The sequence below is a fragment of the Arachis hypogaea genome, chromosome 9 (assembly GCF_003086295.3).
Source record: "Arachis hypogaea cultivar Tifrunner chromosome 9, arahy.Tifrunner.gnm2.J5K5, whole genome shotgun sequence".
NCBI lineage: Eukaryota > Viridiplantae > Streptophyta > Magnoliopsida > Fabales > Fabaceae > Arachis > Arachis hypogaea.
In genome coordinates, this window is record NC_092044.1 from 115,328,692 (window position 1) to 115,467,992 (window position 139,301).

At 32.5% G+C, this 139,301-nt stretch overlaps 20 protein-coding genes, 2 long non-coding RNA genes and 3 other non-coding genes across 41 annotated transcripts; 10 read left to right on the forward strand and 15 right to left on the reverse strand.

Moving 5' to 3' along the window:
- Positions 1-518: 518 nt before the first annotated feature.
- LOC112713104 (uncharacterized) lies at positions 519-2,256 on the reverse strand. The gene is made up of 2 exons (XR_011865180.1): positions 2,117-2,256; positions 519-1,535 (listed from the first exon to the last, which is right to left on the reverse strand). It is a non-coding gene; the product is annotated as an uncharacterized lncRNA (long non-coding RNA).
- A 524-nt stretch (positions 2,257-2,780) lies between these two features.
- Positions 2,781-5,462, reverse strand: LOC112712283 (thioredoxin-like fold domain-containing protein MRL7L, chloroplastic). 2 transcript variants are annotated; one of them, XM_025765124.3, is made up of 6 exons: positions 5,392-5,462; positions 5,015-5,139; positions 4,315-4,862; positions 3,854-3,935; positions 3,639-3,750; positions 2,781-3,520 (listed from the first exon to the last, which is right to left on the reverse strand). In XM_025765124.3, exons 1-6 carry the CDS (start codon positions 5,459-5,461, stop codon positions 3,384-3,386), a joined length of 1,074 nt encoding a protein of 357 aa, XP_025620909.1. In that variant the 5' UTR covers position 5,462; the 3' UTR covers positions 2,781-3,383. The 2 variants fall into 2 exon arrangements, with proteins under 2 accessions (XP_025620909.1, XP_072059694.1); XM_072203593.1 differs by having other exon boundaries at positions 5,015-5,170.
- A 373-nt stretch (positions 5,463-5,835) lies between these two features.
- On the forward strand, positions 5,836-7,826 carry LOC112712286 (uncharacterized). Of its 4 annotated transcripts, none has more exons than XM_025765127.3 (5): positions 5,836-5,973; positions 6,197-6,290; positions 6,412-6,465; positions 6,984-7,109; positions 7,459-7,826. In XM_025765127.3, the coding sequence occupies exons 2-5, from the start codon at positions 6,225-6,227 to the stop codon at positions 7,582-7,584; spliced, it is 372 nt and encodes a 123-aa protein (XP_025620912.1). In that variant the 5' UTR covers positions 5,836-5,973; positions 6,197-6,224; the 3' UTR covers positions 7,585-7,826. The 4 variants fall into 4 exon arrangements, with proteins under 4 accessions (XP_025620912.1, XP_025620913.1, XP_025620914.1 ...); XM_025765128.3 differs by having other exon boundaries at positions 5,837-5,973; positions 6,200-6,290; XM_025765129.3 differs by having other exon boundaries at positions 5,849-5,969; positions 6,200-6,290.
- Positions 7,827-8,412: 586 nt separating this feature from the next.
- On the reverse strand, positions 8,413-13,185 carry LOC112712284 (uncharacterized). The gene is made up of 10 exons (XM_025765126.3): positions 12,811-13,185; positions 12,497-12,725; positions 12,323-12,412; positions 12,070-12,239; positions 11,831-11,970; positions 11,232-11,409; positions 10,546-11,140; positions 9,865-9,977; positions 9,170-9,413; positions 8,413-9,080 (listed from the first exon to the last, which is right to left on the reverse strand). The coding sequence occupies exons 1-10, from the start codon at positions 13,050-13,052 to the stop codon at positions 8,853-8,855; spliced, it is 2,229 nt and encodes a 742-aa protein (XP_025620911.1). The 5' UTR covers positions 13,053-13,185; the 3' UTR covers positions 8,413-8,852.
- Positions 13,186-15,580: 2,395 nt separating this feature from the next.
- On the forward strand, positions 15,581-16,898 carry LOC112709571 (uncharacterized). The gene is made up of 2 exons (XM_025761457.1): positions 15,581-16,123; positions 16,353-16,898. Exons 1-2 carry the CDS (start codon positions 15,581-15,583, stop codon positions 16,896-16,898), a joined length of 1,089 nt encoding a protein of 362 aa, XP_025617242.1.
- Positions 16,899-26,003: 9,105 nt separating this feature from the next.
- Positions 26,004-27,678, forward strand: LOC112712287 (CASP-like protein 4C1). The gene is made up of 3 exons (XM_025765131.3): positions 26,004-26,732; positions 26,837-26,972; positions 27,069-27,678. Exons 1-3 carry the CDS (start codon positions 26,506-26,508, stop codon positions 27,291-27,293), a joined length of 588 nt encoding a protein of 195 aa, XP_025620916.1. The 5' UTR covers positions 26,004-26,505; the 3' UTR covers positions 27,294-27,678.
- Positions 27,679-28,461: 783 nt separating this feature from the next.
- Positions 28,462-30,147, reverse strand: LOC112712288 (uncharacterized). The gene is made up of 2 exons (XR_003157749.3): positions 29,997-30,147; positions 28,462-29,130 (listed from the first exon to the last, which is right to left on the reverse strand). It is a non-coding gene; the product is annotated as an uncharacterized lncRNA (long non-coding RNA).
- Positions 29,605-29,677, reverse strand: TRNAR-CCG (transfer RNA arginine (anticodon CCG)). The gene has a single exon. It is a non-coding gene; the product is annotated as a tRNA-Arg (tRNA).
- A 767-nt stretch (positions 30,148-30,914) lies between the features above and the next one.
- Positions 30,915-35,377, reverse strand: LOC112712289 (methionine--tRNA ligase, chloroplastic/mitochondrial). The gene is made up of 12 exons (XM_025765132.3): positions 35,083-35,377; positions 34,832-34,975; positions 34,562-34,711; positions 34,299-34,466; positions 33,406-33,530; positions 33,144-33,237; positions 32,835-32,933; positions 32,234-32,414; positions 32,000-32,115; positions 31,660-31,815; positions 31,391-31,519; positions 30,915-31,291 (listed from the first exon to the last, which is right to left on the reverse strand). The coding sequence occupies exons 1-12, from the start codon at positions 35,338-35,340 to the stop codon at positions 31,118-31,120; spliced, it is 1,794 nt and encodes a 597-aa protein (XP_025620917.1). The 5' UTR covers positions 35,341-35,377; the 3' UTR covers positions 30,915-31,117.
- A 105-nt stretch (positions 35,378-35,482) lies between these two features.
- Positions 35,483-40,494, forward strand: LOC112712290 (elongator complex protein 1-like). Its single transcript, XM_025765133.3, is given in 6 exon segments — positions 35,483-35,816; positions 35,936-36,275; positions 36,584-37,207; positions 37,210-39,631; positions 39,762-39,860; positions 39,982-40,494. Coding segments are annotated over 6 exon segments (3,966 nt in total). The 5' UTR covers positions 35,483-35,654; the 3' UTR covers positions 40,301-40,494.
- A 334-nt stretch (positions 40,495-40,828) lies between these two features.
- On the reverse strand, positions 40,829-40,900 carry TRNAC-GCA (transfer RNA cysteine (anticodon GCA)). The gene has a single exon. It is a non-coding gene; the product is annotated as a tRNA-Cys (tRNA).
- Positions 40,901-42,706: 1,806 nt separating this feature from the next.
- Positions 42,707-45,226, forward strand: LOC112712292 (WUSCHEL-related homeobox 13). 6 transcript variants are annotated; one of them, XM_025765137.3, is made up of 4 exons: positions 42,707-42,929; positions 43,041-43,230; positions 43,983-44,549; positions 44,892-45,226. In XM_025765137.3, the coding sequence occupies exons 2-4, from the start codon at positions 43,041-43,043 to the stop codon at positions 44,975-44,977; spliced, it is 843 nt and encodes a 280-aa protein (XP_025620922.1). In that variant the 5' UTR covers positions 42,707-42,929; the 3' UTR covers positions 44,978-45,226. The 6 variants fall into 6 exon arrangements, with proteins under 6 accessions (XP_025620922.1, XP_025620919.1, XP_072059699.1 ...); XM_025765134.2 differs by having other exon boundaries at positions 42,727-42,942; XM_072203598.1 differs by having other exon boundaries at positions 42,740-42,916.
- Positions 45,227-49,513: 4,287 nt separating this feature from the next.
- On the forward strand, positions 49,514-52,773 carry LOC112712293 (ras-related protein RABE1a). Its single transcript, XM_025765138.3, has 8 exons — positions 49,514-49,999; positions 50,477-50,549; positions 50,846-50,946; positions 51,401-51,466; positions 51,739-51,836; positions 52,063-52,125; positions 52,209-52,301; positions 52,401-52,773. The coding sequence occupies exons 1-8, from the start codon at positions 49,927-49,929 to the stop codon at positions 52,482-52,484; spliced, it is 651 nt and encodes a 216-aa protein (XP_025620923.1). The 5' UTR covers positions 49,514-49,926; the 3' UTR covers positions 52,485-52,773.
- Positions 52,774-54,240: 1,467 nt separating this feature from the next.
- Positions 54,241-54,391, forward strand: LOC112713783 (U4 spliceosomal RNA). The gene has a single exon (XR_003158744.1). It is a non-coding gene; the product is annotated as a U4 spliceosomal RNA (small nuclear RNA).
- Positions 54,392-55,186: 795 nt separating this feature from the next.
- Positions 55,187-59,791, forward strand: LOC112712294 (uncharacterized). The gene is made up of 9 exons (XM_025765139.3): positions 55,187-55,468; positions 55,614-57,231; positions 57,313-57,539; positions 57,624-57,956; positions 58,043-58,289; positions 58,407-58,535; positions 58,615-58,830; positions 59,070-59,193; positions 59,324-59,791. Exons 2-9 carry the CDS (start codon positions 55,672-55,674, stop codon positions 59,560-59,562), a joined length of 3,075 nt encoding a protein of 1,024 aa, XP_025620924.1. The 5' UTR covers positions 55,187-55,468; positions 55,614-55,671; the 3' UTR covers positions 59,563-59,791.
- Positions 59,792-60,096: 305 nt separating this feature from the next.
- Positions 60,097-63,734, reverse strand: LOC112712295 (uncharacterized). 4 transcript variants are annotated; one of them, XM_025765140.3, is made up of 7 exons: positions 63,529-63,734; positions 63,236-63,425; positions 61,053-62,447; positions 60,886-60,954; positions 60,607-60,805; positions 60,460-60,512; positions 60,239-60,305 (listed from the first exon to the last, which is right to left on the reverse strand). In XM_025765140.3, the coding sequence occupies exons 2-7, from the start codon at positions 63,236-63,238 to the stop codon at positions 60,270-60,272; spliced, it is 1,755 nt and encodes a 584-aa protein (XP_025620925.1). In that variant the 5' UTR covers positions 63,239-63,425; positions 63,529-63,734; the 3' UTR covers positions 60,239-60,269. The 4 variants fall into 4 exon arrangements, 2 of the variants coding, with proteins under 2 accessions (XP_025620926.1, XP_025620925.1); XM_025765141.3 differs by lacking the exon at positions 60,460-60,512 and having other exon boundaries at positions 60,097-60,305; XR_011866123.1 differs by lacking the exon at positions 60,460-60,512 and having other exon boundaries at positions 60,886-60,978.
- A 14,668-nt stretch (positions 63,735-78,402) lies between these two features.
- On the forward strand, positions 78,403-79,372 carry LOC112712297 (uncharacterized). Its single transcript, XM_025765143.3, has one exon. It carries the CDS (start codon positions 78,565-78,567, stop codon positions 79,087-79,089), a length of 525 nt encoding a protein of 174 aa, XP_025620928.1. The 5' UTR covers positions 78,403-78,564; the 3' UTR covers positions 79,090-79,372.
- A 3,620-nt stretch (positions 79,373-82,992) lies between these two features.
- On the reverse strand, positions 82,993-84,325 carry LOC112712298 (uncharacterized). Its single transcript, XM_025765144.3, has 2 exons — positions 84,143-84,325; positions 82,993-83,383 (listed from the first exon to the last, which is right to left on the reverse strand). Exon 1 carries the CDS (start codon positions 84,323-84,325, stop codon positions 84,155-84,157), a length of 171 nt encoding a protein of 56 aa, XP_025620929.1. The 3' UTR covers positions 82,993-83,383; positions 84,143-84,154.
- On the reverse strand, positions 83,835-89,933 carry LOC112709573 (protein ALP1-like). 5 transcript variants are annotated; one of them, XM_072203933.1, is made up of 5 exons: positions 89,551-89,933; positions 89,384-89,453; positions 87,879-89,314; positions 87,467-87,628; positions 83,835-86,712 (listed from the first exon to the last, which is right to left on the reverse strand). In XM_072203933.1, the coding sequence occupies exon 5, from the start codon at positions 86,612-86,614 to the stop codon at positions 85,667-85,669; it is 948 nt and encodes a 315-aa protein (XP_072060034.1). In that variant the 5' UTR covers positions 86,615-86,712; positions 87,467-87,628; positions 87,879-89,314; positions 89,384-89,453; positions 89,551-89,933; the 3' UTR covers positions 83,835-85,666. The 5 variants fall into 5 exon arrangements, with proteins under 5 accessions (XP_072060034.1, XP_072060032.1, XP_072060035.1 ...); XM_072203931.1 differs by lacking the exon at positions 87,467-87,628 and having other exon boundaries at positions 87,879-88,085; positions 88,766-89,314; positions 89,551-89,932; XM_072203934.1 differs by lacking the exon at positions 87,467-87,628 and having other exon boundaries at positions 89,044-89,314.
- Positions 89,934-91,846: 1,913 nt separating this feature from the next.
- LOC112712301 (phragmoplastin interacting protein 1) lies at positions 91,847-94,644 on the reverse strand. Its single transcript, XM_025765151.3, has 4 exons — positions 93,401-94,644; positions 93,059-93,230; positions 92,730-92,776; positions 91,847-92,636 (listed from the first exon to the last, which is right to left on the reverse strand). Exons 1-4 carry the CDS (start codon positions 93,913-93,915, stop codon positions 92,108-92,110), a joined length of 1,263 nt encoding a protein of 420 aa, XP_025620936.1. The 5' UTR covers positions 93,916-94,644; the 3' UTR covers positions 91,847-92,107.
- Positions 94,645-94,883: 239 nt separating this feature from the next.
- On the reverse strand, positions 94,884-97,009 carry LOC112712302 (F-box protein At2g39490). The gene is made up of 3 exons (XM_025765152.3): positions 95,812-97,009; positions 95,424-95,582; positions 94,884-95,332 (listed from the first exon to the last, which is right to left on the reverse strand). The coding sequence occupies exons 1-3, from the start codon at positions 96,664-96,666 to the stop codon at positions 95,111-95,113; spliced, it is 1,236 nt and encodes a 411-aa protein (XP_025620937.1). The 5' UTR covers positions 96,667-97,009; the 3' UTR covers positions 94,884-95,110.
- An 8,037-nt stretch (positions 97,010-105,046) lies between these two features.
- LOC112712303 (aquaporin TIP1-3-like) lies at positions 105,047-106,729 on the reverse strand. Its single transcript, XM_025765153.3, has 3 exons — positions 106,597-106,729; positions 106,091-106,341; positions 105,047-105,709 (listed from the first exon to the last, which is right to left on the reverse strand). Exons 1-3 carry the CDS (start codon positions 106,727-106,729, stop codon positions 105,335-105,337), a joined length of 759 nt encoding a protein of 252 aa, XP_025620938.1. The 3' UTR covers positions 105,047-105,334.
- A 1,306-nt stretch (positions 106,730-108,035) lies between these two features.
- On the forward strand, positions 108,036-109,613 carry LOC112712305 (photosynthetic NDH subunit of lumenal location 1, chloroplastic). Its single transcript, XM_025765155.2, has 7 exons — positions 108,036-108,274; positions 108,356-108,527; positions 108,608-108,684; positions 108,786-108,908; positions 108,997-109,068; positions 109,159-109,255; positions 109,358-109,613. The coding sequence occupies exons 1-7, from the start codon at positions 108,221-108,223 to the stop codon at positions 109,459-109,461; spliced, it is 699 nt and encodes a 232-aa protein (XP_025620940.1). The 5' UTR covers positions 108,036-108,220; the 3' UTR covers positions 109,462-109,613.
- A 205-nt stretch (positions 109,614-109,818) lies between these two features.
- LOC112712304 (ABC transporter B family member 6) lies at positions 109,819-119,808 on the reverse strand. Its single transcript, XM_025765154.3, has 11 exons — positions 118,598-119,808; positions 117,627-117,681; positions 117,369-117,544; positions 117,044-117,244; positions 116,523-116,782; positions 116,133-116,443; positions 115,813-116,033; positions 115,360-115,700; positions 114,332-115,098; positions 113,805-114,046; positions 109,819-111,593 (listed from the first exon to the last, which is right to left on the reverse strand). Exons 1-11 carry the CDS (start codon positions 118,958-118,960, stop codon positions 110,364-110,366), a joined length of 4,167 nt encoding a protein of 1,388 aa, XP_025620939.1. The 5' UTR covers positions 118,961-119,808; the 3' UTR covers positions 109,819-110,363.
- Positions 119,809-120,661: 853 nt separating this feature from the next.
- Positions 120,662-121,537, reverse strand: LOC112709574 (uncharacterized). The gene is made up of 2 exons (XM_025761459.2): positions 120,860-121,537; positions 120,662-120,787 (listed from the first exon to the last, which is right to left on the reverse strand). The coding sequence occupies exons 1-2, from the start codon at positions 121,526-121,528 to the stop codon at positions 120,722-120,724; spliced, it is 735 nt and encodes a 244-aa protein (XP_025617244.1). The 5' UTR covers positions 121,529-121,537; the 3' UTR covers positions 120,662-120,721.
- Between the last annotated feature and the right edge of the window lie 17,764 nt (positions 121,538-139,301).

Below are 139,301 nucleotides of genomic sequence, written 5' to 3' on the forward strand. Positions count from 1 at the left end.
ATAATAAAAAATGGTATTTTTTACTTGATAAAAATAATAGTTTATAACAGTTATTTAAACAATTAAAATACTATTTAAAATCAATAAAATGATGATTTTAAACAGCAAATTGTTGTTTTTAAACAAAACGAAACTGAAAAATATTATTTTAATCCGATAAAAATAGTGATTTACAAATGTCATTTAAAATAATACAAGATGTTGTTTTAATTTGGTAAAAATAACAATTTTCAAGGTTATTTTTACTAACCGAAAAATGTTATTTTATTTCAAATATAAGATAGTTAAAATCGTCATTTTAACTTATAAAAAACTACCGTTTTAATTTATAAAAATTACAGTTTTAACTAAGAAAATTGTGATAGTTTTCTAAAAACTATCTTAATAATCAAAATGGTACTCAGGTCATTTTTTAAAATTGTCATTCTTGATAATAATGTAAATACAAAAAAATTATATAATTACCAAGTTTTTTTCATAGTGATCGATAACGGACGATAATAGGAATGTTGGAATGAAAAACAACATAAATATGCTTTACACACAATTTTTTTTTAATAAAAATGTAATATTTAAATGTCCAAAAATTGGTGCAAATATTGTTAAATTGCATCCTTTCCAACTTACGAAAAAAAGTTAAGAAAAAACAAAAAATACATAGGCATAACGAAACAACGTTGAATAGGTTAACAAGAAGGTAATCAACCATGAACCGTTCTAATTGCCGGGTGCATCTTCACTTCGAAAGTACACCGGCTTCGAGGAGATGGTGATGATGTCAAACAATTGAAGCTCATGCACTTTAGTCTACCATTATTGCTGCCACATCCTACAACACCATTTTCATTATTTTGGCCATGTAGTAATTCTTCATTACCCTTATCTTCAGCTGCAAATTTGTTAGGAGCAAATGCAGTATGATTATTATGAGAGCCTCCTTCAGTGATCTCTTGATAATCTTTGTTGTTGATGTTGTCAAGGTGAACAAGCTTCAAGGTGAGTCTACCATTGGCCCTATGTACTCGAAAGTACTCATGATGCCTCACCTTTTCCTCTTTGAGAATCAATCTTCCTTCGCTTGTGTAGTACCTTCTCAATACCCATGGCATGTGCGAAGCCAGGTTCTGTGTCCGTGCTAGAGATGGTATAGGAGGAGGGAACACTTTCTTTTCCTTTTTACTGCTATTACTTCGCTTCATGGACGTGGCTGTGTTATTAACCGCTACGTTTTCTATTGATAGTTGAGAACTGTTAGATTTCACTGTGTCATTCTGGTGATGATCGATGATATTGGGTTCCTTTTGAATTGCAATCCAACTCTTGTTGGTGCCATCATCTGTGTTGATGGAGATATTGATTGGTGATGGGGTTGAAGGAGAACTTAAGAATGCCTCATTCGAAGGTAATGTAGTGAGGATTTTGATACCCACGTTACGACGTTGAGCTAAGTTTTGCATATTAAGAATAAACTTGGCTATGGTTTTGGGATTAGAATTTCGTAAAATGAATTGTCTTTTCTGAATAACTCGAAAAATCTGTTCAAATTTTAACTTTTTCAAATCAGAAACAATGCAAATAATAATAATAATGACAAAACCAAATAATACAATAAAAAACTAGCACACCTCATAAAATTTTCGTGTATTTTCAAGTACTTTTTGTGTTTTTTATTTCATTGAATTGCAGGGCATAATAATGGCTAGTAATTCACATTGTTTATAGTTGCAAAGAAAAAATTTACATACAAGAATATAATAGCCAGAAGAAAGAAGCAAAATGTTCATATAGACATACAACTGAGGAAGAGCCTGAACTAATTTGAGACATTCCCATTTTAACATACTTGAACAAAATGATAGGACAACAAATTTTTCTGCTTTATCCTGAGACATATATATGCTTGTTATTCAAATTTGTCCTTGTTTCTTTATTCTAATTTGCCATGCATGTCTCTTTTTTACAAGGCATAAACACAAATATACATTTCAATTTAAGAGAGATTTCAATTCCCAACGACATAACCGTATCTGAAAAGAACTACAAAAAAATGGAAAAACATAAATGAGCAATCAACTAAACAAATTGAATTAGGTCTCAGACAAATTAAATGGTGTACCTCTATGAAATAGTACCGTGAAGATCGAATAAACTAGAGCAGAATCTGCATGTAAGAGGGAACAAAAACAATCAGTTGTTGCAACAAAAAATGTCAGAGGACACGGTCAAGAAGAAAACAACTAAAGAAACGATCACGACAGGAAAGCACACACCAATCTGTATCTTTCTTTTATAACAACAATAATGACATATAATTAGGTTTTTTTGACAATTTTTTCTGTCAAAATTTTAGGAATAGTATAAACGAACACGTAAATGTCTCGTTTTTTATAATATTATGGTAACGAGCATTCTATTTTTTTCCTATTTCTTATTTCAGGTTTGATTTTTCTAATCATTATTATCTATTTTTCATGCTATTCTTAACAATATAATAATTATAAAATTAGGGGAAAATACATTATCTTCTGACGACTTTGATGTCATTGATCTAGCTATCATTAATATTGCTTCAATCTTACTCTACTAATATTTCTATAACTGTATAATTTTATTTTGATGTCATCATCTATTTTCACAATTATACTTGTCTCACGCTCAAAGATATCAATACAAAGACTCTATATCAAGTCATTAAGAGCGAAATATTCTGTATAGGTTATATATTTTTTTTTTTTTTGCATTAAATAGAACAGATAGAAACGATTAGAGGCAATGAGAAGTTCAAAAGTCATCTGAGAGCAAAGCTTTTTCTTTTAATCAAGATGAATGCAGAGGTAAGACGCTATTGCGCTTATGAGGGGAGGCGACAACTAGTTACTACAGTAAATAAGTTAAGACAGGGATACTCCTCTGCCACAAAGAATAGATACATGCAAACCAACTAAAAATTTACACAAACCATAATGAAATGGAATTTTCTTACAACCACATGAATTTTTGGCAAAACAATTATAACTAGCTAATATTTTTCTTTCGGAAAAACCTGTGCTAAATGTATACAACATTGCTTTTGCTTCCATTAGCAAACTCATCAGTCAGGTCACTAAAAAACATACTCAAACTTCAACTTTTCTTTTGCCACAAGTCACAGCTAACTAAGTCCTTATGCTCGTTCCCTGTTGTGGCTACCTTTCGACCAGAATGCATCGAGCAGTCCACCCGAGGAATTTTCTTGCCCATGATGTACGGTATTCTATCAGATTATATGTTATCAGAGGGGCTACACATTCACTTGACATATTTTACCGACGGTTGAATGGCAAAGACATTTTTAAAGGAAGACATTGTAGCATTTGACTCTAACAACTTTGTCCTTTAATCTTTCAGGATACCGGATTATCAATGCTAACAGAAGGAATTTCTTCTTGAGAATCTGATATGCTATTCAGGCATGGAGGTTTAGCTGCGCCGTAGTAAAAGAATGCCATGATTTTTGACAATTCATCTGCATTTCGAAGTGCTGACAGACCAAATTGAAGTTAAGCTTAGTCCGAAGGAAAACTAACAAGATATGAAAAAGGACATTTCTCCTTCTTTTAAATCTTTTAAATGCTAAAATAAAATAGACAGTCAAATACCTTTTTCACGGTATAAGATCTTCCCTGCTTTGGTAAAGATAATTTCTGGGAAGACTGACACTTGAAGTGCATCAACTAGTTCAGTCTCCACAACAGCATCAAGTGCAATACACTTCACATGAAATGAGATAAGATTTGAGATCCGAAAAATGAAAAATAAGAATTCAAATGGAGTAACAGGAATCAAAGTCAATCAATGTTATGACTCTACTTACTCTTGGGGATGGTAATCTGCAGTTCCATATGATATGCACAGCCTTCTCCAGTTCATTTCGAATTTTTTCATTCTCTTTCGGCCTAACAATAAAATAAAAATGTTATTAGTAGTAAGAATGATCAGTTGACGTAATTTTATTGCATATTACATCTAGTAGACCGAAAGTACTTTTGCAGATTCTAAGGTTTATTACACACGCAAGATAAAAACCCAAGACAATAAGCATCCTCATATTCACATGAATGCACACATAGTGATTTACAGGGAAACTCAATCTAGATTCTAGTAGAGGAATTCTTATTGTAAGGAGAAGAAAGTGTCAAAGTGAACTATCAAATTGCACTCCATCTAGGTTGCTAATTACACTGAACAAACAGCAGAGTGCTCTGATTAATGGCAAACTATATACAAAATAATTTTGCATTACATCCAACTGAATTTTTAAGATATAAATCAAACCTTCTATATCGATTGTGTACGAGAATAATCAACGGACTTATGTCTTTGAATACAGTCTCCTCCCATTCTGCAGTCTTTATGTCTTTAATAGGTCGAATGTAATTATCATCTCGCCATTCTATTTCTTCCTTGTCATCGTCGTCGTCGTCATCATCATTGGCCTTTTTGGTGTTCTTAATGGTAATCTTGTCGAAAAACTGCCCTAAGTTGAATCCCCGCCCATCTGCATCTTCAGGCCAGTCAGGATCCTCCTCTTCCACAACAAGCTGGTAATCATTCAAAAGCTTTTCGAATTTTCTCTTCTTCTCTTCAGGGTCTAACTCCTCTTGAACTTCCGGCTTTCTATCCATTACTTCTCTAATTTTCCTCCTCCATTCTAGTCTCTCTTCAAGGCTCATACTATAAGGGTCATTTTGATCAAATGAACGAGGTGTGTCCTCTTCATCATCAGAGTCACTAGAAGCTTCACGCCGTCTCTTCCAATCAGCATCATCAGACTTGAGAGCTTGAACTCTTGTTGGTACTCTTATCACTTTAGAATCACCAACCTGCTTCAAGGAAATAGACCAAAAGAAACAAACAAAACTTCATTGAACTCTTTCAGACTATAACAATCAGAATATTTTGCTAAGATAAACTTCATATATATACATATACGCATCATGAAAGAAAGCCTCAAGAGTTTTGAGAAAAAGCTCACATTCAAAAGCTTCTTTCCGAGCTTTAACTGTTTCTGCTTGGGAATGATCAAGTTCCTCTTTTTTACAAAAGTAGGTGATACGAAGGATGACAAGGGCAAGGTCATCGAATTTGGTAGTGCCATTTCTTCGTGCAAAATATTTCAAAGAGAAAGACTCTGATATCAGAATATAATACAGTTAAAAGAAAGAATAGAGTAATAATAACGAAACCCGAAGCTGTTGAGAGTTGGAATCGATTATGGATAAGGAAGGTGAATTGAAAGTGTCTTAGTAAATTATCATCTTCTTCTTAAACTAAGAAAGAGTGTAGTTTCCTCACTGAAGCATTTTGTCAAACACAAAGAGAGTGTGAATGAGAAATTCTGTTACCACTTACCAACTAAAATCAGCTGCTTCAGCTTACGACGACGAAGAAACGCTCGCGATGAGTTGAAGGCTCGAACCATGGAAGCTAAACGACATCAGCTTATTTTGCTCTTGAGGTTGGGCTTGTTGGATTCAGCCCAAATGCCGTTATATTATGGGCCTACCGGCCCGTTCAGCGTCTTTTTAGTAGAAACATAAATACTAAATGTTTACCAATGACCAAAAAAAAAATACTAAATGTTTGTTTGGGTAACATTATCTTAATAATTTTTTTTTATTTGACAAATTTTTAATATTAAAATTAAAAAAATAAAAAATTTTTAAAATATTTTTAAAAAAATATTTTTTATATAATAAATAAATAAATAAATATTTTTATATTATTATATTTAAATATAATTAATAAATAAAAAATTTATATAAAATATTTAAATATAAATTTATTTTATTTTTCTATAAATTTTTTTATAAAACTCAATCTAAACAAATTTTAAGAGAGGAAGAGGGAGATTGAGAGGGAGAAGACCGACGACGGAGGCGGCAGTTTTTTCCGTCCTGAAATCTGACTCTATCGCTTAAGGGATTGAGGCAGGTACCGATGGTTTCAAACGCTTGTTTTCTTTCTTTTTTGTGTGGATTATTAGGGGTTTAATCTCAGGGTGCACTTTTCTTAATCTTTCTAGGGTTTGTAACAGAACAGGCAAAGGGTTTTAGGAATCTAAATGCTGAATTTTTCAAGTAATTAAAGAGATTTGGAATTGTTTGATTATATTATGTTGCTGCAGTGTATTGATGACGGTTACTTGTGTGTATAGCAGAATAAGGGGGGTATATTATAAAGCCATGGAAGATACTTTGGCTTCAACTAGTTCTTCAACAGCAATCAACTCTTCCAATATAGGGTTTCAGGTACTTTGTTTCTTTCACTTCTTTCATCGTTTACCGTGATGTGATGATTTTTCAGTTTTTCCTTCTGTTTTGGTTCTTGTAATGTAATATGCGTGGGGTATCTTTTTTCTTATTTTGGCAGCTATTGAAGAAGCATGGTTGGAAAGAAGGCACCGGTCTTGGGGTCTCTGAGCAGGTATTTCCTTTTCCCTTTTTTTTATCTTCTTACTCTCTGAAGATGGAATCAGCAATCATAACACTGATATAATTTTGAACAGTTATGTTACACTGTTAATTCATGCCAAACTATTTTCTTGATAATTTCGTTGGAAGATTTGTATACTTTTGGGGGAAAATGAGTTGAATTTGGTTTGGTCTTTCTAAATATTAAGACGTAGATGGACTGCAGGACTGTCCTTTTTCTTTTTTTCTTTCACATCACGTTGCATATTGAGATTATAAATTGTAAAGCCTATCTGTGTTGCACTATATTAGAAGCATAATAAATAGTGGATTGCCTATACATCACTAATGAGTTTATGAGGTTATGTTTGTTTGTCACCCCAATTCCAACAGTGGTTGCAAGTCTACTCTTGCAATGCTTCCATTTTCTCAGCAATTGTAGTCTATTTTTAAACTTTGATAGTTGGTTTGTGTAAGGTATTTTCAATTCGCTTGCAGAAAATATAATAAATACGTTTATTGTCCAAACAGGGTAGATTAGAGCCTGTAGAAACATATGTGAAGAATAATAAGCGAGGTTTGGGAGCAGATAAAGCGAAGAAAAAGGCTGTCAAACCTGTTCATACTGATGATGGTTCTAGGGAAAACAATAAGCAGGTATGTTCTATTTTTTTTCTTTTCTAAATTTTGTCATCTAAGATTATCTACTGTTCTATGTTCTATTTGATTTAGACTATGTTAAAAATTATAGCTTGGCAACTTACTTGGGAGAAGGACTTTGGCTTGGCAATATATTCTGGTAGTTTAGCATAATTGTGCAATGGTCACCATTAGTTGGCCGAGCTGTCTCGTTGAAGATATTGAGTCATACATCCCTTTTGATATGATTTGCTGCTATTTTGACATCGAGACAGCTTGCTGTCTTTATTTTCTACATTATCTGCTGGTTCTTTGATATTGTACATGACATGATTTCCTGATTTTCATCGACTTCAATTGCTTTTAGGAAACTAAGAAGAAAACCAAAGCACTTTCTAAACGGATTAGAAAGATGGAGGAGTTTGAGAAGAAGATGCAAGAGAAGGAATTTGAGCGTGCTTTCTTCAGGGAGTTCTGGCCAGAAAATGTATAATTGATAATAAGGTGTATCACACCATTATATGTCATCATTACCTCCTGCATTTACCATCGAATACTGTAGATTAGTTCAGAGTTTGTGCAAATTGGATCTTCAAGCATTTTCACAACATACAGGAGTTCAGAAGCCTTTGCAAGACAAAAGGAGTTACAGCATATTTTAACTGTAAATAATAAACTTTTCTTTAATTATTTTTTGTAAAATTGATAATATATGTAAAGGCATTTTTTTTGGTACTTCACGTTTTTTTTTTTTTTGGTCAAAGGGTACTTAACGTTAACCCACCTCTAAAGAGTAAAGAATGCTCCCAATTGTATTTTTTTCGAATTAGTGTTTCACTTTCACCCCAACACCCCTATGGCCCTATTCCTATGTCCCTGATAGGTATAATCTTGAAAGCATTGGGTTCGTGCTACAGAATGTTGCCATCAAACACTTTTTTGTGGATCCGGTTCTTCTAAAGTTGTATTGTCACTTTAAAGAAAAAAGTACATTATTAATCATCATTGAATTAAAATAGTGGGGTTCACAAATAATAAATGTTACAAATTCAAAAGTGACTAAAATATCATTTTACCACTTTACTAACATTGTCATTTTAGAAGATCTTTTTCTTTTGTTAAATATGAAACTTTATCGTTTTCCATTTGGTCTTGTTTCTCATCAAATTGGTGCAAAATAGATAGAAACCGGCAAGTTTTTCAGATTTTTTGTTCTTAAGAAAATTATTTAATGAAACCATCCCTGACTTTTGTGGTTATATTGGTGCAAGTGATTTACATAAAAGAAATACATGCTATATCCTACTAAGCACGCGTTAAATCAACAAGAAGATTTTCTAAGTTTGAAACGCTAGTGAAGGCACATACGGATCCAGAAAATAATAAGCTTTTCTCTGAATCCTGTATACAATCCTGTCAATGTTTTCCGGAGATAATTTTGTAACATGTCTGATATGTATGATAATGAGCTTTCAAAACCTAACCACAGCAACAGCTATGATATTCAAAATTGGTATGTTGAAGTGAAAGCACATTATGCCATACAAAACTTCGAAATGAACTGGGGTTTAGTACAAGGGGAAAGCACGAATGAGGTAAGAGAATATACAACTTAGCTGCCAAAAACAAAAATGATTTCGCGCTTATGAGATAGACAAAAATTTAATATTGGGTTAATGATTGATGATTACCCATGGAATAGTGTCAACCTATGCTGGTATCAAGCCATATGATTGAAGTACAATGCAAGTAAACGCAACATCATCTTCTTTTCTTGCTTTCTTCAGGCTTAATGAGCTGGACAGGTGCAGCTGGTATTCTGACCCACCATTCTTTAAGGCGCCTTATCCATCTGGCACTACTTTCCCTCCTCCATGGCATCGCCCTTGTGTAACCCTCAACGAACGCCACCAAAAATATGTATTTTGGAGGAACAAAAGCAAACACGGCAGCTATGAAAACCATGAACATTGCAACCTTCTCTGTAGCCTGCAGGAGGAAAATAAAGTTCCTTATGAATCAATTTGTTTAACCATCATACAGCTTACAATGAAATAGACAACAACTAGGATACCCACTGGTGGTAATAGAGCAAGTAGAAGCGCTCTCATTTTCAGGAGAACAATATTTCCAGCTTGAATAAGTGATTCAAATTGCGTAATGGCCTCTTGTAATGTCAGCAGTTGTTCTACTGCATTTTTATTTGGTGGCGCAGTTATTATGAATGCTTCTAATGGTCTTCCCTTTCTAAAATGCCTATGCCAGAGCATGACAATTGCAGTGAACATGAAAATGGATGGCACTAAATATTGAATCCATCCCCTGTACATCAATGTTAACAAACTTGTTTATCATCCAATCTTCAACACAAGAATTTCAATTATTAAACAGCGATCACTGTCAGATCCGGTTGGCAATCAATTTTTGAGTATCTTTTGCTATGTGATTTTAGTTACTTTGCAGCTAAATCTCAATATCCAGTACAGATTAAATTTATACACCGATTAGTAATGAAGTTGAGTCCTGTCCATAAGTCCAAGGGGAAAACAATAAGAAACTAACGATACCCTATTCTTGGGCCTAACTCAATAGATTAAGGATTCAGACCAATGGTTATATATATGAGATTGACGAGACGAAGTTAAGGACCATGAATGAAGGTTTAATAATTTTCAACTCTAAGGAAAACAAAATTGAAACAATTTATGCATAGAGTAACCTGCTTTAACATGGTCACCTAATAATATGCCAAATATTACAGTCGAAATATTACCTTATAATTACATAGCAGGAGAGAATCAAAAACAATGTTGATTTGCAAAAGTCTTTCCACAAGGTCAAATGCCATAGTCGGATAGCAAGTTCTATCAATGGGAATAGTAGTTCCTACAAGGAGATAAACAAATCATCCATACCATATCATACAGCAAAAACCATAGGCTCCATCTATAATTTCCTTATCTGCTTGAGGAAATCTTCTAATGAGCATATATTCTGGGCTTATAGATAGCCTAACCCATTGAGCATATCTTTTGAGTTGAAAATTGAAATACAATTTCAGTATGAAGCAAATTATTTATATTGAGCTTAGATGTACCGAGGAGAACAAATGATATCACCAAAAGCAAAAAAATATATTTTACTTATTTTGCATTCAACTAGAATCCAGCAAATTAGTATTTTTATGGTGCTTAGGAAGCATTTACAGTTCTAATTATTTTCAGCACATGTAAGTTGAAGTGTTTGTAAGATTTTAATAAATTATTTTCTAGCGAGAGCATGAGGTATCACATTTTCAGCTCATTTGAACCACCAATAAGACTAAGCTATTCATTAATGCAGAAGCAGTAAATTGAGTTACCATGATTTCCACGAAGAAGGTGAGTTGTGATTTAAGTTTTCTTAAAAAAAAAAAAGCAAACAAAATGATAATGGGACAAAAGTCATAATGAACCTTCATTACTGCAGCATTTGTATCAATGCCTTCAACCTTCACTTGGTCCACAGTTGCCTGTGCAGCTGCAACTTTTCCAGTGTCATTAAGGGACTGTTTCACTGCCACTTCCAAGGGACTTATCTCACCAACACGGATATCACCAACAGCAATTGTTTCTTCATAAACATTAGCCACACATTTTGATTTAAATCCATGAGAGGAAAGTGCCACAACTGACGGTGGAGATAAAACCGGTTGTCTTTTTGTATCTAAAGTCCCAGGAATATCACGTTTAATGGAAACAGCAGTTAGATATGTCAAGCTATTTGTCAGGGTTTCCAAGATCATATCTCCCCGTGGAAGAGTTTCAGCCAGGCTAAAAGTAAGCAAGGTTTTATAGTTAGATGAGAAAAACTTGAAAGCCTCTTTAACTGCACGATACCGGAAAACACCCAGCATAGCCCTGGCAAGTACTTCTGATTTCTGTGCCTCTTTAAGGTAGTATTTTCTGATAAACTGGTGAGAACGGAGAACCTCCAGACTAATGTCCAACCAATAGTCACGACGGAAGTTTGCTTTAAATTCAGGGAATTCAAAATAAACAGGCTCTGCTCTGTCAATACATTTTGAAAAACCATAAAATTTGAATTGGAAAGCGAGTGAAATATATAGACCAGTCTCATAAAGTATTTGTTACAACTTACACAGAAGTTGATTTATACATCACGGCTTTATCAAAAAGGCGAGCACCAAGGGGTCCAGTCAAGTCAGGCTTTATGACTTGCTTCATGTCTGTGCCGAGATCATATCGAATAGCTTTCTCATACAAACCAACTCCAAGTGGCTCAAAGTATAGAGCATAATTGGTCAAGGTCAACCGCCCTATGAAGGTAAGAAATTTGGGGTTCCTAAGTCCGTTATTCAATGCATTGTTCATACATAATGCATAAAGAAATGGCTAAAACTGCATGATCAGCAATAGCTTACTTCATTCCACAATTACTCCAACTTGCTGGATTCATCCACCTAAATTCTAAAAGACTATTTAGGGCCACAAAAAATAAGAAGAAAAAGAAAAGAATTCTAAGAAGAAGGATTCACTTAGCAGAATGAATAATTTTTGTGGCTCCATCAATCCTGAAGATAACAAAAAAGAGCTAGATACTATCAATGCAAACTATAGGAACCCTCTATGGCTCTATCATCCTAGAAGTATCTCAGTCACTCGGTGTCCAAGATCGAATGAGACCCTATAATCAACAGGGGCAACTAGACTATATGAATGCCTGATAAAATGACTCACCCGGCCATGCAGACATTCCAATATGTTGAAGAACAGGTTGAGTTGGTATTGTTCCATCAACATCGAGGACAATCTCTTCTTCGGCAAGCTGAAGATTCCCAGAACAAGCAGCCAGCGCATTTTTAGAATTCTTCAGAACTCTGCATGCACCGCATTGTTAAGAACAAACAAACAATGCAGATCACTGAAAGGTCATCCAACAGAAACTGAAGTTGATGGAAGCAAAACAATAGCCATACTTATCAAGGAATCTTAGGTATTTGTCATAAACAAGAAAGTGGAGGCGATTCTCGGAAGAAACAGTGAGCGCGCTAAAGAGATTGTGGACGGTTATTATATCAGCAACAGTAACACAAGCAGGGGCTATCCTGGAGAAAGCTTCCAGACCAACCGTTTTTTCATCATCAACCTAACTCCAACCAACTAAACAATCAAACAAATCGCAATGCCGCATCGTTCATTATTCATTAGAAAACAGAAAGTAGAAAGAACCTGAAGTGCCATGTTAGTGGAACTGGAATAGAAGAAGGAACCTTCATCTTCATCACCATTAGCCTCGTATCTTCTGCATTTAGGAGTTTCCTGCAATTTTGATCACATCATCATTCATCACATCACACACTTTGTTAACAATTTGAACTATGTATTATGAGAACAGAGAGAGACATTGTCGTCGCTCTCGACGCTGGGGGATTCCCAGGCGAGCATCATGTCATAGGTCAAACGACGGAAGTGCTTGTCGTTTAGGTAATTGGGAGTGGCGGTGAATTTGTGAAGAGCCTTGAAGGAGCAGAACTCCAGAAGGTTCCTAGCGTAAGTTAGAAGCTCCTTGACGCTCAACGGAAGCTCCGAATCGAAGGCGTGTTGTAGTTCGTGAGTCGAAACTCCAAGGATCCTGAGAAAGAGAATGAAATCAATTAGATTAGACGGTTTTTGATGAATTGGAATGAATGGAAGAAGAGAAGAGAAGAGAGGAGAACTGAGAAGAGCGAGCGACGACAGAGTTGGCGAGAGGAGAGAGCTGAGGGATGGGTTTGAAGGATAAGTTGTTTTGTGGAGAAGGAGGAAGGGCGGAGGAGGGGCGGTTGCGGCGGTTGAAGAGCGATCTGATGGAATCTTGTTGGTTTCGGAGGAAGGACTCCCACGGTGACATTCTTTTGTTTGAAATTCCGTTGAAATGCTCAGTCTCCGATTCAACGTCGGTTTCGGGTTCCGATTCCATGTTCGGAGAGGGGTGAAATGGCGATGCAATCCGCGCCAAATGGGTTGTTTGTGTTGTTGCTTGATCACTGGGTAAACTTTTATCTTTTCCGCTTCTTTCTTCTTTCTCACTTAATTTTTGAATCAAATTTCTCCAGTCGATAATCGCTTCTAGTTCCAATAATAATTCGGGTGATAGGGACAGCAAGTAATTATTAATTAATTATTATTAATATTTTTTATGGTATAAAATTTTATTTAATAACATAATATTATTTATTTTTTTATTAATTAAATACTGGAGTGATTTTAATAAAAATATTAACGCTGTAGACTTCCTCATAATCCTGTTCCAGTGTTTCCTTTTACATGTATTTATATAAAAATATAAAAAATTATTATTTTAACATAAAAAATTAATAGTTGAATACGTACATTATTTAACTAATTAGATATCATGAATATTTTTATATAAATAGACGTTAATTTTATTTTTTAAAATTTTTATTATGTATATTTATAAAAAAATATTTATAATATATAAATTCAATTTTTTTATTAGAATATAATATAGTTATCATCTTAATTCACCATATATTTTTATTATTATTATTATTTATTATAAAAGCAAATAAATAGATATATTTTAATTAGAAATATTAGCTGTTAAAATTATTTTTATTTATTAAATTTGTATAAAAATAACAAATGTCCTATTAACAATATGGTTAAAAAAATATAAATAAAAAATGAAAAATATTTTTAAAAAATAAAGATGAACACTTCTAATGTACTACATACATCATTTTTCATTTTCTCTTAATATTTTTTCAATTTTTTCTTTTCACTCCAAACTTTATTAAATGAAGAAGAAAATAATATTTTTTTACATTTTATTCTTGAATTTTACTATACATTTAAATATTTTTGTTAATTAAGTTAGTCCAAATTCAATAATACTAACTCACACAATATATGCGTGAATCATACATTTCTTTTTCTTCGCATTTTTTTTGTTGTTGTTCTTTTATTACTATAGATTTTTTTCTTCTCATCCTCCTCTTTTTCTTTTTTTTTTGTTTGTATTCTTATTAAAAATATGAAAGAAAAAAATTATGAGTAGGTAAAAATAAGAAGAAGAGAGAATGTTGGAGAATTTTAAATTATGTAAAACTTATTTAAAAAAATAATATAAAAACTTTTTAACTGTGATACAATATATTTTTTAATTTTAACATTGAAATTTTTTAATCGTAGTACAGGTTTTTGTTAAGAGAATGAAATATGAAAATTTATGAGAATGTGAAATATGATAACGATGATGATGATAATGTAATGGTGATGAAGAAAGGAATAATAGGAGGAGGAAGGGGTGTTTTAAATTGTGCATATTTTATTAAAAATAGAACTGAAATTTCTTAACCGTGACACATTTTTGTTAGGAGGATGAAACAAGAAAAATCATGAGAATGTAAAACACGAAGAAAAAGAAGACGATGAAAAAAAAGAGGAAAAAAAGTTTTAAATTGTGTAAAATTTATTATAAAAATAGCACATAAAAATTTTAATTGTGACACATAAAATTTTTTTATTTTGACTTTAAATTTTTTAACATTGACACAATTTTTTAACTAATTTTTCTTATCATTGAATTGATTGAGTGATATTGAACTCGTGTATAAGATGTCTAACCATTATTTGTCACTTGTAACAAATTATTATATTTTTTGTTTCAAAATATATTTGAGTGTATTTTGTTGGTTGAGTAAGTTAAGATTTTGAATATGCGATTCTTTAAAATTTTAGTGTGTCATTTATAAAGTTGAAGAAAAAATATAGATTGAATATGCTATGTTTGACTGAAACCAAGAGGGAGGCTGTGTCTAGGTTTGATGTAGCACACTTATGGGGTTGTGATATAGTTGATTGGGATTTTGTGGAATCTGTCGGTGCATCGGGTGGTTTATTGTTAATTTGGGATAACTTTTTATTTCAAAGATTGAACTGCTATAAAGGGGATGGCTGACTGTGCGTTGAAGATTTTCTGACAAAAAAAATTTCAAATGTGCTTTCTGCTTGGTGTATGGTGCATATGTTCGGAGTGAGAAACTGGTCATGTGGGAGGAGTTAAGCTACATGGTGGGTCTATGTCAGGTTCCGTTTTGCTTCATGGAAGACTTTAACGAAATACTACATTTGGAAGAAAGGAAAGGCGCTACTAGCCTACCGGCATCTGCAGAGGATTTTAAGAAATGGGTACAAGATTTATAGCTAGTCGATTTACCATTAACCGACCGGAAGTTCACATGGTTTCGAGGTAGTTCGTGTAGCCACATTGATAGGATTCTTGTCAGTTTGAAGTGGCTTGAGGAGTTTCCAGATACTCGTTTGAAAGGAGGATCGCGAGGCTTATCAGATCATTGCCCATTGATTTTAGAAGATTCTAGAATCTGTGCGGGTCCAAGACCTTTTTGTAGTTTGGACTCCTGGTTTACACATGAAGGATTTCTAAAATTGGTAAAAGATGAGGGGAGAAAATTAGGAGGTGACATGTTTACAAACAAGTTGAAGGCGTTGATCGTACTGCTCAAGAGATGGCATAGGGATAATTTTGAGGACATGGACAACAGGATAAAGAAGTTTAAAGAAGAGATTAAGAAGATTGATGATAAGGTTAGTGCTGGTAGTTATGACGGAACAATGGAGGCTAGACGTAAGGCTCTGGTGACTTGCTATGCGAAGTGGTATGTCAGAAAAAAGATGCATTGGAAGCAGATGTCCCGATCCCAGCATGCTAGAGATATAGATAAGAACACTAGGTACTTCCATAATCTAGCATCGGCAAGAAGGAGGAACAATAGAATCGATTCTCTGGTGTTGGATGGAAGATTGGTACGGAATCATGCCAGAATAAAGACTGCGATTATGGGATTTTATAATGAACTGTATAGGCAGGAGCATGCCCCTTTGATTGGGATTCGTGATGGGCTGGTCAAGCAGATTACTGAAGAAAAGGCAGCAGTGCTAGAGGAAATGCCATTGACGAGGAAGTACGAGAGGCAGTGTGGGATTGTGAGTCCAGTAAAGCTCCAGGTAGTGATGGCTATAATATGAACTTTATAAAAAAATGCTGGGATGAGATTGGTCAGGAGTTTACTGCAGCTGTGTTGGGCTTTCTCCAGAATGCAAAGCTACCAGCAGATGCAAATGTTACTTGGGTGGCGCTAGCTCCAAAATTTGTGGGGGCCAAAGAAATCAAAGACTTAAGACCGATTAGTATGGTTGGCTGCTTATATAAGGTGATATCCAAACTGCTGGTAAGAAAAATGCGATCAGTGATGCCACATCTAGTGGGGAGACTCAGTCTGCTTTTGTAAAGGGTCGCAAAATACATGATGGTGCACTCATTGCTTGTGAGACGGTCCACTGGCTCAAGCTGCGAAAGAAGGAAGCGGCAATTGTTAAATTGGACTTTCAGAAAGCCTATGAAAGAGTGAGATGGAGCTTTGTGGATATAGTGCTACAGAAGATGGGCATCCGTCTTAGATGGAGGACCTGGGTGAAGGAATGTGTGACTACAGCATCTATGTCAGTGTTGATCAATGGGTCACCAACCAAGCCGTTCAAGATGGAGAGGGGCCTCAGACAAGGCGATCCCCTCTCTCCTTTCCTGTTTGTTCTTGTTGTTGACATTCTGCATAGGATGGTGGGGGAGGCGGTTAGAAATGGCAGAATTTCTCCACTGCTGGTGGGAAGGGACAACATAGAATTATCGCATCTCCAATTTGCAGACGACACCATATTATTTTGTCCACATGAAACGGAGACGTTACTGAATAACAAGAGGCTCCTGCGTGTTTTGAGTTAATGTCTGGCCTGAGTATCAACTTTAAAAAGTCGAGCCTAATTTCAGTCAATTGTGAGAAGGAATGGGTGACGAATATGTGTGGTCTATTGGGATGTGCCGAAGCGGCTTTACCTGTCAGGTACTTAGAAATTTCTCTTGGTGCTAATCCTCGATTGGTGAAGACCTGAAAACTAATCATAGACAAGGTGGAAGACAAGCTGCGCTTATGGAAAGCGAGATCGCTCAACAAAGCGGGTAAGTTGGTCCTCATAAAATCTGTTCTCAATAGCCTGCCGGTTTACTACTTAAGCTTGTATAAGATGCCAAAGGGGGTTGCAGAGAAGATCATTGGACTTCAAAGAAGGTTCTTGTGGAGTAAAAAAGATGGGAATGACGGGATATCACTGGTGAAATGGGAGATAATTCAAGCTCCGAAAAAGCTAGGTAGATTGGGGGTGAGAGATGCTCTAATTAGGAATGCGTCGCTTCTGTTCAAGTGGTGGTAGTGCTTTTCTAAGGAGGACTGCCCACTTTAGAAGAAGGTTGTTTGCTCTTGTAATCAGTTGGACCCAACGGTAATGTTGTCAAACCAACCGTTGCCATCTAGAGGGGGCCATGGAAAGATATTTGCCAGCTTAATATTAAGGAGCAACAGGTTCGAGATATGATGATCAGGGGTCTGTCCATGGAGGTGGAAAATGGCAGAAACATCCAATTTTTGGAGGATGTTTGGTTACAAGATGACTCTTTGAAATATTGTTTTCCGAGACTCTTCTCTGTTTCAAATCAGCAAGGATCCGTAATAGGGGACTGTGGGTTTTGGGATGGGTTAGAGTGGGTTTGGGACTTCCAATGGGAGCTAGAGTTGCTCAATCAACTTCACGATCGGTTACGGGTTGTAAGGTTATCAGTTAATAGAGAGGATTCAGTTGTATGAAAATTTGATAAAAATTGAGTTTTTTCTACTAATTCTTTTGTGCAGGTGCTATAAAAAGAGACTCTCTCAGCCAATATTACGAGCTACAACTTCACAAGCTCCATTTAGAGAGGCTTGGTTCCTCCAAGAGTTGAACTTTTTACTTGGTTTGAGCTAGTAGGCAGGGTAAACACGAAGGAGAGGTTGAGTAGACTTGGCATTATTAATCATCATGACAATATCCGTGTATTGTGTAAAAAAGACATAGAATTTGCATCATTTATTTTTTGCTTATGAGTTCACGTGGCAGGTGCGGTGTGTATGGTTGACGTTTACTGATAAAGCTTGGGCCATTCCGGGAACAGCCAAGGAGTTCTTTGAGAGTTGGACTGGAGTAGCAGGTAAAAAGTCTGAGCAAAGGAAATGGCTCATAGGCTTATGTGCGGTTATTTGGAACATCTGGTTGGAGCGGAATAGCAGAATTTTTCAGAGGGTAGAGACAAGTGTTGAAGGAGTGAAGGTTCTGTTCTTCTTGAGTTACAAGGAATGGTGTGGAGTTGATCCGTTTGGTTGTTGATGGCAATGTCGGAGATGACAACGGATTACAACTTTCATTTATATTTATGTTTTTTTCTTAGCCTGTGTTCTTTATACTCCACTTTATTGTGTTGAGCTACCTATGTTAAAAAAAAAAATTTCAATGTTATTTTCAATAAATTTTTTGTGTCATTAATATGAAAATATGTGTCATTCTTATTATCATTAAATTAATTGTGTGATATTTAACTAATTAAGAAGAAGAAGATGAAGATAATGATAATGAAGGAAAAAATGAAAAAAAGATGAAAGAGAAAAAATTAAATAAGAAAGGAAAAGGATAGTGAAAAGAAAAAATAAGGAAGAAGAGATGTATTATAAATGAAAAGAGAAATAAAAAAAAAGGACTTAGTGATTTATGTGACTCACCCCTCCCCAACTCCAGTTATTATTTCTTTCTCCGAAAATCCTTCCTGTCTTCACAATTTCATTTCTTCTCTTTTCCTTTTTTCTTTTTCCTCTTCATCCTTTCCATCTTCTCATCTCTTCTTCTTGAAATTATACGCTATTATTAATTAAATCCACTTCTTTTATTTTACTTCATTCTCCTTCTCTATCCTATTTTATTCATTCAAATTTCATTTATCACAATCCTAAATCATGGAGTTTCAATTTAATTAGTAAAAAAAGTATTTAATTTTTGAGTTCTAGTTATTATTGAGACTTTTAAGGTAATTCTTTGACTCAATAATTAACTATATTTCTAATTTTTATCATCCTTATACTTGTGGATATAGTAAAATCCGAAATTAGGGTTATTATGTTAAAAAATTTGGGACTTTTGTCAAAGTGAATAAGATTATATTAATTGACAATATTTTAGTAGTTCACAAATATTATTATTGTTATATTGTTAGAGTTGTAGAGTTATTGAACATCATTTGGTAGCTCGTTGACGTACTCAGAGTTGCTTCCAGTTTTTTGGAATTGTTTTTAAGTGTATTATTATAAATATTTAAAGTGAATCATTATTTTGAAATTTTGAAAATATTTGATTATTCTTATTTTTGAATTTTTGAAATAAATATTGATTTGTGAAACTTATAATTTTATAAAAATACACACGAAACGATATTTATATATTTTGTAAAACATACATACTTTTTTATTTGACTCTATTGAATTTTAATTAAATTTTAGTATGCATTCTTATATATATTTGATTTACTATAGAATTTAGTAATATATTATAAGCATTAGAGATTTTTATAACTGATTTGGTTTGGATTGGTTTGGGAGACTGACTAGAAAATCGTAGTTAACGGTGGTTATGACGTTAACCTAGATGCATCTGACTCAGACCTTAGCTAGTAGAGGTATTGCTAGCCTAACGTGTAGGCCACGCATTGGATCTGTTATACCGTACGGGTACACTAAAGGAAAAGACTACCCTTAGAGGTGGAGCCGCTCTAAGTGTGTAATATTCGATTTGATTGACTTCTGGAATGAAAACTCTAATTTCAATTCATTTCGCTTAATTATTTATCTATTTATTTGCATAATTAATTAATATGAATTCCTTATCTTTGGAAAGAAATATAATTTTCATAGTAAAACTTGCATTGTCTCGTGTGAGTTATAGATATAATGTTTACTCATTGAGTTGCTAAACTCACCCTATTATATTCCCATATTTTTTAGATACAAGAGTCATTTCAGGTTCTATTCCACGAGTTTCTCAATAGATCTTAGTCATTTCGGTGTGCCCTTCTTCTTTTCAAGGGCTAAGTAATTATGTAATGAAACTTTTACTCAAAACCTAGATTATGTCAATGCTCCATATGCCACGGGCAGGATCCTCGTGTGGGTTATGTTATTTTGAATCTCGAACTGTTTAGATAGTAACTATGATTTGGTTATGTAAGACTTATAGATTTAACTATATACTTTAGTTATCAACTTAATATATGATGCATATTTTGACATGTTTAGTTGTGAATATGATTGAAATATGTTGTTGTTGTCTTTGAAAATGGATGTTTATTGTTGATACAGGAAAATAATATTTATGTTGGCAAGGTCCTATGAATAGAAAAGATTCTGTCTGTTTTTCTGAAAACTTGGTCATTTAGCTTGCTGAGTGACTTGTCTCTTGAGCGCCAGTCATAGCTTAATTCGGGCCATGACAAGATGATGATAATGATGAGAACGACGACGAGGAAGAGGAGGAAGAGGAGAAGGAGGAAAAAGAAAAAAGAAAAATAAGAATATAAACGCCGTATATAATTTTGACCTAGTTAAAAAATTTGATTATCTAATATTTCTATTTATTCTTGTGATTTATATTTTTGAAATAATTATTATTATTGTAATTATTTTTTATTCTATCTCTATATAATTGACTTGATTACATCTTCTAGAGTTAAATATTTTTTTTACTTCCATAAAATACTCCTTTTATTTGTTTTTATAAATTTTACAATACCAAATCTAAGAAAAAAAATTCAAGACAAAAATTCTTATAAAAACTAAAAAAAAAATAACTTAAGTAAATTTATTAATTAAAAATATATAAAGTTATAAAAAAAATTATATTATAGATTGTGATTAAGTATAACATGTTCTATTCTAAAGTTAGTTCTTCAGAATTAATAATCTAATATTTTATTTGATAAATATTGGGTTATGAAGATCGAAATTTTTATTTTGAAATTTTATTAAAAATTAAACAAAAAATTTTATATTTATATAATAAATTAATTAATATTTAATTAATATTTATTTATATATAAATACATGTGTTATTTAATTTAATTTTGTAATAGATTTTGTTTGGACTCAACCCACAAATAAAAATCAGGTTTAAACTGAAATGATCAATCCATATTATGATAATCGCCTCACTAACTTCAAACACCTAAGATTTAAGATTAAAGGTTATCCAATTTATTTGACAAAATAAACAACTATCATATTATTTTTAATCTCTAAAAATTTCTCTAAAATTTGAGATCTAGTCAAACAACTCCATAACTTCTTTAAATCTTTGACTTCTTTAAATTTTTTATTTGAGCATCAGAATGCCACTCTAATACCAAAAGTCTTATTGTGAAAGCTCATAATATATACTGAGTATTTCAATATATTTTTATACGAATAACTATTTTAATATTTTTTTTACAAGTAATATAGTTAAAACTAAATTATTTAGGACAAAATTAAATAAACCAAGTCTTTTTTAGAAAAAGACGACACTACAATAATGTATGTCAACCCATGTGAGTTATTATTGTTAATTCAATCATATGTTGACATCAACAATTTGACGAAACTCATCAATTTCTACAAAATATTGTTCTTTATATTATTTTTTGTAAAGATACATTCCAAAACTACTACTGTCAAACAAAATTAAACCAACCTCAAATTAAATTGCTATGTATATATGACTATGATCATCTAAAAGATGATGTATGTTGAAACTAGCTAGCTATAAACTGGTTTCTGATCCACTAACACAAACTAAGTTACAAATTAAAAAGTTAAGATCTAGTATTCATTGAATTCTTTGGTATGAAGATTATGAGAAAATAAAAATGACCTACAAAGTGGGCATGAGAATTGATTTCGCTCTATCCATTGTTGAATGCAACTAAGATGAAATATGTGGTTACACCTTCTAAGCTTACTCACAGCATCTTCATCTTCAAACTCCACCAAGCAAATGGAGCAAGTCTCATCATCATCTTCTCTTAGACACTGCAAATCCTGGAACCTGGCCACAGGCAGAGAAGAAATTTCCGGAAATTGAATCTCCTTGGACATGCCTTTGATGGTGTCACAAGAGAAAAAAGCCATATAACAACCAAACAATGCCTTCTTGAGTTGCATCAATGGGATCAAAATGCATGTGTACAACAAAATGGTAACTATCCACAATCGAGACTGACAAACTAGAAGACAATTCATCTTAATTAGATCACAAAAAAACTAACTCAATTTTAATTTGTTGTATAATGTTGGAGTTGCTAAAGCTAGCTGGCTTCTGTGTATATATAGGCATGTTCATTATTGACCAGGAACACCGGCCACCTGAATAAAATAATTCACATTTCCTAGATTCTATTTCGTGATTTATAAGAGTAATTATCATTTGTAATTGGTTCTGACTTTCTGTTGGAGGCTGCCGTGATTTATTAATTTATTATATTTGGTCAGCTGCATATACTGAATAAATAATATTATATATACACTAAAATTAATCATTAAAGTCAGTCAGTCAGTGTAAAATATATGTTAGAATATAAATATTAAAAATAAATTAAATTATATATATATATATATATATATTTATACACAAATACATTAGTAGCTGATTTTAGTGTACAAATAGTATTTTTTATACTAAATTTTATAATATGATTTCTGTTGATTATTTTATTAAAAATGTAGCAAGTGCTTTTAAAACGCAGATTAAAATTAATATTAACAAAAATTTTGAACTTTTAATTTTAATAAATCTAAAATAAATATATTAAAATATTGTATCCTAAAACTTTGTATTAAATGATTGCATATATAATCTTTTCAGATATATGAGTTGCAAAGGCCGGCGCCTATCCCACATTCTCTTCGTTTATTCAGGTTTTTAAATTTTAAATGGCATACCCTTAATTAATAAGCAAGCATAAGTTGCTTTGAAGCCTATTCTATATATAATTTAATTTGTATATTATTTAACCACTGGCCCCCATAAGTCTATGATGATCGTTTTGTATATTGGATAGTTTTAACTTACTTGAAAGCACTAATATGCGTAGCAGTGTTGACTTTTATGTTGATATTTTTTGGGCGACTATTTTTATGTTGCATATTTTATATTTTGACTTCATAATAAAAAAAAAGAAGGGATTAGGAGCAAGGTCATTTAAAATTTTCCTTCAATTCAGGAAGAATCAACAATAAAGAAAAAGAAAATTTATATTTGTGTTATAAATGAATAGAAGGTATCATTATTTTTTCTAATTCTCTTTTCATCATTTAGTCGTTTTTCTCTAATATTAGCTTTAATTTTATTTTATTTTGTGCCTTATAAAAATATTTATAAAATTATATATTATAAATAATAATTTAAAATTAAAACTAAAATTTGTTTTTTTTAATGTTTAATATTAATTTACTTAAAATTTTATATTATTTTAAATTATTTTATTAATATAATTATATAAATAACAAAATTTTATTAATTTTATTTTATAAATTAATTTTAATTTTAAATTAATTTATTTCTTAAAAATATTAAAAGTAATACTCTAAAAAAATACTCTATTAAAGATATTTTCACTATTGAAACAATGATGTTCAGATGTTATCAGATTGTACTTTTACCAATTTGTGATTCACATCAACACATTTTACCACATACATCACCATTTGACTAACGTCATTGAAAGAAAATCTTTCACGAATTGCAGCGGTGTGTAATAATAAAGATTTGAAGAAAAGTTAAAGAAAATGGATATGTGATATACCAATACTACATATCGAATATATATTATCATTTTAAGTTAACATTTGATCCATAATAGTTCCTAGTTATATTTATAAAAATTTATATATAAAATATATATAATTTATTAATTATATTTATTAAAATTTACACACGTCAATATAATTTGTATCTGTATTTATTAAAATTTATAGATATAAATTAATAAAATTTATTTGTTAAATATAATTTAGTATTTGTACTAGTTATATATTGATCAAATTTGTTAAAAATTATTAGTTCCAAAATTTTTTTTATTTTAAATCTTTTTTAAATTTTTAAATAATAAATGTAACTTTTTAGTTTTTGATATTTAAAAATAATATATTTACAATTTTATTAATTTAAAAATTAAAAAGATAATAAAGAAAATGAATTATGACTTTCCTTTATCCCTGAATAAAAATAAGATTATTGCCGACCAAAATGAGAGTGGCTTTATAGGAACCGTGGTAATGGGGGCATTAATTGGAGAAATATCATATAGTATCCTCTTTATCCCTTCCGTAATGTGGGGATTACCATTACTAAACAATAACTAATCATGCATAAATTATTCGGAGGGGGTGGTGGTGTCAGGGGACACGTGTTGTATGCACAACAAGTGCGCAGTTGTCGGAACGGGCAAGCAGACCCTCATTGCTTGATGGTAATGGATCCATGGAAAGCCCAACTATGCTTCAAGTTTTGGTCCATTCTCCTGAGGCCTTGAGAAATTTTCAGCCCATAATGTTGATTCATTGACCCAAATCCATACGGTTTCTGAGAGACTAGCTAGTTAGTAGATACTTGCTGCATTTTCAATATCTATCCTCAATCTGGATGAATCTCTTCAGAAACATGCATTTCTATTGTGAGAATGCAAGAATATATTCCTTCTCTAAAAGTACTTTATAATTATAAATAAATAATTTAAAAGAGTGTGTATAGTAATACACACACTTTACAGAGATGCTCACGTTAAGAGAGTTTTCATCCTTTGAATTTAGTGGATAGGCTTATATATGTTATTATATCAAAAGCAACGCATACCCATTTATAGTTAGTTTGATTATCACGTTTAATCTTTTCATCTTGTTATCTGCATAAAGAGTAGAGAGAGGGCCGAGTTTAGAAGGAAAGTTAGTTGCTATGTGAGACCTGAGAAGTCTCAAGTGAACAAATGTTGTAAATCCCTAATACAATTATTTAATTGTATATTGTGTGGTACTGCAAAACTGTCTAGTAGTAGTAAAAGTTCTTAGACAACAAAAGAGGTCCAAATCCTAAAATATGAAAGGAACCTTTGAATGCAAAATACAAAAATGCATGTATTCTATTGCCCATGTTGACATGCTAACAAAAGTCAAAGCAGTTTGTTTTGTTCATGTAGAAAGGGATGTTAGTGTCAAAGTGAACACACGAGGTCAACATAATCAACGATATAAAGAATTATAAAATTGTAAAAATATATAAGAAGTAGGACATCCTGTCTTCTCTTCAATGATAGAAGAAAACTCAAAATCAGTTTATCGCAAAGGCTTAGTGTGAAAGCATAGAGAAAAATGATATTGACAGCAATGCTTTTGTCCAATTATTTGAGGAAGAACCCACCCATATTCCTACACTATCACGTGTTGAGTTATTTATTATTGATATTAGTTATTAGTTACTTCCAAAGGGTAGACACAATCATGAATGATTACCAAAGGGATAAGAATGCCAACTGGTAGTGCTTATGAGTTACGAGATTTCTCAATTTGGGTTATACAACTTTAGATAAGTAAAAAGTTAGATGGTTCATGTTTTCATAATAACTATTAAAAGATTACCATAATACATTAATACTTGCTGTTAGTTTTACATGTATAGTTTCCTAATTGAATGTACTTTTTTTTTAACAAAAAATAGGAAGATTCGAACCCAAATTCTTGAATAAGTATAAAGAAACTATGTCATTTGAGTTATAACTCATTAGTCCTAATCGAATGTACTTAATTAAATAAGAGTTTAACTAATATATATTCTACAAATATCTATATTAAGACTACTGTTAGAAAACAAAATAAAGTTTTTTTTTTTATTTTGATAGAAACACGTTTGATAAACTGTTTGGTAAATTTTTTTTTTTACTTAAACTGTTAAACAGCAGTGTAAAACCTCAAGAGTATCAAGATGAGCAATTTCCCAAGATTAGAAGTGTGCGCCCCGAAAAGGTTGAACTAAGCATGAAAATGTAACCAACGGAGATTAGGAAAAGAGAGGAAAAAGAAAATGTGAAAAGAAGGAGAGAAGAGATGAGTAGCGACTAGCGACCACAACTGCCTCTGCCTGCACGCGTTCTGCTTCGAACGACTTTTGTCAAACACATACCATGCAGTTTCTCAATCCTCTCTCTCACCAATAATCAAATTTTAAACCCTCTCTCTCCACTCTGCTTTTTAGCCTCCTTCTTCTTTATTCTGTGGCTAGTCATGGAACTCTTGTTCTCTCCCGTGATTGTGACTCCTTCCCCCTAAAATTAAAATCCTTTTCACCAGAATAAGCAAAAAAGGAAAGAGAAAAAAGAATACTGTTATTCCACATGATTTCACCTCCTCCTCCTCCTCAGGAAGATTACGACAGCGTTAGTTTCAACGGCAACGGACATGCGCTCTCCTCAGCAGCTCCACAACGGTAACCGCTCACCGCAGGAGCATCATCATCCACCGCGGTTCCACTCCACGGTGGCGGAGCACAAACTGCGTCGTTTCAACTCCCTCATCCTCCTCTTCCGCCTCGTCTCCTTCTCCTTCTCCCTCGCCTCCTCCGTCTTCATGCTCACCAACACTCACGACTCCGCATCTCCTAAGTGGTACCACTATGACACCTTCAGGTTAATACTACCTCCTTTTTCCCTCCTTCTTTCGAGCTAAGTCAACTCAAAACAGGCAAATTAAGAAAAAAATGGTAAATTGGCGTCATGGATTTATTTTTCAGATTCGTTCTAGCTGCAAATGCGATAGTGGCGGTTTACTCACTGTTCGAATTGGGCGCGTCGGTGTGGGAGATCTCAAGAGGCGCCACGCTCTTCCCCGAGGTTCTTCAGGTCTGGTTCGACTTCGGCCATGACCAGGTCAGTTACGAATTTCGATTTTCTTTCTCTTTCTCTCATTACTGTGTGTAAGGGTAAGGGTGAGGGTGAGAGTGATGCTGTGTGGTGCTGGTGCAGGTGTTCGCGTACCTGCTATTGTCGGCGAGCGCAGCGGGCACGTCGACGGTTAGGACACTGAGGGATGCGGGGGACGCGTGTACGGCCAGCAATTCGTTCTGCGTGCAATCGGACATCGCGATCGCGTTGGGCTACGGTGCGTTTGTGTTCTTAGGGTTCACTTCTCTGCTATCGGGCTTCCGAGTCGTCTGTTTCATAATCAACGGTTCGCGTTTTCATCTGTGAGTTGTCCTATGCCATGCCATGCCGCGTGCAGTGAAGGGGGTTACCGGTTAGAGAAAAAGAGGAAGGGAATATTTGGGTGGGGTCAGGTTTGGTCTTGTCTGGTCTGAGTCTGATGAGGGAGCTTCTTCCTCTTCTTTTTTCACTGTAGGCCAAACACGCTACTGTGGATATGGACTGACAGGGTTCAAGTGTGATCTTGAAATTTGAGCCATCTCCTCTTATGCTCTGCGTTCCCTTACATTCGAATTTAAGTCTCTCGATTTCCCAACTATAAATTCATTTTTTAATTTTTATTAGTGTTAAGAAGTAAAATATTCTTCAATATGTAATTGCTTTTCTGATAAAGAAGTGCTCCTTCTGCCAATTTGGCACGCCATTTCATCCACTTTTTATTGTTAATCCGTACACCTCACATTCACTTCCAATGTTTTATTGGCCTTTCTACTTTTAAAAATTCATAAGACTTACAAAATAAACACAACTAGCAAGTACCATGTATCGCCATATATGTCGGAATTAGAATTTTATATACCAGAAATGTATCATACTCTAGTGTTTATATCAAACTATTGAAGAATAAATTTGTTGTAAAAAATTTTCGTTTTGATGTTGTTCGTATAATAGGAACTATTTTCGCGAACTATCTAGAATAGAACAATTTATCGATGGCTCTAGCCGTCCTTTCTCCCTGCCGTGTAGAAATTATGAACAGCCGAATAGATTTTGTACTAGAACAAATGGTAGGAAAATACTTAAACTCAAGGGCAAATACGCCTCGACCAAGAAAAGTTCCAAATTCTCCCGTCACTTCTTATCCCCTATTATTAAAAAAGAAAAATGGTTGAAGCTTGGAGACATATCGTATCTCAGTCACTATTCATTGGCAACACATTGTACAGTAGCAAAGAGGAAGAGACATCACCACAAGGGGGAGAGAGAGAGAGAGAGAATAACAAAAAGAGAGAAAGAGACATTACTGATTTGATTGCATCACATTCTCCTACTCACTAATTTGGTGCTAGTATATGATGCTGCTAATGGAAGAAACAGATCGCTCGCATAATCACAAGCCGCTCAAACTCTACGCTTTTTACCTTTTCTTCTACCATGTCCATATTGGTGGGATCGGAAAAACTACCCAAAACTGATAAGTAAATTATTAGAGTAATTTAAAGAATTGACTCCTATATTTTACCAAAGCTAATACAAAAGTTAAAATTAAAGTATAAGATATGGCAAGATTCCTATTAAAACAGTATAATTCAGATTAGAAGATGGACAACTTAGCTTGAATCTAACATCACTGCAAATTATATGGCGGATTGCCATCTATTGCAGTCTCGCAAACAGACATGTTCCGAGGTATACACAAAAGATGAAGAGCCCTAATTGGGAGAATCTATCCACTACAAAGGGATATAACCACCAGCCTGACCATAGCTTTGGAGAAGCAATCAGAAAGGTGATCAAGGATTTCTATGATTTCATTAAAGCATGGATTATCAAGACAGAACAACATTTAGGATTGTGTACTGTACTCTTCAACCATTCAAGCTTTAATCTCTAAACCACCATTTCAGCGATGATTCTCTACTCAGCTTCCAACGCTAGAAAAATCTACGCCATAATCCTTGGGCTCTTCCTGCATTTCCTTGAACCTCATCCGTCAAAATGGGACGGTATGGGCAACTGCTATAGCAGTGGAATCCACTGTCCCTGCACCAGATTATTTCCTAGAGAGGTTTTTCATTGCAACATCTGTATCACCAAAAATTCCTCAGCATTTCTATGTCCTCACTCCAAAAACCTTGTTTTAACTTAGTCACAGACTCATGTCCTGCATTTGCGGCATAATGTTGTGGATTCTCAACTTAGAATAATCACTGGTCAATCCATGAATACAAAAGCAAGAAACTATGGGGGAAATACATAGAGACAACACCAGCAAAACACAGGCAGAGACAGTGGACAGAAAAGAGCATCCCACCCTCATATCTTTAGTTACTAATAATTTATCCTGCTCCCCCCTCTATAAAGTAATTCCTGTGACTCTCAATTCCACTGAAGGATTGAGTATGTAAAAGAAGATTTTAAAATCCTAAAGGAACAAAAACTACCATTTAAATTTGATTTCACTTCTACTGATAAGTGATAACACAATCTGAGGAATCATTCAAACGCATAATATTCATCTTATTAAGTGAAGCACACACAAAAAACACACAAGATGGAGTTCCAAACACTTCAGGAATGCATTGCATGCAGGAAACAAAACTACACTGACAGAGAGGAAGAACGCAAAAAGGAAATGCGATCGCAGTGGGATTCGAACCCACGACCTTTAGATCCGGAGTCTAACGCGATATCCACTCCGCTATGCGATCGTTATACGAGAACTACTCGAATGCAAATAGCATGAAGGAGGTTTCAAGGGAACCAACATTTTGACTTCAGGATTTGACGTAGATCTATAGATCTAACTAAGAAGTAAAAGCGAGAAGAAGAGATCATCGCATAATCTGGATTTCGATTATTGCAAAGATGAAAAAACAAACAAAAAATATCTAACCGGAAATTGAAGCACGGTACATGTACATTGGCGAAGATCAAAGAAAATGAATAACAACGTCTATAAGTGTATAAATAAATATTAAAAAGAAAAAAATAATCCTATGATCGCTAGAGACTAGAGAGAGATGGAACCTGATTTGCTTGTCAGTTTTCTCCGACGGAAGGAGTGAAGTTGGGGGTGGAATCGCTTGGTGGTTCAAGATTTGTGGTTGGGGCTTGTGGGCCTAACACTGTAAAATTCAAACCTACTAGTGGACAGTGGGACTGGGCCTTCCTACCTGCACATGAACGAACACGTGCTATATTATTCATCACGTTAAAAACCATAGGGCGTCGGAATTTTCCGAATAAATACTCAAAACAACTACTAAAATTTCTATGATGCCTCATTGATTCCTGAAATTTTAATTGATCCAATACAGATTTCCAAATTTGAATTTGTGACTCCCTCAGTCCGTTCATCTTTATCAATAGCCAAGTGAGTTAATCCGTTATGTTGTCACGATGTACGTATGGAAATGACATGGTTTTGTAGCTTTGCAAATTAGAAAAAAAGAAAAAGAAAAATACATCGTATAACATTTATAAGAAGTTAAATTACATACGAATCGACGTCATTTTCATTTGTATACTGTAACAACTTAACATTCTAACTCAAATTGTCATTAACAAAAATAAATCTAGAAGCTAACGCCAATTATGAATCAAAATTTGGAGATCCGTACTGGGTCCAATTTTTCCTATTATTTTTGTTATCTTAGGTCTTAGCACAGAAATAGACATTTGTTGCATACATTTTTGCTTCTTTTAATTTTGGAGGGATAAAGAGTTTTTGGCTTCAACTTATGTGGTTTTATTTGCATAGTATAAGTGGAGGATACACAAAAAAAAAAAAGCTCTAACAATGTGTTCTGTGTTTGAAATTTCCAATAAAGTTAATTTTAAACAAACTTTTACGCAGTTAAAAAAATCCATTACTGACCACTCTGCTTGCGTGCAAAGAAATTAGCGCAGAGGGGTGAAGCACAACTAGAAATTAAAGCACTAAAATTTATTGTTGGCGTAAGGAACCCAAAAACTTACCATTCAAAATTTATATACATACATATACATCACAAACTTATGCTGTTTTTGCATACGCATGTGTCCAAATATTTGAATACATATATTAGCAAAAAATTAGTTTTTACAAGAGGCTCAAAATTAGAAAGAGAGAGAGAGAGAGGGGGGAAAATGCATCCAAGTTGTGATATCTAAGCCCCGGCGACTTGCTGGGCTTGTTTCATCTTCTTGCCTTTACTTTTCATTGTCTTTCCAACTGCAACACCTTTGTCCACATCTTCAGTTTGGTTTTCAATCCTTGCAAAGACTGGTTTTGGTTGAGCCATGACTTGGCCACCTTTAAGCCCGCCCCACTTCGTGTCTCCCTATAATACAACAAAAAATAGAAATTAAAATTAGCCAACAGAAACCATCAAGTGCTGATGATGGGTAGTAGAAGCATCTGTGTGAAAGAAGAAAGAAACCCAAGTTGCTGCATCGAATTGGTCCCGGGAATAGCCAAGCTGTTCGTATATTCTCCAACTCAAGCTCGGTGTAACAGGAAGTAATGCAATTGCAATAATTCTCGCCGTCTCCAATATAATTACAAGATCCTGCACCAACATCATCAGAAAAAAAAATGAATTGGTTAAGCTTATTATACTTCGTTAAGATGGAAAACAAAGTTCAATGCGAGCAAATGGAATTTTACAACAGTATATAAATACATCAACAAATGGTTGTAGTAAATTACCTTCGCAGCTGCTTCAGAAGCAGTCCCACCTTGCTTAAACAGAGACCATGGTGCTCGCTCATCCATATAGAAATTACCAACATTACCAATCTCAAGAACAGCTTCACAAGCTGATGACAGGGAAAGATTCTCATAGTGCATACGAGCTTTATCAACCTACAAATGTAAACATCGGTAAACCTTTGCCTCAGAGGAAACTCCCTGAACTCATGAACAAGGGTGAAAAATTGGCATAATCTCTAACTGGTGAAAAATTGGCATAATCTCTAACTGCTGAAAAATGGCTCACTTTAAATTCAATACAGAAGTAATGAAAAGCCTAGAGTTCCTAAGACTTTACCAGCTTCTCTACGTTGTCTTTGAATTCATTTCCTTCCGCAGCAGTAGTAGAATCAACCACCAGAGTTGATTGGCAGTTCTTTTTTAGAAGTCCCAGTGTACGATTAAGAAGATTTCCTGCAAAAATAATGAAGGAAATGCATACCAGACTTGGCATTGAAGTCTTAAATAAAAATTTAAAAAATAAATAGAAGTGACTGAATGTTACAAGCAAAGAAAGCAAAGCTAAAAATACCGATTGTGTTGGCAAGATGTGCATTCACAATATTGATGAAGCGTTCCTCTGAATAGTCTCCATCACTACCGAATTCCACCTCTCTGAGGAAGAAGTATCTAACTGCATCTGTCCCAAATCTATGAACTAATTCATTTGGTTCAAGAGTATTCCCTAGTGACTTTCCCATCTTCATGCCATCCTAACATTTTCAAAATAAAAAGCATTGCTGCATGAAATAAAATTTAATATAAGAACCAGATTCATAAAACTTTGGTCTCTAAGCTTTTAGTAACCCATATTTTGTTAAACAATTGATTCAATCAAACTATCCCAAGTCAAATAATAGTGATAATAATAACTACGATCATTGTTGATGTTGTTGACCTTTTTCAATAGCCATGGGTTGTTTTCAAGAGGTGCCTCAGAGAGAAGCAAAGCACCTTAAATTTTATTACTATTATTACTACTACTATCATTATTAATAATACTTGACTTTTCTCAGCTATTACAACTATCATCTCTTGGGAAGAAGGTAATGGAATACAAGGAAGTTCTACTTGCTATAACAATTACTTCAAGAAGAAACATAAGAAATAGTAAGCATGTTCAACGATATTACCTTTGTCAAGAATCCATGCCCAAAAACCATTTTAGGAAGACTTAGTCCAGCAGACATCAGCATAGCTGGCCAGTAAACAGCATGGAAGCGTAGAATATCCTACAGATATTAAAAAAAATAAAAAAAAATAAAAAAATGTTAGATAAAAAATCACCAGCAAAAAGGAAAACTACAAATAAATTGTGGGATCATTTGACCTTTACAAGTTATTACCACTGAAAATGGTTACAAATATCTTGCTTAAATGATAGTAACATATATGTAGTAGAATATTAAACGAAATGAAGGAAAATAAAATAGGGGGCATACCTTACCAATCAAGTGCAATGCAGCTGGCCAACCTGAAGAAACAGCATTTAGTAGATCAGGCTGCTCCTGCTCATCAGATAGCGCTGATATATAGCTGCAAATACCAATAGAAAATAAAAAGTACGTAGGAGAAATTTAGTAAGGCAGGTTGCAATTTAAATATTCAATCAAATAAATATTATAAGTGATATAGTAGCACTCTGAATTATTGTTAAACATTTTTTATGAATTCAGCAATAAATTTTGGGGGAGGGGGTCTTACCCAAGTAAAGCATCAAACCATACATATATAGTTTGACTTCTGTCATTGGGAATAGGGATTCCCCAATCAACTGATGCTCGTGAAATAGAGAAGTCCCTAAGGCCACCTTTAACCCAGCTTTGAACCTTGATGTATAAGAAAGAAATTAGTTTTTAAAGAAGATAATATTCAAGAAACTCCATTTAAAGCTATACCTAAAGAGACAATCAGTTCATCAGATACCCATTATTACCTATAGTTTGTAGTTTAAACAGCTATAATTTCTAATATGCTTGGGCTCGAATGAGGGAGTTAGTAGAAGTGCAAGTACTAAAACCAATCAGAGTCTAACACCTTGTAATTTATATTTGACTTAAAAAATGAAACTCAAATTCAAGCTTTAGTTTGACTTCTAACAAAATGAAGTCAAATTCAGATTTGTGACCACAAAATTACTGAAGTGGCAGTAGAAAAACTCTATTGTCTTTAGTCACACAACCTTATAAACATATAAGATATAATATAAAGTCATGTCTGGTTGGCTGAGTATTGAAGATTGTTATAAAAATTTATCAAATGTAACTATAATAGGATGCTTCTTTTGGTTTTAGGTTTCTTGCTATCTTGGAGCATTATCGGACAGGCCTCATCATTAACTCAAGCACCAACCAAGGCTTAAGAAACGTAAAATGGCTTAGGTACATTGGGATTGTTCACCTGTATCTATGCCAATCCCAGAAACTATATAAGTTCCATTTCTAAATCTACTCTGAAAGTACTGGCACTGAATGCAGCTAAATGAGCTCTGAAGATAAAATTTTATACAAACATGACACGCAGTAGACTAAAAGTGCAATTGACAAAGGCAACTAATATATAGTTACAAAGACAAAAAGGATTCTTCATTGCCTTACCTCGTTTAAACGGAAAGAAGGTTGCACAAAATTCGGGTTTTTATTCAAAGCTTCCTCTAATGACTTCTGGTATTTTGAAAGTGCAAAGAAATAGTTTTCCTCTTTCCTAGAATCACATGGCTTTAGGTGAACAGGACAGCAATTATTCTCAAGCAATTCCTTCTCATCCTGCATCAAATAGCAAGACACTCTTCAAGACTGCTTGTACATAAAGTCACCAGACCCTTCAAAACAAAGAGCCCATACAAAGACCAAACTATCACCTTGTATTCCTCACAGTTCACACAATAAAGTCCCTCGTAATCCGCTTGATAAATGTCACCTTTGGCGAGCACTCTTGAATAAAATTCCTTCACAATTGCTTCATGCTTACTATCAGTTGTTCTAATGAATTTGTCGTAGGAAATATCTAACTGCAATCAAAAGGAATAACAAAAGAATATCAACAAAAATAGGAAGCACCAATCTGAATGTTCAACGATTAAAGCAAAATAAAGCGTAGATATTCCAGCAAATATTAAGGAGTAAGTTACATCTTTCCACAGTGTCTTGTAAGCTTGTGAGATGAGATTGCAGTGATCAAGTGGGATGGAACCCTGGGCCATTGCAGCAGCTGCAATTTTCTCTCCATGTTCATCGGTGCCAGTAATGAATATAACTTTCTTTCCCAATAGCCGCTGTCAAATGATGAAGTCACAGACACTTAACACAAAATAATCACTTCAAAGCAGTTAATTTCAATTCCCAAATTTTAGAGTGAAATGGAGCAGAAAGGGAGTTGGACCTGAAAGCGAGCAATGGCATCGGCGGCGATGGTGGTGTAGGCGCTGCCCATATGGGGAGGGGCATTGACGTAGTAGAGAGGGGTTGTGAGGACAAAGGATTCGCCATTTGTGGTGGAGCATGTGCAGAACAAAGCTCCGCGGTTAGGGTTCGGAGAAGTGTAGAATCTGAGGGGCCTGTGAGAGAATCGATAATCTCTGGGGCGCAGAGAGACGTGAGAAGGGTTCAGAAGGGAGAGAGTGTTCATTCTAGCTGCCATGCTTTCTCACTTCTTATCTTAGGACTCCTAAACGGATAAAATAAAAATATAAATTTACTTATTTATTTAATTATTTATTGCTTTAAAATGATTAAAAAATAAATAATATTAATATTAATATTAAAAGAACCAACGTAGATTTAATTCAAAATTAAATTCGAATAAATTGCAAAATAAGCTAAGCAGAGCACTGGATCTTGTAACGCACGCGCTCATCTTAAGTCCTAAGTGCTTAAACCCTACTGCCTCCGCCTCCGCCACCGCCACTCTCCGCCTACACTTCCCCGGAGGCGCCGCCACTCTTTCTGAAAAACATGAAGAACCTCAAGCTCTACTTAGAGGTTCCTCTCTATCTCCAACTAAACTCCGACGCCGATGAAACCCTGCGCTTCTCCGCCTTCGACATCGAGCGCAACCGCCTCTTCTTCTTCTCTTCCCACAACATCATCTACACCTCTCACCTCTCCTGCTTCCATGTCAGTTCCCTAATTCATCTTCTCAATATCATCCATTCACGTTCCATCCAAAAGCATCCGTAATTTACAGTTCCTATCGTGATCTGATTTATTCATTTTGCAACTTTTTTTTTTTGCAGGAAAAAGGAACTTGGAGCAAGAGTTCTTTACCTGCGGATGGTGTTGGCACTGTTGACCTGGAACCTGATGATTCGGTTACTTCATTTGATTATCTTATGGAGAAAGAAGCGCTTATTCTGGGAACTGCAAATGGCCTTTTGATTCTCTACAGCGTCGAAGATAATGCGATTGAAGTTGTTGGGAACGTGGAGGGTGGTGTCAGGTGCATTTCGCCAAGTCCTGATGGGGAACTCATTGCTATACTCACTGGTTTTGGGCAGATTTTGGTGATGACTTGTGATTGGGATTTGTTGTATGAAACCCCGCTTGGTGATGATCTTCCTGAAGCCATTGACGTAAGTAAGGACTAAGCACCCTTCTCTCTGTTTTTCATGCCCACAAAAGATAGTGTTCTTGTTTTATTTAAAGAAGAAACATATGTATATTATCATTTTGTGCGATAATGGTTCTGTATAGTGCTATTTATATTGCTAGCAGATATTAAGTATTAACCCATTTTCTTAGATGGTTTTTAGGGAGATCCTGAAAATAAGCGGATTTGAGGTGAAGGATTATGCCACTACTTGTTCTTTAACATAACTGGTGATAAGTGTTCTATTTTTATGCAGAGACGTTTCAAAATAGTGACCAAACTTGCTGTTTTTCAGGTGAAGAAAAGTTTCTGTCGAATCTGTTTGAACAGCATCCTATCTCTTGGCGAGGAGATGGAAAATACTTCGCTACGATGTGTGATGTGCTAAGTTCTGTTCCATTGCTTAAGAAGCTTAAGGTTTGGGAACGAGATTCTGGGGCTTTGCTTGCTTCCTCTGAGGCAAAACCTTTTGCTGGGACCGTTTTGGAGTGGATGCCCAGTGGCGCTAAAATTGCTGCAGTTTATGATAGAAAAGATGAAAATAAATGTCCCTCAATTGTTTTCTTTGAGAGAAATGGATTAGAAAGAAGCAAATTTAGCATCAATGAGGGAGTTAACGCAAACATAAAAGCTCTGAAGTGGAATTGCAGCTCTGATCTTCTTGCGGGTGTTGTTGAATGTGAAAATTATGATGCTATAAAAGTATGGTATTTTAGTAATAACCACTGGTACCTGAAGCATGAAGTTAGATACCTGAAGCAAGATGAAGTGAGTTTCATCTGGGATCCAGCAAAGCCATTGCAGTTAATTTGTTGGACACGTGGTGCTCAGGTCACAGTTTACAACTTTGTCTGGGTCACAGCTGTTACAGAGAATTCTATTGCACTAGTTGTTGATGGCTCTAACATTCATGTAACCCCCTTTCCTTATCCTTAATGCCACCTCCTATGTATTTATTTAGCCTGAAATTTTCTTCTCATGTCCGGGGTATGGCTTTATATTGCAAAAACTCCAAGAACCAGTTAGCTGCATTTCTTTCAGATGGTTGCTTATGTATTGTTGAGCTTCCATCAATTGAAACCTGGGAAGAACTGGAGGGGAAAGAATTCAATGTTGAAGCTTCTCATGCCGAAGTAGTTTTTGGATCCAATTTACATCTTGTGTGGCTGGATTCACGTACACTACTAGCTGTTTCTCATTATGGTTTCTGTTACAGTAATGACTTATCTCAAACCTCATTGAGTGAGGGAAGTGTCCGAGGCTTCTATTTGCAGGAAATGGAACTAGAGTGTTCTGAGGATCATGTTCCGGGATTATTGACATGCTCAGGCTGGCATGCAAGAATCTCAAAGCAAAGTTCCCTTGAAGATCAAGTGATCAGCATTGCTCCAAATCCTGCTGGTAAATGTTCTGCATATATGCAGTTTTCTGGTGGAAAGATCAGAGAGTATGTCTCAAAAATTGGCTTTAATAGAGGATATCCTGAGCAAGAATATCAAGGTTTTTCATCGGCTTGCCCATGGATGAGTGTAGTGCTAGTTGACAGTGGTGGGCAATCAAAAGCCGTGCTTTTTGGGATGGATGAGATTGGCAGACTGCAAGCAAATGGCGGGATAATCTGTAGCAACTGTAGCAGTTTCTCATTTTACTCAAATTTGGATGATCTAGTTACCACACATTTAGTTCTTGCAACTAAACAAGATTTGCTTTTTATTGTTGACATTTCTGATATATTTAATGGTGAGTTAGATACAAAGTATGCGAACTTTGTTCACATCAACAGCAGGAGAAGACAAGAAAGTGAAAACTACATAAATATATGGGAGAGAGGTGCTAAAATTGTTGGAGTCCTACATGGGGATGAAGCTGCCATTATACTGCAAACTACTCGGGGAAACCTAGAGTGCACGTACCCTAGAAAATTGGTTTTGGCCTCTATCATTAATGCCTTGGTTCAAAAGCGCTTTAAAGATGCATTATTTATGGTTAGGCGACATAGAATAGATTTCAATGTTATTGTAGATTACTGTGGTTGGCAGGCATTTTCACTATTGGCCTCTGAATTTGTTAGACAGGTTAACAATCTGGGTTACATAACCGAGTTTGTTTGTTCCATAAAGAATGAAAATATTATAGAGAAACTCTACAAAAATCATATTTCAGTCCCCTGTCCAGAGATTGCTAATGTTATGCTAGTTGGAGATATCGCTGGTGACAAGATTTCTTCTGTTCTGATGGCTGTAAGGAAAGCACTTGAGGATCACTTAACAGAAAGTCCAAGTAGGGAGCTTTGCATTTTGACCACTCTAGCCCGGAGTGATCCTCCGTTACTTGAAGATGCTCTTAAGAGAATAAAAGTTATCCGTGAAATGGAATTGTCTCATGCTGATGACCAGAGGAGAATGTCTTACCCTTCTGCTGAAGAAGCATTGAAGCATCTTCTGTGGTTGGCTGATCCAGATGCTGTCTATGAATCTGCATTGGGTCTGTATGATTTAAATCTTGCAGCAATTGTGGCATTGAATGCTCAGAAAGATCCTAAAGAATTTTTGCCTTTCTTACAAGAATTGCAGCGTATGCCTACTCTGTTAATGCAATATAATATTGACCTGAGGCTGAAAAGGTTTGAAAAGGCTCTCAGACATCTTGCATCCGCTGGAGATTCTTATTATGATGATTGTATGGCACTTGTGAAGAAAAACCCTCAACTTTTTCCATTGTCTCTTAAACTTTTTACTGACCCTGCAAAGAAGATGCCCTTCCTTGAGGCATGGGGAGATTATCTTAGTGACGAAAAGTGCTTTGAAGATGCTGCAACAATTTATTTGTCATGTTCTTGCCTGGATAAGGCTCTGAAGTCTTATCGTGCTATTAATAACTGGAGTGGGGTGCTTACAATTGCTGGGTTCCTTAATCTTGGAAAAGATGAGGTCCTGCATCTTGCTAGTGAGCTTTGTGAAGAACTTCAAGCCCTTGGCAAACCTGGGGAAGCTGCCAAAATTGCCCTGGAGTACTGTGGAGATATTAGCAATGGGGTGAATTTGCTGATTTCTGCAAGGGAGTGGGAGGAGGCACTGAGGGTTGCTTTTATGCATAGAAGAGATGACTTAATTAAAGCAGTGAACAATGCATCTGCGGAATGTGCAAGCACACTTATTGGGGAATATGAAGAAGGCATAGAGAAAGCAGGGAAATACTTGGCCCGTTACTTGGCTGTTCGACAGAGAAGATTACTTCTGGCGGCAAAGCTCCAGTCAGAGGAACGTGCAGCGAGTGATATTGATGATGATGCTGCTTCAGAAACTAGCAGTAATTTGAGTGGAATGAGTGCATACACCACAGGGTATGCATTGATACTATATTATCTGATTATATTCTGCAAGATGTATCATTCTGATTTATAATACACCCCGAAATAATTTCACTTTAGTGATATTGTTCACTATCATTTATTTTTCTCTTTTCATCAACAGGACCCAGAGAAGTTCTGCTGCTTCCCTTAGCTCAACTGCAACTAGCAAGGCAAGAAACAGCAGACGTCAGAAGAAAAGAGGGAAAATCCGTCCTGGGAGGTATTTGGACATGATAAATTTCTGTGAACCCCGACCCAGCAACTTCTCCTCATGCACAATTGTTGTTTTTATTAGTAACTGAAACACGTGAATGCTAACATTGGTTTACTCACTATTGCAGTCCTGATGAGGAGATGGCCTTGGTGGAGCATCTTAAAGGCATGTCCTTGACACCGGAAGCCAGACGCGAGCTGAAATCTTTGTTGGTTTCCCTTATGATGTTGGGTGAGGGCGAAACAGCTAGGAAGCTACAACATGTGGCGGAGAACTTTCAACTTTCTCAAATGGCAGCTGTTAGATTAGCTGAAGAAACAATGTCTAATGATATCATAAATGAGCAGGCACATACTTTGGAGCAATACAGTCGAAAAGTTCGGAGCCATATGCACGATTCGGAGGCATTCTCCTGGCGACTTAAAGTTTTTATATCCTTCGAGTGAGGGTAGTAAAGTTACATAAGATGGTATCTTATGTTGGATGTATCTTCATACAGTTTTTGTGATGTTAGCATTCAGAATATGAATTTCTAAATTCTAAGATTTGATTTTTCTATTTAGGCATCTATGCCAACGCAAGACTTATTATGCCTAAGTAGAGGTCGACTATACGAACCATTAACGAGTAGCTTGTTTCATCTTTGTGTCCCTTCCATGCTTCCACCCACCTAAGAGCAATGCAATGCAAATTATGTTGAAAATTCATTATCAATGCAGAAACAAACTTAAAACGAAATATATTTAATTATGAATTTATGATATGATTCATGTTGAGGATTAGAAATTTTGCTTCAATGTTTATGCCTCCATAGTCCATCCACAAAATAGGAAATTTGTCTGGGGGTTAATAGTCAAACTTGTTTTTTAAAAATGGTAGTTCTCTAAAATTTTTTCAAAATGTTAAAGGAACTAAGAGAGTATTTAACTCTATATGAACTATATGATATAAACTGTATAAAAAACCATTTTAAAAGGGCCCAACCGGGTTCGAACCGATGACCTCTTGATCTGCAGTCAAATGCTCTACCACTGAGCTATGGACCCATTTGATGCTAAGTTTATTATTTTTTTATTATAACCCAAATTACTATAGATACAGACCTCCTAATTACTATTATTTAAGCAGGTTGACGTGCCCGGATTTTACGCCGTGATCAACTCTCCTATGACTAATTTTCTTTTCTTCATACTTTCATAGTTTAAATGGTATATTTTATCCCCTTTTTGTTTCGAAATATATTCGTATACATTTTTCACCTATATTAATATATTGTGTGGTGACTTATTATATCGGGTTTACAGACCACCCGAAAGTAGCTAAACAAGGTTTGCTTCCTTGCTTGCCAATTTTCTACTCATGCACTTTCTTATGTTCAAGGGAATTGTTTTGTTTCTAGTACCATTTATAATTGTAAGTGTCCAATTTTAGTAGAGACATGCCATTTTATATATTTTGGGCACACAAGACATGCCTTTAAAAACAAGATTGAGAACAACCTTCTTTCTCTCTCTCTCTCTCAAAAAAAAAAAAAAAAGGGGCCATCTTTTCATCTTAAACTTCTGTTAACAGGGGACAAAATACCCAAAAATATAGTTTATAAATTAATAATAAGAATTCATTTTAACAAATATATATGCACTAAATTTATCACAACATGATCCATGAAAAAAGAAATATATGCACTAAATTTATACATAAGTATTCACTTGTTTTAAGAAACTAACTTTTTCTATTAAAAAAAAAAGTTCAGATACAGTTTTTTTTTTTTAAGAAAAAGTGAAAAAAAGACAAATTAGTTAAATGTTAACTAAAGGACATATATTTATTAGAATTTATGGTAATAATTTAAAAATAAATATCAAATGTTGTTGTTATATATTGTTCAAAGAGAAATGCAAGATGAGATTAAGGAGACAAGTAATAGCCTTGGTCCTCCAAATTTTGAAAAACTATACATATGAGATATGTGTTTGATAAAATAAAAAAATTTAATGACTTTATATGTAATTATTTCTTATAATATAATGAGTTTAAGTTTTACTTATTTTCTTTACCAATACATTTACTTATCAATTCAATATTTTATACTCAAGTTTTTATATTTTTAAATAATTTTTATATACTTATTTCTATAGAAATAATAACTTCCATTGTTATGTTTTAATAATATATTATTTATTTTAGATATTATTTTCTTATGAAAAATATTAATTTTTCTTCTAAACTTATAAAACTTTTATTTTATTTTTTTATGATAATTTATTTCCACTATAGCTTTATTTTGAGAGTTATATCTTGTATTTTATAACATTGCTAGTACCTTTGAGATAATTAATAATTTATAATTTATTTTCAAATTTTTTAAACTTTTAAAAAATTAATTTTAATTAAAAAGATATGTAAGAACTTCTTAACTAAACATATGATAAAATTACTAGTATCTTGTAATTTTATAGAGTATTATTAATATTGTTATGTTTTTTATATAATTTTTATGTCAAAAATAAAATTATTGAAAAAATTATATATTTTTCTATATATATTGATAAAACCTTAAAAAAGAATAATTCAGTAGTTACATATCATGTAATAAAAAAACAACACAAAAAAATATAATTAAAAAATTTGTATATAATTTGGTCCGTATATTAAAATTTTTAGATTCGTTTCTGAAAAAATGTCTATTTATAGATCAATAATATAATTTAATCATAATAATAAAATTAAATAAACATAAAATCAATAAAAAAATTATACTTAAACACTATACTAATATATAATATCCTAAATATATTCTAATAATAATAAGTATATGTTATATATGTACATAACACTTGTACAAAACTCTTGGCTTATATACCTTCAAGTTGAACCTAATGAGTAATGACATAAAATTATGAATTTGAGGCGGTTACGGCATAAACAGAAAATGATTGCAATAGAAGAAGAATTTTGGGCACATCACATGGGTGTCCATTTCATTTTTTGAATATTTTGAATGAGATGATCCAAGTGAGTCACATGCCGCACAGCGTAAAAAGGAATAGAGGATCGTGTTTGTAAACGTTTCATGTTTGCGCCTTTTGTCTCTTTCTTTCTTTCTTTCTCGTACTTTTTTGTTGGTTTTTGGTGCCACTAACACTTTTTCTGACGAACCTTTTCTCTCTCTGGATGGTGGTGAAGATGATAGAATGGCAGAAGCAGTTACAGAATAATGAGAAGGCAGATCGTACTAACAACAATATGGTGTTTGTGAAGGTTATGACTGATGAACAGTTAGAGACTCTGAGGAAGCAGATTGCGGTTTATGCCACTCTCTGCGACCAGCTCGTTGAGATGCATAGAACACTCTCCACTCACCACGATCTTGCAGGTTTCATATTTTTATTTCTTAATTCTCTCATCAATCATCTTAGTTTTGTGATAGATTATGCACAAACATAAACCAGCTTCAATTTTCAGTTTCAATCTTCAGCAATCAACTCTTTAACAAGCTTGAAAATTTAATCGAATGATAATTTCTTCACCCAAAGTCTAAGGTTTAGGTTTGTCATCCAATTTTCTCTCTTTAGTGAACACCAATTTGATCCCTTTCCATTCACCAATTTGGTCTTTGTCGATTTACACGAAAGCCAATGCGAGCTTTAACAAAATAATAATCATTAACCAATAATAATCATTTCCAAGCACAAGTTTCCCTTCTATTATTGATTTTCTATTAGATGTAATTTACCAGAATGGTAAAAAATCATCAGAATTTATTATTTTTGACCATTAGTTAATCATCAATATTTAAAATATGAAATAAAATATGTTATTGGATTATGAAACTAAAAGAATTAGATTAAAAAAATTGAGTTAATAATTAAATGATAGTAAAAAATAATAAATTTTGATGATTTTTTAATATTTTTTATTGTATATTGATTAATAATTAATATCTTTATTGTATTGAATTTGTTAATATGATGAAAACTGACATAATTATTTAGAGTGTGTACATTATACTCTTTTAGTGTGATCTTTCTCTGAATCATGTGTTAACTGAGATGTTTGTGCAGAGGATTAATTTTTTATTTGTTTGTTAATATAAGAAAGTGATTGTGGTTTAATTTTCTTGATTAGGAGTTCGGGTGGGGAATATATACTGCGATTCATTGATGACATCAGCAGGGCAGAAAATAACGTCTAGGCAAAGGTGGACACCAACACCATTGCAGCTTCAAATTCTTGAGCGTATATTTGATCAAGGGAATGGAACTCCAAGCAAGGAGAAGATTAAAGAGATTACTTCTGAACTTAGCCACCATGGCCAGATTTCTGAAACAAATGTATACAATTGGTTCCAAAACAGGCGTGCAAGATCAAAGAGGAAGCTTCAAAATAATGTGCCACATACTACTATTGAACCAGAAGTAGATGCTGAGGTTGATTCTAAGGATAAGAAGACAAGGCCAGAGGAGTTAATTGATTCCCAACAACAACAACATAGTACCATCATGATGACCAATGCTTCTGCTGCTAATCGGTCAGAAAAGTTGTGCTTTCAAAACCCTGAGTTGCAGTATTTGAATAATCAACATCCAAACAAGAACAACAAATCAGATCCCATTTTCACATCAGATGGCACTCTAAGACCCTTAAGGAATTTTAGTCGTATGCCTGTTTTTGATGATGTTCTATCAAACTCAAGTACGTGGCTTCACATTCTTTGAAACTCATTGGATATTTAGAAAAGCACATCTATACTACAATAAAAATAAGTTTAATTTGATTCGATTTTTTCTCTAATATTTGAAATATGTTTTATTTCTATTTTTATAGTTAGTTATTTGTTTTACCATCAACTATTAGTTAATTTTTTTTCCAAATTTATTCTCAATTACCTATTTCAATCCTAATTCTAAACTTTAATCAAACCAAATTCCACCCCCCAAACCATCAAAGTATCATAGATGATCCTCTCTTTAATCTATCATTCTGTTATAGCAATTCAGCTAAGTCCAACTATATTTATTAATTTTATTTTTGCAGGGGGAGATTATCTAGATGGAAAAATGGAAGTAGGTGGAATGTATAATTTATATCAGCAAGGAGGAGACTACAACTTGGGGGGTTGACACTTGACATGCATGATGAGTTGTTTTCATTTTGGTACAAGTTGTGTGTCTGATCAATTAATGTGACTATCTGTAAAGAATTGGAAGTTGGGAGTGTGGTTGTTGGGCTTTTGTTTATGACAATATCAGGTATATGTCTTTTGTAATTTGTACTAGGGTTCTATAAATTATTCAGGAGGTTGGCATGTACATGTTACTTATTCCATGTTGAGAGGTTGGTTTTTGTTGGCTTTGGATGCTACATTTTAATTTCTCTCTTCTTCAAAGTGATCAGGCGAGTGTGATAAAATAAGGTATCTTAACGGATTGCATGTTAGGCCAACCACCGCGTTATACCTAAACTAGTAAATAATTTTAATTTTGGGAAAAAAGATTAAAAAAATGGTTAAAAGAGGTTTGCTAAATTTATAAACATGAGTTAACAGTGAAAATAGTTCTGAAAGATCTCGATTTTATTTTCATCCCCCAAAAATAAAATTAATCAAATTCGTTTTCGAAAGATAACCAACCTAGTCGCATTAGTTCTTCCGTCATCTCCTGTGCTAAGGTGGCTAACGCTCGTTGACATGACTTATTAACTGCCAACGTTGCACTCGCTTAATATACCTACTTGTTGCTGATAAGATAAATTTATTACATCACTTCAAATCAGTCCCTAAATCTATAGACCTTAATCCCAAATCCAAAAGAATCCAACCTCACCTCCATAGCAGATTCCATGTTCGCAAGTTGTTCATGCTGCCGCTCGTGTCACTGCCTACGCTTTCAACGCCGCTATTGCATGTGCATCGACGTCGTCTGCATCATAGCCGTTGTCCAAAATAGAATTCATGAATTTCGTGATGTTATTGGTTCTGATTAGAATGCCAGCTCTATCTGCTGAAGACGAAGACGTGATACATTAGTTAAATTATGGAATGGATGAATTTTTGTCACAACCAAAAGATGATGGAAGGACTAACATGACTAAATTGATTATTTTTTGAAAACGAATTTGATTAATTTTATTTTTCGGGGATAAAAATAGAAATTAAAATATCTTTCAAAAGCGATTTTAACTATTAACTCTTATAAACATTACATTTAAATAGTTAATAATAGAGTGGCATTTTTTTGTTTAAATTTTAACCCAAAAATACTCATCTGCGTGACTAAAGCATCTCTCAAATTGATTTATTTTGAATAAAATAATATTGTTTATACATATTAAATATGAAATATTTTATTAATATATATATATATATTATTTTGTTCTATAGTCCTTGTATATAATGTTATCAGGTAATTACATGGAGTTCATTTGAAATGAAATTGTATTTGATCGGGTGCTAAATAAGAACTAAGTTGAAAGATGATATCATATCTCGCATTTGTACGCATTAAAGATTAATTTGTTATGAATTGAAGTTTTATTTAAAAATTTATGATTAATAATAAATTATTGTACGTATAAAATAAAATTTAAATTTTTTACACTTATTTAAACAAATAACTAAATTAATCAATCAACTTTTATATATATATATATATATATATATATATATATATATATATATATATAAAATTAAAAAAAAATAATTTTAAGATGTCATGTATATTATTTAAATGAGTAAATCATTATTTTTGAGTTTTGACCATCAAAATTTAAACGCCTCACAAAACTAATTATAAAAAATTTAAGCTAATCTTATATCTATAAATGATGAGTTCTTTAGACAAAAATACTTAATTGTTAAATTTTTGTTGATTCTGTAAAAAAAAGTAATTAGATTCTAAAATTATCCTTCTATCACCATCTTCAACCTATTAAAACCTAACTAATGCCCAAACCTCTAAACGACAATGTTTAGAAATCAATACGACACCAACATTACGACGTGGAGCCCGTGCGTTGAGAGGCTCTTTCAGGTTGAATACACAATGAAGACAATAAAGCAGAATTCTGTCGCAATTGGCTTCTAATCCAAAACGCACGTCGTTTTGACATGCGTCAACAAGGCCAACCCCGAACTCTCTTCTCACTAGAAGAAGATTTTCAAAGTCGATTACTACATCGGCATTGTCATTGCAGAATTTTCTATTGACGACTGTGTTCTGTCTCGGTATATGTGCAACGAGTGCATCAACTATTCATATATCTACGAATCTTCTCTTTCCATTGGACGACTGGTTGTTCAACTCACTGACAAAATTTAAGTATCAAGGCTTAGAGTTTTCATTTTTCTCATTAGTGATTTAGTTATTGGATTATGTATTGTTGTGCTAGGATTTATTTTGTGTTTTAAAATGTATGAATATATATGTAATTTTGGTATTTTTTGTTTTTTAAATAATTTGAATCGTCAAATTTGACAGTATTGATTGATTTTTAGATTTGTGGTGTTATTTGTATCGATGAGTAATGATGAAGTGAAAAATAAGAGAACAAGAATAGTTTTCTATTGATGAGTGTGAGGTTAGAGATAAATTTTGTGTTTTTGTTAATGTTATAAAAAAAAGAATAAATTGAAGATGATGATAGAAGAATAATTTTAAAATTTAATATTTTTTATAGAATCAACCAAAATTTAACGATTGAATATTTTTATTTAAAAAAAATTATTTTTTATAAATATAAAATTAATTTAAGATTTTCTATAGATAATTTTATGACCATCTAAATCTTCAATAGTTATTTACTCTATTCTTATTTAAATTTTCCGTTAATAGAGTATTTTAATAAAATTCAAGTAACTTTCAAGTATAAAAAAAATCTAAAAGTTAAAAGAAATGAGTAGGAATTAGTTGAAAAGAAAATATAAAAATTATTAAAAAATATATTATTTTTTCATTTTTTTTATATTTTTGTTCTCTTTTTATTGTCTTGTTGGCTAAAAAAAGTTAGAGGTAGATACTAAATTGGCATCTAAAAGATTCTGACACTAATAAAATAGTACCTAACTTTTGTTATTAACAAAATAATTCTTAAAATATTTTAAAAATTGACAAGCGTACTCCCGAGTTCGCCGGAGCACATCTCCGACAAGCACAATACTGACGTGGCCACCGTGGTTTGGTGACCTGGCAAACCCCCTCCAACCATAATCCTTCCCTCCTAATGCAGTTCCCACCCTTCCCTCTCTAACGCACTCCCCTCCTCTTCCTCTCGAACGGTTCTCCCCTTAATCTCTCACACGCCGAGAACGGTTCTCCCTTCTCTCTACCGATTTGTTGCTCCAATTCTTGTTTTATTGGTGATTTGCTGTAGCGGTATAACAATCCCCCACCTCCGTCTCCGATCTCCTTCCACCTATGAAACCAACACTAATGTCTTCTTCAGGATACGATATGCCATTTTCGTCCAACAGCAAAAGACCAAGGTACACTGAAACACAATCCCAAACACAGACTCAGCGACTTATCCAATTGCGTCCTCCTCCATGTGCTCTCATTCGTGAACGCCAAACATGTGGTTCAAACCTGCGTCCTTTCGCGCCGCTGGAGGAATCTCTAGAAACTTCTCCCAACTCTCACTCTTCACTCTTTCCACTTCTAGACCTTCAAAATCTTCACGAAATCTATCTCCACCCTTCTCACCTGCCGCGACACCTCCTCCGCCGTCTTCAACCTCGATTTTGAGCGCCATTGTTACATCGAGCCTCACGTCCTTAAAAGAATTGCAATTATGCGATCTTGCATAAAGTTCGCAACTTAGGTATCTCGATGACATGTGATATTGTTCACATTCTTCAAGTGATTTTTCGTGCAAGACCTTGACGTCTTTGAAGCTCTCCATTTTTCCTAGAAGTTATATCTACGAAAATACATTGTTTTCGAAATTGCTGAACTTAACGGCGTTGACGAGTCTGCATCTTTAGCATTTTACGTTCTGCGTTAGCAACGATGGCAACAGCGGGGAGGGAGAGGGGGGAGTGCGTTGGGGAAGGAGAGGGAAGGGGGAGTGTCCGTTGGGTAGAGGGAGGGAAAGGGGGTTGCAATGGGAAGAAAGAGGGAGGAGGAGTGTGCGTTCGGTAGGGAGGAGGGATTAGGGTTTGGGGTGCTTTGCCAAGTCACCAAACACACGATGGCCATGTCAGCATTGTGTTTGTCGGAGATTTGTTCCGGTAAATTCGGGGACACACTTCTCAAATTTTAAAATTATTTAGAGACTATTTTTTTAATAACAAAAGTTAGGTACTATTTTATCATCGTTATAATCTTTCAGGTACTGATTTGATATTTACCTTAAAAAATTATTATTCATATAAAAATATTTTAATTTAATTATTTATATAATATATATTTATATTTTGACTAAAACAATTATGTAAAAAGTTTGTATTGTTTGTTAACCTAAAAAATTTTATTTTGATATATTAATAATATAAAATATTTTATATAATCGCATAATTATAACTATTTTTTAGATAATCATTTTCACATTTAATATAAAAAATATTATTTTTATTAATATAATATTATATAATTAGATGTACATATAAAATAATTTTATATTGACATACATCAAAATAAAATTCTTAAAAAAATGGACACCAATTTTATTTTTATTTTAAATTGATGATGTGAAGAAGAAACACGAGTGGGAGAGTGAGGGGGGCAGAATCCAGTGTGGGAAGGAGTACGAAACGGAAACTGTTATTGCCCATTCTCCTAGCATAACGGTCTCTCTAATCAATAATCATAGACTCCGAGAGAGAGAGATAGAGAGAGAGAAAGAAACATCAAAGAAGAGAGAGAAAGAGAAGAGAGAGAGAAGACGAAGACCCGTTTGAATCGGTGGTTTCCTCTCCGATCTCTTCCCATGTCACCGCCGATTCTCTTCTAACCATTTCCGACGCCACCTCTTCCCTCTCTTCCCATCCGATCTCTCTCTCTCTCACTCTCTCTCTCTCGGATATACCATAACCCTTCTCTCACTTTCTGCCTTCAAAGTTTAGTGGTAAGCATCGATGGCGGCACCACCAGCTAGGGCTCGTGCAGATTACGATTACCTAATCAAGCTCCTTCTTATTGGCGACAGCGGTTCGTTTTTGCTTATCCTATTCCCTCCTTTTCAACCCTCAAAATCTCTTCTTTTTTTCTCCATCCCTTGTTTCCACTATCATGGAAACTAAATACCTTGCTCTTATTTTCCAGATCTTCACTCTTATGCTGCTCTTTTGTTTTACTTACGTTTATTAACTTTTGATTATTTAGAATCGGACATTAAAACGGTAGTTGGTCAACTTTCAACCTTTTGAGTTCAATTAATCTCGTGAAATGCTTAATCTTCTAGGGTAAGGGAGACCGTACACTTGAGTTTTTAGGGGTTTTTCAGAAAATTTCTTCAGCAGGTTATTAAGTAACCTTGGTTTGACTGGGATAAGTGTGTTAATTCTTAAGGTCTAAGGGGATTGTATAATTGCTAAATATCAGAGTCTTGTCCTCTAGTGTTTATGTTAGTTTGGCTTTCTTTGGTCGTAGTCTTTTTGTTTTTTAACTGACTGAAAGCTATTTCAGGTGTGGGGAAAAGTTGTCTGCTTTTGCGATTTTCTGATGGTTCTTTCACAACCAGTTTTATCACCACTATTGGGTTAGTCTCTGCACATCTTTTTATCTAAAATGTTTCAGCAGCTATTACCTTGTAATTATATTGTCTACTGAGTATATGGCTACCTGGAATAATTTTCTGGTTCTCGTCCAATAAGCTTCTGAAGTGCTTGATGTCTAAAGCTCATTTGGTATTTTTATTGTATAGCTTACTCATTGTTGTTGTACTGGGTTGCCTGTATGTTTAATCTCTGTTAATGTAAATAATTGAACACAAGCATATGTGTATTTTTCTGTTGATGGGGAAAAAAGGACTTACTATAATAATCTATATGACAGGATTGATTTTAAGATAAGAACCATTGAACTGGACGGCAAACGCATTAAGTTACAAATATGGGATACTGCTGGTCAGGAGCGATTTCGAACTATTACCACAGGTATTTGTTAACTGTGTACTTTGTTTCTTCTTCATATACTAGGAAAGGGATAATTTATGGGTTTATCTTGTATGTTGACATGCATTCCTGTGGAAGTTAGTCGAAGATGAAAATAGTGTGGTTGTTATGATTAATTGAAAGTGTATATTTGAAGGAAATTAAATATTGAAGCATGATCAGTACATTATCTTAAGTTTTAACTTGTGAAAGTTTTTATAGAAAATAATTTCTTTACTTACAAGTTACAATTTTGAAGAAATAGTGACTTGAATCATTCTTCCTTGCAACTTAATTTAAAAAAAGAAAAAGAAAAAAGAAAAAGAAGAGTAAGCATATGCCTATTTAGTATTTATAGAAGGTTACAATTCTCTATATGTTTATTCTATACTCCATTTCTTTGACCAAAGAAAACTTTATATATATTTTCAACTTACAATGCCACACTTTGTTGCAGCTTATTACCGTGGAGCCATGGGTATCTTGCTGGTTTATGATGTTACCGATGAGGCATCTTTTAATAGTACGCTACTGTCCTTGGTCTTCTTGAAAGTTTATAGATATTTCAATCAATTGCATTCCTGTGATATTTTGATGTATTTTTTTGCACTAACATTTCAATATTGTTCATTTCTTTAACTGACCCATTAAAATGATTTATCTTCTTTTCTTTTTTCTTTTTTCCCCCAGGACTCTATTCCTCTAATTAATTTCTCATGTCTTTTATGGTTGAACTTCCTTTGTCCACTCTGCCCAGCTTTCAATTTTTAATGTAGCTAGTTTCCTTCTATTCAGATATTAGGAATTGGATTCGCAATATTGAACAACATGCTTCTGACAATGTAAACAAGATACTCGTGGGAAACAAGGCTGATATGGATGAAAGTAAGAGGGTATGTACATCTGGGGTTGTTTTCCTGTTTACATTTTATATCTTACACCATGGTTGACTGTATTTTAAAAGTAACCAACCAAGCAGCTATTGCTCAATTGACTACCTATACAAGCCAAAGTTGTCTGCTAATTTGATATTGATAGATCTCTGTCTTCTTAATCTGTCTTTATGTTATTATTCTTCTCCATTGATGAAAGCTAAAGGTGTTCCTTTTTCTCCTGTAGGCTGTGCCTACTGCCAGAGGACAAGCTCTTGCTGATGAGTATGGTATCAAGTTCTTTGAAACTGTGAGTAGCAACATACTTCACAATCACATTTTTGTCGAAAGCATATGCGATTTCATGATATTTACATTGGATAACACATGCAGAGTGCAAAGACAAACATGAATGTAGAGGAGGTTTTCTTTTCAATAGCAAGAGACATCAAGCAAAGGCTTGCAGACACAGATTCTAAAACGGAGGTATTTTGTAGATAATTTTCTTTACGGTCCTGAATGTTATTTCTTTTTCCTTTGTTATTGTTTCCCTGAATAAGTAATATCTCTTCTCTGATGGTGCAGCCGCAGACTATCAAGATTAACCAACCAGATGCCGGCGCTGGTGGTAGTCAACCTGCAGCAAAGTCAGCTTGCTGTGGTTCATGAGAAGAACCAGCATCTTCACTGCAGCAAGAGAGTGAAGGCTCTATAGTTTCACTAATGAGGTGCTAAAGTTATATTGATGACATTATAAGTGGGAGCGTGTATCTGTCCCCTGTATTTCCCAACTGCAAATGTCATGTTCTAAAAGTTAGTGTTTTAAATTTCTTTTTCCTTTTTTTTTTTTTACAAATTTAGTTGGTGGAATTTGTTGTGACTAGTTAATTTGCTTCGGATAGATTATCAGAAATACTCTCTTTAACACTTTCAAAGTATATCACTCCAAGTGCTCTAATTTTGTTGGTTTGGTTTGCTTAGGAATGTAGACAATCATAAGTATAGCAAGGAATGTTCTTAAATGGAAACAAACGGAATCCTTTCTTTGCTTCCTCACCGCCAATGTTGTGCTTAAAAGTTAACCAATTATTCTGCATCATAGGCTCATAGCGTTGCAGTCGTTTCACTTGATCACTTCATTCAATCACAATGGCTTATACGCTGGAACTGGCAACTGAATTTCTTAAAGTAAATTAAAATTAAAATTATATCGTATGTTAAGTGATTGAGAACGATACTGCCACTTACCCATAAACTTTTAAGCGTTTTCTTTGACAATTTTTGTTTACTATTTCTTTCTTTTCCACTCTCTTCATCTGCTCGTTCTCTTTTTGTTAATTTCTTTTGGTATGCATTCCTTGCCCCCGTATCTTGCTTCGGTTATTTTGAAGTCTTGCCATCAGCTTCTAACGAATACGATGCTCCCATGAATCTTTAGTTTACACTAGTCGGTATATGGTGAGTTTTAAAGCAATGAAAAACTAGTTAGGATCATATTGAGTTTTTACAAGTTTTTTTTTTTTTTTTTTGTCAATGAATTGGACAACGCTTATTCTAGGTGTTACCCACTCATGCACACCACACTCACACAACACAATACAAATTCTATCAAGCTGGGAATCAAACCTGAGATGTGGCTGCTATATGAGGTCAACAAATAGGCCATTGGTATAAAGTCTCTGTCGACTTTTTTCAAGTATTTAATAATACATTAGAAGCACGGTAATGCTACACAGTCACCAAATATTATTACTTTGGACTAACAATATTTTGTAGTCATATTTTCAGGAATTTGTACACATAAAACATAGTTTATATTTTTATTTATCAGAATTTGTATACATAAATTAATATAATTTATACCTATATTTATCAGAGTTTGTACACATAAATTAGTAAAATTTATTTATTAAAGATAATTTGATATTTGTGCTAGTTAATTACGGGCCAAAATTACTAAAATCTACTAGCCCTAAAACTTTTGGGTAGACACATGAAAAATTATCTGGTAGTATCTTTTAAATGTTTAAAAACCATCACCATACACTTGAAGCAACTCTGGTTATCATGGATCCTGTAATTTTAAAAGGAGTACTATGACTTGTGTGGTTCATCGTCCTTTGTTATTTTAATTTTAAAAAATTGGCTTCAATACTCTGAACAAAGATGTTATACGCTTGCTGAGTTAGTTATCAGAGATGAGCTATGCCTTCCATAGCACTGGGGTTATAGAAACCATTATGGATATCCGTGGTTAAAAGCCACATGGATATCAATCGCTATATCTCTTATACTCGTAGTAGGCTAGTAGCACTTGTTATTTTTTCTCTGTATTGTTAGGCTGCAGAGTCCCACATCGGGTGAAACCAATAAGAGGAGTTGGTTCAGCTTCCTATAAAAGTAAGACTCTGAGAACTGGCTAAGCATCTTTGCGCTTGGGGCAATGACGCAGCTAGTGAGGTTCTAACCGAGGCGCGTCAATTGCTGGTTGAAAACTATTTCCAAACCCCCTCTTAGGCCTGGGTTTGGCCCAGGCCTTTGAGAATTTCTGGAAGGGCTCCCTCACGGGTAAAGCCCTACAATCTAGTTAAAATATTTAATTTTTGTAGTATGTTAGTTATGATCGTTTCTTGCCAAACTAATGAAAGACCGGGTTTTTAAAGGTTGAAAATTGTACTGTAAAGTGTAAATCTAAACTCATTTAAGGAGTTGACAAAAATAAAATGCGCTAATTAAATGAAAGTCTTGTAAATAAATAACTGGTTATAGGGTAACATAACAAATTAACAATGGATAGTAGTTAGATTTTTAAAATCAATTTTTTAGTCTCTGCACTTAATTCAAATTCTCGCGCGAGCAAAACAAAGTCTATATTGAATAATAATAATAAGTAAATTGACAATTTGGAGGGATTTAGATAGAAATTCCCTTCTGGGGTATTCCGAAGCTGTAACCTAGGCAACGAAAGAAAAAGGCCCGATACTTCAACTAAGCTAATTCAAGCGCACTAAGCAAAATGATCACCAAATTGATAAATGTTATAGTTATACGAAAATTAATAATGAATGTTTTATTGTTCAATACTGTATTGGTTTTATGTCGTCGGTAAGGAAACATATACTATTATAAATGCAAATATGGAAATATATAAATGTAAATAATGAAATATATGAGTAATTTTGTTTCGTAAAGAATTAAAAATATATATAGCCATTTTTTTTTATCGTAAAGAATTTAATTAGTATTCTTTTTAATGACTAATTAATCTTTAAATCGAAATATTTAAAGTTCTAATTATCACTTTATAATAATAATAATAATAATAATAATAATAATAATAATAATAATAATAATAATAATAATAAGGATGAGAACTTTCTCGACGAGTCTACATTTCCAAAGGGAGTTCTAGAGAGTAGACTTGTCTTTTGTGTATTGTGAATTTGGGACCCACAAAAAAATACAGAAAAAAAAGCAAGAAAGATGTCTGGTATTGTTGGCATGGGCAAATTAAAGAGCAAACACATTCTGGAAGGAGACGTACTCTGTATGGTTCTGCATTAAAGTAGCATCTTTCATTCACTGCCATTACATTCATTATCTTCTTCTTCACTGCGAATCAGAGTTCCTGCACTCTTCTCTATCATTTTCAGGTTATCCTCTTACCACCTTCTTGTTCTTTCTTAATTTTTTGGGTGAAGCAGCATTGAGTAATTTATATATCTGTTACAAAATCTAAATTACTAGAAACATGTGAACTTACATAAATTCTTCGTTCGTTGGCTCCATCATTGATAGGAATTAGGGAACACTGATGGTATTGAGAAATTGTTGATATTCTTGATTGTGAGAAACCATGGCATGGTTTAGAGCTGCTTCCAGCATTGCTAAGCATGCAGTTAGAAGAAATATCTATAGGGGTAGATCGTATTATCATGTAGCAAGGACTACGGCAGTTCCAATTCCACCAGCTTCTAGAAACTTCCACACCACAACTTTCAAATCCAAAGCAGAATCAGCGCCTGTGCCGCGTGCTGTTCCCCTTTCCAAGTTGACTGACAACTTCTTAGATGGAACAAGCAGTGTGTATCTTGAGGAGCTTCAAAGAGCTTGGGAAGCTGATCCTAACAGTGTGGACGAATCTTGGGACAATTTCTTTAGGAACTTTGTTGGTCAAGCTTCCACAACACCAGGGATTTCGGGCCAAACAATCCAGGAGAGTATGAAATTGCTGTTATTGGTGAGAGGATATCAGGTTAATGGCCACATGAAAGCAAAATTAGATCCTTTGGGTTTGGAAGAACGAAAAGTCCCTGATGAATTAGACCCTGCCTTTTATGGGTTCACTGAGGCTGATCTTGACAGAGAATTCTTCTTGGGGGTTTGGAGGATGTCTGGATTTTTATCCGAGAATAGGCCGGTGCAGACCCTTAGATCCATTTTGACACGGCTTGAGCAAGCTTACTGCGGAAGCATTGGGTATGAGTACATGCATATACCGGACCGGGACAAGTGTAATTGGCTTAGAGACAAGATTGAAACTCCCACACCTACCCAGTATGATCGGGAGCGTCGCGAGGTTATCATTGATAGGCTTTCCTGGAGTACTCTCTTTGAGAATTTCTTGGCAACAAAATGGAAATCAGCAAAGAGATTTGGGCTTGAAGGAGGAGAGACACTTATTCCTGGCATGAAAGAAATGTTTGATCGAGCAGCTGATCTTGGGGTTGAGAGCATTGTCATGGGAATGGCACATAGGGGAAGACTTAATGTTTTAGGCAATGTGGTCCGGAAGCCACTTCGCCAGATCTTTTGCGAATTTAGTGGTGGCCAACCTCAGGATGAAGTTGGGCTATACACAGGAACTGGTGATGTTAAATATCACTTGGGAACATCGTATGATCGCCCAACTCGGAGTGGAAGAAGGTTACATTTGTCTCTGTTGGCGAATCCTAGTCACTTGGAAGCTGTCAATCCAGTTGTGGTTGGGAAAACTCGAGCAAAGCAGTATTTCTCAAATGATGTGGACAGGAAGAAGAATATGGGTGTGTTGATCCATGGAGATGGTAGTTTTGCTGGACAAGGTGTGGTCTATGAAACTCTTCACCTTAGTGCACTACCGAATTACACTACTGGTGGGACTATTCACATTGTGTTAAATAACCAAGTTGCATTTACAACTGATCCAAAGGCTGGAAGGTCTTCTCAATATAGCACTGATGTTGCTAAGGCCTTAAATGCTCCCATCTTTCATGTGAATGGTGATGATGTGGAAGCAGTTGTTCATGCCTGTGAACTTGCAGCTGAGTGGCGCCAGACTTTCCATTCGGATGTGGTCGTTGACTTGGTCTGCTACCGTCGATTTGGTCACAATGAAATTGATGAACCATCTTTTACACAGCCTGAAATGTATAAGGTTAGCCGTCTTGTTAATTATTCTAGTCCTTTTATATGCATGAGTCAATTAGATTTTTAATTGCATGAGCTATATACCTAGGTGATTCGAAACCATCCATCAGCTCTAGAGATTTATCAGAAGAAACTTTTGGAATCAGGGGAGGTGACACAGCAGGACATTGATAAGATACACAAGAAGGTCATGTCAATTCTAAATGAAGAATTCTTGGCTAGCAAAGATTATGTTCCAAAAAGAAGGGACTGGCTTTCTGCATATTGGTCCGGTTTCAAGTCACCAGAACAGCTTTCACGAATTCGGAACACTGGGTATGATAATTCCATGTTAAAGTTACTTTGGAATATTTTCTATTGTTTCTAAAACACTGCTGAAATATGATCTATCCTGTGCAGAGTGAAACCCGAGATTTTAAAAAATGTTGGGAAAGCAATAACAATCTTACCTGAAAATTTCACTCCTCATAAAGCAGTAAAGAGAATTTATGAACAGCGTGCGAAAATGATCGAATCAGGAGAAGATATTGACTGGGGCTTTGCCGAGGCACTCGCTTTCGCTACATTGTTAGTCGAAGGTAACCATGTTCGGCTAAGTGGTCAGGATGTTGAAAGAGGAACATTTAGTCACCGCCATGCTGTAGTTCATGATCAGGCAACTGGGGAGCAATACTGCCCCCTAGACCATGTCATAAGTAACCAAAATGAAGAAATGTTTACTGTTAGCAACAGGTAATCTTTTTTCTTGGCATCTTGTGCATTTTAATTTTTGATGTTGAATGTCTTCATCTAAGAAATCTTTTTAATGGAATATGCAGCTCACTTTCTGAGTTTGGTGTTCTTGGATTTGAATTGGGTTACTCAATGGAGAATCCGAATTCATTGGTGATCTGGGAGGCTCAATTTGGTGATTTTGCTAATGGTGCTCAAGTGATATTTGACAATTTCTTGAGTTCTGGTGAGTCTAAGTGGCTCCGTCAGACCGGACTGGTAGTGTTACTTCCGCATGGTTATGATGGCCAGGGACCTGAGCATTCAAGTGGAAGATTGGAACGTTATCTTCAGGTAATCTGTTATGAATCTATGTCATGATTTCTTTCGCTGCTCTTAATATTGAGTTCACCTTTCAATGTTTTATTCTTGGTAGTATTTAAATTAGCATGTTCTCTAATTTTCTTGCAGATGGCTGATGATAATCCTTATGTGATTCCTGTAATGGAGCCAACTCTTAGGAAACAAATTCAGGAGTGTAATTGGCAGGTTGTAAATGTTACAACTCCTGCAAATTTCTTCCATGTTCTAAGGCGGCAGGTCGGTATTGGCATAATGTTTTAGCTCATTCTGCTTAAAAGTTTATGCTGATTAATTTCTCCACCCTTCCCTTTTTCAGATACATAGAGAATTCCGTAAACCTCTAATTGTAATGTCCCCTAAGAACCTGCTTCGGCATAAGGATTGTAGATCACATTTATCTGAGTTTGATGATGTCCAAGGACACCCGGGTTTCGACAAACAGGGTACCAGATTTAAGCGCCTCATCAAAGATCAAAATAACCACTCTGATCTTGAGGAGGGTATCAGGCGTCTGGTACTCTGCTCTGGAAAGGTATGTTATTTATATGGGTTTTGTGAATTTTGTATAGACTTTTTTCTCATTTTATTGTCTTATGTTGAAATTTTTTCTTTTGAAAGTTAATGAGTATTAAATTTTAGACCTTTTGATTATAGAAGTTCTGATACTATCTGTCAAGAAATTAATTTTTCCAAAAACTTAAAGCTAATAGAAAGAGACGCATAAATAGTTATAATCTAACAGTAACTGCCAATATCCGGTATCCCTTGCAGGTTTATTATGAACTTGACGAACAACGACGAAAGCAAGATGCAAAAGATGTTGCAATCTGTAGGGTTGAGCAGCTATGTCCTTTCCCTTATGACCTCGTCCAACGAGAGCTCAAGCGATATCCAAGTAAGTATTTTCCAGCGATAGTAGTAATGAATCTACTTCCTTCTTGAAGGCAACAACCAGTGGTTCAATTCAAAGCCAAATGATTGAATCTACTGACTATTTCACTCACTTGTGTGTTGTGTTATGGTAGATGCGGAAATTGTTTGGTGTCAAGAAGAGCCAATGAACATGGGGGCATACACTTATGTTCTACCGCGGCTTATAACATCGTTGAAGGCTCTTGGCAGAGGAGGCTATGAAGACATCAATTATGTCGGTCGTGCCCCGTCTGCAGCTGTAGCCACTGGTTTTCTGAGTGTTCACCTTAAGGAGCAAGCTGAACTTGTTCAGAAAGCTATTCAGCCAGAACCAATCAACTACCCTTACTGAGGCTTTGCAGATATTTATACGTACATATATACATACATAGATGAATTCAAGAGTGATGATGCACTTAATTTTACCTCCATATGTCTGGAGCAATAATTGAAGGGTACTTTACATAATGATTCTTATACAAACTTTTCACCCTTTACATTGTATGTTCTGCCTCTGACGAAATGCCAGGTGAGCTGAAATTCATGGCTAGTTAATATAATTGATAACTTCCAGTGTTTTATATTTTATTTTAATTAAATTCCCAAGCGCCTCATCCATAATTGTGGGATGTGAATTATTAAGGTCCCTCATGTCTGTATTATTTCTAAAGCTTCTTGGGTCTTCGGTAGGATGTCAAAGAAGATCATCAGAAAGGATGTTAAATTGACTCCAATGATGAGTATTGATTCATGATGACTAATCAGAGACAAAGTTTAAGTGTTCGGTCTATGAACAGTAACTCACTTATTGAATGGAACTTTTACCACCAAAACGAGAGGGAAAATGCTTGATATAAGCTATGAATTTAAGTTCCATTACAATACCTGACTAAAAAATATTTTTTATTAAAAAAAACATTATAATAGAACACAACAAATCTACAATAAAGACAATTTCTTAAAACAAAAAACGACGTCGAATGATGGTCTGGCATCAGCATTCAGCAAAATTGAGCTAAACCGGAATATTGACCTAGGAAACTAAGAGCTCCTCATATATTAAAATAGTTTGTTCCCTGAAATGTGACAAGATATCTGCAAATTGCGAGGGAATGACAAAATCACCATATATATAAAAATCATTTCCAAAGAAAAAAAATTGAGCTGCTATGCATTATGCACATATCACATATCAATCATCATTCTGAAAATCCAAGAAAAAAAAATGAGCTCAAGATGGTACAATCACTTCGTCCTTTCCATAGATCCGCTGAAGCTCCCGAGTTGCAGCTTGATATGATGCTGATAAAGGGGAATGTTTAAGCATGCAAATTAATATGGTTACACCATAGATTTTCAGTTGTTAACCACAATGATGCAACTAAACTACCATTACCTTTCCAAATGCGGAAGTTCTTCTGGTTGATGGTAGAGCCAGATGCACTTTGAATTGCATCAAAAAGCATCTCCTGAGGAGAGTTTTTCAGCTCTTGAACAACAGCATAGATAGTTTTTCCATTGTCAAAATATATGTGATTGTTAGGGTGTTTGGTCTTGGCACCAGCATGACGCTCGAATTCATATGCATTAAGAGCCTTCATTACAGAGTTTAATGTATGAGCACAACCTTGAGAATCATAAAATACCAAAGAAAGCAACAATTTGCAGTGCTAACCTTGGACTGTTTGCAGTCATCACATGAACACAGATATCCAGTTCCCTTTATGATTCCTCTGAGAGTTCTCTACCAAGAAAAATACCAAATACACTGAAAGAAATTATTCATTATAAAAGAACAATGACACCCCTGAGAAGAAAGCAATATACTAGTAATTAGTTTACCTCTCTTGACCAGGAAACATATTTCACAGGAACACCATCAAAAATACCAGTTGATAACAAACTTTTAACATTTGAAGGGAAGTTGTTAGCAGAAACCTTCTTGGTTGTCTTTGGATCTTTATTCTTAAGTGTAGAATCAGTACTAGGATTGGATTTTGGATTGCTATCTGTAGGTAGTTCAGAGTTTGACTCGGTCACAGTCTTCTGCCCATCCAAATCATGAGCTGAAGTCTGGTTGCCCATCAACAGATCATAACCACTAATGATCCCTCCGTTAAGATTTCGTTCACAGCTCTCATGAACACTTCCAAAAGATATCGTATTTGCCTCACCCTTACTATGGTTTTGGGTCACTGGTAAGGAGTTGGAGTCGCCTTGCTCATGTGAACGAACTGTCGATGCAATATTTGAATCTACCTTATCATATGTTGTACCTATCAACATTATATGATCAGTGCCCTTGTCATATGAAGCGCCAATATTTATGAAATTTTCTCCAGATTTACTGTAGGTTGGACCCATTGACATAAAGTTCTCATGCCCCTTGTTATAAGAGGTAGCCAGAGATATCACATTGCCGTCTTCCTTATCATATGTTTGACCCATTGATATGAAATTTCCATCTTCCCTGTCAAAGGGCTGATTCATTGATAAAATATTTTCATCCCCTTTGCAATAATTGTGCCCCATCAACATAAAACTACCATCCCCCTTACTGAAGGCATGATCCATTGGAACAAGATTGCCATTGGTCTTACTTATTGAGGTCTGCATAGAGATGGAATTATCATTTATATTGTTAAAGGTTGGGCCCAATGATATGTTTCCATCATCCTTGCTATACCCAGAACCTATTGACATTAAACAATTATCAGCATTGCCATAGGAGTTCCCCATGGATGAAGGCATACAACTGTCAGAATCTCTTACTTGATTAACTTTGACTTTTCTGATTCCACCGAAATTGAGACATGGTGAAGGGTCCTCAATGTTATGGGATATTGATAAACCCACTGATGGATTATTATCATATTGATTCTCAAAATCCTTGCTTCCTGTGTTCAAGTTACCACTTCTAATTGATGTCATGTTCTTATCAACCATATTGAGAGCTCGTAGCTCAGATCCAAAGAGACGGTCAGAAAATTGTCCTGTAACTGAATGAAATCCTGAATTGATGTCCCATGGAGAAATATTTACATGAGAAACTCCTGAAATTGGGTTCCCATTAACAGATTCAACTGCCTGCCTCTTAATGTTGCTGAATACTTGCATTTCACCTGAATCCATAAACCACTGATGACCACGCTTTTGTTCAGTTCTAGAAACATTCTCATATCCCATATTTTCTTCAGTTAAGCAGCCAGTATCCTGTGCCGTCCAGAAGTTTTTATGCTGAAAATATTGCAAATAAAAAAAAAAGCTAAAAATGTTTATCTTTATAGGCAAAAAATGCAGTATAAAATAATGATAAACAGCGAAACAAACTCCAATGTATATGGCAGGCAAAGTAAATACCCTTAAACCAAAGTTTTTTACGTAGTTTCTAGTAACAAGTTATACTATCCCATCCACAAAGTTTGAATAATATGTTTTACCATTGTCCACAAAAATTTATTACACTACATATTTTCTCATCAACCAACACTATAGATTACAAGCAGCACATTGAACATAACATATACAAAAGGACAGTTACATAACTCTCACCAGCCAGGCAGCCACCAAAGCCACCATAAAAGTTTGATACTAGAATATTTTTTTGTTCCCCTCTAACAAGATTCAACCTACATTTGATTTGTATGAGTACCGACTTTTGTGTATCTTCAACGTAAATTTCCCAAATTAAAACCCTAAGATGCCTCATGTTTAAAGAAACTGGAAATAAAACCAATCGAGGCACAGAATCATCATATCTATGCTGTAGCAGCAGCATTTATTTTTTGAATGTACAGCATAATACCATAAACTGGTCATTTTAATTTTTCATATTGATAGCATGGTGACTTGTGAGCACAACGAAGGAACACTTAATCTGTGTAATATCATATACGATTTTCAAGCAAACATCATATAATATGAGCATTAAAACATAATATTAAATAATTAAACGCTAAGAAATTAAGATTGAGAGTTGGCATTTGCATGCAAACGGTATCCGTATATCATAGTTTGGAAAGTACCATTTTTTTTTTTTGGCAAATGTTTCAAATGACTCAAATGATTCACCACAGCAACTATTCAGAGGAGACCTTCCCAGTTCTCACTCTCTCAGTAATGCAAACTTTCTCTTCTACCGAAAGACTCTCAATTCCACTATATACATTCGTCCACCACACCTTAAATTCAAGGTTCTAACTTTATCAAACTAATCTGCAGGGGGAAAAAAACACAAAAAAATAATAAATAAACCTAAAATATAATAGTAAGAGCAATTGAGCTAATAACCGATTAAAAATTTAAAATAGAGATAGACCGCAAGTCAGTGGTTGGCGGAACTACAAGGATGATGAAATCGCCGGAATGATCGGCACAGAAATCTGGCGGCGGGCGGAGAAAGAATGAGAAAACGATCGCAGAGAAGTGAAAGAGGGAACAAGCTGAAGTGGGAGAGAGTATTAGGCTTCAAAGTAAGCTAAACGACTAGTATACACTGTGGGAGTCCACAATCTCCTCTTCTGTACCGTCTCATAGTGTTCATACACGTGGATAAAAGGAAAGGTTTATTTAAGATTTAGCTCATTTTTGTCAAATTTAACTATTTTGTTATAAAATAACTAAATAAATAAATAAAGAGGAGGTAATAAATATTAAGTATAAATAGAAAAACATTATTATCACTGTTTACCAATATTATTGTACTACTATAAAAATAGTATATTAATATTATATTAGTATTACGAGAAGGAAGAAAGTAAAGAAGTGTTTTATATAAGAAAAAGAGAGAGAAAGAATTTGCTTTATTATTGTTGTTGTGTGTTTCACTCTGAGGCAAATGCCTCTTTTTATAGATACAAATGTCAAAGCATTCAAAATTTCATTTATTTTTATTTTGGCTTGGGAGATTCAAACTGCCCATATATTGAATGGGCATCCACGTACTTTGAACTTATCACAACATTCTCCGTTGGATGACCATTTAGGATTATACCTCGTTAAAACCTTACTAAAGAAAAATCCATTGGGAAAAAACCTTAGTGAAGGAAAAAGAGTACAAAATTCTTTAGCGATGGGGACTGCCTCATTAAAAACTTTGTCAGGAAAAACCCAATGGAAAAAAAAAACCTGACCAAGGGAAAAAGAGTACAGTCTCCCCCTATTGTCGACATCATTTAATGTCTCGAAATTGGCGCATCCCAATCTCATGTACCAATCTTTCAAAGGAGGATTTTGGGAGTGACTTTGTGAATAAATCTGCCAGATTGTCACTTCAACGGATCTGTTGGACATCAATTGTCCCTTGATTTTGAAGGTCATGAGTGAAGAAGAATTTGAGAGAAATATGCTTTGTTCTATCACCTTTAATGTATCCACCCTTAAGTTGAGTAATGCATGTTGTATTATCTTCAAACAGGACAGTTGGAGCTATCTTATGATCAATCAGTTCACATGATGACAGAATATATTGAATCAGACTCCTTAGCCAAAAACACTCGCGACTAGCTTCATGAATCGCCAGTATTTCAGCATGATTAGAGGAGGTTGCTGCTATCGTCTGTTTCGTGAACCTCCATGATATAGCTGTACCACCATATGTGAATAGGTATCCTATTTGAGATCTCCATTTATGTAGATCAGACAGGTATCCGGCATCTGCATAGCCAATTAGTTGTGACTTAGATCCATAGGGATAAAACAATCCCATATCAACCGTTCCATGAAGATATCAAAAAATTTGTTTGATTCCACTCCAATGTCTTCTGGTTGGAGAGGAACTATATATTCCTAGTAAATTCACCGCGAATGATATGTCAGGTCGCGTATTATTAGCAAGATACATTAGCGCTCCAATGGCACTAAGATATGGTACTTCAGGACCAAGAATATCTTCATTCTCTTCTTTAGGACGAAATTGATCCTTTTTCACATCCAAAGATCTTACGATCATTGGAGTACTTAATGGATGTGACTTATCCATATAAAATCTCTTCAAAATCTTTTCTGTGTATGTTGTTTGATGAATAAATATCCTATCTTTTGTATGCTCGATCTGCAGGTCGAGACAAAATTTAGTCTTTCCAAGATCTTTCATCTCAAACTCTTTTTTTAAAATTTTTATAATTGTTGGAATCTCTTCAGGAGTCCCAATGATATTTAAATCATCAACATACACAGCAATTATAATGAATCCAGATGCAGATTTCTTTATGAAAACACACGGGCATTTATCATCATTCTTGAAACTGTTTTTGGCCAGATACTCAGTAAGACGATTATACCACATTCGTCCAGATTGCTTTAGACCATATAAAGATCTTTGCAATTTGATTGAGTATAACCCTTGCGAATATTCACTGGATGGTTTAGATATCTTTAGTCCTTCAGGGACTTTCATATAGATATCCCGATCTAATGAGTCGTACAAATAGGCTATTACCACATCCATTAAATGCATATGCAGTTTATGATATGCAGATAAACTGACCAAATAACGCAATGTTATCGCATCCACTACAGGGGAATACATTTCTTCATAATCTATACCGGGCCTTTGTGAAAAACATTGTGCCACAAGTGGGGCTTTATAGCGTACAACTTCATTTTTCTCATTTCGTTTTCTCACAAATACCCACTTATATCCAACAGGTTTTACATCTTCAGGTGTATGGACTACAGGTCCGAAAACTTCACGTTTTGCAAGTGAGTCTAATTCAGCCTTCATGGCTTCTTTCCATTTTGGCCAATCATTCCTTTGTCGACATTTTTCGACTGATCTTGGCTCAAGATCCTTACTTTCATGCATGATATTTAATGCCACATTATATGCAAATATTTCATTGACAATTGTCTTATTTCGGTCCCATTTCTCTCCTGTAAAGACATAATTTATCGAGATCTCGTCATTTTCACTATTTTCAGGTACATGAACGTATTCTGGCATTATATCATGATTTTGGACAACTGCAGGTGTTTCTACTATGTCTTTTTCAATAGGAATATTATTTACCTCTTTTCTCTTTCGAGGATTTTTATCTTTGGAACCGATAGGCCTGCCACGCTTCTGGCGTGAATTTGCTTCAGTGGCTACTTGTCCTACTGGGACATCAATTCGAATTAGGGCATTTTCCGCTGGTATATAAGATTTAGTTATCCTCTTTGTATCGGAAAATGCATCAGGCAAATCATTTGCTATTCTTTACAAATGTATAATCTTTTGAACTTCTAGTTCACATTGCCATGATCGAGGATCTAAATGCATCAACGATGATGCATTCCAATTAAGTTCCTTTTCAGGAAGCTTATTCTCTCCCCCTAATGTTGGAAATTTTGATTCATCAAAATGACAATCCGCAAATCAGGCTTTAAATACATCTCCCATTTGTATCTCAAGATACCTCACTATAGAGGAAGAATCATATCCAACATATATCCCCAATTTTCTTTGGGGTCCTATTTTGGTGCAATTTAAGTGGTACAATGGGAACATATATCACACACCCAAATATTCTTAAATGGAAGATATTTGGCTGCTGGCCAAAAGCTAATTGCATAAGAGAGAACTGATGGCAACGCGTTGACCTCAAACGAATAAGTGTTGCGGTATATAAAATAGCATGCCCCCAAACCGAGGTTGGGAGATTTGTTCTCATAAGCAAGGGTCTAGCAATCAATTGGAGTCGTTTAATAAGTGATTCTACTAACCCATTTTGTGTGTGAACATAAGCTACTGGATGTTCAACACTTATTCCATTAGCCATACAATAAGCATCAAATACTTGGGAAGTAAATTCACCAGCATTATCAAGACGAATTGCTTTGATTGAATTTTCTGAAAATTGTGCTTTTAATCGAATAATTTGAGCCAGTAATATCGCAAACGCCAGGTTGAGAGAAGATAATAAGCACACATGTGACCATCTCGAAGATGCGTCTATTAGGACCATAAAATATCTAAAAGATCCACATGGTGGATGAATAGGTCCACATATATCACCTTGAATCCTTTCTAGGAATTCAGGTGACTCAAATCCAATCTTTACTGGTGATGGCCTTAAAATTAACTTCCCTTGGGAACATGCAGCACAACAAAATTCACTAGATTTAAGAATCTTCTGGTTCTTTAGTGAATGTCCATGAGAGTTTTCAATAATTCTCCTCATCATGGTTGTTCCCGGATGACCCAATCTATCATGCAAAGTTATGAATTCATTTGGGCTAGTAAACTTCTGGTTTACAATGGCATGTGATTCAATTGCACTAATATTGGTATAATATAACCCAGATGAAAGTGAGGATAATTTTTCTAATATAATATTTTTATTTAAATCATGAATTGTGATACATAAATACTCATGATTTTCCTCATTCATTGTCTCAATATGATATCCATTTCGGCGAATATCTTTAAAACTCAACAAGTTCCTCAGGGACTTGGTAGATAATAGTGCATTATTTATTACATATTTTGTTCCTCCAGGAAACAAAATTATAGCTCTTCCGGAGCCTTCTATCACATTGCTCGAGCCAATAATAGTATTAACATACTCTTCTTTTAGCACAAGATGGATAAAATATATATCACTTTTAAGAATAGTGTACGAACTTGCACTATCCGTAAGGCAAATATCTTCAGAATATATCCTTGTCATTTCTCTTCAAAAACAAATAATAATAATAATAATAATAATAATAATAATAATAATAATAATAATAATAATAATAATAATAATAATAATAAAATGAGCAAAAGTACATGCACAGTAAAAATTATTCACATGAATACTTAACAAACACACATATTAAACTATTCCATTATTGATCAAATGACCAATATTTCCTTCAAGATTTTCAAAGAAATTAGATACATCATAATGAGTGGTGAAATTTTTATAATTTGAAACAAAATTTGTTTCATTTTCTTTGTCATCCTTTTTCAAGGATGTTTAATAAAGATCAACAAGGTACCTTGGGGTATGACAGGTACATGACCAATGGCCCTTTCCACCACCACGAAAGCATTTATCCTCAATTGATATACTTTGCTCATTGTTTCTTTCTTTATCCCACTTCTGGTGAGATCATTTCTTATGAACATAATTTATTTTCCTTCCATAATTTTTCTTGTTATCAAAATCTTGCCATTTACCTCTTATGGGGTTATAATTTGTCGCATTTGTTTCAGGAAATGGGGCGGCGCCATCTAGACACTTCATAATTTCTCAAAAGTAACTCATTGTTGCGTTCAACAACAAGAAAGCAAGAAATTAACTTAGAATATTTTTAAATTCTTTTTCTCGATACTGCTACTGCAGGAGCACATTCAAGACATGGAAGGTCGAGAAAATTTTCTCTAACATATCGGGTTTGAGGAAGTATCACCATCTTTTGATGATTGTACCTTTCTTCAAGGTCTTTCCACAGATCTACATGATCTTTTAATGTGGGATATTCATTTTTCAATCATACTTCAAGATGACGACGAAGGAAAAAATATGGCTTTATCTTTATCCTTCTGTGATGTATTATTTTCAGCCTCAATGGTATCTTCAAGATCCATTGAATCAAGATGGATTTCAACATCTAATATCCATGGTAAATAATTATTTTCAGATATATTAAAAGCATTATATTCAAGAAATTCGACATAATAAAAATTTATTACCTGAGTCTTCCTAAAAATTTGATCAGAATCTCGTGCTGATAACGTGTTGTAAAATAACTAAATAAATAAATAAGAAAGAGGTAACAAATATAAAGTATAAATAGAAAAACACTACTATCACTATTTACCAATACTATTGTACTACTATAAAAATAGTATATTAATATTATATTAGTATTACGAGAAGGAAGAAAGTAAAGAAGTGTTTTATATAAGAAAAAGAAAGAGAGAAAGAATTTGCTTTATTATTGTTGCTGTGTGTTTCACTCAGAGGCAAATGCCTCTATTTATAGATACAAAGGTCAAAGCATTCAAAATTTCATTTATTTTTATTTTGGCTTGGGAGATTCAAACCGCCCATATATTGAATGGGCATCCACGTACTTTGAACTTATCACAACATATTTAAGCGTTTAACGTATTTAAAGCAGACTAATTCTATAGGGTTTGGTGCATAGTTGTCAGAACCGAACCGATGATCGAATCGGTTAATTTACTGGATTATTGGATTATTGGTTTAACTAGTTAATTATTGGTTGAACCGGTTAACCTGGTCTTATGTAAATAAAAAATAAAAAATAGTAAAAAATTTAAAGTTAAAATTTAAAATACATATTTTTACTAATATTTTAAGAATATTCAACTATTCTAAAATAATATGAAACAGAAATAATAAGCATTTTATTAATTTTACTCTATCATAAATATTTTATTTTGTTTTTATATTAAAATAATAATTATTTTCAAATTTTAATAATTTATTAATAAATTTATATCTATTATACTATTATATACTATAAGTATTTATTAAAAATAATATTATAGATATTATATAATTATGAAAAGAAAAAATTAGTGAATTTATAATTATTATTAAATAAAAATATAATTAATTTAAAAATAAATGAGTTTATAACTAAAATTAAAATAAATTAAATAAAAGTAAATATATTTGATAAAAGATATTTATATATATAATAATTTGTAAACATGATAATTAGAATAGTGATATCCTGGTGGTTCTGACATGCTCTTTTTTTATTGAGGACAGGGGTTCGAACCCCACTTCACTCATTTTGCAAAGTTTTAACTATCAGCGATTCGGTTGGATCGATTTACTGAGTTTGACCGATTTTTACCGGTTCACTACGAGTTTAACTAGTTTATAGCGGTTCTCATTCTTGTGCGGTCTAATTAGCGAACCGGACCGGTTTAAAATTCAGTTCACCGATTTTTCGGTCGAACTGACCGGTCTGATATGATTTTTACAACACTGGTTTGGTGTTTAAATTTTTGTCTAACTTATTTTTTGTTGTAAATTTTGATTTTTTTAAAATAATTTATTTTTATATCTTTTAAATTAAATATTAATTTTTAACTTTTTTTTGATAATTAGACACCACTTTTTAGGCATTATAACATTCACTTTTAAAGTATTAGAAATATACAAAATATTTTGAATCATTTTAATAGAATATATTTTATAACAGATATTAATAAGATTATTTCATATATTATTTATGGTAAATATAATTGATTAAAAAGAACAACACTGTGACGTGCACCGAACCTGGGCCTCTGTGGCCTAACTAGTGAAGGGGTACTGAGACCTCATTTTAATTAGTTGTTCTCTATTTTTGGGCCTAATTTGGTTTAGCAGTTATCTTTATGCGAAAGAAACAAGAACAACCAAGACCCAAAAAACAAAAGAACCAAAATAAAAACCATATTCCAAGACAAAAAAAAAAAAGATCATATTCATAAATATTCATAAATACGGCTACAAATGAGTAGAGTTATATCAAGCTCAAATTTAGTTCACCAAAAATTATGAGCAGACTCAAATAACAAAACATAATCTATAATTTTATATTAATATATTATAATTTATATATTAAAAAAATTTAAAAAATCAATTTTATATATTGACTATATATCAATTATAAATTTTTTATTTATGTACTACATCAAAATTATATATAAAAAATTATTATAAATTTTAATATATATAATCAACCCAGTTCACGAGCTAATGAGCTGGTCGACTTATTTAATTCATGAATTTAATTTCAAGCTCAAATTCGGCTCACCAGCTCACGAGTTTAGTTTATTGAGCTATTAACGAGTCGAACTTGAACTGGCTCATGAGCTGATTTAACTCACTTCCAGCCTTATTCATAAAGATCAGCATCTGACATACAAAAAAAATCTGATTTTAGTTTTAAAAAATTAATTTTGATAATGCAAACTGATATATCTAATAGAAGGAATATAATTGAATAAACAACTACATTTTACATTGATTGCATTTTATATATTGACTATATATCAATTATAAATTTTTTATTCATGTCCTACATCAAAATTATATATAAAAGACACTAATATATATATATATATATATATATATATATATATATATATATATATATATATATATATATATAATCGAGCCAGTTTACGAGCTAATGAGCTGATCGGCTCATTTAATTTATGAGCTTAATTTTAAGTTTAAACTCGGTTCATCAGCTCACGAGTTCATCTTATTGAATTATTAATGAGTCGAGTTTGAACTGACTTATGAGTTGGCTTAACTCACTTTCAGCCCTATTTATAAAAATCTGCATCTGACATACAAAAAAAATCTGATTTTAGTTTAAAAAAATTAATTTTGATACTGCAAATGGATATATCTAACAGAACGAATATAATTGAATAAACAACTATATTTTACATTGACCGTATGAATAATAACATTAACCGTAACAATATGTCTAAAAAAATAACTACATACATTTTATATTGACTGCATGAATAATCATCTAATAAAATGAATATAATTAAATAATTATATAAAATATTTTACATTATCAACACATCAAAATTAAACTCTAATTCTAAATATTAATTTCTCCTTTTTATTTCCCCCATTTCCCACATTCAAAATTACTCCAATAAACAATATATTGTATGCATTACAAGTATTTTATATATTTTTATTATATGATATTTTTTAGAAATGATTATTGTAACTATTAACATATACCTGTACCTGTAACAATGTCTGGTTAAGTCAGGCTTCATTATTATGGACATCAATCCTATTGATTTATAAAGCAAATATACTTCTACGTCTTTACATTGATGATGATGCATATAACTTATATGCCTCTATTCTATTATATAAATTAAAGTGGTTGGATTATATATTTTTTAATTGCTTTGTTTCACATTCTTATATATTTTCTTATTTTATTATAAAACCTAACACCCAAGCTTTCACATGCATGCGCTTCAGTTTTCACCTCCAAATAAATCTCCAATGCAAAATCCTATTGTTATTGTACGTTATCTCTTGGTTACAACAATAGTTTAACATATTAATAATAATTCCATAATATCTGTACAAATATTACAATATTACTTTTTTCCGTATACAAATGTCAAAAATGATATGTTAGGTTTGTTCATTATTTAATTTGTACTGGAACAATTTAAGTTATGTATGCGCAAATCAAGATCACATTAATAATTAGAACTAGCCATATATAGTTCCAACCTTTTATTAGTAGATTGATATATGGACATGCCAATACCACTCCCTTATTCTAACTACCCTATTATGTAGCTTGCTTATACGAATGATTATGATCTTTCTTTTCGCATCTTGTAAACATGACTATAATTAGCATTTAAGTTCCACGTAAGGAAAAAAAAACGCATTAAATCTACTAAAATATATTGAATTATCTTTAACATTTGAATTAAATTCTAATTTCGTTTCTAATTTTTAAAATATTTTATTTTTATTTTAAATATTTTATTTTATTTTATTTTATTTTTATAATAAAATTAAATTTTTTTTCTAAAAATATTTTTTTAATTATAATTATAGTAGTCACAATAATTATTTAGTTATTTAAAAATGAAAATTATATAAAAAAAGAAAAAAAATAATAAAATATTTTTGCAAAAAATCAATTTTAATAAAATAAAATATTTAGCATGAAAATAAAATCTTTTAAACATTAGAAAATAGAAGTATAATTTAATTTAAATATTAAAAATTGAAGTGTTAGGAGATTGTATTTTTGTTAAATTCTATCTAACATTTAATTATCAAAAGAAAATTAAATAATTTTACATCATTAAATACAATTTTATACCATTAAAAATATTATTAATAACTAATTAATGACAAAAATCACAAAATTTACGAGCGCCTAAACTTTCTCTTATAAATTAAATGAGTACTTTATTCTAAAAAGAACTATGCAAAAAATAGGTTAAATCGTGAACATCCAAATAACTGATTCAATAAACTTCTATAAACTAAGTACTTGTGTCAGATAGAGTTTGACCAAAAAGATAATGGAGGTTATATCTCTGACTTGTCCTAGTTTACGTGTCACTACCTATTGGCCGTCCTATTCAATGCATTCACCCAATCCAATAACCAGTAATCCTCTTATTTAATAAAGATTATGTCACTTAATATGTACCTGATCTAGAAGATATCCTAGTGTGATTCACAAGTTACATATAGTATTAATTAGACTGGTACTATTTTGTCAATGCTAAATACCGAATTACTGATGGGGATACACGCACAAAAATAAATAATTGTTTAGCCTATCGGTTGGTCACTATATATAGAAAGTCTAGAAGGGGATTAATTTTCCAAGTAATAACCAACTCAACACATGCATAGATAGTTAGATACAGGCCGGGGGCACCCCCATCTAGAAGGCATAGTCAATATTTTGTTTTCGGTTTAAAATGTGACTTCCACTTTTTAGATTTATAAAAAAATTAATACGTAGTTAATACTTAATTTAATTTTTGAATTTACAAAAATAACTTACATTAATAGTTTGTAAGACAATTTTTAAATAAAATTAATTAAAATTTTAAAAATTAAATTAAAATTTATCTGTAAATTTAATAGTCAAATTAAATATTCTCTTAATATATTTAAAAATACGAAGGAATAAGTGAATATAAGAGTACATTGAATATAATTTTATTTATCAAAATAAAATTTTAATCAAGAAAAACTTTTAACTATCACTTTTTTTATTAAGTTAACCTATTACACAAAATATGGATTATTAAATTATTTTTTTATATAAAATATACAACAACAAACAACAATAACAAAGCCTTGTCCCACTAAGTGGGGCCGACTACATGAATCAAACGTTGTTATTGTGTTCTGTCATGTATTATGTCTATCGAGAGGCTGTTTATATGTAGATTTCATTTGACCACCTCATGGATGATCTTCTTAGGTCTTCCTCTGCCTTTCGCCCCTTATCCATCTTTCATCTCATCCACCTTCCTAACTGGATGTTCTATCGGTCTTCTTCTCACATGTCCAAACCACCTGAGACGTGATTCAACCATTTTTTTCACAATGGGTGCTACTCCAACTCTTATCCTTATATCTTCGTTCCTTATTTTATCCAACCACGTATGACCACTCATCCATTTCAACATCTTCATCTCTGCCACATACTCAACTTATTTTCATGCTCCCCTTTAGCCGCCCAACACTCCGTACCATAAAGCATAGCCGGTCTTATAGCGGTGCGATAAAATTTACCTTTAAATTTTAAAGGCACTTTTTTGTCGCATATAAAATCAGATGCACTCCGCTATTTTGACCAACCTGCTTGGATCCTATGGTTTACATCCTGTTCAATCTTTCAATTATTCTGTATGATGCACCCAAGATACTTAAAACTTTTAACTTTTCGTAGGATATTATCTGCAATCTTCACCTCTATATTAGGGTTTTTTCTTCTCAGACGGAACTTACATTCCATATATTCTGTCTTGCTACGGCTTATGCGCAGACCATACACTTTCAGAGCTTCTCTCCATAATTCCAACTTCTTATTTAGGTCTTCCATTGACGCTCCCATAAGGATGATATCATCGGCAAAAGGCATGCACCATAGCACAGGCTCTTGGATGTGCTTTGTGAGTACTTCCAAGACTAATGTGAAAAGGTATGGACTTAAGGATGACCCCTAGTGTAATCTTATACCAATGAAAAATTCCTCTGTCACACCACCTTGAGTCTTTACACTAGTTGTGGTTCCCATCATACATATCTTTAATTGCACGAATATATGCGATCCTTACTCTCTTTTTTTCTAAAACCTTCCATAAGACCTCCATTGGTACTCTATCGTACACTTTTTCCAAATCAATAAACACCATATGTATATCCTTTTTATTACTACGATACCTCTCCATCATCCTTCTTAATAGGTATATCGTTTCAGTGGTAGATCTGCCTGGCATAAATCCAAATTGGTTCTCTATTACTTGTGTCTCTTTTCTCAACCTCCGTTCTATCACCCTTTCCCATAACTTCATGGCATGACTCATAAGCTTGATCCCTCTATAGTTTTCGCAACTTTGTATATCCCCTTATTCTTGTAGATAGGTACCAACGTGTTCTTTCTCCACTCATCAGGCATCTCCTTTGACCTTAAAATCTCATTAAAAAGCTTGGTTAACCAGTTGATGCCTTTTTCTCCAAGACCCTTCCAAACCTCAATCGAGATATTATCAAGTCCTACTACCCTGCCATTTTTCATCTGCTTTAGAGCCTCCTTTATCTTGAAGTTTCGGATCATTCGATAGTAGTCAAAGTTTTGATCTTCTTCCATTGTGCATAACCGACCAAGGCTCGGAAGAGTCTTCTGTCCCTCATTAAATAACTCGTAGAAGTAGCTCTTCCACCTTTCATTAATCTTCTCCTCTTGAGGTAACACCTCTCAATCCTTATCCTTTATGCACTTAACCTAATCTAAATCTCTCGTTCTTCTTTCACGCCTATTTGCAATTCTACATATATATTTTTCTCCTTCTTTTGTGCCCAAAGACTGGTAGAGACCCTCATATGCTCTTGTTCTTACTTCATTTACAGCCACTTTCGTCTCTTTTTTAGCCACCTTGTATTTTTCCCAGTTATCTGCGTTGCAGCATAAAGACCACTCTTTAAAGCACTCCTTTTTTTATCTTTATCTTATCTTGTACACTTGCATTCCACCATCAGGACTCCTTGTCTCTTGGTCCGATTCCTTTAGATTCACCAAAGCTTTCTTTTGCTGTTCTTCTAATAACTTCTGCCATCTCCATCCACATCTCTTCCATGCTTCCATTCCCATCCCACTTTGCCTCTTCTCCTACCCGTCTTAGGAAGCTTCTTTGTTCCTCACCTTTCATTCGCTACCACCTCGTCCTTGGGTTCTTCGTATGATGTCTTTTCCTCAACTTTTGCTCAACACGAAAATCCATGACGAGCACCCTATGTTGTGTTGTCAAACTCTCTCCCGGGATAATTTTACAATTAATGCAAAATTTTTGGTTGACTCTCCTCAATAAGAAGAAGTCAATTTGAGAGCTTGTCATGCCACTCTTATAGGTTATAAGATGTTCGTATCTCTTTTTAAAACATGTATTTACGATGAGAAGATCAAAGATTGAGGAAAAATCCAAAATAATTTTACCCTCGGCATTGATCACCCCGAAACTATGGCCTCCATGAACACTCCCATATCCAGTCACTTCTCTCCAAACATGGCCATTTAAATCTCCTCCTAAGAAAATATTATCTCCCAAATGTATGTCTTGAACCAAACTCTGTAAATCCTCCCAAAATCTTATCTTATGTTGTTCGTCTGAACCCACTTGCGGTGCATAGGCGCTAATCACATGGAAAGTACCTCCCTCCACCACAAGTTTGATAGAGATGATCCGATCTCCCACCCTCTTGACATCCACTACGTCATTCTTCCACTGCTTATCCACAATTATTCCAACCTATTCCTATTCTTCACCTTTTCTGTATACCAAAGTTTGAAACCAGAAGTATCCAACTCTCTAGCCTTCGCACCAACCCATTTTGTTTTTTGTAGGCACATAATGTTAATCTTCCTCCTTGTCATGGTGTCCACCACCTCCATGGATTTTCCTGTTAGAATGTCTATGTTTCATGTCCCAAATCTCAACCTTATGTCGTTTCGACCTTTACCTTTTACTTTGTGAACTAGTTTATTTACCCTCGTCCGTTCACATAAACGCGAGAACCCTTGCTCATTTAACACTACATCCGGGCACAAATGTAGCGGCTCTTGCTCATTTGACACCGTATTCGAGCCATACAACGCGTTGCTTCCGGGCAACGACCTAGCTTTAGCGCAATAATGTCTTTGATTCATGTCATGGGGGTTCGACTATATTTTTATGTTGGTTATCGAAGACCTAACACAACCCTCCTCCTTTATCTGGGTTTGGGATCGGCTATGTACCGCAAGTGTAACATAGGCAGAGTTATTATATAAAATATACATTAAAATAAAAAAATATTCTTTAGAAATAAATTAAGAAATATATATAAATAATAAATTGTAACTGATCTTGTATTTTTAAGAAAAATTCTGTTAGGGAGACAACGAATAATCTTGATAATATGTACAATGAATTTTAAATTTGGCCTAATACAAAAAAAATCCAAACAATTATTTCAAAAAATTAACAATCTCAACCCTAATTTATCAATAGAATTTACCCAAATACCTTCTCCCTCCCTCCCCAACCGTCTGCTACCCCATTCTCATCAATCATCCCACCTCTTCAGCGTTAGAAGCTCTCTCACCGGCCATCAAAAAAGCATCCACATAATTATTAAAATAACCATTCGATTACCTAGTGAAATGACCATCTAACATTTATTAATTGTATATATTTAAACTGAATCAAACAAAATAACCATCTACATACCTAGTAAATTGAACATCTAGCATCTAAATTCGTCAATCTTCAACTCACTCGAAGCAAAGTACAACGACAGCAACAACCCGGACACAAAATCCTCGATCCTCTCTATCAGACTCTCCGCAAAATCCCTTCCCTTTGAAATCATCATTCCAAACACGAATGCGCCGAAGATCAACTGGATCACGATCAGATCCGTCACGAATCTTCATCGCCGGTCAAATAATCGTCATCAGATGACGAACACCAAATTGGAGAGGAGAACCCAGCACGGACACCAGGAGACTCTTGTGGCCCCTTTTCGGCGAGTGCTACAGCGATGACCAAAAGGATCCAGACCGCGATGTCGTTACATTTTTAGACAGCTGAACAGTATCAGATTGCATTTTACGCGACATTAAAAATTACAACACGTTATTTACGTATAAAATAAAAAATACATAATTTCTTTGTAACCAAATTTTTATGTTTTAAAATTTAAAATTTAAAATTATTAAGAATTAATTAAATCAACTATTAATTAATTATAATTTCGATTTTATATCTATTATACACATTATACACTAATTTCATTTGTCCTGTGCTCTCTTAAGAATTAGAGAATGGCAGCCTTGAATAGCAGAATGACCCCTCCATATAGTGTGTATGTATGTTGTTGGTGTGACAGTAGTAGTCAAAGTAAATGTAGAAGGCCTTACATCAACCCAATTGGAGCACCACTCGTATATGCTTACGTCACACTCACAAACTCAAACACATTCTCAGAAAAGTCAAATTGCAAACTGTCTTAATCAATCTCTCTCCCCCGCGTTTATAAATCAAACCCACCCAACCAACCAACCCTAAACCCTCACTTCTTCTTTTTTATCATTTCAAACTTGAAACAAACTAAACCCCATGATGACGTGGACCATCAAGAGAGAAAGAGAGCCTGAAAGCATAGCCATGGCCAACTATCTCATGCTGCTTTCTGGTGGTGCAGGACTTGAGAGAACCACCACCACCACCACCAGCAACAACCGTGTATTCGAGTGCAAGACATGTAACAGGCAATTCTCGTCGTTTCAGGCACTGGGAGGCCACCGTGCAAGCCACAAGAAGCCGAGGCTCATGAACGGAGAAGACAGCAGCAGTGATGATAGCCATGGCTCTCCGGCAAAGCCTAAGACTCACGAGTGCTCCGTTTGCGGCTTGGAGTTCGCCATTGGCCAAGCTTTGGGTGGCCACATGAGGCGTCACAGAACAGCACCGCCACCACCACCGCCGCCACCTTCTTCAGACGTGACTAGCAATAATAAAAGAAAGAGAGAAGTTATGTTTGTGGATCTGAACTTGACTCCCTTTGAGAATGATTTGGCATTCTTGAAGATTGGACAACCAACAATAACTACTCATCCTCCTAACTTGGTCCATTGTTTGTAACTACTTCTGCTACACATACATGAAGCTTAGTTATTAGCTTTTTGGAGATACTTATTTTAATTTATTTATTAAACTTAATTAGTGTATGTATGTATACCAGAAAAAGCCATATATAGCTGCTAGCTCCTCCCCTCCATCGATACTCTTATCTTCTTAGCTTCCATTTCTTTCTTACTTTATTCTATTTGTAAATTAATCACTTCTTTTTTCTATTATTATTATTGTTCCTTCTATTGGATTTATATACGATGCTAATTCTTCTTGTTCTTCATATAAAAGAAAATTCTGCACATCTTGTTCGTTTGTTTAATACTACTGTCTGGCTAAGATGATTTGATTAATTAGCAGCATCGATGCTAACTACAAGATAACTAATAGGTAGGAATGCTTCCACATTGCAAATTAGTGTAAAATATATGTCGCTTATGCATGTTACTTTTAACTATGGATAATCAAAAATGCTATTTATATACTAAAATTAGTCATTAACGTATTTATGTACAAATATATGTATAATTTAATTTATTTTTAATATATATTTATATTTTAATATGTATTTTATATTAGTGATATTTTAGTGACTAATTTTAGTGTACACATTATTCATGGATAATTATGGATATGATGGTATATATGAAAACTCTTTCGTGTAATCTGCCACTTATCTAATTTTCTTTAATGTCCAACTATACATTATTGCGGCTTGTATTTTCAATTTTCTTATTGACTAAATATAGAAATTATTTTTAATTAGTTAATATTAATTAATTTTTTATTATAAAATTATTTGTTAATTTTTATTTTTTAGAATTTAGAATTTAAAAATATTTTATAACAAAAATAATTAAAAATAACTGACATTAACTGTAAAAGTTTTTTTTTTTTTTTTTTTTTAGATTCTCATGGTGGATACATTATTTTTCACACTAAACAGCAGTAGTATACTCATTTTGTTATATGGTATATGGACCTCATTTTCAATGTAATCAGCTAATAGCTACAGTCAATTGACTTGCATTAACTTAGTGATTCTGTCAATTAAGAGGGACACATCTTTGTTTGATAATCACACATTTTGATTTTTCCTTATATATAAAAATAAATAAAATAACAATATGTTGGATTGGTTTTATTATAGTCACACGGTCTAGAAGGGAATTCCGTGCAGTTGGCTCCAACGTAACAAAAATAAACCCTTTAAAACTTATCTTAGCATAGTAGTAGCCATCTAGAAGTTATTTCGTTCTAATTCAATTGTTTCATTCGTGTTCATATTTAATTTCAAGGTTTCTTGAGGAATTTAATTTATTTATTTAATTAATTATGGATTGTGTGCATATATATGGTAGGTAGCTAGAGCTAATAAAGTTGATGTGGTAGTTATGGTAGATTTAATTAAGCACTAAAACTAATTAGTTAAAATGACACAGTCAAATGGAGTTCAATTATGTTTCGGTTTCTCAATTCCATTAATTTTTTCGGGAATGTTTAATAATAAAAATAAATTAGTAAAAAATAGTTAAAATTATTTTATTTAGCCTTTATTAATTATTATAATAATTAATAAATACTAAATAAAAGGCAAATTTTGATATTACTATTAGAGTGGTAACCCTCTCTAAAAAAAGGTTACCAATAACCCTTTAAGAAATAATTATAATAATTTTAATTTTATATTTTTTTTATATTTGAAATGGACAAAATTCTCTTAAATTTTAATATTTTTTAACCCAATCTTTGTTCCCATCCTACTAAATTACAGACAAACGATTATTTAAGGAAGATGAGTTCTTCTTCTTTTAGTCATTGTTTGATGAAGAACTTGAGGGTTGGTATTATCTCTACCATCTGATATAGTGACAACAAAAGTTGGGCTGGTTAAAAGAAAATATCAAATTTTAAAAGAAGTTTTATAATTATGTAAAACAAAGTGGAATTTAAATTTTAATTATTTTCAAAGGATTATAATACTGGGAGTGGGGAGCAAGTTATACCAATTATTCACACTAACTAGATTAGAATATATTAGATATATCATGCATCTAGAAGATTATTTGTGAGTGCATTTTTATTTTTAATTACAGGAGAACGAAACTGACGGGTCTTCAATTATTTTCTTGGATGGGAATGCACGGAATATTGACACTTAAGTTACACAAACCAAAAAGTAATTAAATGACAATTATATTGATCAATTTCATGTCTTTTAGTTCTGAATTAAGAGAATATTTTTATGTGATTATCATTAATGATCCGATAAGATATTTCTTGGTTGATAATATATCCAACAATGCAACATCCATAGAATACATTTTGGTTTGACTTCATCATAGTCATTATCACAATCTGATATTTCACTATGATTTTATATACAGCTTGTCATTAGCAGCAATTTCTTTCTCTTTGCTGAGCAAGTCACATTAGAGACATTGAATGAGCAAAATGAATAGTAAATGCTAGATGTACATATTCAAAGGCGACTTTTATTGTCGCCCTGTTATCTAGAATTTCAAAAAAAAAAAAATCGATTTTCACATTTTTCAGTTCATTGATATCATCTTGATGTAGTAATGATAGGTTTCGTCATTTTAAAAACAAAAAGCAAAATGGTAATTTTATCCGTTAAAAGATCTGAATACTAGAAGAATTATATCATGTCGGTTTTGGACATCAAAGAGACTAAGAATTCGTCTTAAAAACAGTAGTACCAAAATAATGACAATTTATAAGACCCATTGGCTAAGGGTCAGTTTGGGTAAATATATAACTTAATTAAGTTCCTTTTGAAAAAAATAGCTTAAACAATAAATGGCTATATTAAAAATAGCTTATAAATAAATTATTTTATATTTAGTTTTTTAGTTCTAAAGTGCTTATTTTATAGAAATGTGATAAAAAGTAGTAGTATTACGAAAGAAGTCATTTTTTTCATAAGTCAAAAACTAAAAAAAAACTGCAATTTAATTTTAAAAATTATACCAGACATTAATACTGATAATTTTTTATAAGTCAAAAGCTAAAAAAAAAGTTACTTTTAAAACTTTCTAAACGGGCCAGAAGAGGCCTAACAGTATTTTTAAAGTTCAGTGAAAGACACAAATTTAATATTAATTTTCGAAAGTGTAAATTCTAAGGTTTTGTTAAGGATTATTTCTAGAAGTGTTGGTCATCTTGCACACGGTGACATGGATCATACAGCGAGTTGGCAAAGAAGAACAAATTACTAGCTAAAAACCATGTGAATATATAGACATTGATGATAGGGTGTTATATTTTACGTGCACGACAATGAAAATTATGTTAGGCTAAAACAGAGTCTAGAAATAGCATACGAGTTTGTGCGTAAGAGGGGAGGCTAGATTTTTAGTATGGGCGTTGTCGGTCTAATTAAGAAGCTATTTTTTGTGCTTTTGTTGTGGGTCAAAACTTAAACACGATGGAGTTGACTTCCAAATCATGTTTCATACACAAAATCACTCTGATTTTTGTGATTTAGGGTATTTTGTATGAGTATGACTCTCCAAATTGAATATGACCAGCTTTGTGAATGAAAGAAACTGCGACTTATAATTTTTTATTTTATATATGCATAGCGATAACGAAACGATGCTTCTACGCTTAACTATATAGCTAGTTGAGGCTTATCCACATTCTAGAAGGCATAAACAAATAAAATTTTTAAAAAAGGAGGGAAAATAGAACAGAAACTAAGTAGTCTACTACAAATCAACGCTTCCTATATTGAAGGTTGATTCACGACCAGAAAGAAAAGGTTGTTTTGCCTTCTAAGTAGTAAGGTGTATTATGCGGAAATGAAATTAAAAAGGGGATGTCAACGGGCCGGAATTACTAAAATAAAATAAATATTAATATAAATATATAATATGAGATTACTAAAATATCTATAATAACACTTAAAATATTAAAGATAATTAAATAAATTCACATTATTCGAATAATTGCCGGTTCAATTTTTTTTATCGTGTAGTCTCACGTACATTTCATTTTATTTTTTCTTTTTTAAGAAAGAAATTAACTTACCATTTTTTTTAACTAAAGATATAGAAATTCGAACCCACAATCACAATCTTTAAGTAAGTATGACAAATTTATGTCATTTAAACCATAGGTCGTGGCAGCTTACCATTTTTCTTGATATGCACAATATTTAGAGATTATATTATGGCATATAACAAAAAGGCGGTTGATGGTGAAACTTGGAACCGATCGGCTACCATTTACGGTCTTGCTGACTTGGGACAGTGACAGTTAATGTACCACCTCACGTCCTCACCTACCACCGATACAAAACTCGGCTCAACTTTCGGAAACAAAGAATGCTATTTATTTAGGCTTTATTTCCTAGTACTACTATTCAATCTATGCTATTCCTATCTAAATTTGTAAGATACTATACTAAAAACAAAAAAGCTAATGATAGTACCATACCATGCTCTTTTTGCTTTGCTACTATGTAGAAATAGAAAGAACGTCTAATAATTTAGAACAATGCTATATATCCTACTTTTATGTAATTATTTTTTTTATTTTTAGTAATAAAACTTATTGATAAAAAAAGAATGGTTCTTTTATAGTGCATTGAAAAATAATTTAATATCATTTCTCATTAACTTAAAAAAAAAACGTTTAGAATGATATTGACAGATATAGCACTCCGAAATCTCAAATTTCATACATCTTTGAATACATATAATTTTAGAATGCACAGAGCAGATGAAATCCAATTTATTAATCAACAGGTAACATACTATATATTATTATTGTTATTATTGTTTATATTAAATAGTATAATGTTAGATGGCGTTGGATTGTACAAATTAAACCTTTGCAGGCAATGAAATTGGGGCTATTCAAGTTGTGTAATGTGTAAAAACAGCAGAGCCAAGTAATTTGGGATTCTAATCATGCTTAGCTTAATTAATTATGAACACACTAGAATATGGCGAAACAATACACTATTACGTTGTGTAATAAACAGAGCAACAGAAAAAGCTAAGATTTATGATATATATAGAGAGAGAGAAAGACGAACGGAGTAATGGAGTTATGAGGTTGGTGGATCGGAATGGTCTTGAGAGTTGAGGTCGCCGAACTTGTGTTTGAAGGATTCTTGGCGCTGCAGCCACATCATGTGTCCCTGGAGCCCAGCTGCCCACACTATTATCAACGACGCCAACCAGAATTTCTTATCCTTCACCACATTTCTCAGCTCCATCTCTTTCAACTTCAATAACCCTAACTCTAGCCTTCTGCACAATTGGGAATTGGCATCGGCAATTCCACAGAATGGCTGAAACTATTCTTGTTGGACTCGGCCCATCAGATAATTGGGCCTTGCTTCCTACCTCATCAATCCAATACCCCAGCCAATCCGGCTATTCTTTTCGGGTTTGTTTGGACAAATTAAAAAAAAATCTTTTGTTAAGTAATTTTTTAAATAAAGTTTAAAAAAAATAAAAATAAGTTTATATTTTAATATTTCATGTAAAAAAATTTTTATTTAATAATTATATTTGAATAAAATAATATAAAAATATTTTTATTTATTTATTATGTGAAAAAATATTTTTTTAAGGATTTATTTTTTAAAAATGTAAATTATAATTTTTAAAACAAATATTTTTATTTTTTTAATATTTTTATTTTTAGTATTAAAAAGTTTTCAAACGCATAATTTTTTTTATCAACTTAATAACATCAAAACAAGTACATAATCATATTATGTAATATCATAGAAATTAAGGCATGAAATGTTTTCCAATTTTTGTGACAATAAAATCATATATAAAATAACATATAATTCAATTAAAAGATTTTATTATTCTAGCAATATATCCAAATGTTTTTTTTTTCATATTTTAAATTATGTCCTTTTTTTAAATGAAGTTTAAACTTTAAAGTATTAGATTTAAATTGTCGTGTCTGATTGATATCAGGACAAACAATATGGACTCTTCATCGACATCTTTTTTTTTTTTTATTCTATATAATTTTACATGAATAAGTATTTTTAGATTGGTTTTTCATTTATGAAGCAATCAAGTACAATGACTGGTTAACTACAATAGTGAGAGATGTAAATATTTAAGGGAAAGTATGAGGAGCCAATAAAATATTTAATTATTTTCAAAATGTAAAATTCAATATAAAATAGGTACAATAATGTGATCGTTAAATCTTCTCAACCTATCATCATATAAAAATATATTTTTTTCTCACTAAAAATTAAGCACAGCGAAAAATACACTAAATTTCCTCTCTCCAATAATTGCATAACCTTTCTATTACCCTAAAATATACTAAATATAGATAACATTGTACCATATGAGAAATAATGAAAAGAAAAAAAAGTAAGAAAATAGAATAAGCTAAGACATAATTCACTAGCAAGCAACTAAAACCAGAATTTACGTTCTTCTACTCACAATTGAGGCAACTAAAATTTGTTGGTGTCAAAGTTTATTGTGAACCAACATGAAGGGGAGAGTAAAAGGGTGTTTTATATAGCTATAAGTATATATTGTAATTTGTAACAACCACAGGAAAAATGATGTTTTCAATCTGGCATTTTTCTTGATAAGTAGGAAGAAAACTTGTCTCTGATTTTTGAAGCTGCAGAATTGTCGGCAGATTCACAAATTTGGTCTTTATATCCGGAATCATGCTGATGGCACAATGGCATGCCATGCAGTACTTCATCTTCCATATCAATAACAATGTTATGCAATATGCAGCAAACAAGAATAATTCTTGGTAACTTGTGCTTATCAGGCTTCCACATCACACCTTGGATTATCTTCCACATCTCCTTCAGCCTAGCCAATGCCCTTTTCGCTATCATTTGAGTTGCGACGACCCGTCTGTTAAACTCGACCTGAACATCCGACAGGCCTTTGCCTTTGTAAGGTGTAAGAAGCCATGGCAAAAGGGGAAATCCTGTATCTCCAATTATGTATTCCCTTAGCATTGTTCCTTCGAGCATTTTCTTTTTTCCATTCAACCTCTTTCCTTCTTCAGCAAGTTTGAAGAAAGCAGAGCTTCGAAGCACATGATCATCACTCAGACTACCAGGCCAACCGGTAACTATGTCACGAAATCTCAAATTCGGATCCACAATGGCTTGCAAGATCATGCTACAGTTCTTCTCATGATCAACCCACACATTGGTCACAGAATCTGTGGCAGGCAAAGTCATCAGTATGTGTGTGGTGTCAACTGCGCCGCAACAATTGGAAAGGCCTCGTATGCTCTCAAATCGAGCCTTTATCTCTTCCATTTCGACTTCAGTTGACGGCCAACTAAGATGGTGTAGCCCTCTCTCTTCCATTGCTTCCACAAACCGCCAAGTTACCTGGGAAACAGTTGACTGGTTCAGCCCAAACGAGTCGCCAACGGCTTGCAATGACTCACCAGAACTAAGCCTCCTAAGAGCAATGGCTACTTGGTCATTCAAAGACAAATGTATGCCGTTTAAATCAGTGCAATTTGATGATCTAGCCAGCATATCTTCTTCCACAAGAGAACATATATAATTGAATGTCTTTCTTGAGATCTTGAAAACAGATTCAAATTTGTCTAAATCCTTAAATTGTGATAAAGGTCCTAAAATTAGAAAGGTTGAAGCATAAGCATAACAATCAGTTTTCGCAACTAAAATAATATTACATTAAATGACTAAGAAAGTTTAGCACTGTGCAGCAGCTTTTCAACACAAGCAAGAGATAGTCCACAAGCCAGAAGAAGCACTAGCAGATTTGATTTTACTATATATAAACACAAGGATAACCAAATTGAAGCAAATTTTCATGTTCTTTATAAACAGACGGTTAACATCAGTTTCTCTAAAAGATAATAAGTGAGTCAGGGTTGAAACCATAAATATCAGAGTATATGTGCAAGCAATTAATAGCTCCTCAGTTTTCTGTGACAGAATTTTGGTTAAGAGGATCAGGATAGTAGTGAATGAAGGTGATAACCTGAAAAAGGGTTCATCCCTTTGCATTTAAGATTTAACTCTTCTTCCAAAACATCTTGTGCTGTTAACCATATTCAGAAGTTTTTTTTTTTTTTTTTTAAATTAGTAATAGTACATTTTAATCATAATGACATCATTCTACATTCCCATTTATCCCTTATAGGTAGAAGGATTTTGATTTTCTCCAAGGGGTTTAGGATATGAAAAGCATATTTTCATATCCAACCAAGCAGCTTCTCTATAACCTATATACTTTTTTTTTTAAATTATCTTCTATAATCAATTAAATAAGCTAGTAGTTTAAGTAAGTAGCTAGTATCTAGAATGTATGACTCTGGTCAAAAGCTGTTAAATTTAAGTATAACTTTGAAATCCCATAACCTGTATTGTATGCATAATTGGAGAAAAGAGACACCTAGCAAAATCACCGCGAACATGGCAAATAACTGCAAATTATTTATAACAACTAAGGAGAAGAAGAACAATAATGCTGATGGCAACTGGGATCCCACCAATGTAGTTCAAATTTCGGAGAAACAGAATCTGAAATAGTGGAAGTGGTAACATAAAAAAAAAAATAGGAGCTTGTATTATTTAGTTATTGAAGAACAATACAATTTAAGGTTACATTTTATCGGCAATAGTAATAGTAGTAACATGTTTAGGATACGATATGAATAAGTAAAGTAAAGCTAAAATTAGCGTGATAGTATAGAATAATAACGAGAGAGTAGTTTAAGAGAATTAAAGAAGATTGGTGGTTGAAAAGGAGGAAGAAGAGATAGATAGGGACCTGAAATTCTGCGGGAGAAGAGGTGCCACCAATCGGAGGGGCGTTGAAGTTGGGAGTGGAATGGGGCATCGTTGTTGTTGTTGTCAGCCTTCTTCCTCTTCTTGATTCCTCTTATGGAACCCATTATTCAAAACACAAAGCAGTTCCAATAGTAACAACCCAACAACAATAATGGAAAGAAAGGAGAAGAGAATCAAACGGGTGTTACTGAGAAAAGACAAGTCAAGGAGAAGAAGAGGTCATTGATCAAGAAGGGAAAAAAAAATTATCTGATGAATGAAGCTATGCAGAGGGTGAAAAGAAAGAATGAAAATAATACGTGAGCGACGCGGAATAATAATAATGTAACGGTGGTGAAGAAGGGAATCATAAATTCATAATCAAGAAAAAATAGGGTGTTATTATTTAGTGCTCAATAAAAATAAAAACAAAAATAAAAACGTGGAAGGTAAGTCAAACCACTCCACATTATGGTTTAGGGACAAGAACAATTCAGCATTTCCTCTTTTCTGGTCTTACAATTAAATGATTAATCTTATTTGAACCACTTTATTTATTCTTTCTTTTTTTCTTTTTTTCAAAAAGGAAAGTCTACTCCCAAAGGAGAAACTTTGTTTTCTGTGTGTTACACTACAAATTTATATGTGTAATTGACTAATAATATAAAATTATTTTTATGGCCAAGTATTGAATTTTCGTTTCTTTTCTAGACTCTATCAAGATAAGTTCTCCTAATATAAAACGATCGATTTTTAGTAGTTATAGTAAAGCTACGAATAGAATAGAAGCAGAATAAGAGGTTGAGATTGAATGATTCGTGAATGTGAAGGTGGCGTTGTATAATATAAGGTTTTGGCTTTGGTGATGTAATAATTGAATAAACACACCTTAGAGGGCATCACATCACAGACGGTTACGTTACATTCGTAATTGGGCTTAACATAAGAGTATGAGTTGGGCCTTGAGAAGGTGTGTGATTTGGGCCTTAATTGGCATAATCCATTGAAGAAGATCGACACCTGATGAAATGCATGACAAGTGCAGAAGCAGAAGCCTTGATCCTCCCACTAGGCCGATCAATCTCCGTCTTCTGGTTTCTTATATCACCAGATCCAGATCCAGAACAAGAAGTTGAAATTGAAATTCCGTCATTATTATCACTCACCGTATCAAGTTGGTTCTTGTTGTCGGTCTGAGTGGAAGCGTTAGCAGCATTGGTGCATGCGTTTGCCGTGTAAACCTTGACGGCGGTGGTGGATGAAGACGACGAGTCTGCATGATCGGCATCGGAGCTTAACGTGTCGTCAAAGGAGGTGAGAGTGTGAGAAGGTTGAATGAGTAGCGTTCCTTTGAGAACATACTCATCGTGACCGTTAGTCGGGTAAATGAAATCGTTCTCTGTCAAATCTTGCCACACAAATCCGTTTCTGTAACTCCTGCACATGTTAACTACAGTTACTTTGGATGCAATTTTGTTAGCTTTCTAGGAAGAAATTAAGTAGTACCTTTTTGAAGACCAAGAATACATGTTGCGCATTCCTTCTCCACGAAGATAAGTCAATCTGTTTAGCACATCTGATGATCACGTCACAACTAATAATTATGAAATGCATGCGTTTTAATTTATCATGGTTAGCTAAATGATTTTGTTTAATTTGTTGTTAGTTAGTACCTTTGAGAGACAAGAGTGTAGAAGAAGAGAATGGAACCTCCATGAGATGTGGATGCTCCAGCTGGCCATTTCGGGAGAGATAGTATACTACTACTGCGGCTCTCATCCTTGCTTCGCCTTCAACCACCATTTCCACTCTTTCTAGTATCAGAAAGCAAGCACAGGGTAATGTAATGTAATGTATTATACTATTATTATTGATTTATAAGCAAATTCCTGCATTATGTATATATATTATGCCTTGATACTAAGTAACAAACATAGCAAATATCCCTCTGAGTCCCAATCTTGGGTCACGGACGACCAAAGTGAAAGTGAGGACAAAATTCTCATTAGGTTGCCGTTGCTCATAGAAAGTCAAAATTATTCCCGTGAAACCTTCACAATTGCAATCAGGGAGGGAACCAATCAATTACCATATTCTGCGGAAACTAGTACTCACTATTGACCAACATACCTACCTTATATGTTTACTCTTTATTGAGATAACAAAATACATATCACAAGACACAGAGTATTAGATGATAATGATTAATCACAAACTAAAATTGTGTGTGTGTATCTCTGTGATTACTTTTTAATATTCTTGCTTGAAGACAGGGTGGCTGTTCTTTCACATTCCTCAACAAATCCCTCCCAACAACTACTACTTGACTACATCAACCGTGATTTTTTCTACATTTGGTTTCTTCCTATTTGTTTTCATAGATAACATCAAAGAATTCTTGTACCTTCAAGAAGAAAGTATTAGAAGGAAAAAAAAGGACAAAAAATAAAGATAAAAAAGTTATATACACCAACTTTATATATATATATATATACACACACGCACACTTTTCATTTTTAATACTAAATGCGATAGATAAGAAATGAAAAAACCAAAAATTTTATCTTTTATACCATATATATACAAAAACTTGTGTGAATATGTTAACTAGCGCGAATCTTATGAAAGATATAAATTTGGTTTGGTAAATTTTTTTGAAAATGTGTTTTAAGTTTTTTATTTTGTATTTGGTAAATTAAAAAGACGGTTGGTATTTATAACTTTTAAAAAATGGGTTATTCCAAATTAAAAAATCTAATATAACTTTATATATTAATTAATTTTTAAATTTAATTTTTATAATTATGTCTATTATAATATTTTTAAATTTTAAAAATTATTTTACTAAATATAATTATTGTTGTTTAAATTTATTAAAAATTATTTTTAATTTAATTTATCAAATATATATAATAATTTTTAAAAAGCTGTATTTTAAAAGTTAGTTTTTATAACCTTATTTTTAAAAAATAAACATTTTACCAAACCGAAATTTAACTTGTACTTGAAGCTACGGTGTTTTTCCTCACACTCATGGCATGCCCTATCTAGTATTCTTCAACGGGGCATATAGATAAAGCAAAAAATGATATCGGAACTTCTAAGTGAGTATAAAGAGATTATGTCATTTAAGTTATAATTTGTTGATAAACAAAAAATTCATTTAAGCATTATTATTAAGTAAAAATTCATATATAATTATTTTTATGTGAAATTAATAATTAAAATTCGTTGAATTATAATTTAGTTAAACCTGGCAAATTATTTAACCGTTTTTACTTTATTATTATTGTGGAGAAATATAAAGGCGAAGCATGTAGCTTAAGGAATTTAGTACCAAGCTCTCTTATTGAAGCATTTGTCGTTATCAGAGATTTGTTAAGACATCAGTAATCTGCTACCGTAATGATGGTAGAGAAAATTTATTGTTCCTATTTCATGAACCAATCAAAAGTAAAGAAAATGGCAGTGTCTAATTTAAGAAAGAAAGTAGAAACATTGAAGGGTGATATCAAATTTTGCTTTAATAAGCTTACAAACACAAGCACTTTAGAAAAGCATCATGAAAGGTAATACCAACACATAATATCAGGAAATTGTACATTGATATAATAATTAAGCTTCGTCTATCTTCTTGCTATCCAATCATGACGGGAAGGGAAAAAATTGGCAGGGGTGCTATAAGGAGGAATCCATAAAAAGAACAGTAGTGGGATTTGGGTCCAAGGCACAACCATGAAACGAACATACTGTAAATCTGTGATGAGGCTTTGGCATCCCAGCAGTTGCCATGACTGTTATTGTGAGGATTTTCTTTTCAAGTTAAGAAATTACTCATGACTTGTTACCGAATACCACCAAGTGAAGGTATAACAAACACAAAGACTTGCATAAATGCTTGATTCTTAAGAAAATCACATACCACTATTATTACTAGTCTACTACTATCTGCTACCACATCAAAGGACATTCTTCACTAATGATTTCGCAACTTCTTTGCTATTTTTCACATTCTTTTGGCTGTTCATATGAAAGACAAAGAGCTTTCTCATTTTAGAGGAAAAAAATTGATGCCCAATGGAGGAAACTGCTAACTTGTTTAATTATAGAGATGCCCTATATTTCTTTTAGATTAAAAATAAAAAAATTATAAAGAACAACAAAAGCAACCAAACTGTTCACTAGAAGAAACAAGTAAAGAAGAACTACATGTCAGGTTTACAGCATCCTTCAGGTTGAAGCTGGATCCATAGTTTGTTTCTTTGGGCAGTCTGATGAAAGATGTCCTTTTTCGCCACACTCATAGCACGTCCTCCTCTTTATCTTGCCACTTACAGCGGAAACAGTGGAAGTTGATTTCTCGCCATCAGCCCCATTACTTGTAGTTGTAGTTGTAGTTGTAGTCGCAGAGGTTGTATGCATTGTTGGTTTCTTCTTCAAAGGGACTGCGCAACTTATCCTGACAGGTCTCCCGGACAAAAGCTTTTGGTCCATTGTAAGAGCTGTTTTTAGTGACTGACTATCACTGAAATCCACATGTGCATACCCTCGAAATTCTCCAGTATCCTTGTCCATACCAAATCGCAGCGAAGCTATGTTGCAATTCGAGAAGAATTTTCTGAGTTCTTCCTCGGTTATATCCCATGACAAATTCCCAACATATATTCTATTGTATCCTTCCATGATCTTTGGAGCAAAATCTGATACTTTATTGACTCGAGTTGCTTTGTATGGCTGGATTTTAAGAAAGAGTCCTCCCCTGTTAGACAAGAAAAGTCTTATGAGCATTACATGAGAAGGACAAGAGTGGTAAAATCATCCTTCTAGAAGAGAAAAACTGGCAGTTACTAACATGTCAGCTCCATCAAGAGCCAATGCACGTTTTGCTGCTGCTTCTGTCTGCAAGAATAATAGCATAGAAATCATAGCAAGTTATGATCAACTCTTGAAATTGTTTGTTAGTTAAGTGATTATAAACTTCTAAATGACAAATCTACAGATTGAATGAGAATTAATATGCACTCCTACTTTAGCTTTCTGATAAAATGGATGCCATAGGCATCTTAAAATCAGTAAAGTGCCGTTGCAATTAACCTTACTATACAAGGAAGCTCAAAAAAAAATCCTTGATTAAACTTGAAACACAATGAAATGGAGAGTGCTTAAGTGATTAGTACTGACCTTAAAACTAATAATGGCAATCCCTCTAAACTTGCCACTCTCAGGAAAACACATGCAATCAACTTCAGTTATGGTGCCACAACTCTCAAAATAACTTCGAATATCATCCTCGGTTGAGTAATAGGGAATTCCTCCCACATAAACCTTTGTAGGATCATCACAACCATCTTGACTGAAAATATCACCCAACAGACAAAGAGTCAAAAATAAATAAATAAATAAATAAGGCAAAATTGTTTCAGCACATATCACACTCCTACAACAATATTACTGAAAACAAATCCAACCATTGCATTGTTATCAACTAGCCTTCTACAATAAAAGTATTAAAAGCTATGTTACCTGCTATTAGCATTAGTATTATTACTACTCTCATTCAACACTGTAGCTTGTGGCACTTCCCCTTCATGATTGGAATTGTTTTGCTCCACCGTTTGGGTCTTCTTTTTCTTCTTCTGCTTCTTCTTCTTCTTCTTCTTCTCCTTCTTGTTCGTCGATTTCTCAGCATCATTGGGAGCTTCAGTTGCAACATCAGCATCCTCCTTTACCTTCCTCTTCTTATTCTTCTTCTTACTGCCCAAACCCTCTGAGCCATTTTCCTTGTTGCTTCCTTCAACTTCATGGGCAGCTTGTGGAGAAGCCTCAGCTGGAGGGTGTTCCAAAGATCGAAGCTTTCGGCGTTTCTCTCTCTTGGATAATACGGGCTTGTGGGCAGAAGAGTCAAGAAGAGTTTTGAGAGAATGAGAAGAAGGAGAAGAAGAAGAAGGGGCATCAACACCAACTACATCAGAGTTGCTTTGCTGTTTGACCAATGCAGCTCTAAGCTTCTGCTTCAGCTTCTTGTTCGATAGAACCATCTTCTCTTCTCTTCTCTCAGATGAAAAGCTTCAACCTTTGCAACGCTCACGCCGCGAAACAAAGGGTTTCTTCTCTTCTCTTTCCAGGTTTTCTCCCTTGTTTTGGGGAAGACGATGTTTAATTTAACCCAAACGACGCCGTCTAATTTTGGGCTTCATATTTTTTCTTATTTGGTTTGGGCTTTATTTGTAAACAAAAATTGCTAAGGACGAGGAGATATTTTTTTGGGCCGTTGGAAAATTAAGCAAAAAGAGACACCCAATATGATAAAGAGCACATCTTGTAACCCTCTGGAAATGTTCCGTCCAAAACAAGAAAACCATGGAAATGTTGGAAACCTTATGAAATTTTAATTTTATATATTCTCAGATATGAGATTTGGTATCTCAGCTACCTTATTATGAGATTCACTAGTAGGTAGTTCAGGATACCCGTGGAAGTTGAAACTGGTAGTTGTCCTTTACTTATTTATTTATTGGTCTTGTCAACCAGATTATTAGATCATTGATGGAGTGTATATCATTTTTTTATTTTAGATTTATAATTTATTAATTTTTTTTGGTGACATAATTTATTAATTTTACGCAAAGGCACATATCCAATTATCCATTGCGTGTAAAAAGTAATCTAGTACTGGTCAATATTTTTGTCTAGACTTTTCTTTTTGGTCTTGGGCTCAGCCCTTCAACTCTCTATCCCATTTTATCATAGATCAAATAAATTTCTTCATGAGTTGACCGCAAAAAAAATTCTTCAGAGTACACCAAAAAAATAAATAAATTTCTTCAGACAATTACTTATTTTCGTCACATCATTTTTTAAGAATTTACCTGTTTATTACTGTTTTTTTTAGCCAGTGGTAGACATATAAGATCAGGAAGTCAGTTTTACAAAAAGTAATTTGGCTTTGTTCAAAAGAACAGCTATGCATGTTATCACATCACTACAAATATAGTGAATGGCAATAGGAGCAACAAAACATTGGAACAGACAATTCAATGAGTGAAAAGCATTGTTGTCCCAAGCATTAACTTCCTTTCAGGAAAAATATGATGTCCAGGAATATGGTGGTGCCACCTACAAGCTGTTTAATTGTACGGCTCAAAACTGCAGCCTTATCACATGTATTCAATTCAATTTTACAAAAACCATGGACCATCTCAAGCTAAGAAAATTTACTTGTCTATATTCTCCTTACTCTATGTGAGTCCCATCTGATGCTTCTATCTTTGGAACCTTTCCACTCATGGCTACTAGTCCAACTAATGTTTTTGCTACTGATATTTCCTCCACTCTATTTGTAAATCCCATTAACCTTATCAGCTTTAGATGTTGCAGTTCCTTGTACTTAGTTGCTTGCTTAAAGCATGAGAACTTTGTTCTTGAACCCCAATATGAATAGCTCTTAGGATCAATCTGTATTCAAAACAGTTATGAGAGATACTACCCAAAAAAATAAAGGCAATATTAAGAAATGATTCATTAATTAGTCAATTAATTAACCTACCTTAAAAGAAAGTTGCTCCAAGGCAGGGCATAATTTCAAGAAGGAGACTAAGGCATTGATGCTGTTTTCATCCTTATGACTTCCAATCCAACACAACTCTTTTAATTTGTAGAATATGAAGTTACAACTTGAAGGAGAAATTGATGGCCATATCAGTGCCTACAACAAAACCATCTTGGACATTGAGTTGTTGGTTTTATTTGATTAACATTGAGTGGTCAGAAGAATGATTTTATAATATAAGATTCTCAGGAATTTGAATACTTTTAGGAACCATATGCCTGATTTTATATAATAGATGCAACTGTTTATTCGATCTAATAATAAGCACTGTTCAAACAAAAACAAAATGCATAAAACAAGATGTGATAAGAAGTTAAGAAAATACCTCAAAAGTCCATTGACATAGGGTAAGAACTTTGGAATTCTTTATGGTTAATAGCGATTCATCGAAATCTTCTGACCTGAAGTCACTGCTAATTGGACCTAGCCTGAAATCAAGCTTGGCATGAGTCAAGTTGAAGTGTGATTCTGGCCAAATCCGAGGAAGAAGACCGCGGTATCTGAAAGATTTAAGCTTAGAAGTTCTTAGATGGAGATACTTGAGGTGCAGGCAATCTAAGATGCTCAACTTGTGAAGCTTGGATTCAGACTCAATCAACAAAGACTTCAATCCACTGCACTCACTGATTACCAAGTTCTCAAGGTGCTCCAAATTTGAAACAATAGAAGAAACTACCACACTTGTCAAATCCCTCACTGATTTCAAATGAAGTGTTTTCACCAAGAAAGTGGATGATGATGGTGATGATGGAACATGTTTTTGTGGCATTATAAGCTGAAGATCGTAGCGCGCTTCGAGTTCTTTGTGATTAATATCTTCAAAAACAGAGAAATCAAGAAGGAGTTTACTGTTAGTTGCAATAGTTGCCAACATAACACTATCTTCTTCTTGTTCTTGATGATGAACATAGTGAAAGTGAAGCTTCCTCGGATGCTTCAATGGATCATGCTCCTCAAAATTGGCCAGGAATTTGGCAAGGACGGCAGTAATATCATGTAAGGATCCATGTGCAAGAAGAACTTGGTTCCAGAGTTGTCTCCATCTTTTGGAAATGAGACTGGTTTCAAGTGCAGATTCTTTTGGCAGAAATGAAACTATGCTGCCTAGAATTTCATCTGGCAAAGTGCTGAACATACCCTCTATACTAGTAGTAGTAGTAACTTCCATGGATGGAATCATGGAATCTATTGATTTAAGATCACAACAAACTCTTTTGTGAATATTATTAATAATGAACCGGTTATGCGGCTATGCCTAGCTACTACTAGTTTTTAAATATCTGTTGGTATTGGATTTTGTTGAATTCAACTTTTGGGACCAAGTCTATGTATGCCTTTTCAAGTTATTTCTAAATTCAATATAATATTTAATAATTTAATGAGGCTGAATTATCTTGTTTCAAATATCAACTTTTCAACATTTTTTACATTGAGTTACTTCAACTTGATGTTTGATGCTTGATGTTTGAGACTTTGAAAATAATACTTGTTATTCCGCCATTTGTTTTTTTTTTTTTATGTTTATATTTCTTGGATGGATTAACATCTATTTCTATATTCTTTTAGAGAAATTCTCCATATACAAGCATTTTTTTATACAAGTCTTTACAAGTTATTATATTAACACGCTTGAACGTTACTGCACGTTCTTCTTCCTCTTCCTCTTCTTCTTTTCTTTCGTTTTTTACTTTCTCTTTCTCCTTCTTCAACCGTTACTGCACAATTTCACTGCACCGTCTTCTTCTTCTTGCTGCACATTCTTCTTCCTCTTCCTTCTCTTCTTCTTCTTCTTTTCTTTCGTTTTTTGCCTTCTCTTTCTCCTTCTTTATTTACGTGCTTTTCTCTTTGTTTTCTTTTTTCGTTATTCTTGATTTCCATTATTTTTTGATATCAAGCTCTGAAATCATTTTTGAAGAAGAAGAAGCAGCAGAATATGAGGAGGAGAAAGAGAAAGAGTTCTGAATTATGCATAAAGTGTCGTTTGGGTGTATTTCTGTAATCGTTTGGGTGTATTTCTGAAGTTTCATTATTTTTAAAACGATTTCAAAACTTGATTTCAGAAACCATGAAAATCGAAAAAAAAAGAAGTAAGAATACCAGTAATAAACGAGTAAAACAACTAATGAAAAGGCAAAGAGAATAACGAAAAAATATCGTTTGGGTGTATTTTCTATAATCGTTTGGGTGTATTTCTGAAGTTCTATTATTTTCAAAACGATTTCAAAGTTTGATTTCAGAAACCATGAAAATCGAAAAAAAAGAAGCAAGAATACCAGTAATAAATGCAAGTAAAACAACTAATGAAAAGGCAAAGAGAATAACGAAAAAATATCGTTTGGGTGTATTTTCTATAATCGTTTGGGTGTATTTTCTATAATCGTTTGGGTGTATTTCTGTAATCGTTTGGGTGTATTTCTGAAGTTCCATTATCTTCAAAACGATTTCAAAGCTTGATTTCAGAAACCATGAAAATAAAAAAAAAACGAAGCAAGAATACCAGTAATAAACGCAAATAAAACAACTAATGAAAAGGCAAAGAGAATAACAAAGAAATACATGGAGGAGGAGGAAGAAGAAGGAGGAGGAGAGGAAGAGGAAGAGGAAGATGAGTTGTTCATAATCCACGGTGAGTGAAGAAGAAGAAGAAGAAGAGGAAGAGGAAGAGGAAGAGGAAGAGGAAGAGGAAGATGAGTTGTTCATAATTCACGGTGAGTGAAGAAGAAGAAGAGTTGTTCATAATTCACGGTGAGTGAGGAAGAGGAAGAGGAAGAGGAGTCGTTCATAATTCACGGTGAGTGTAGCGCTTTGGAAACTAAATAACGCATTAAAAGACTCTAATGTGTAGCAACTTATAAAACTTGTAAGTCAAAAAGACTTGTATGTGTAGCAAGCCTCATTCTTTTAATAGCCTGGCTTCCATAACTAAGGATAATAGCCCCTGTTTTTCCAATTAACAATCCAAGTCACTTGAAAGTGAGATTAAGTGTATTTTATTTTTCTCTTGTGCGACCGAAGAAGGTTTTAAAACTCTTGCTCTTTGATGTAAGTTAAGAGTTAAGATTGTGTGTTTCCATTAATTAATATATTCATTATATTGTCACTGCCTTTGAAAACGTGTTCATGAAGCAATACGATTTTAATTTAATCAAATAATGGCACATTTGGTCTTGAATTGAGTTGAGCCGAATTCAAATATAAGATCGGTTTGTAAAAATTGAGTTCGATTTATGACCGGACTCATTAATAACCGAGTCTAATTATTAAAGTCACGAGCTAACTTAAAAAAATATATATAAATATATTGTACCTTTTTATCATAAACAATCAATCTAATTAAATTTGTCTTATTTTTACCTATCAATTATTTAATCTATAATAAAATAGATAAAATAATTATGATTTAGATATAAATTAAATAAAAAATATTTTATCTTCATATATATAATAAAATGTAAGTACATAAAAAATATAAAAAAATAAATATGCATTACTATTTATACTAAATAATATATAACTATAATCGAATAAACTCATAAATTAACAAATTGAGTATATTCGTAATCAAAATCAATTTACTTAATATATATAAAAATATTATTTGTACATTAAAATTAGTTATTAAAATTAAACATTATATATTTATATATATAAATATATATTTTTAATTTATTTTTAATATATATTTTATATTTTATATCAATAATTAATTTTAATTACTAAATTTGATATATAGTTAACATGGTTCTTTAATATATAAACTTGAGTTAAGATCAACTCGATTCATATGCTCACCCAATTTATGGAATTGTTAATGAATTGCTCTAAGTAGCTCACAAGCCAACTCCATCCTAAGTCTTGGATTAATTTCGTTTGTCAATCCAATGACACCCATTATTCCGGTGAATTAATACCGGCGGAGCCGCCCTAATTAATTTGTACTCACCATTCATTCCGTGAAGGGGAAGCTCTTAATATTAATTAATGTAGGCGTAATTTTTTTATGACAACCTACTTTTTTTATTAATTATGCTAGATGCCTATATATATATATATATATTAATATTAAATATTTATTAAAATATAAAATATATATTAAATATAAGTTAAACTATACAATAATTATATTAAAATATATAATATCTAATTTTAATGGTTGATTTTAATGTATAACTAATATTTTTTTTCTTAATAGGTATGAGAACCTATTATATATATATTTCATCCACGTCCAAATAATTTTATATCCAAATTTATCCAAGTGATTTGAGTTAAACGTTTTTTCCTCTATTTTCTCCTCCTCATGCGTTGCTGCTTTTTCTTCTTCTTATTTCAAATTCACACTTCTTTTTCTTCTTCTTTTTCACTATGGATGCTAGTCTTCTTCTTCTTCTCCTCTTTTTTTATTATTTTTTAATTTTCTTCTCCTTTTTTTATTATTTTTCAATTTCGTTACCGTCGTCACCAACAGCACCTCTTCTTCTTTCTCGTCCTCCTATTGGAATTTCGTCTCCTCCTTTATTTTCATCCTTCTCCGCCATTATCATCATTATAGTCATTGTTTTCTTCTAATAGATATCGTCGTTGTTGTTATCATTATCATCGAATTCGAATTTATATAATGGTTTCGTTTTGAGCTAATTTTCGGTTCATTCGAGACGCATGTGTTTCTGAATTCGAATTTACATAATGAACCATTTTCAGTCATTTGGTATTATATAATGATTTCGTTTTGATAATATTTTCAGTTCATTCAATCACCACAGAGAATTAGAATCAATAAAAATGTTAGCAAAATGTTGGTGTTGTTGGTAATGACGATAATGATGATGGAGAAGAAAGAAGAAAAGGAAGGAGTAGATTAAAGAAATTCAAACAAAAAAAAAGAATAGGAGGAGGAGAAGATGAATGTAGTGGTATGGTAGTGGTAACGATGACGATATTGAAAAAAAGATGAAGAAAAAGAAAAAAGAGAAGAAGAAGAAGAAGTAGTAGAAGGAGGAGGTGAAAGAAGAAGTAAACGAAGTCTTGTAGAGTAAATTAAATTATTTAGATGAATTTAGATGTAAAATTGTTTGAATATATATATCAAGACTCTATTTCATGGAGCTTTCAGCTTTTTCTTCCAACGTGTAAGAACTAAAAACGGTACTTGATACACGATATATAAAAGAAAGGTTTAATTATTCTGTTAATTCTTATAGTTTCGCGAAATTTTTAATTAGGTCTATATACTTTTTTTTAATTAAATTTTTGTACTATTTTTTTTAATTCAGTACTTATACTTTTTTTCTTTTTATTTGAGTCCCTGTACCAATTTTTTTTTTAGTTGGGTCTCTATATAATTAAACCAATTACTACTAAAAGGAACTTAATTGAGAAAAAATAATGTAAGGACTCAATTAAAAAAATTATACAGACCTAATTAAAAATTTCACAAAACTATAAATACCAACAGAATAATTAAACCTAAAAGAAATTATAAAATTTACTCTGGCATCGGTTTTGTCTGTTTATATTTCTTGGATGGATTAATATATATGAGATTAAATAACTTAATTTAAAGACATACGTTAATATTATAAATTAAAATATATATATTAAAAAATATAATTTTAAAATAATTTTATACATATATTTAATTATATAACGTTGGTTATATAAAAATAATTATATTTTAAATTGATTGTATAAATAATTATAAAAAAATAAACGTAATTAAACGATTGTATAAAATATTTACATTATTAGTGAATTAAAATTAAATTTATTAAAAATTTTAAAAATTTAAATTATCAATATAATTATTAAAAATATTTTAAAATATTTATTAATAAAAATATTATCATGATGGACACATAATACCTAAATTAAATATCTATTTTTAGATTATTTTAAAAAGAATTAAGTATGATTTTAGTTTTTAAGGTATAGGTCGAATTTTCTTTTTCGTTCCCAATCTTTTTTTTTCATACAAAATCTTCCCTAAAGTTTAACTTAGTTTTAAAATCGTCCTTCGCACCAAAATATTCTTCTCCTTCTTCACCAAAATACTCAATTCTTTTTCTTTATCACAACAATACTCAATATCTAGTTCTTCATCTCAATCACAACAATATCTCTTCTTCTTTTTCTTCCTCTTCAACTAGAATTTCAATAGAATATCAACTACAATTTCAATAACAGTAGCATAATTTCAACTAACGGATATCAAAAAATTAAAGCAGAGAAGTAGAAGAACACAACTACAACATAATTTCAACGACAACAACAAAATTTCAACTAAAAGATATAAAAAATTAAAACAGAGAAGCAAAAGAATGAAATAGAATCAGAAGCAAAACAGAAATAAAAAAACAATGAAATCAACACCCAGGATGGAATCAGAGTCGACAACAACAGTATGATTAACAAAATCAGAATTGGAACAGGAGCAGAATAATCAGAAACAAAAGCAGAATAATTAACTTAATTTGAAACAGTATTGGAACCCAATGGCGAGGAGTAACGGCGAGCAACAAGGAGCAATGACGACATGCGAGGAACAGCGGCGAGCTAGCAAGGAAGAGGAGCAGCGACGAGGATGCGAAGCAGCGGAGGAATTTCGGCGACAGTATTGAGATTCAACAGACGGCAGCAATAGTAGCTGGCACGATGACGGCAACACTCCTCCTCTACCTTCAGCTCGCGCATTTTTCTCTTTCTCTCTCTCTTCGCGGTCAGCGACGGTGGCGGATCTAACGATGACAGAACAGCTCACAATAGCAACAACGATGCGATTCGACGGCGACGACGAGTCCAATACGATGACAGCGGCCTCCCTTCCCCTTTCGCATGATTTTCTTCTCTCCACCTTCCCTTCTCTTTTCTCCTTCCTCCTTCCCTCCTCCGATGTGATCCCTTCCCCCTTTAATCCACTTTCTTTCCTTTTTTTTATAAATTTTTTTAATTAAGGATAATTTAATAATAAAAATTAAATTTTTAATAAAAAGAATCATTTTAAAATTAAATTAAATTTTTAGAGATAATTTTGTATAAAAAAAATTAAAAATAAAAAAATTGACCTATACTTTAAAATCCAAGTACTCTATCCTTTTAAAAACTTAGGTTCCATAATTAAGGGATATAAGTATATAACACCCCGTCTTTTTCCAATTAATAAGTTTGCCAATCCAAGACACCTGAAAGTTGAAAGTGAGATTAAGTGTATTTTATTTTTCTATTGTATGACCCAAGAAGGTTTTGAAACTCTTGCTCTTTGACGTAGGTTGTCTTGAGATTGTTTTCCAATTTATTAATGTATTATCAATGCCTTTGAAAACGTACGTGTTGATGAATCAATACGACTTTAATTTAATCAAATGATGACACATTTGGTGGTTAAAAATAAGCCAAGTCGAATTGAGTCACACCTTCCAATTTATAAAAATTGAATTTGACTAATAGCTCAAACATATATAAAATGAAAATTATTAATTATATATATAGTTTTTAATATTTATCCTATATTATTTCTAGAAGTCACTCATGCCAATAAAATGTTTGAAACTTTATCTAAAATTCTAAATACTCTTATCTTAATTAATTTATTTTTATTTTAAAAATAAAGCTGAATTTTGGCTTCCCCATATTACGATATTATCTTGACATATTTTTTTTATTTTTTAATCTAAAATATACTAAATACAAAAATATATAATATTTTTAATCAGGAACGGATCTATTTTAGAGAGGGTAAGAACAAGTGTCCTATTAAAATTTTATAGGGTTATATATATTATATACGATAAAAATTTATTTGTTCTCATTTAATAAATAAATTTATCTCCACTATAATTTTTTTAATCTATCTCTATTTACATAATGTATATAAAAAAGATTTTACTATTTTATAATAACATCATATTGATTATAAAAATAATTAAATAATAATAATAAAATAATTAAAAATTAAGTCAGTAATTTAAATTTAAGTACTAAAAACATAATTTTTTATTTCTTTTGTTGTTTTTTTTTTATTTTTTGTCTTTTACTAAAACTCCTTAACTTCATTCTTTAATTTCTTTTGATTCAATTAAATATTTATTTTTTATTTATATTTTTTATTTTTTTATATTTTTAATTCATTCAATTATTTTATATTTTATTTTGTAATTATATTATTGTATATTTTCTTTATTATATGGTTAAATATTATTGAATAATAAGATCTATTAGTAATTTAAATTTTGAAATATAGTAATATTAACTAACAACAAAAAATATTTAAAATGAAAAGTAACATCCAAATATATGGATATTTATTGATGTTTCTTTTTTAAAGTTAGTTTTAGTTTTTAGTAATAACGACATTAATTAAAAAAATTAATTATGAATCTTATAAAAAGTCAATTTTATAATCTTATGATATATACATTTTTAAATGATTATTTAGTAATATATATAAAAAATAAAATATTTAATTATATTAATAATAAAAAAATTATTCAATATTTTTAAAATATCAAATTTAAAAGAATAAAATTTTAACTTATATATTATTATTTAAATTACTATTAAATGTTTTAATTTATTAGTTAAATAACTAGAAGATTAACTATATTTTATAATAATAAAATATAATTATAAAATTATTATTATGTTATACATATTTTGTCCAATTAATAAAATGTTTTGAATCCCTCACAGCTCTTAATGTATCAAATATATAGACACATCAACTGAACTCCTGTGGACTTTACTGAACATTCATATTTTTGGTTTAATAGTTGAATTCTTGTGTGCTTAGCCTGTAGTATATGCAAATCAAATAACATTAACCAAATAAATCACTTAAATCAGTAAAATTTCTCAACCAATAAATTTTGGTAAATTATAAAAGTGATTTGGACAATATCTTCCTTCCAAGTGAAGCATGTGGCATTAATTGCCAGCTGTGATTTGGACAATATCTTCCAAGTGATTTTTCTCTTTTTTGTTCTCTTTTAGACTTTAGTGCTAAACTATTAATATGCTATCTACTAGCTCCTGAGTTGAATCATCATCAAGTCATTAAAAAAAAAGAGTGAATTTGGTTGGTATTTTTATTTTTAGTTCTTTTAGTTTTAGAATTTTATGAAGAAAAACATAAAAATAAAAGGTTAAATAGAATATATATTTTCACATAAAATTTAAAATATAAAATACTAAAAAATGAAAATAAAATACAAACCAAATACATCTTGAATAATTCTATGATAAAGAAGTGTTTGAGTAAAGAGAAGGAAGAGTAGTATAAAATTTTATTTTAAAAAATTAATAAAAATAAAGTAATACATTTTTCTAGATAAATTTTCAATTATTTATGAAAATAAATCTTCATCTTTTCACTATTTTGATTTTTCCCTCTTCATTATAGCATACAACATAGGTAGATCTTTTACCTATTAGCCTCATGCCACTGTGCATGCATGTAGGCACATGGCCACCACATGTTTTTTTGACAGTTGAGTCATATAACCTATCATTATTCATTGTTTGATTCAGATTGAAAACCATTAAATATATGCTAATCATACATTTTTAATATCTGTTACATGATACTAGCTTTTTTCTTCTTGCCACAGGGTAATAGAAGACTTTATTACTAACATCACCAGAATGAATAATACCAGGAGAAAAAAAATATAGAAAAAAGGACACATTCATTCATTCAACAAGAAAAATAGTTACAATAGATTCTAGACATCTCCTATTTCATATCTATAAAATCTTGATTCCTACCAAAAAAAAAACATGATCCTGTGACCTTCATTCAATTTATTAACTGTTCCAGAATAGAGAGCACTATATTAAATTCATGAAATAAAAGTTTAGAAGTCACTATTAGAAAGGGGTTGATGACCATCATCACCAATGAATATATTATCATAGAGAATGGCAGCAGTTGCTGAACCAATGAATGGGCCGGCCCAATAGACCCAATGGTTGGTCCATGTCCAGCTAACCAAAGCTGGCCCAAATGACACTGCTGGGTTCATTGCTGCACCATCAAACACACCACCAACCAAGATGTTTGCACCCACAATCAGCCCAATTGCTACTGGGGCTATAATTCCCACATTACCCTTCTTTGGATCCACTGCCGTTGCATAAACTGTATATACCAATCCAAAAGTCATCACTATCTCAAAGATTAATGCATTCCACACTGACACCCCATCAGATAGAGAGAAAGCTGATATTTCCTGCACCATATAAACAAAATTATGATATTAATTAGTGCTTAATTAATCCATGGTTTTAAAATATAGATTGTATTATATCGTTAGATTTGGTATCTTACGGTATTTCCTAGTCCAGTAAGCAAATGACTAATATATTGCGGATTAAAACTTTATATAAAGATTTGTTACTGATAAACAAGTTGTTGCATATACAATGAGATATTCGAACTCCCACATTTATTTAAGCGAAATAGTAAACTGATCACTAAATCAACCCAACTTAATTTTATTATATTGTTAGATACGTGTTTTTTTAAAGATCAATTATTATCCTTACATAAAAATATTTTTAATGAATTGTGGGCCTAATATTTAAAGGTGATGAATGGAAGCAACGTTTACCATGCCACCGGTGGCGAAATTGAGAAGAATGCAAGCAACAACAGAACCAAGCAACTGTGCAACCCAATAAAGAATGCTTCTCAAGAAGGTTATGTTTCCTCCAACGAAGGCACCGAATGTGACAGCAGGGTTGACATGGCCACCTGAAATGTTTGCACCAACAGAAACCGCCACCATTAGCGCAAATGCATGGGATAGTGACGCAATTATGAGACCTGAAGGGGTTGCGGGTCCACCCATTGTAAGCTTGCCTGTCACACACAACAATAATACTTTAGGGTAATGTTAGGGAGACAAAAAAAACAGCCAGAACTTGCCTTATTTAGTATTCATTAATTGTCGCAATAATTAATAAATGGTAAATAAGATAAGTTAAGACTGTTTTTGGCCGATTTTCTTTCTTTAGTTACCAAACATTTTCGAATATTTTATTATTACATATTAAATTCTGAAAAAGATAAGTTTGTAATTAAATTAAACACATTAATATAATATAGAGTGCTCACCATAAGCCATGCCCGAGCCTTGGCCAGCAAAAACAAAAATGAGCATTGAAAAGAACTCAGCAAATGCTGCTCTAATGGCGGCTGGACTGCTAGCCTCCCTTGGTGATCCAATTGCAATTCTATACACTGCCATTGTTGATTACTATCACCAAAGCAATAATAGAGACACAAACTTGTTCACTTCTTATAATTGTTTCTGTTTTATCTTGAATTTTAGTTATTAGTTTTGGGTAAGAGTGAGCATAAAGTGTGTATGAGATCTCAGTAAATAACAAAATTAACGGCTAAGGAAACGGTCCTAATGTTTCCCGGTAAGAGTGTGATGTTCATGCATGCATTTGGCCATAGTTTTGCCACATTTGTGGCTCAGATTTCATATATGCATCTAAATCATTATCATATAATATATAGTATAGCTGTATAATTAAGCCTTCGGTCCATTTGTTGTTCCCCTCACTCAATCAATGGATTAAATTCAGTCGCAATATGAATCCCGTGGAAATTTTATTAATTTAGGGTTTGCGTTTTAAGTTACATAGGTGATAGGTAAGGACGACTTCACTCTAACTAAATCTATTAGTTATAAAATAGAGTCAATTAAAAGATATGGATATGGTCATAAAAAGTTAATTCCGTGCACTTAACTTCATTTTTCTTTTAATTTTCTTTTGCGACAAGTCTCAATGTTTTTTGGGGTGGTGTCACTGTGCAACGTAATTAAGACCAACTGGCCTGGGCCCAGAAGAACCTCTAACAATGGGCTCACTTGTTTTGTCAGAAAACATTTATTAGCCCAAAAACAGGATGGGCTAGCCCAATTCTACATCACACATTCACACTCCCTACGACTCCAGTCACTACATTAGCTTGGAAGTGAACATTTTATTGTGATTATGACAAAAAAACCCAAAAAAATGAACAAAATTATCTAAAGGAGAATAGGGAGAACTTTGTTGCACAAATTTTTATTTTTATAATATTTTTTATTATATTTATAATTCTTTTTTCAATTTTAAAAATTTAAACTTAAAATATTTTAATTATAATATAAGTATTTATTTATTTATTTTTTGACAAAGATAGAATTTCATTTATTATAATAGTACAACTAAATATTCTTTAAATGTTATTTTTTATTCAACTTTTAAAAGAGAGAAAAAATAAAAGGTAAATAACTTCTTTAATTTTTTGAACAACTAATACGGATATTTAAATTAATTAAATAATGATAAAGACCGATTAAAGGCTGAATTTAAAGGACATTTAGCATTTTTTTTATTATAATATAAGCATTTATTATGTTAATTAATCACATTTATTTTTTTGATAAACAATAAGGCAAACGTCTAAAACAAAAAAAATTATAAAGAAATTCATCAAATTAATTTAGAAAGAGTAGTCCCAATAAAATCAGCATGAAAACATAAGGCAACATTTTTATAAACATTTAACAAAATAAATACACAGTACATGTAGAAGAAAAAGATAAACAAAAAAACATGTTTCATTGTGATATGAGAATGAGATAGAATGAGCCACAAGCAGCTAATCACAACGCAGTGTCCGTTATCTCAGTACTGAAGCCTCTAAACCATTAAACCAAACAAAGAAAAAGAAAAAAAAAATGGCAGTCTCCTCCTGCTCTTTCACCTTGGTTTCTCCCTTTTTGTCCCACAAGGTCTGTTTTTTCATTACATTCAGAGTCCATCTTCTTCATTACCACAACTCATCATGTCTTTAATTCTGAATCTGTTTTCAGTCAAATGATCTCCCTCGAAATGCAGCAACTACACCTTCCAGCAGTGCAATGGACACAACAACCTCCACTGTAGAAAGTAAGAAACAGCCTATTCAGAAAAGAAGACCGTTACTGTTAGGTATTGGAGCATTGGTAGCAAATTTACAACCATCAAAATTGCTCCTTGCTGAAGGTACCCTCATTCATGCACCATAGGCATATATTCTTGAGGCATAGTCAAAGATTTGAAATTACATTCTTGTCCTTGTGCAGAAGTAGTGCCAGACAAATATCGTGCTTTTGTGGACTATATAGATGGGTATTCTTACGTATATCCTTCAGATTGGAAGGTAAGTTTGCATGATAATCCAATCCAATAGGAACAGATATATAGATAATGTTTTCATTTTTCAAAGAGTGAATGAATAAATGATTGTCCTTTAATCTGTAGGAATTTGACTTCAGGGCTCATGATTCTGCATTCAAAGACAGATATCTACAGTTGCAAAATGTGAGGGTGAGGTTCATACCAACTGAGAAGAAAGATATAAGAGATATGGGTCCATTGGAAGAGGTGATGTTGCTGCATATTGTTGTCTACAAATCTTTATAGACTCTATTTTTATTTTGATACTCAAAAAATAATTTGTACATTTAAGCAGGTCGTATCATTTTTGGTCAAACATAGATATGCAGCACCAAATCAAAGACCAACAATATATGACATGCAGGAGGTTTTCTTTCACTGATTTTTATCTCTAATCTGAATGAACTAAATATATGATCATGATGAAATTAAAGATAATTTGAGTTCTGAATGGCAGAAAACGGTGGATGGAAAACATTACTATTCATTTGAATATGTGCTTACTTCTCCAAATTACTCAAGTGCCTCATTTGCAACAATTGCTATAGGAAACGGTAACTAACCTGCCATACAAGCAAAATCTCAGTGTTCCATAAAAGCAACAATAGACTCAATCAATCATGTTGCTAACTAATAAGGTGCATTGATTTCTGCAGGAAGGTACTACACGTTAATTGTGGGAGCCAATGAGAGGCGATGGAAAAGATATCGAGATCAGCTCAAAGTGGTGGCGGACTCCTTTCGGCTTCTTGACATCTGAAATGTCATTGCACAATTCGCCACCTGTTCTAATTTTTCTACAGATCAAGTTTATATCAAAATTTTCTTCTCATCTCATTCATATGTTACATGTGTATATAAACTCTTTTGATCTCTCGAGAATTTACAATTTACAAATGTGTCTTAAACATACGTGTTACTTCTCTTTAAATAGCTTAAATGTCTATTTACAAAATGTACAAAGTAGATCATGAAAATGTTTCTTAAAGCTCCGATGTCTTGATGAATATGTAATAATTTACTCTCACCCAAATTGAAAAATAATCTTAAAAACTGAAAATGATGAAGATTTCATGTCTGCATTGATTACGGAAACGGTAAAATTTAAGGGGCCTCGTTTAAGTAAACCAGCAAAAGAAAAAGCTTTTCTAAACTCTCACTATATATGTACAGAGGTTACAACTCATGGACTGAATTTTCTATATAATTTTCACAAACAAGAAAAAGAATACAGTAATGATTAATGAATAAGTTTATCATCTATCCACGCTATAGATCCCCAACTAAGAAGAATCAGCGTTGATTCCACCACCCTCCTCTTTTTAAGAAACAAATCAATATACCAATGGAGACAACACTGCCAGTCCAAACAGCTTGCCTCCAAAAGAATATGCATACAGCTCAGAAACCTCGTACCAACCGAACTCCTATTTTCAAATTCTACACATCTATTCCTGCTACAGTTTCCTCCTTTCTATGACTATCAGTGCCTAGTTCTAATTTAAGCTTCATTGTTCCCGTTCTTGCCACATGCAAACCTCCACCTGACATTCTTGAAAATTTTCAAGAAGTGGAGTATTCACCAGTCGTTGTCAAGCATAATGTGAAATAAAACTCACCAATCAAACTTAGCTGCAATTACTTGCATCATACACTCTGATTCTAAATGAGCCGACGCTGACGCAATGCCTTGCCAAAATGAGGTTGCATCAATCGGACATACAGGCCATTCTTTGCAACCAGTGAATCGTGGCTTCCCGACTCCACTATCCTTCCTCCATTAAGGACTACAATGTTATCTACGTGTCTCATCATTGCAGCCCTGTGCGCTATTAAAATAGTGGTCTTGTTCCCCATGACTAGTGTGTCCAGAGCCTCTTGCACCACTCGGCTTGACTCAGATTCAATAGATGAACTGGCTTCATCCAACAATAAGATAGGTGCATTTTTCAAAATTACCCGAGCAATTGCAATTCTCTGTTTCTGTCCTGGAGTTAAGTCAACACCTCTCATCCCAACATGTGTGTCATAACCATGAGGCAAACTGCTAATGAAATGATGAGCATTTGCTATTCTTGCGGCCTCTTTCACCTCAGCTTCACTGGCATTGTGCCTGGCATATAGGATGTTTTCCCTTACAGTGGTTGAGAAAATAATAGGTTCCTGCTGAACCAGACCAAGGTGGCTCCTCAACCATCTTAAATTATATAGCTTTAAATCCCTCCCGTCTAGAAAAATTTGCCCAGCAACTGGATCATAAAATCTTTCTATCAAAGATATTATAGTGCTCTTTCCAGACCCAGAAACTCCCACAACAGCAATTGTTTGTCCCCCATTGACTTTCAAACTGAAATTGCTCAAGACCAACACTTCTGGCCGAGAAGGGTAACAGAAATCAACATTTTTCAATTCAATGCTTCCATATACATTGGGAGGCTTCACTGCAGAGCTATCATCAGGATCAATGTTAGGTACACGGTCTATAATTTCAAACACCGATATGAGAGATTTGCGTCGTTTAAGTATGTAAGGAGCCAAGCCAAAAGGCTCCACAAGTGCAAATGTAGCAAACGAGAAAACCATGTACACCTTGAGTGCAGTAGGTGGATGCACATATCCATTATTTATACATGTTGCTGTGTACCAAAGTAGAAGGGCATTGCAAGCGAAGAGTAGAAACTGCGAAAAACCAAATCCAAAACCGATGGCCACTCCATGAAGAAAGCTCTTCATAAATATCTTATTTAACTGCAGCCTGTAGAGCTCCATAACCTTGTTACCAGCACAAAATGCAACAACTGTGTAAATATTTCTAACAGCATCTTCAAGAACCAAAGAAGCCTTTCTGTGCATTTCCTGTATACCTCTTGAAAAGCCAGCAAGCCACAGTTTCTGCAACATACAATTAGGATGTTAAATCATTTAGATACTTAGCAAGATTAGATCCATCAGTATAATAATTAATAAATGAAATTAAATGTAGATTGAAATAAACAATAATTACTGAAAATTACAACGGAACCCCAGAAAAGAGGTCAAACATCATTAGATCAGGACATACTTGATGCTAAAAAGGTGAATAAATAAAATAAAACTATAAGGCAATGCTTTAAAGAGTGGTCTTTATGCCGCAATGCAGATAACTGGGAAAAATATAAGGCGGCTAAGAAAGAGGCAAAAGTGGCTGTAAGTGAAGCAAGAACAAGAGCATATGAGGGTCTCTACCAGTCTTTGGACACGAAAGAAGGAGAAAAAGGTATATATAGAATTGCAAAGAGCCGGGAAAGAAGAACGAGAGATTTGGATCAGGTTAAGTGCATAAAGGATAAGGATGGAGAGGTGTTGGCTCAAGAGGAGAAGATTAATGAAAGGTGGAAGAGCTACTTCTACGAGTTATTTAATGAGGGACAGAAGACTCTTCCGAGCCTTGGTCGATTATGCACAAGGGAAGAAGATCAAAACTTTGACTACTATCGAAGGATTCGAGACTTCGAGGTAAAAGAGGCTCTAAAGCAGATGAAAAATGGCAGGGCAGTAGGACCTGATAATATCCCGATTGAGGTTTGGAAGGGTCTTGGAGGAAAAGGCATCAACTGGTTAACCAAGCTTTTTAATGAGATTTTAAGGTCAAAGAAGATGCCTGATGAGTGGAGAAAGAGCACCTTGGTACCTATCTACAAGAATAAGGGGGGTATACAAAGTTGCGGAAATTATAGAGGGATTAAGCTTATGAGTCATACTATAAAGTTATGGGAAAGGGTGATAGAACGGAGGTTGAGAAAAGAGACACAAGTAACAGAGAACCAATTTGGATTTATGCCAGGCAGATCTACCACTGAAGCGATATACCTATTAAGAAGGATGATGGAGAGGTATCGTAGTAATAAAAGGGATCTACACATGGTGTTTATTGATTTGGAAAAAGCGTATGATAGGGTACCAAGGGAGGTCTTATGGAAGGTTTTAGAAAAGAGGAGAGTAAGGATCGCATATATTCGGGCAATTAAAGACATGTATGATGGGGCCACAACTAGTGTGAAGACTCAAGGTGGTGTGACAGAGGAATTTCTTATTGGTATAGGATTACACCAGGGATCATCCTTAAGTCCATACCTTTTCACATTAGTCTTGGAAGTACTCACAGAGCACATCCAAGAGCCTGTGCCATGGTGCATGCTTTTTGCCGATGATATCGTCCTTATGGGAGAGTCAAGGGAAGACCTAAATAAGAAGTTGGAGTTATGGAGAGAAGCTCTAGAAGTGTATGGTCTGTGCATAAGCCGTAGCAAGACGGAATATATGGAATGTAAGTTCAGTCTGAGAAGGGAAAACTCCAATATAGAGGTGAAAATTAGAGAGAACACCTTACGAAAAGTTAAAAGTTTTAAGTATCTTGGGTGCATCATACAGGATAATGGAGAGATTGAACATGATGTAAATCATAGGATCCAAGCAGGTTGGTCAAAATGGCGGAGTGCATCTGGTTTTATATGCGACAAAAAAGTGCCTTTAAAACTTAAAGGTAAATTCTATCGCACCGCTATAAGACCGGCTATGCTGTATGGTACGGAGTGTTGGGCGGCTAAAAGAGAGCACGAACATAAGCTGAGTGTGGCAGAGATGAAGATGTTGAGATGGATGAGTGGTCACACGCGATTGGATAAAATAAGGAATGAAGATATAAGGGAGAGAGTTGGAGTAGCACCCATTGTGGAAAAGATGGTTGAATCGCGTCTCAGGTGGTTTGGACATGTGAGAAGAAGACCGATAGAACATCCAGTCAGGAGGGTGGATGAGATGGAAGATGGACAAAGGGCGAAAGGCAGAGGAAGACCTAAGAAGACCATCCATGAGGTGGTCAAACGAGATCTACATGTAAACGGTCTCTCTGTAGACATGATACATGACAGAGCACAATGGCGTCGTTTGATTCATGTAGCCGACCCCACTTAGTGGGATAAGGCTTTGTTGTTGTTGTTGTTGTTGTTGTTGATTTATATGGAGAAATTCTTCCAAAAACAATGTACATGTGGAAAAGAAATAAAAACTCACCCCAACCACCAGAAAATATAACACTAGAAAACCAGAAATGCAGAGGCAAACCTGTGCAAATGCAGAGATACAAAGAACTGGAAGTGTTGCTAAAGCCACAAGTGCTAATCGCCATTGGAGCAAAACACCAATGAGAAAAGCAACAATAACTGCAGCACTGTCCTGTACGAATATTGAAAGTCGATTGCTAAAAGCTGCTCGAACAAATGTAGCATCATTCGCCAAGCGCATGGATAAATTGTCAGCACTGTTTTCCTCTTCATCGAACCATCCAGTTTCATTGCGTAGCATGGCTGCCATGTTTTAGAAACAAGTTAAGCACAAGCTCAGGGATCCAAAACACACTAGGGGCAACCCGGTGCACAAGCGTCCCGCGTTTAACGCAGGGTCCGGGAAAGGGCCGCAACCAAGGTTGTAATGTACGCAGCCTAACCTGATAATTATATCAGTGGCTGTTTCCACGGCTTGAACCCGTGACCTTGAGGTCACGTGGAGACAACTCATCCGCTGCTCCGAGGCTCCCCTTCGGATCCAAAACACACTAAAGGGAAAAATTTAAAGCAGAAGGATGTACTCACCCGAAAACATCATTCTCCTGACTCTTTCTGTCATTTTCTCCCCCATAATGCCAAAGTAGAAATGCTGCAAAAAGTTGGCAATAACTGTCACGACGCCCATGCAAGCAATGACCAAGCACCACTTGTTTACTTCCCCCTGCAAGTGATTTGCCTCATCAATTCTATAGTAAGCCGTCACCACCATGCCAATAACATAAGCAAGAAGTGGGTTGAAAGAACCAAAGATAGCAGCACCCGTGCTTCCTAACACAGCATAAAGCCACTCAGCCAAACTAAGCTCAGCAAGCCTCCAAAGTGAGGGTTGCCCCCGATGTCGTGCATCCTTTGTTAGATCCATTTTCACTGACATATCATCAGAATGACTCTCTGGCCTACTAAAAGTCTGGGAATGAGAGCGTTCATTTTTAGGATCAGACGTTAATAGAGGTGAAATAGGGGATTCCGGGTCGGAACCATTTGATGCTTGTCGATTCACAGACTGGACATCAATCTTGGGCAGCTCTGGCAGTCTCATTTCAAAACTGTCCTGCCTTTTTATCGATGGCTCCTTATCTGCACCATTTTCTAGCATCATCTCAGGTGGTGGGCTCCGTGCTTTTGGTGAATCTTGTGAGTTAAAGAAGCCATCCGAAGGCCGAAATACTCCAGCAATTCTTTGAAGAGAGGGTGATTTATTCATTTTGGGGGATGATGGTTCTCTCAAACTTTCTGAAGAATCTTTCTCAATTTGGAAAACTCCAGCATCCTTGTAGTTCCGAATAGGCATCCTGGACAATAAGCAAAAGAACATGTGATGTTACAAGTAAAGAAACCTTGCAAATAATAAACATACTATATGTTAAATACTGCTGTTCGGGGCTATTTAATTGTGTTAGGCGATGGGGTAAAGATGATTCATTTATTGTTAAGGTAAACATTTTCTTAACAGAACTGAGCTCCTTTTATGAAAGAACCATGTTATATCCTCCAGATATGCAAACAACACTATATTGAAAAGGAAGTAAGTATGGCTAGATTCAGTATTACACCTTTTGGGAAGTTTTGTGGCCTCTTCACAGCGAAGAAGCTCTGCATATAAGCCATCCCGGCTTAATAACTCATCATGAGTACCCATTTCAACAAGTTGACCTTCCTCCATAACAGCTATATAATCAGCATTACGTATGAGACTAAGCCTTCGAGCAATTATTATTGTTGAGCGTCCCAACATAAGTAGATCAAGGGCCTCCTGAACAGACCTCTCAGCCTCAAAATCAAGTCCACCAGTAACCTCATCAAGCAGAAGAATCGATGGATTCAAAAGCACAGCTCTTGCAACAGATAGTTTTATTTTCTGCTCTTCTGTCAAAGCTATACCAGCCCTCCCAACCTAAAAGATAGAAGCCTCAGTTTTCTTAGTGAAATTGGATTGCTAGTAGAAATCCAAATACAAACCAAAAGAAGAGCTACAGGCTCCATATGATAGTGTAATCAGGCTTTACCTGAGTGTCATAACCTTTATCTAACGAGCTGATAAACGCATGTGCATGAGCTATTTTAGCAGCCTCTACAATTTGATCCATGGTTGCATCCCTCCCATAAGCAATGTTGTCTCTTATACTCAAACTGAGCAATGCAGGTTCCTGGGTGACCAGTCCAATTTGGCTTCTAAGCCATTCCAGTTTCAAATTCTTGATGTTTTCACCATCTAAAAGAACTTCTCCTAAACCACAGACAGAAAAAATAGATTTTGGTCTGAAATGACTCATGAGTCCTATGAATAACAGGGCATGCATGCACTTGAGAATTGGAAAACAATTACCTAATGTAGGATCATAGAATCGCTCCATGAGTGGAATAATACTACTTTTGCCAGAGCCATTTCTGCCAACAAGTGCCACAGCTTTCTTAGCAGGAACAGTGAGATAAAACCCACTCAAGATAGGGATTTCAGGACGAGAAAGATAACTGAAATAAACATTGCGGAACTCTATATTCCCTTGCACTGAAGCAGGGGCACTGCCATCATGATTAAAAGATGAGGATGACCGGCTTATCATCTCAAACAATCTATAAGCAGCTATTCGCCCTTGATCAAATGAGTAGAAATTCGTCGCCGCTTGATTCAATCCCCTTAAATAAAGTAACAAAAATTGTGTTAAAAAATGTAAAACAAATAGGGAAAAATATACAAGTTGCGAATGAAACTCACAAGCCACTTAGAATCACAGCAAACAAAGCTGTTATAATTTCACCACCATGAGCTTTTCTGTGCACAACCAAGAACCTTCCAACCCAGAGTTGTAATGCACAAGAACATATTGCAAGCCCATATGTAAATCCAAGACCAAGCCCTTGAACAAGACTGATTAATATACCATATCTAAGAGTAGCTTGCAGTGATGTTGCATATGAATATTTAGCCAGAGTTTCATTTGTAAATGCATACAAGGTCCTTATATACGAAATTGCCTGCATCACAATATTATAAATATTCAGAATCAATGGAATAGAAATAAGTGGCGCACATAAACATCACCCACAAAAATACTGTGCTTAGTGCTTACAATACAATACTATAACAAAAACTGTATGGAAGATTTTCAGACAGATTTGAAACCTTCCTCTTTTCCTTCTATATATAGCAAAATGAAAATCTACCTTTCAATTGCATGTATAAATCAAGAATATAATTAGATTTAGAAATGAATCAAGACTTGGACAATAAATAACCTGTTCAGCAATGCTGGCTGCTTCAGCATATGCATCCTGGATATTCTCAGCAAGCCTATGAAGGAATATATTTGATATTCCTCCTGCCGCAACGATAAATGGACCTGTAGCTAATGTTATCAATGCAATCTGCCAACAATTGATAAAACCAATAACAAGACCACTGAAGAATGTAGTCATGTTATGAATATAATTCCCAACCTGTATTATTAAAACTTAAAAGTCAATAGACATACTGTATGAGACGAGTCTGGAGGTCTCATCTGCAAAGAATTTCAAATTTACAAATGAATAAGTTTATGAAAAATACAAGAACCTAACATACCTTTTCACTAAGTGCAGACTGAATGAGCAGCACATCACTCAATACTTGACTCACGATATCTCCATTATTCCCATAAGTATCAAAAAAGCTCATATCTTGATTAAGCAATACTTGAACATATTTTGACCTGATAACAGCAGTCTGCCGTTCTCCGGTCAAAATCCAACATGAAACCTCTATGATAAATAAAGAAAAGTTAGCATTGCAAGATACATAAACACAATATTAAATAAGATAAATTGCTTGTGATTAATGTACCAATCCAGCCAGCAGCAAAAACTCCCCCAGCAATATAAACAATGGTTAAAGCCAGCTGCAGAAGAAACAACAAGAGAGGCAGCAAAATTAAATGTGTAGCTATGATGTAAACTGGTTTGACAGACTAAATAAACCAGTCAAACAATAAAACATTCATACTCATAGGTTCTCTGGCAAAATCAGATTTAGAAACATTGCCTATTAGTAATTGTTGGTCAACCATGTCTAGTTTTGTGACTTTTTTCTCCTTCTCGCTAATTGTAACTGCTCACTACAGTTGAGTTCAAAGTATTTGTATTGACGGAGTTGTGATTCAGGACAAACAAGCATTTTTCCCACACGGAGGAATAGCTACATGAATTAATTGTGCCCTAGACTCCTAGCACTTTAGCACCCAAAAGAAAAAGATCTATGAATAAAGGCAGCAATTTGCTCTCTTCCAATTTCGAAATAGTGTATTTGTGTGATAAAAATCAGTTGTTCAGCTTTCTTAACTTTTCAACTCTACCCACGATTTATTTTCATTGGCAGACGGCTTCATAATTCCATTTCCTCAAAGCCCTAATTATTCCTTATTTGAATTTACTTTAAAATGGCCAAATTCCTATCCCTGTAACTGTAATTATCATCGACGACACACAATTAGCTGGTGAATTGAACCTAATATCCCTTTCTAATATCGGAAAACTAAGGCTAAATGAACAAAAATTAAATGCACATTGACTTATATAAGTAAGAGAGAACAATTTCAAGCACCAGCAAATCCCTTGCAGGAAGAAGTGTTCAAATGAGTGTAATCAATTCGGTATTCATAAAAAAAGAAATTCATTGCTCAATTACCTCATCATAACATCACAAGCAGCAAATGCATTTCACAACTAAAGCAAAATCAAATTACCAGAAATGAAAATCCAGACACGTTACGCACAACAAAATCTAGGGTAAGAGCTAAGAAGAGAACGAAACCGAACCTCCTTGAACCTGTGAAACTGGTCATCTTGCTGACGAACATGGATGATTTTGGCAAAGAAATGCAAGTAAACGACGAGAGCGGTACCGTGAGCTGCGGCGGCGAGGGAGCCGAGGATCATAAGGAACCAGTCAAAACGATCGGCGCAGGCGAAGAGGCGGGAGAAAGGAACGGCAGCTGGCGGCGGCTCAACCTCCTCCGGCTCCTCGATCTCCTCCTCCACCTCAACCTGCTGCGACGCCGAAGTCTCGGCACCGGGATCAATATACGGAGACGGCGACTCCGGCGGCTCCGAAACCTCAGACACCGGAGTGAGAGGCTGTATGTGCGGCGGGGACCAACCGAACAGCCCTCTCGATACCATCACGCCCTCCGATCCTTACTCAGAATTGAAACGAGTGACAGATCCACCGTAATTCACAAGGCGAAATTCAACCACACTTGAGCTATTTGAGAAAACGACGTCGTAATTAAACGCCGCACCGGTAGTTGTGTTGTTCCTTTAAGGTGACGGCGAGCTGTTTGACTCGGTCAACAAAGGCTTACGGAAAAGTTAAAACTTAAAACATCTTGTTAAGCACTAAAAGCCTTCCTTCATTTTCCTCCGTTTTGGTTTCCATCGCCGGCGGCTAAACCTCTATTATTTTATTTTCTCCGGCGTCGAAATCTTTTTCCGTTTGATTTCCTTTTCAATTTGTTTGGGATTGAATTGAATACTTGAATCACGGAATTAGGAGGAGGATACAGTGAGTGTGTGCTGTGAAATTGTGATGGCATGCATGCAGTTGCAGAGCTGGAAATTGGACCCTAGGGGCTTTTTGGTAAAATTAGGGGCAATGATGGTGTTGGTAAATGCGTGAACAGCTGGATGATGTGCAGCGGAATTACGTTGAAGCCCCTCCTTGGAGACGTTGGAGTGACACGTGTGAAATGCTGGCGTGCTATGGTTTTTTCGGAAAAAGGGAAAAGGCGGAGCTTTAAAAAATGGAGAGCGCTTTTGTCATTGTGGGTAGTGAGGAGTGAGTAGTGAGGACTGAGGAGAGTGGGGGGGGGGGGGGGGGATCATTTGGTGGGAAATAAAATTAGAGCGCCTTTTTTTTTTTTTTGTGCCAGTGAATTTCCTCTGTTCCTTCTTTCCTTTTTCATGTGATCTCTGACCTATTTTTGGAGTTTTATTATTTTATTTTCCAATTCTATGGTTTTAATGAAGTTAGGATCTTAGTCTCGTGCGGGTCGTTTATTTTTATATATCAAACGAAGAGGAAATTTCATGTGACAAGACCTTTGTTGGTACATTTAATATGCTCATTTGTTTCTTTTAACACCAAATAATTCATTGCATAATGGTATAGGCTAGAATTCGCGGTCCATTTAACGAATCTAACGTGTACAAAGTTGGAAAAGTATATAAGCATAAAATCTGATGCTATCTTATTATCCATGTATAGTACTTAAATGAAACGTTCGCCGAGTAAATTTGACGTTTTAAGATTGAGGTTACTTGATTATATTCTTTGAAATCCAGGGTCAATTTTTGTGATCCGTGTTGTAAGGGAATAAATAATAAAAACAAAAAAATATCTCACTATAGACTATAGTAATGCATCTCAAAAGTCAAAACAATCATCAGGGCTCTTTTTTATTGAAACGGCCATCAGGTCAGGTTTTTTCCCCTTCTTTAAAAAACATCAGCCCTTCAATGGTATCACTGAAAAGGCCCGAAGAAAACATAACAAGCCCAAAGATGTGTCACCAAAATCTTGTACCAATCATGGCTTATGACTGACCCAAAAAAAAAAAAATCATGGCTTATGCTTTCATAATTCAGAGTTTTGGGGTCAATACAGTAGTTATTCAAAATAAATCACGTAAAATAAATATGATTATAAAGCATCAAGGGAAACTACAAAAGATCTCACCAACAAGCACTCAAAAATCAAAATTCATCAAACGTAAAAGCTGCATAAATAATGAGACAAACACATCCTAAAACAAACAAAACGCAGTCTTAGTATTAATTTTAAGCAAAGCCAACAAAAATCAAAGGAGATAAAACATAGTGATATCGATCTCATACTAGATATTAAACTATATATTAATTTAAATGCTTAAGATCCGAAATACATCAAGCTAAGAAAACGGTTGTGAGAACCATCTGGGACTCTATGGATGCCTTGAGTAGCTTTAAGCCCTGTAACACATTAAAGGTTATATTAGAAAGTTGGAACAGGTTAAAATGAGATGAGTAGTGTAAGAGAGATACCTCTTTCATGCCAAGTTGAACAACGGTTTCTTTCAAGACACCAACATCCTTGACATTGAACTGGTTAAGCATGGTGATGCCTGATATGGTTGACATGGGCTGAATGAGAAGATTATCCATGATCATGTATGTTATTACTTCTTTCACAAACCCATTATTGCTGTCATTAGATGCCGCCGTGGCCGTGGAATTCACTTCCCTCGTCATACGCCCACTACCACACGAGTCACAGATAGAATTGTACGCACTTGTTACACTGCTGCTACTGCAATGATGATAATTTGAACCCCAACCGAAACTGTTATTCGAGCACCTGTAGAGCTTTGGAGTTATCTGGGAGTGGCTTATAGCAGCTGATGAAGGGAGGAGGCCGGAGATAGCAGGTGCATTGATCAGAATGGTTGGATTAAGGATAAGATCCTTAGATAGGTTTGGTTGCCAGTAAACATGGTTGAGGTTTTCAACGCTCGAATAAAGATTTCCCAAGCAACCAACCACGGCTTCCTTGGTTAAAAGCTTAATGACGGTAGCAAGTGGCAACTGAAGCAAGGTGAAAAGGAAGTCCACCACTTCCTTAGAGGCTTCTGCAAACAGCACCTTCTTATTCTTTGAGTCTATCAGAAGCTTCAAACTCAAATTACTAGTATTAGTGGTGGAATTAGTCGTCATTGTGAGGGTGAATGTGAATGATAAGGGAAACCAAGGGCCATATATATAAGAGAGATTTTCTTGGTTGACGAGTGGAATGATGAAAAGTAGTTTCTTTGTGTGGCTCGAAGAAAGAGTTAGTTTAAGGTTAATAAAGATGAGAATCAGGATTAATTTTCTTTTTTTTTTATGATAATTTTTAAAAATAAATATATTTAATTGAAACAGTAAATTTTTCATTTTCATTTATACCGAAAACAACCAAGCAAATCTATATGTTGTGAAATAAATAAAAGATATATTAAATATAAAATAAAAATGTATTAATATAAGATTCTAACATTAAAATAATTAGTTTAATAATGATTTGTATATATATATATAAAGATAGAAAAGAGTATAAAAAGTAAAGAGAGAAAATTGCATAAATATATATATATATATAAAAATAGAAAGAAGTATTAAAAGTAAAAATAGAGAGAATTGCATTTGTTTATAGTAAGAGAAAGAAAGAGAATATTTTTTTTATTGCTTCTGTGTGTGTATATTCCTTGAGGATTTGTCCTCTATTTATACATGCAAAAATTTCATACTTTCAAACTCCTATTTAATTCATTCACTATTGAGAATGTTAGACCGCCCATCATAAATGGGCATCCACATTGTCATCCTTATCACAACACTTTCCCTTGAATGACCATTTAGGATTATTGCCTCGTTAAAACCTTACTAAAGAAAAACCCAATTGGAAAAAACCTTAGTGAAGAAAAAAGAGTACAATATCCTTTAGTGATGGGGACTGCCTCATTAAAAACCTTGTCAAGAAAAACCCAATGGGAAAAAACCTGACCAAGGAAAAAAGAGTACAGTCTCCCTCTCTTGTCGACATCATTTAATATCTCGAAATCGGCGCATCCCAATCTCATGTATCAATCTTTCAAACGAGGATTTTGGGAGTGACTTTGTGAATAAAGCCAGATTGTCACTTGAGCGGATCTGTTGAACATCAATCGTCCCTTGATTTTGAAGATCATGAGTGAAGAAGAATTTAGGAGAAATATGCTTCGTTCTATCACCTTTAATGTATCCACCCTTAAGTTGAGCAATATATGCTGTATTATCTTCAAACAGGACAGTTGGAGCTATCTTATGATCAATCAGTCTACATGATAACAGAATATATTGAATCAGACTCCTCAGCCAAAAACACTCGCGACTAGCTTCATGAATCGCCAGTATTTCGGCATGATTAGAGGATGTTGCAGCAATCGTCTGTTTCGTGGACCTCCATGATATACCTGTTCCACCATATGTAAACCGGTATCCTGTTTGAGATCTCCCTTTATGTGGATCAGACAAGTATCCAGCATCTGCATAGCCAACTAATTGTGACTTGGATCCATAGGGATAAAATAATCTCATATCAACCGTTCCATGAAAATATCAAAAGATTTGTTTGATTCCACTCCAATGTCTTCTGGTTGGAGAGGAACTATATCTTGCTAGTAAATTCACCGCGAATGATATGTCAGGTCGCGTATTATTAGCAAGATACATTAGTGCTCCAATGGCACTAAGATATGGTACTTCAGGACCAATGATATCTTCATTATCTTCTTTAGGACGAAATTGATCCTTTCCACATCCAAAGATCTTACGATCATTGGAGTACTTAATGGATGTGACTTATCCATATAAAATATTTTCAAGATCTTTTCTGTGTATGTTGTTTGATGAATAAAGATTCCACTTTTTATATGCTCGATCTGCAGGCCGAGACAAAACTTAGTCTTTCCAAGATCTTTTATCTCAAACTCTTTTTTTAGAGTTTTTATAATTGTTGGAATCTCTTCAGGAGTCCCAATGATATTTAAATCATCAACATACACAGTAATTATAATGAACCCAGATGTAGTTTTCTTTATAAAAATACATGGGCAGATATCATCATTCTTGAATCCGTTTTTGGCCAGATACTCAGTAAGACGATTATACCACATTCGTCCAGATTGCTTTAGACCATATAAAGATCTTTGCAATTTGACTGAGTATAACCCTTGCGAATATTCATTGGATGGTTTAGATATCTTTAGTCATTCAGGGACTTTCATATAGATATCCCGATCTAATGAGCCGTATAAATAGGCTGTTACCACATCCATTAAATGCATATGCAGTTTATGATATGCAACTAAACTGACCAAATAACGCAATGTTATCGCATCCATTACAGGAGAATACGTTTCTTCATAATCTATACCGGGCCTTTGTGAAAAAACCTTGTGCCACAAGTCGGGCTTTATAGCGCACAACTTCATTTTTCTCATTTCGTTTTCTCACAAATATCCACTTATATCCAACAGGTTTTACTTCTTCAGGTGTACGGACTACATGTCCAAAGACTTCACGTTTTGCAAGTGAGTCTAATTCAGCCTTCATGGCTTCTTTCCATTTTGGCCAATCATTCCTTTGTCGACATTCTTCGACTGATCTTGGCTCAAGATCCTTACTTTCATGCATGATATTTAATGCCACATTATATGCAAATATTTCATTGACAATTGTCTTATTTTGGTCCCATTTCTCTCCTGTAAAGACATAATTTATCGAGATCTCATCATTTTCACAATTTTCAGGTACTTGAACGTCTTCTGGCGTTATATCAGAATTTTGGACAACTGCAGGTGTCTCTACTATGTCTTTTTCAACAGGAATATTATTTACCTCTTTTCTCTTTCGAGGATTTTTGTCTTTGGAACCGACAGGCCTGCCACGCTTCTGGCGTGAATTTGCTTCAGTGGCTACTTGTCCTACTGGGACATCAATTCGAATTGGGACATTTTCTGCTGGTATATAAGATTTGGTTATCCTCTTTGTATCAGAAAATGCATCAGGCAATTCATTTGCTATTCTTTGCAAATGTATAATCTTTTGAACTTCCAGTTCACATTGTCTTGATCGAGGATCTAAATGCATCAACGATGATGCATTCCAGTTAAGTTCCTTTTCAGGAATCTTATTCTCTCCCCCTAATGTTGAAAATTTTGATTAATCAAAATGACAATCCGCAAACCGGACTTTAAATACATCTTCAGTTTGTATCTCAAGATACCTCACTACAGAGGGAGAATCATATCCAACATATATTCCCAATTTTCTTTGGGGTCCCATTTTGGTGCGATTAGGTGGTGCAATGGGAACATATATCGCACACCCAAATATTCTTAAATGGGAAACATTTGGCTGCTGGCCAAAAGCTAGTTGCATAGGAGAGAACTGATGGTAACTCGTTGGCCTCAAACGAATAAGTGCTGCAGCATGTAAAATAGCATGCCCCCAAACCGAGGTTGGGAGATTTGTTCTCATAAGCAAGGGTTTAGCAATTAATTAGAGGCGTTTAATAAGTGATTCTGCTAACCCATTTTGTGTGTGAACATAAGCTACTGAATGTTCAACACTTATTCCATTAGCCATACAATAAGCATCAAAGGCTTGGGAAGTAAATTCACCAGCATTATCAAGACGAATTGTTTTGATTGGATTTTTTGGAAATTGTGCTTTTAATCGAATAATTTGAGCCAGTAATCTCGCAATCGCCAGGTTGCGAGAAGATAATAAGCACACATGTGACCATCTTGAAGATGCGTCTATTAGGACCATAAAATATATAAAAGATCCACATGGTGGATGAATAGGTCCACATATATCACCTTAAATCCTTTCTAGGAATTCAGGGGACTCAAATCCAACCTTTACTGGTGATGGCCTTAAAATTAACTTTCCCTGAGAACATGCAGCACAACAAAATTCACTAGTTTTAAGAATATTCTGGTTCTTTAGTGAATGTCCATGAGAGTTTTCAATAATTCTCCTCATCATGGTTGTTCCCGAATGACCCAATCGGTCGTGCCAAGTTATGAACTCATTTGAGTTAGTAAACTTCTGGTTTACAATGGCATGTGATTCAATTGCACTAATCTTGGTATAATACAACCCAGATGAAAGTGAGGATAATTTTTTTAATATAACTTTCTTATTTGAATCATGAGTTGTGATACATAAATACTCATGATTTCCCTCATTCATCGTCTCAACATGATATCCATTTCGGCAAATATCTTTGAAACTCAACAAGTTCCTCAGAGACTTGGTAGATAATAGTGCATTATTTATTATAAATGTTGTTCCTCCAAGAAACAAAATTATAGCTCTTCCGGAGCCTTCTATCACATTGCCTGAGCCAATAATAATATTAACATATTCCTCTTTTAGCACAAGATGGGTAAAATATATATCACTTTTGAGAATAGTGTGCGAAGTTGCACTATTCGCAAGGCATACATCTTTATTACATATCCTTGCCATTCTCTTAAAAAACAAATAATAATAAAATGAGTAGTATGCACAGTTAAATTGAATACTTGATCAGAATTATTTTTCTAAGAAACACTATACATAAAATAATGTCATATACAAAAATTTTATTTTAAAATTTCACATATTTAATAATTTCAAAATTCATAAACATTAATATTTCATTATTTATGTACATCACATTTGAAACTTAAATACATAGAAAATAAAACTTAACAATAAGTTCTTTACATTATTTATTTACATAGATACTTCACAATCCCACATATTAAACTATTCCATCATTGATCAAATGACCAATATTTCTTTCAGGATCCTCAAAGAAATCAGATACATCATAATGAGTGGTGGAGTTCTCAGCATCATTTGAGACAAAATTTGTTTCCTTTCCTTTGTCGTCCTTTTTCAAAGATGCCTAGTAAAGATCGACTAGGTGCCTTGGAGTACGACAGGTACGTGACCAATGGCCCTTTCCACCACAACGGAAACACTTATCCCCTGTTGATTTATTCTGCCCGATATTTCTTTCTTTATCCCACTTCTGGTGAGATCCTCTCTTTTGAACATAATTCTTTTTTCTTCCATAATTTTTCTTATTATTAAAACCTTGCCATTTACCTCTTCTGGGGTAATTTGCCACATTTATTTCAGGAAATGGGGCAGCGCCAGCTAGGCGCGCTTCATGATTTTTCAATAACAACTCATTGTTGCGTTCAGCAACAAGAAGGCAAGAAATTAACTCAGAATATTTTTTAAATCCTTTCTCTCGATACTGCTGCTGCAGGAGCACATTCGAGGCATAGAAAGTTGAGAAAGTTTTCTCCAACATATCATGATCAGTTATTTTTTCCCCACACAATTTCATTCGTGAGGTGATTCGAAACATTGCAGAATTATATTCATTTATAGATTTAAAATCTTGTAAACACAAATGCGTCCATTCATATCGGGCTTGAGGAAGTATCATCGTTTTCTGATGATTATACCTTTCTCCAAGGTCTTTCCAAAGATATGCAGGATCTTTTAATGTAAGATATTCATTTTTCAATCATTCGTCAATATGACGACGAAGAAAAATCATGGCTTTAGCTTTATCCTTGCATTATTTTCAACCTTAATTGTATCTTCAAGATCCATTAAATCAAGATGGATTTCAGCATCTAGTATCCATGATAAATAATTATTTCCAGATATATAAAGAGCATTGAATTCAAGATGAGAGAGCTTCGACATAATAAAAATTTGTTACTTGAGTCTTCCTAAAAATTTGATCAGAGTCTCGTGCTGATAACGTGTTGTGAAATAAATAAAAGATATATTAAATATAAAATAAAGATGTATTAATATAAGACTCTAGCATTAAAATAATTAGCTCAATAATGATTTGTATATATATAATAATATTATATGGTGTAATGTGTATATATATCTACTTAATATACTAAAACTGGGTTTTCCCCCAACTACTAAAGGTGACGTGTCGATCTCTCATGTCTCTGTTTTCCCTCCAAAACGAATAAAATTTTTTTCTATTCTGAATTATTTTATTGTAATTATATTATAATTAATACTAAATAAATAATATATAATTATACTAATTTAGTAACATATCTTCATTATAATTATATCAAATCAATATTTAATGCACTATTAAACTACTTATCAATTATCAATTAAAAATACTTTTAATAATTTTAACGATAATAATAATATCAATAATAATAATAAAAAATCTTTATTACCTGATTCACGTATATCAAATAATTTTTTTAAATTATTTTATAAAAAATATCTTTAATATAATTATATTGTAATTAATATTTAATGAATAATATAAAATTATACTAATTTAGAAACATATCTTCATTATAATTGTATCAAATCAAAATTTAATGCATTATTAAAAAATTACCTTAATAATAGGTAGTTTACATATTTATTTTTGTTTTACTAACGTCTATATATAGTGTTTTCCTGTGGTACATGAATATAAATTTGAGAGTCAATTCATAATTTTATATTTAGTGATTTTTTTTACTACTTCATAGAATAAGAATGTATTTTTTGTTTTTTATTGAAGTTGATCCTTTTAAGGTACAATTTATAATTTTTTATAATATTTTTTATATACTCATTCTATTATATTATTCTTTTGATAACTTTTTATTTGTTATTACTCTAAATTATTCTTATCGTCTAATATTTCAGTTCGATTGTCTTTTGCCACAATCATTTACAATGCATCACATCCATGAAATACCTCATCGAGTTGTCTTCACTGATTCGGGTTCCAACTACATGAATGTAAGCGTTTAAAGAAGAGACAATAGTCTCTACTTTACCGAAGGATGGTTGGATCTACTCACCTATTATGACCAACCCAATGGAATGTGGTTAAAGTTAGATTTCTTAGGGGGAGCTCGATTTTTGATTGAGGAATTGCATCCACAGAACTTTATAGGGCAAGTTCAAGTTTCATCCCCTCCATACTTTTTACGTCTGCCCGAAAATCTTTGAAATTGAGCACATAATGAAATTGAATTCCCTCAGTTTCAGTTCAGCTTTGCTAAATTCGTGACAAATTCAGATATACAATTTCAACAATTGGTAATATATTTAAATTTTTTTAGTTTAAGTTGTTCATTATTAGAATAATTTTTTTAACATATTTTGATTTTTTACAGAAATTACCAGCTTTCTTTTGCATGCATGCAATGTCATTGAGGGAAATAAGAGTTAGTTTGGTTTCTCGGTGTGACAATTCTATATCTTGTCGCATTGCATGGATAGCGGATGATGAAGCTTATCTAACAAGAGGATGGTCTGATTTTGCACGAATTCTAAATATTAAAACTTACGATGTTATTTCAGTTGGTTGTCGATACAAGAATGATTCTATACTATACGTGACTAAGGACTAGAATAGGTTCAATATTGTTTAGGTAATTTGGTTTTACTATTAGTATTTGATTAAATTATAATTATAGAATTTTAAATTATTGCCTCAATTTATATATTATGATTATTTTTTGTGGATTTGCTATTTTTAAATAATTTAATAAAATGAAGTATTGTCATATATTATTAAGTTTATTTTTATCCTTTATTTCTTTATTTGTATTTTTATTATATTTGACAAAAAATGAACCTACACATATATTAAATCGTTGACCTAAAGACAATTTATTTGCCAATAAAAACAGATTTTATTTATAATTAGAATAAAATTTATTTGCCAATAATCGGTAGATAAAATTGAAATTACACCCGTGTCATATAATTATAATTGATTAATTGGTATAAAATGAAATTATACCCGTGCCATGAGTAATAATCTAAATAATTATATCTTAAAAAAATATAATTTGAAATAATTTATAAACAATTATCTTAACAAAAATAATTATTTAATAATTGATTTAAAAATCAATGCAAAAAATAATTATTAATAATAGTATTATTAATTGGGTAAATAATATAATTTCAAATTATTACTTGAAATATAAATAATATATGAAAATCTATTTAGTAAATCAATGATTTTGCACCTTAATAATTTGATAATTATTACTCAATTAACCAGTTAATTGAATTAGTAATAACAATTTTCAATTTCAAATTTTGTATATTAAGTAGTTATTAAAAACTGGGTAATAACGATTTACACGAAAAAATCATTGATAAATTCAATTAACCATATAGAAGATAATATACTAACAATTTTAGTATATTATTTATGGCAAGCGAAATTATTTCCTCAGATTTTTTATTAAAATTGAAATTAGTAATAGTTTAAAAAAAAGTTTATTAATAAAATTACTAATAGTCACAACACAGGATATATATTTTCTATATATTATTTAAAAAATATAATGAAACATGAATAATGAATGAGTATATTATTTCTTCGACTAGCTAATTAATACAAAATCGAATACCTTTTTTATTCGATTGAGGTCATATTCTGTTTGGTGAAAATTTCAATCACCTTAATTAAATTCTGTATTTGTGCCTTAACTTATACAGGTAGTAATATGTTACATATTATTTGGTATATCTAAGTAGTTATTTTCCATAGAGGAGATGTAAAAAATCATATTAAGGTTTATTGTCAAATAATTAGTGGATGAATAATAGTAGATTATATTATTTTGGGAAAGTATTTTCATTATAATTATATCAAATCAATATTTAATTATGATAAAATATGTTAATTATAATTATATCATAGAATTATAATAATTATGATATTTATGTTATATATTTTAATTATTTATGTACGTAAATAGTTAGAAATCAAAATATAACTTATAATTACTCGTGCCATGCAAGATTAAATAAGATATATAATAACATAGATGATTTGTTACTTATACTGATTAAATACAATAAATACATATTAATTTAGTTAAAAAAATCATTGTCTCCTATGTTTTTCTATTTATTTTTTTTAATTCATTAAATCTAATCAATTATAATAAATTAATTATATCAACTAATTAATTCAATCAATTATTTTTTAATTTATTTTTTGAATTCAATAAATCAAATAAAATTAATTATATTAATTATTTGTATTGACTAATTGATTTGATTAATTCTTAAAAATATTCTTATTTAATTTATTTTATTTATTTAAATATAACTAATTAATTATTTAATTTTATTAGGATAAATATCAAATTCTATTTCTAATATAAAAATACAAAATTTTATTCATTCTATTTTTATTTTACCACTATAAAAGACCATATATGCTAGAAGAAAATATCATTCATTTACCAATTACTCTTTCATTGGGTAGCTTTTACAACAATTCTTTTTCTTCCTATGAGGCGCTGTCACAAGAAGGCAACTATCATGAACACAAATCAGCACACACTCTTCAACTCCCGTGCTCATCATTTAGAGCAATATATGATATGTTATCCATTAAGCATTTATAGACCATGGTGTTATCATGTTTGCATAAATAAATAAAAAATCCATAATTAAGCTTAAGTCATTTATCTATTTGTGTGGTATATTATAGTGTGAAATTACTTTTAATTTGTGTTGTGCAATGATATTATGGTTTAATTTAAGCTTTTATTTTAAAATTGTGTTGTGATTTTATTTCATCCTTTTTTCTTAGATATTAAGTTGATGTATTTTTATTTATTATTATTGAAGCAGATGTGATATAAAATTTGTAAAAAGAAAAAAAACTTACATTAAAATTATTTTATTGTAGTCTTATATTCTTCTATTTTTTATTCTTTTATTCATTTTATTTTCTTTTTAAATATCATATAATTTATTATAATTCATACCAATTAATTAATTATAATTCATTATATCAGTTAGTTTAATTCATTAATTTATAATATACATGATAAAATAGATCATTTATTACTTATCTGTTTATTTTTCTAAAATATAAATCTGAATAATTATATTTTTAATTTTTTTATGAATAAAATATTATTAATAATGAATAATAATTAACCATTCATACTTTTAATTAAAGTGTTTGGATGATTTTTATATTTATTAATATTAATTATTGATTATTTTTTCATAAATAAATTATATTATAATTTTATGTTAGTTCATAATTGATTAATGATTAATGTTTATAAAGCTATGTTACTCTAAATTTTATATTGTATAAATATTTTATTTAAATATAATATTTTTAACATAAAAATGTATTATTTTTAATAATATCATAATTTTATATTTTTTAATTATTCTAAATAAATATTTTATCAAATACTAATTAAAGCTATTCTTCCATTTGTTTTTACTAATATATTTTCTAACTATTATATAAAATTAAAATCGTATTAATGAATTTAATATTAAAGTTAATTTGGCTTTTTATTATTTAGAGTGTTTTTCAATCAATAATTTTATACTCTTTACTTTTTTTTAGTTTCATTTTGAATTTTAATTTAGTACTCAAAGGTTGTGAAATTCTATTGATACTGAAATAAAATTACAAAAGGGTTCATAGGGTAAAATAAGTAAAATAATGTGATACCCACATTGCAACATTCAAATGAAACAACTTAGGATATAAAATATTTATTTTTCTTTTTTTCGCTGTCTATTATATTATCTATCCTATTATCATATAAAAATCGAATTTTTACCTTTAATGATAGAATCAACGTAGCATACTTCTGTATTATTTTGTTTAACTCATTAAAGTCAATTTATTATGATGAATTAATTATATCAACTAATTGATTTGAATAGATATTTAAGTATCACACAATTTAAAATTATGTATATTAATTATTTGATTTAATTTTTATGATATATAAATTTAAGGAATAAATTAAAATAAGATAATTTATTACTTATTTAAATTGAATACAATAAATATAAATTAATTTAGTTAAAAATTTACTATTTTCTAATCTTCTATACATAAAAATGACAAAATAAAATTATAAAAATAATCTTTTTATCACTTTTGCTATTTTAATTTTATTTTCTTTGTTTTTTATGTATAATTTTATTTTATATTAACTTTGTTTATTTAATAATAAAATATACTCATATTAATTCTATCATATAATAATATATTTTTCTCCTATATTAATCAAATAATTTCAATAGTTATCAACTACATCTAATAGAATGACTGAGAAGTGAGAACTACGATAAGTTAAACCCAGGTTCAAAATGCTGAAACAAAGAAAGGAAAACAATGGATATATGATTAGAGAAAAATGTATAATAATGACAAAATATACTAAAACTGGATTTTTTCTCCAACTAATAAAAGTGAGATGTTAATTCCTCATGAATTATTTTTTCTCTAAAATGAAACCACTATTTTCTTTTCTAAATTTATTTTAAAAAATATATTTATTATAATTATATTACAATTAACATTTAACGAATAATGCATGATTATACTAATTTAGAGAAATATTTTTATTATAATTATATAAAATCAATATTTAATACATTATCAACTAATAAAAGTGAGGTGTCAATTCCTCATGATTTATTTTTCCTCCAAAATGAAAGTACTATTCTCTCTTCTAAATTTATTTTAGAAAAATATCTTTATTATAATTATATTACAATATTACAATTAGCATTTAATGAATAATGCATAATTATAATAATTTAGAAAAATAAAATAAAGTCCAGTAATTTATCTTCCGACTACACACGTGTACAGAATAACTTTTAAGAAGGATTCATGTATAGTAAATACGGTCGATGATTGTAAAACTGTATACTAACATTGATATAATATTATTTTAGGTATATCTTTTGCAGGCATCAAAGAAAAGTGTTGAGTTATTTTTTGGTAGATTTAAATTATTCATTGTTTATTAGAGAATTTTGTGTATTAGAATTCTCTTATAATTTATTATTTATTTTGATCTTATTTTGATATGTTCTTATTTGACAGTAAAACAACATATAAAAATTTGTTGGTGGGTCTAAGTATTATTAAGTTATTTATGGTCACATTGGGTATATATGTTTGATTTATTGAAGAAAGTAGATTACTAAAACCAATTAATAACTATTTAGAGTTAATATATTTAACACTAGCTTAAGAAAAAATAAATAATACATAACATGTTATATTTTTATTGATCAAATTATTATAATTTAAATTAATCTTAACAAAATAATTTAAAATTATAATTTTAATCTTATCACGTGCATGGCACGGGTTAATACACTTGAAAATTACTGCACGATAAATGTGGTATATAGAGAAATTTTTGAGAGCCTATAATAAAAAGGTAATAACAAAATGTCTTACTAAATCTATTTATTTATTAAAATTTATTACTATCACTTAAAAAAATTTAGAAATTATAGGAACTAATAGATGAATTCTTATTGTACATTAATAGTTTGAGAATATTAAAATTATCATAAAAATTGTATAATTTTATTCTCTTGACAAATAATTTTATAATTACGTTAATCATATAATTTTATATACAAACATTGATACAGTGTTGTTTCATGTATATATTTTGCAGGTATCAAAGGATAGTATTGAATTGTTATTCAGTAGGTTTAAATTATTTATTGTTTATTACAAAACTTTCTGCATTAGGATTCTCTATTAATTTGTTCTTCATTTTGAGCTGATTTTGATATTTTCTTACTTCACAGTATACCAACATATAAAACTTTATTAGTAGATTTAAATATTACTAGATTATTTATGGTCATATTGAGTATATATGCCTGATTTTTTGAAAAAAGTAGATTAAATAATTATTTTATAGTTAATACAATTAACACTATATTAAGAAAAGAAAAATAACGCATACAAGTTATTTTTTTATTAATTAAATTATTATAATTAAAATAAAATTTAACATAATAACTTAAAATTATAATTTCAATCTTATCACGTGCATGGCACGGGTGATTAAACTTGTATAAAGATAGAAAAGAGTATAAAAAGTAAAGAGAGAGAAAATTAATTTATATTTGTTGTATTCAATTTAAATAAGTAATAAATTATCTTATTTTAATTTATTCCTTAAATTTATATATCATAAAAATTAAATCAAATAATTAATATACATAATTTTAAATTGTGTGATACTTAAATATCTATTCAAATCAATTAGTTGATATAATTAATCATCATAATGAATTGACTTTAATGAGTTAACCAAAATAATACAGAAGCATGCTACGTTGATTCTATCATTAAAGGTAAAAATTCGATTTTTATATGATAGGATAGATAATATAATAGACGGCGAGAAAGAGAAAGATAAACATTTTAGATCCTAAGTTGTTTTATTTGAATGTTGCAATGTGGGTATCACATTATTTTACTTTTTCTACCCTATGGACCCTTTTGTAACTTTATTTCAGTATCAATAAAATTTCACTATCTTTGAGTACTAAATTAAAATTCAAAATGAAACTAAAAAAAGTAAAGAGTATAAAATTATTGATCGAAAAACACTTAAATAATAAAAAGCTAAATTAACTTTAATATTAAATTCATTAATACGATTTTAATTTTATATAATACTTAGAAAATATATTAGTAAAAGCAAATGAAAGAATAGCTTTAATTAGTATTTGATAAAATATTCATTTAGAATAATTAAAAAATATAAAATTATGATATTATTAAAAAGAATACATTTTTATGTTAAAAAATTATATTTAAATAAAATATTTATAAAATATAAAATTTAGAGTAACATAACTAAATTAGTAATTATATATTATTTGATTACCCGTGCCATGCACGTGATAATTTAGCAAGTGTAATTACCCGTGTCATGGCACGAGTGAATAACATGGCACGGATAATTATAATGAAGATATGTTGCTAAATTAGTATAATTATATATTATTTATTTAGTATTAATTATAATATAATTACAATAAAATAATTTAGAATAGAAATTTTTTTTTATAATATATCAAGTTTTACGACTTTTATATATATATATATATATATATATATATATATATATATATATATATATATATATATATATATATATATATATATATATATTATACTAATTACAAATGATATGAATTTTTAATAGAAATACTTGATACTAATAGAAAAAAATTATATAAATAGAAATTATTTAATTTTAATTTCAATTTCATATAACAAAATAGTGGTTTTCAAAAAGAAATTATGATCTTAAATTATTTCATTACTATGTTGATAAGGTACTGTGATTATTTTGAAATTATTTCACGGGTAATAAATATTTATTAAATTAAAATTATTTTTTTAAATATTACTAAACTATTTATTTATTTAATTTAAAATCAATTATTACCCGTGTATATAATCCTAATACAAATATTTATTAAATTAAAATTATTTTTAAAATAGACATTAAATTTAAATAAACGATATGATTTTGCAATAATATTTAAATTATTTTGTTAATCTTAATTTTAATTTTAATTTTATATGTATAATATTATTACTATATATGAAGCAGTTTTATATTGCTTTAATTATAGAGATTTACTATAATTATATAAAATTTAATTTGAGGAAATAATTTTTCTTGCCCTAAATAATATACTAAAACCGTTAGTATATTATTATCTTCTTTATGGTTAATTGAATTTATCAATGATTTTCTCGTGTAAATCGTTATTACCCAGTTTTTAATAATTACTTAATATACAAAATTTGAAATTGAAAATTGTTATTATTAATTCAATTAACTGGTTAATTGAATAATAATTGTCAAAATATTAAGGTACAAAATCATTGATTTACTCAATAGATTTTCATATATTATTTATATTTCAAGTAATAATTTGAAATTATATTATTTACCCAGTTAATAATACTATTATTAAAAATTATTTTTCGCATTGATTTTTAAATCAATTATCAAATAATTATTTTTGTTAAGATAATTGTTTATAAATTATTTCAAATTATATTTTGTTAAGATATAATTATTTAGATTATTACTACTTTCATTTTATACTAATTAATTAATTATAATTATATGAATTTTATCTACGGATTATTTCCCGTAATAATATACAACATATTATTTACCGTGATAATTTGATTTGATTGATTTCTATTTTATTTACGTACATAAATAATTAAAATATATAACATAAATATCGTAATTATTATAATTCTACGATATAATTATAATTAACATATTTTATCATAATTAAACATTAATTTGATATAATTATAATGAAAATACTTTTCCAAAATAATATAATCTACTATTATTCATCAACTAATTATTTGGCAATAAATCTTAATATGATTTTTTACATCTCCGCTATGGGAAATAATTACTTAGATATACCGAATAATATGTAACATATTACTACATGTATAAGTTAAGGCACAAAGACAGAATTTAACTAAGGTGATTGAAATTTTCACCAAACAGAATATGACCTCAATCGAATAAAAATGGTACTCAATTTTATATTAATTAGCTAGTCGAAAAAATAAGATACTCATTCATTATTCATGTTTCATTATATTTTTTAAATAATATATGGAAAACATATATCCTGTGTATAAAAATGTAACTATTAGTAATTTTATTAATAAACCTTTTTTTAAACTATTACTAATTTTAATTTTAATAAAAAATCTGAGAAAATATTTCGCTTGCCATAAACAATATACTAAAACTGTTAGTATATTATTTTCTACATGGTTAATCAAATTTCTCTAAAACTAATATTATAATTAGAATTTCAATTTAAACTATAAAATTAGAAATTATTACGGAGATGAGTAATATAAAAAATATATAATTCGATTATATAAATTTTATATTCGATTATATTACATTTTTATATTATCTAAATTTATTATAATTATCTAAAACAATAATTATAAAGTTTTGATATTTAGATTATATTACTAAATATTTATCTAAAACAAAACATTTATTATAATTAGCTAAAACAATAATTATCTATTACACTTTTTATATTATCTAAATTTTATATTCAAATGTAATATTTAGAATTTAAAAATTTAATATAATCTAACTAATTATATTTTTATATTAATTTATCTAAATTAGTATAATCGAATATAAAATTATCTTAACATTATAATTTATCTTATTTTCAAAATATGTTATCACGTGCTGTCTTAAATAAATTCTCGATAAATTACAATTTAAAACACGGGTGAATTTTAATTTTATCCACCGATTATAAATAAATTTTATTCCAATTATAAATAAAATCTGTTTTTATTAGCAAATAAATTGTCTTTAGGTCAACGATTTAATATATGTGTAGGTTTATTTTGTGTCAAATATAATGAAAATACAAATAAAAAAAATAAAGGATAAAAATAAACTTAATAATATCTGACACTACTTCATTGGATTAAATTATTTAAAAATAGCACATCCACAAAAAAATAATCGTAATATATAAATTGAGGCAATAATTTAAAATTCTATAATTATAATTTAATCAAATACTAATAGTAAAACCAAATTACCTAAACAATATTGAACCTATTCTAGTTCTTAGTCACGTATAGTATAGAATCATTCTTGTAACAACAACCAACTGAAATAACATCGTAAGTGTCAATATTTAGAATTCGTGCAAACTCAGACCATCCTCTTGTTAGATAAGTTTCATCATCCGCTATCCATGCAATGCGGCAAGGTATAGAATTGCCACACCGAGCAACCAAACTAACTCTTATTCCTCTCAATGGCATTGCGTGCATGCAAAAGAAAGTTGGTAATTTCTGAAAAAAATTAAAATATGTTAAAAAATTATTTTAATAATGAACAGCTTAAACTAAGAAATTTTAAATATATTACCAATCGTTGAAATTGCATATCTGAATTTGTCACGAATTTAGCAAAACTGAACTGAAACTGAGGGAATTTAATTTCATTATGTGCTCCACTTCGAAGATTTTCGGACAGACATAAAAAGCATGGAGGGGATGGAACTTGAACTTGCCCTATAAAGTTCCGTGGATGCAATTCCTCAATAAAAAATCGAGCTCCTCTTAAGAAATCTAACTTTAACCACATTCTATTGGGTTGGTCATAATAGGTGAGTAGATCCAACCATCCTTCGATAAAGTAGAGACTATTGCCTCTTCTTTGAACGCTTACATCCATGTAGTTGGAACCCGAATCAGTGAAGACAACTCGATGAGGTGCGGTATTTCATGGATGTGATGCATTGTAAATGATTGTGGCAAAAGACAATCGAACTGGAACATTAAACGATAAGAATAACTTAGAGTAACAACAAATAAAAAATTATCAAAAGAATAATATAATAGAATGAGTATATGAAAAATATTATAAAAAATTATAAATTGTACCTTAAAAGAATCAATTTCAATAAAAAAACGAAAAATACATTCTTATTCTATAAAGTAGTAAAAAAAAACACTAAATATAAAATTATGAATTGACTCTCAAATTTAGATTCATATATCACAGGAAAACACTATATATAGACTTTAGTAAAACAAAAATAAATATGTAAATTATCTATTATTAAGGTAATTTTTTAATAATGCATTAAATATTGATTTGATACAATTATAATAAATATATGTTCCTAAATTAGTATAATTATATATTAATTTCATCATATACCGGAACAAAGATTAGTATAATAATTTGAATGTGAGGGAAAATAGATTGAAATATATGATGAATACAGTTAGGAACAATAATGAATAATTTTAATGAAATTATTAACCATAATCAATTAGTATAATGAATATATGTTCCTAATCTTTGTTATGTATCAAAAATATTTTGACGGAATATAATTTGAATAAAAAGTATTTTTAATTGATAATTGATAAGTAGTTTAGTAGTGTATTAAATTTTAATTTGATATAATTATAATAAAGATATGTTTTTAAATTAGTATAATTAAATATTAATTA

What these genes read in the sequence shown, in the direction of transcription:
- LOC112712283 (XM_025765124.3), bottom strand. Translation starts at nt 5,461, where the DNA reads ATGGTTCGAGCCTTCAACTCATCGCGAGCGTTTCTTCGTCGTCGTAAG. An exon ending in TCGGAAAGAAGCTTTTGAAT is followed by an intron (nt 4,863 to 5,014) that starts GTGAGCTTTTTC and finishes TCCTTGAAGCAG; the next exon opens with GTTGGTGATTCTAAAGTGAT. An exon ending in GTACACAATCGATATAGAAG is followed by an intron (nt 3,936 to 4,314) that starts GTTTGATTTATA and finishes TTTTATTGTTAG; the next exon opens with GCCGAAAGAGAATGAAAAAA.
- LOC112712286 (XM_025765127.3), top strand. Translation starts at nt 6,225, where the DNA reads ATGGAAGATACTTTGGCTTCAACTAGTTCTTCAACAGCAATCAACTCT. An exon ending in CTTCCAATATAGGGTTTCAG is followed by an intron (nt 6,291 to 6,411) that starts GTACTTTGTTTC and finishes TTATTTTGGCAG; the next exon opens with CTATTGAAGAAGCATGGTTG. An exon ending in GTCTTGGGGTCTCTGAGCAG is followed by an intron (nt 6,466 to 6,983) that starts GTATTTCCTTTT and finishes TTGTCCAAACAG; the next exon opens with GGTAGATTAGAGCCTGTAGA.
- LOC112712284 (XM_025765126.3), bottom strand. Translation starts at nt 13,052, where the DNA reads ATGGAATCGGAACCCGAAACCGACGTTGAATCGGAGACTGAGCATTTC. An exon ending in TACCTAAGATTCCTTGATAA is followed by an intron (nt 11,971 to 12,069) that starts GTATGGCTATTG and finishes CGGTGCATGCAG; the next exon opens with AGTTCTGAAGAATTCTAAAA. An exon ending in CAAATGCTGCAGTAATGAAG is followed by an intron (nt 9,978 to 10,545) that starts GTTCATTATGAC and finishes ATCTCCTTGTAG; the next exon opens with GAACTACTATTCCCATTGAT.
- LOC112709571 (XM_025761457.1), top strand. Translation starts at nt 15,581, where the DNA reads ATGTTTACAAACAAGTTGAAGGCGTTGATCGTACTGCTCAAGAGATGG. An exon ending in TGAGTCCAGTAAAGCTCCAG is followed by an intron (nt 16,124 to 16,352) that starts GTAGTGATGGCT and finishes ACTGCTGGTAAG; the next exon opens with AAAAATGCGATCAGTGATGC.
- LOC112712287 (XM_025765131.3), top strand. Translation starts at nt 26,506, where the DNA reads ATGCGCTCTCCTCAGCAGCTCCACAACGGTAACCGCTCACCGCAGGAG. An exon ending in TACCACTATGACACCTTCAG is followed by an intron (nt 26,733 to 26,836) that starts GTTAATACTACC and finishes TTTATTTTTCAG; the next exon opens with ATTCGTTCTAGCTGCAAATG. An exon ending in TCGACTTCGGCCATGACCAG is followed by an intron (nt 26,973 to 27,068) that starts GTCAGTTACGAA and finishes GTGCTGGTGCAG; the next exon opens with GTGTTCGCGTACCTGCTATT.
- LOC112712289 (XM_025765132.3), bottom strand. Translation starts at nt 35,340, where the DNA reads ATGGCAGCTAGAATGAACACTCTCTCCCTTCTGAACCCTTCTCACGTC. An exon ending in TGGTTTGATGCTTTACTTGG is followed by an intron (nt 33,238 to 33,405) that starts GTAAGACCCCCT and finishes TGGTATTTGCAG; the next exon opens with CTATATATCAGCGCTATCTG. An exon ending in AAGACAACGTAGAGAAGCTG is followed by an intron (nt 31,816 to 31,999) that starts GTAAAGTCTTAG and finishes TTACATTTGTAG; the next exon opens with GTTGATAAAGCTCGTATGCA.
- LOC112712292 (XM_025765134.2), top strand. An exon ending in CACTCACCACGATCTTGCAG is followed by an intron (nt 43,231 to 43,982) that starts GTTTCATATTTT and finishes TTTCTTGATTAG; the next exon opens with GAGTTCGGGTGGGGAATATA. An exon ending in TGATGTTCTATCAAACTCAA is followed by an intron (nt 44,550 to 44,891) that starts GTACGTGGCTTC and finishes TTATTTTTGCAG; the next exon opens with GGGGAGATTATCTAGATGGA.
- LOC112712293 (XM_025765138.3), top strand. Translation starts at nt 49,927, where the DNA reads ATGGCGGCACCACCAGCTAGGGCTCGTGCAGATTACGATTACCTAATC. An exon ending in CGATGAGGCATCTTTTAATA is followed by an intron (nt 51,467 to 51,738) that starts GTACGCTACTGT and finishes CCTTCTATTCAG; the next exon opens with ATATTAGGAATTGGATTCGC. An exon ending in ACACAGATTCTAAAACGGAG is followed by an intron (nt 52,302 to 52,400) that starts GTATTTTGTAGA and finishes CTGATGGTGCAG; the next exon opens with CCGCAGACTATCAAGATTAA.
- LOC112712294 (XM_025765139.3), top strand. Translation starts at nt 55,672, where the DNA reads ATGGCATGGTTTAGAGCTGCTTCCAGCATTGCTAAGCATGCAGTTAGA. An exon ending in ATGTTTACTGTTAGCAACAG is followed by an intron (nt 57,957 to 58,042) that starts GTAATCTTTTTT and finishes TGGAATATGCAG; the next exon opens with CTCACTTTCTGAGTTTGGTG. An exon ending in AGAGCTCAAGCGATATCCAA is followed by an intron (nt 59,194 to 59,323) that starts GTAAGTATTTTC and finishes GTGTTATGGTAG; the next exon opens with ATGCGGAAATTGTTTGGTGT.
- LOC112712295 (XM_025765140.3), bottom strand. An exon ending in ATGTTTCCTGGTCAAGAGAG is followed by an intron (nt 60,955 to 61,052) that starts GTAAACTAATTA and finishes TTTTCTTGGTAG; the next exon opens with AGAACTCTCAGAGGAATCAT. An exon ending in GAACTTCCGCATTTGGAAAG is followed by an intron (nt 60,513 to 60,606) that starts GTAATGGTAGTT and finishes CCCCTTTATCAG; the next exon opens with CATCATATCAAGCTGCAACT.
- LOC112712297 (XM_025765143.3), top strand. Translation starts at nt 78,565, where the DNA reads ATGATGACGTGGACCATCAAGAGAGAAAGAGAGCCTGAAAGCATAGCC.
- LOC112712298 (XM_025765144.3), bottom strand. Translation starts at nt 84,325, where the DNA reads ATGGAGCTGAGAAATGTGGTGAAGGATAAGAAATTCTGGTTGGCGTCG.
- LOC112709573 (XM_072203931.1), bottom strand. Translation starts at nt 88,002, where the DNA reads ATGGGTTCCATAAGAGGAATCAAGAAGAGGAAGAAGGCTGACAACAAC. An exon ending in CTTCTCCCGCAGAATTTCAG is followed by an intron (nt 86,713 to 87,878) that starts GTCCCTATCTAT and finishes TTCTAATTTTAG; the next exon opens with GACCTTTATCACAATTTAAG.
- LOC112712301 (XM_025765151.3), bottom strand. Translation starts at nt 93,915, where the DNA reads ATGGTTCTATCGAACAAGAAGCTGAAGCAGAAGCTTAGAGCTGCATTG. An exon ending in AATACTAATGCTAATAGCAG is followed by an intron (nt 93,231 to 93,400) that starts GTAACATAGCTT and finishes TGATATTTTCAG; the next exon opens with TCAAGATGGTTGTGATGATC. An exon ending in GCTCTTGATGGAGCTGACAT is followed by an intron (nt 92,637 to 92,729) that starts GTTAGTAACTGC and finishes CTTGTCTAACAG; the next exon opens with GGGAGGACTCTTTCTTAAAA.
- LOC112712302 (XM_025765152.3), bottom strand. Translation starts at nt 96,666, where the DNA reads ATGATTCCATCCATGGAAGTTACTACTACTACTAGTATAGAGGGTATG. An exon ending in TATGTCAATGGACTTTTGAG is followed by an intron (nt 95,583 to 95,811) that starts GTATTTTCTTAA and finishes GTTTTGTTGTAG; the next exon opens with GCACTGATATGGCCATCAAT. An exon ending in TGGAGCAACTTTCTTTTAAG is followed by an intron (nt 95,333 to 95,423) that starts GTAGGTTAATTA and finishes TTTTGAATACAG; the next exon opens with ATTGATCCTAAGAGCTATTC.
- LOC112712303 (XM_025765153.3), bottom strand. Translation starts at nt 106,729, where the DNA reads ATGGCAGTGTATAGAATTGCAATTGGATCACCAAGGGAGGCTAGCAGT. An exon ending in AGGCTCGGGCATGGCTTATG is followed by an intron (nt 106,342 to 106,596) that starts GTGAGCACTCTA and finishes TGTGTGTGACAG; the next exon opens with GCAAGCTTACAATGGGTGGA. An exon ending in ATTTCGCCACCGGTGGCATG is followed by an intron (nt 105,710 to 106,090) that starts GTAAACGTTGCT and finishes TATATGGTGCAG; the next exon opens with GAAATATCAGCTTTCTCTCT.
- LOC112712305 (XM_025765155.2), top strand. Translation starts at nt 108,221, where the DNA reads ATGGCAGTCTCCTCCTGCTCTTTCACCTTGGTTTCTCCCTTTTTGTCC. An exon ending in CTCCCTTTTTGTCCCACAAG is followed by an intron (nt 108,275 to 108,355) that starts GTCTGTTTTTTC and finishes ATCTGTTTTCAG; the next exon opens with TCAAATGATCTCCCTCGAAA. An exon ending in ATATGGGTCCATTGGAAGAG is followed by an intron (nt 108,909 to 108,996) that starts GTGATGTTGCTG and finishes ACATTTAAGCAG; the next exon opens with GTCGTATCATTTTTGGTCAA.
- LOC112712304 (XM_025765154.3), bottom strand. Translation starts at nt 118,960, where the DNA reads ATGGTATCGAGAGGGCTGTTCGGTTGGTCCCCGCCGCACATACAGCCT. An exon ending in GCCACAAAACTTCCCAAAAG is followed by an intron (nt 115,099 to 115,359) that starts GTGTAATACTGA and finishes CTTATTGTCCAG; the next exon opens with GATGCCTATTCGGAACTACA. An exon ending in CAGGAGAATGATGTTTTCGG is followed by an intron (nt 114,047 to 114,331) that starts GTGAGTACATCC and finishes AAAACATGGCAG; the next exon opens with CCATGCTACGCAATGAAACT.
- LOC112709574 (XM_025761459.2), bottom strand. Translation starts at nt 121,528, where the DNA reads ATGACGACTAATTCCACCACTAATACTAGTAATTTGAGTTTGAAGCTT. An exon ending in TTCAACTTGGCATGAAAGAG is followed by an intron (nt 120,788 to 120,859) that starts GTATCTCTCTTA and finishes AATGTGTTACAG; the next exon opens with GGCTTAAAGCTACTCAAGGC.